The 121,896-nt window shown below is 44.9% G+C and overlaps 3 protein-coding genes across 3 annotated transcripts; 2 read left to right on the forward strand and 1 right to left on the reverse strand.

The window, feature by feature from the left end:
* The first annotated feature begins 60,964 nt into the window (after window positions 1–60,964).
* Ddx18 (DEAD-box helicase 18) lies at window positions 60,965–74,570 on the forward strand. Its single transcript, XM_038350085.1, has 13 exons — window positions 60,965–61,136; window positions 62,887–63,177; window positions 64,470–64,583; window positions 66,067–66,202; window positions 66,457–66,557; window positions 66,653–66,967; window positions 67,846–67,985; window positions 68,821–68,982; window positions 70,241–70,393; window positions 71,312–71,425; window positions 72,920–72,976; window positions 73,208–73,385; window positions 74,275–74,570. The coding sequence occupies exons 1-13, from the start codon at window positions 61,052–61,054 to the stop codon at window positions 74,415–74,417; spliced, it is 1,989 nt and encodes a 662-aa protein (XP_038206013.1). The 5' UTR covers window positions 60,965–61,051; the 3' UTR covers window positions 74,418–74,570.
* Window positions 74,571–99,875: 25,305 nt separating this feature from the next.
* Window positions 99,876–100,882, reverse strand: LOC119827677 (gamma-aminobutyric acid receptor-associated protein-like 1). Its single transcript, XM_038349504.1, has one exon. The coding sequence runs from the start codon at window positions 100,716–100,718 to the stop codon at window positions 100,365–100,367; it is 354 nt and encodes a 117-aa protein (XP_038205432.1). The 5' UTR covers window positions 100,719–100,882; the 3' UTR covers window positions 99,876–100,364.
* A 1,163-nt stretch (window positions 100,883–102,045) lies between these two features.
* LOC119799552 (5-hydroxytryptamine receptor 5B) lies at window positions 102,046–120,035 on the forward strand. Its single transcript, XM_038309500.1, has 2 exons — window positions 102,046–102,822; window positions 119,700–120,035. The coding sequence occupies exons 1-2, from the start codon at window positions 102,046–102,048 to the stop codon at window positions 120,033–120,035; spliced, it is 1,113 nt and encodes a 370-aa protein (XP_038165428.1).
* Window positions 120,036–121,896: the final 1,861 nt, after the last annotated feature.

The raw sequence follows: 121,896 nt of genomic DNA on the forward strand, positions 1-121,896 counted from the left end.
ATGCGGTAGGATGGATGTGAGCCCCAGCTGCATGCTCAGTACCATGGGGGGTTTACTTACCCACCTGGACCAGGGATGGCCTTACAAAGCTGCTCAACAACCACAAGCTAAATTAGCGCTTCTGACCAGGGGTGGTGAGATGCTGTCCATTAGCATCATGCATTAGAATACAACCTCATGATGGCTTAGAGCAGGAAGTATTCATATCATCATCTTGCATTTACACCAAAACATGTACTTTTAGTCATACTGCTTTTGTTAAATATTGGCACATGGATATTGAGTGACTATGACATTATTAGTTTCTTGGTAGCAATGAAACAAAGATGGATTTCAGAACTTATTTTTTGCTGCCATTAACTGCACGTGTGTATAACGAACTACTTTTATTTTACCGTAATTTTGGACTAGCCACACAGTGCATTAACTTTTAGGTTTTTTTAAATATTTCATCAATAAGGACACATAGACAAGATGTAACTGACAATGTTCGGGTTCCTTCATTAGCTGATCTTTCCCTGTTACTTTTTATGATGCTGGGGTTTAAAACCAGTGATTTGTGAGCAGTAGACAAACATTCCACCACCAAGCTACATCCTGAGTCCTCTCCTGATTTCTTTTATAGGCATGGTTTTGGCAGCAAGAGTACAGATAAGCCCCCTGCAGTATTCTGTCTAAACAAGACTTATTTCTGCCAGGGCCTGGTATCCATTACACCAGCACATAAACAGACCACTATTGTGACATGTTTTTTCATGGCTTCTTACAAAGAAATCCCCACTGACAATCTCTACGACTGAAGAGTTATGCATTGTGTCTATCGGAGGCCAGAAGACAGTCCCTTCAGCTCCAGCCACTCACCCCCAAGTGAAAACATTGGGTTCTTTACTTTTAAGAGAATCCTTTTTCCAGATGGTTTTGAAAAGAGATATATTTTGTTTTATTTTTTTGATACAGAGTCAGCTCCAGCACTACATTAATTCAGATTATGAATTAGGTCAGAATGCCAGTCCTGTGCTGAGTATAATTTTTCCTCTTCACTTCTACCTTAGCTGTATGGAGGGAGACTCTCTGTCATCCACTAGGCCAAATGTTTAAGAAAAGCAGTGTGGTTCAAGGTACATATTTTGGTGTGGTCGATATTCCTTCAGGCCTTAAGAGGCTCTGATGAATCTCAAATTGGCCACTCCACGTTTCTATGCAGTTGTTGGGTGAGACTTGCTGTGGATAGGCACGAATGTTCACTCCAGACAGGACACTAACAAAAGACCAAAATAATAATAAATAAATAAATAGTCCTGCCCATGTCCAGCTTAGTGAACCAGTGAGTTTATTGGAGCTGTTTCTGGGAGGCTGGGTGGCTCAAAGGCAACCGCATCACCAGAAAGCACAGCCCAGCATGGGTGAGGGCTATGAAGGCTGTAGCCCAGGAGCTCCGTGTAGGTCTTCCAGGCAGCTCAGCAGGCTGGGGAGTCTCTTCTTCCCAGCAGTTGTTACTGTCTGTGTAACCTTAGTTATGGGCCTTGTGAATCTTGCAAGTCCCAGAACTTCTTGACACTCGGGAGTTTTGTTGACTCCCTGAGCCCTGTAAGTTTCATTTACTTCCTGAGTCTTCCCAAGTTTCCTTTCAGGACAGTCTATCAATATGAGGGAAATAGCTATGAAGTAGGAACCAGCTTCTTGCTTTAGATTCTTTGCAAGCAATCATTAGACCCTGGGGATTTATTTAGACCTGTTCAAAAATACCATCTCACATGACAAAAAATGCCTGCAATATCTGGAAGCAACATTTCCTTATTGGTTTATCTGAGGAGTGTTTGCTCAACATTACATCTGTCTGTCTCTAGACTGTATGATTAATTTCTCCTTAGACGCTGCATTTTGTCTGAATGGTCATCTTCTCTAAAGGCTGTGCTGATGAGATGGGTACTTCCTGCTACAAACCATCTCGAGGCTGGTATCCCAACACATGATTCTAATGGATAGCATCTCACCATTCAAGTCCAGGAACACTGCTTTAGCATGTGTCCGAGTCATCACTGCATGCTCAGTATCACATGGGGTCCACATGTATACCAGGGAGTTGTCACACAGCTTTACAAAGCCACTCCATAACTACAGCAATGCTCCAAAAGAGATGAAGAAACCGAAGCCAGCATTGTTGATTTGGATTTGGAAAAAGCCTTCTTGCAAAATCAACTCCTCTCCCTCTCTGTAGCACAAATTCTAACTTGTCTTAATAATAAAATCCCAGAGTCAGATATAAGGGGGCGAAAGCTGAACAGAGAAGCAGAGCAGCCAGCCACTAGCTCTTCTTACCTCTACAAAATCCTCAAACTGAATGGGATATCTTATCTCTACAAACCTTAGACTGAATCCCCAGCTCCTGTCTCCACCTCCCTAGTGCTAGGAGTAAAGGTTTGAGCCACCACTACTTGGTTCTGTTTCTCTTTTAGACTGAATCCATCTCATGTAGCCGGGGTAGCCTTGAACTCACAGAGCTCTATCTGCCTTTCTTTCCTGGTTGCTGGGATTGAAGGTGTGTGCCACCACTGCCTGGCCTCTATGGTTGACTAGTGTGGCTAGCTCTGCACTCTGATCTTCAGGCAAGCTTTATTTGCTAAAGCACAAGGTATCACCTCACCTCTCTCTCTTTCTCCCCTGTGACCAGTCTAGAGAACAGTACAAGAAAACATGTACAGATTTTCCTGGTGTAACCCAGGTATATACTAATCAAAGAGATAGGAACAAAGGGTTGACTAGGTCTCAGGGGAAATTTTCATAAAATATATAATCTGCAAAAGAGAACTGAAGAAAAGGGATTGAAAAAAAGGTCTGAAAAATAGGCATAAACGCTTGGAATTGATTGGATATGTGGGTGATGTCCTTGATTTTGCCTTTAAGCAAGAAAAGTTAATACAGAGTTCCAATTACTTTCAGCCTGTGAAAGCAACTTCACTTCAGGAAGCACTAGAAGGCTATCCTGGCCTTGAGAGAACCCATCTCATCCTGTAACTCTCCCTGGTGAGCACAGACGGACACTCAACAGTCTTCCAAAGGCTTTTGTCCCATGTAGCTTCCAGAGGGAAAAAAATGATTACTTTGCATTCTCACAAGCTCATTCACCTCTAGACATACATCAGTGTGCTAGGTTAAGGGGTGGTAACACGAAATGTCAGAAAAGTCAGAAGTTAACAGCCTACACCCAGCTTGAGCAAGGGGAGCATGCTTGCTTTTCAGCAGGGCTGCTGGACACCTAGACATATGTTTCATCACAAGCTAAATGAGAAGAATGAACCTGGATCAGGAGTCGAGAAACTGAAGCATATAACCCTCACATGTTATAAATTCAGCTTTCCTAGGGCAGAACCATGGTCTTTGCTTGCATGTTATCTAGGGCTGTCTTCTCGCTGTAATGCTGGCAGTAAGGACTGTGCAGTCTACAAAACCTACAATCGTTGTTGTCTGTCACTTTAGGAGAACTTTTGCCAGCCCCTGATGTAAATGATCTATGCCTGTCCTTTCAGGTCTATGTTCAGCAGCCAGGCTCCCTCAGTAAAGTATTTGCCCTGAAAGTATAAGGATATGAGCGTGAGCCTTAGAACCCACGTGAAATGCTGGCTGTGGCGTGTTATTATAATACCATTGCTAGAGATTATGGGGATGAGTAGGGGGACAGGAAAGCTCTCAGGTTCACTGACCAGCCAGCCTAATCCATATAGAAAGTTCCTAGCCAATAAGAGACGCTGTCTCAAAAGAAAGGTGGCAGCTGCTCAGGTGTCGGTCATACTGGTCAGAAGCACAGGTGCAGGCTATGCCAGCCAGAAAAACAGACAGCGCTAGCCACAGGAACATATAAGTGAGATCAGGCAGAAACACACTGCTGAACCAGAGGCCATGTCATCCACCAGAGCTACAGGCCCCAACTCTGGAAGAGACTCCCTGAAGGACCAGAGATCAGAACTCCAGATAGGCCACCCTCTATTGGAATTCCTCCACTCTCTCAGGGTTCCTTACACTGTACCAAATCCCCACTCCCTCCTTATCAACTCAGGCAGAGACCCCTGCAAGACCAAAGGCCATACCAGCTGCCAAAAATCTAGGCCACAAAGATCAGAAGAACAAAGAGGAAACAGAAACCAGGGAACAAAACACCCACCAGAGACATACTCAGAACTCGGCACCTAGACCTATAATCACCCCAAAACCAGATGCCTAAACGTCAGTGTAAGAACACAATCAACAGCAGCCAGAGCAATATGTCACCATCAGAGCCCAGCTAGACTACTGCAGCAGGCTCTGAATATTTCAACACAGCTGAAGCACAGGGAAACAACCTTAAAACCAGCTTTAAGAAGATGAAGTTTAAGTTTTAAAGTCCTTAAAGAGGAAATGAATACATTCCTTATAGAAATCTGAGAAAAAACAAACAAGAAGGAAACAAATAAAACTGTTCAAGACCTGAAAATAGAAATAGAAGCATAAATAAAACACAAACTGAGGGAATTCTGGAAATTGAAAATCTAGGAAAGTGAATAGGAACTACAGACATAAGCATCACCAATAGAATACAAGAGATGGAAGAGAAAATCTCAGGTGTTGAAGACACAATAGAGGAAATCGGGACTCTGGTCAAAGAAAATGCTAAATCTAAAAAATTTCTGACCCAAAACATCCAGAAAATCTGGAACACTATGAAAACACCAAACCAAAGAATAAGAAGAAGAGAAGAGTCTCAGCTCAAAGGCCCAGACACTATTATTAACAAAATCATGAGAAAAAAATCCTAACCTAAAGATAGGAGAGGGAGCATGAGGCCCCACCCCTGCTGATGAACCACTGGCAATGGGTGGCTGCTAGGGAAAAGAGAGTCAGTTTTCTTTGAGGGTGTAGCCTCTGGCAGGTTGCCCTGCTCCAGTGGATTGCCCCACACCTAGGCAAATATGGGCAGCACTAATTGGGATCAGTGAGCTATAAATAAGAGGAAGATGTAGAAGGAGGAGAAAGCCTCGGAGGAGAGGAAACGCGTTGTGAGAGTACAGGGAAGTTGGAGATGGGGGTAATGAGAGATGGATATGATCAAAATACACTGAGCAGATACATGAAATTCTAATAGGATAAATGTAAAATATTAAATAAAAGTAATGCATTAGTAGATATTAAGTCAAGACTCTTAGAAGTTGCAAAATACAAACTTGACCTAACTAAGTTTAAAAAAAGTTTAATAAAAAAGTTTAGATAATTAACTTAATTTGGGGCCTGTTTCAGAACCCATTGTCATCAGCATTGGGCTCTGAACTCTACCTGCACTTGGTAGTTTGGTCCTCAAGATCCTTAAGAACTGGTGAAGAGTTTGCACACCCATTGTCATGATACCTAATCCAGAAGGCAAGAGAACACGTGTCCAACAGTCCTGGCAGGACCCTGAAGAGTGTTATGACCTCCTCCTTTAATTTTTTAAAAATATTTTTATTCTGTGTATGGGTATGTCATCTGCCTATATGTCTGTGCACCACATGTGTGCCTGGTGCCCACTAAAGCCAAGAGAGGGCATAGGGTCCCCTGGAATTGGGATTATAGACAATTGTGAGCCACATGGTTGCTGAAAGTCAAGCCTCCTGAGTCTTCTAAAAGAGCAACCAGTGCTCGTAACCATGAACCATCTCTGCAACCCCCAAGCTTTATTTATTTTTATGTGTATGGATGTTTGCTTGAATGTATGTCATTTTACTGTGTGTATGCTAAGCCACAAAGGCCAGAAGAGGGCCTCCGGTTCCCAAGAACCAGAGTTGCAGGTGGCCGTGAGTTGCCATGTGGGCAGTGGGAAGTGGGCCCCTTCCTTAATGAATAACCATGGCTTGAAACTTGAAGTCATTGCCTGTCTAGTTTAACCTTTATCCCATAAAAGGTCCAGTTCCTCAAAGCACACCGACTACAAAGAGACTTGGGCCACTCTCATCACAAGAAAGGGCACGTATGCTAAACACAAAAGCCATTCAGATTTCCTATAATAATCTCTCAGGCCAACGAAAGTTTCTCCGAAGCTTTGGAAATTGCATATAATATATGCCACATAGTCGGCGAGAAAAAAATTATCTGAAGCAACATAATTATTAAACATAATTATTAAAGAAAGTAAAGAAAGTGGAAAAATTAACACAATATCAGTAGCCACACACTAAAATCTTAAGTTTATCACGAGTCTTTCCTGAGGGCCAGCAGCAAGTGGATGATGGGCCTTGTCATCTCAGTCACTCTGGCTTGAGCAGGTATTCATTCACAAGCAGGATTACTGGAGAAAATTTAAACTGCATGGTGAATTCATCTCCCTCATACATTCTTCCACGAATACTTGTTCCTATTATTTGGTACTAACCAGTCCTGAGACACATGTTAGGCCTTCCAAAAAGCACAGTCAATATTTGATTCACTGGTTCATTTGGGATCTAACAACTCCCAAGAGCAAATTCTATATCCCAGTCATAGAGAAGAAGGCTAGCCTGTAGGCCAATCAGTTCCCTCTGCTCCTGGAACATCCACATTCAAGAGCTAGGTCTTTAAGCACACCTTGCCTAGCTGAGGAGCGCCTTGCTCAGTAATCTTTTATAGGTATGGTAGTATGTGCATTATATGTTTGTGTGTATGAGTGTGTTCAACTGTGATAAGCACCATGAGAACAAGGTCTGGTTCATGTTACAACTTACAGTCCATCGTGAAGGGAAGTCAGGGTAGGAAATCAAGGCAGAAATCTGTATGCAGGAACTGGAGCAGAAGCCAAAGAGGAACTCTGCTTACTGGTTTATTCCTCATGGCTTGATCGACCTGCTTTCTTATGCAAGCCAGGACTACCTGCCCAGGGGTGGTACAACCCAAAATGGGCTGGGCTCTCTCATGTCAATCATTAATCAAGAAAATGCCCTAGACTAGGCCAATCTGATGGAGGCATTTCTTAGTAGAGGTTTCCTCCGTCAGGTGTCCTTAGCTTGTGTCATGTGTTTGTGTCAGTGTATCTGGAGACCAAAGGACAACCTCAGATTTCATTCCGTGACCACCATCTTCCTTGGGGATTTTGTTTATTGTCTGAGCCAGCCCTGAGACCTACCTGTCCACTTCTCCCCAGCACTAGGATTGCAAGCACATACATACCTGGCTTTTTAAAGTAGATAGTGGGGATCAAACACAGGTCCTCACTTACCAGCTGAGCCATCTCCCAGCCCCCCTGCAGCATTGCAACACTCTTTTCCGTGGCTAGAAACTTTACAGTCTCTTTCAGAGGGAGAAGATTCTCGAAGGAAGCAGTGTGAGGTCAGTAATCCTCTTTGCATTTGTTTGTCTCTAGAGGTTCTCTGGACAGTTTTGACCCATTCCTGGCCTTGAGAAACTAGAAAATTCATCACAGACTTGAGAGCTCTAAGGAAGTTGAGAAAAAGTTCTAAGTAACTGGAATAGAGCAAGATTCCAGGGCAAGAATATCCATCAACAATGATGTTTACAAGTAATGCACAATTTGTGTGGGCTGTCTGTTCTGTTTTCCACCATAACCTCTTTTCTCCTCCACAGTAAGATTCAGACAACAGAGACATCTGTTTATTGGTCTCCTGTCACTCATTTGCATTCATTAGGCATCTGGGTGGGGAAACTTCCGATTACCCTGTAACTAAAACCTTTCCACTTTCTGTACACCTGATAACGATTTCTCTACTGCAACCACAGGAGGCCCCAGGCTAATCTGTGAGTAAAACCAGCTTCCTGGAGTCGTGTGTGTGTGTGTGTGTGTGTGTGTGTGTGTGTGTGTGCGCGCGCGCGCACATGTTCACTAACGATACCTACCATTTGCAGAGAGCCTCATCCTGACAATGAAAGAGAAGCCAGGGCATCTTGACAACATCCTCCAGTGACTGATCCCTGTCCACTGCTGCATCTACAAGCCAAGGGGTCTTGAACAGAACTAGATTTAGGGTACACATTCACATTTGGGATCTTAGAGTCTTGGGTCCCTTAAGTTGAGAGAACTAGAGAAGAAGGAATTTGGGGACACACTACAAAGCACAATAAAACCCATCAATGTATATACTTATAGCAAGCATTGTTTTTAAAATAGGTTTGATCATTTCTCAGCCCTCAGTGTTTTGACAAATTCCTTATCAGACTACTTTTGTATCAAATTACTTTTTTATTTTGTTTTGTTTTTTCATTTTGTTGTTGTTGTTGTTGTTTTTTCAAGACAGGTAGCAGTCTTAATTGTCCCAGAACTCACTTTGTAGAGCAGGCTGGCCTCTGCCTGCCTCTGCCTCCCGAGTGCTGGGATTAAAGGCATGTTCAGTGTGTTGTTTTTGACTCACTTAGTAGAATGCTTGCTGAGTATGCACAAGGCTCTGGTTTCAATTCCCAGTATCTAGTAACTAGGCATGGTGTTGCACACCTGTAATCCAGCATTCATGAGATCAAAAAAGTTCAAGGCCAGCATGAGAACCTGTCTCAAAAGGAAAAAAAAGAAAGACCAATCAGAAAGTCACTCTAGTTGAATGTTCACCCATCATAGACTATTTAGGACTTCTATTTTTCTCTAGGAACCCTTTCAGCCATTGCTGCCAGGAAAGTGGCAGCCATGGTCTCTCTACAGCTGTGGCTTACAAATACACAGGCTTTGCTAATTTGGTGTCTGACTTGTTTTCTTGTCCTTGACAGTTAGATCACCTATTAATTCACTGGAAGTCATGAATGCATCACTTGAGTTTGTTACCATAGGGGAGTCTGGGAAGAGATGTCAATGGACTTGAATACTTGGCTAGAGACAAGGGGAGGCAGAAAGGACTTGTGAGATGCCTTCTGTTGGAAAAGGGACCTGGAACAACCAACATGTACCAGGTGTATTCTGGGTTCCTGGGGTGAAAACATGGATGAAGATTTAGCAGGAGAGGGCATTTGCAAAGAATGTGAAAGGAAGAAAGGGAGATGTCTTGCTTGCATAAGGACCTGTGTTCAGATCCCCGGGACCCACTTAAAAAGTAAGGCATGGTGTTGCGTGCCTATAATCATGGCACTGAGGGAGGTGAGACAAGAGATTCCCTGGGGTTTGCTGGACACCCAGCCTAGCCAAATTAATGAGCTTTAGGTTCAGTGAGAGACCCTATCTCAGCAAACTAAGGGGTGGAATGATAGAGGGAAAACATGAACCATCAGCTACTGGCTTCAATGTGAATGCACACGCGCGCACGTGCACAAACAGGATGTGAAAAGATGCTGAAGACAGTCTTTGCCCAAGGTGTACTGGCTTCCAGTGAAGAACAAGAGAGGCCTTCTTCGTAACTATTGTAGTTCTGAGCTAAACACATCATCTGCTTTCCAGTAGAGCGTACACACAGGTACTCAGCTGGACCTGGATACAGGCAGCATTGCCTTGCTTCAATTTTATGCCCAACAACTTGGTGAGATACTTAATCACACATCCTTATCGAAGCTCTGAGAAGAGAGAAATGATTGCCTAACAGACTCAGAAATTTGAGGATATCAACAGTCTTCTTGGTTCCTGTTAAAACACTCAGTGATATTGTTGGTGCTGTTAGCTGTTTTCTCAGAATTTCCTCCTGGATGGATGCTCATTAAGACTTAAGGCATAAATGAAATTTAAGAGTCAAACTATCTGCATGTGGTACAGAGAGCTCTCGTGGGGTGGGGGATGCAGCTCCCTTGAGTTATCACCCACGCAGGCAGGGTAGGCTGTTCTGTGATGCACATGCCCTTGAGTCACCCACGCTCCTATAAATCATCCCAATAAACTCGCTGATTCACAAGCTTAGATTTGGGCAGGACTTTTTCCTTGATCTTGCATCAGTACCCTATTTGGTGTGGACAGACTCTCGGGAAAAGCCACACAACTGTTGGCAAGGCCTTTTAGAAAGAGAACTTTGCCTTATGCCTATCAAGCTGGGTCTCAAGATCTTCTGCTGAGACGTCTCCTCAGAAGAGCCTCCATTACCTGTGGTACTGTGGATGGAAGAGTCCCAATCTTATCTCATGCAGTCTTCTCCTTCCCCCACCCTTTCCTGGCCATAGTGAAGCTGTCCCCGGCTTCCAGGGGATGATGGTGGTCAAGCCACAGTGGCTTCCTTGACATCTATTCAAAGCTCCTCTCTGCATCTCTTCCATTAGCCCCCTCCCTCCAAAATCACATCTAGCAAGAGCTGCATAGACACTTACTTACCTTTCAGTACCAAAGCAAGGAAAATCTCTCCATCTTTCTAAGGCTCATTCATCTTCATACTATAGTAGTTACTTGCCTTGTTGCTGGGACAAAATACATAGAGAAAAGCCACTCAGGAAAAGAAAGGTTTAGTTCAATTTACAGTACAAGGCTACAACAGATCATAGCGAGGAAGATATTGGAGCAGGAAGCAGCTCTTAGATTACATCTACTCTCAGCAAGCAAGGAGAGATGAATGTTGGCACTTAGCTCACTTTCTTGTGTTTTCACGAGATCTAGCACCCCATCTCATGGAGTGGTGCCATTTGCATTTAAGGTGAGTCTCCCCACCTCAGTTAAATTAATCCAGAAACAACCTCATAGACGACCCTAGAGGCTAACCTAATCTACACTGGTGTGGGAGAATTGTCTGTATTCTGTCAATCATGTTTTGAATAAACACTGATTGGCCAGGCTGGAAGTATAGGAGGGTCAACCAGACAGGAAATAGAGGTGGGGTGATGAGAACAGAATGCTGGGAAGGAGGAAGCCCAGACCACTGAAGAAGCAAGATGTGAGCTACCCCTCTGAGAAAGGTACCGAGCCATGTGGCTAACATAGATAAGAATAATGGGTTGATATAAGTTATACGAGTTAACAAGAAGCCTGAGCTAATGGGACAATCAGTTTTATAACTTGTGGAGACCTCTGTGTGATTTTCTTTGGGACTTGCCAGCTGTGGGGTGCCGGGCAGGACAGAAATACTAACAAGCTGGTCCTCATGCTACACAACATAGTCCCTCATAGTCATGCCCAGAGGTTTGTCTCCTTGGTGATTCTAGATTCAGTCACATTGACAATCAAGATGAACCATCACATGACCTGTCTCAGTTAGGGTTGTCATTGCTGTGATGAAATATCATGAACAAAGCAACTTGAAGAGGAAAGGTTATTTGGCTTACACTTTACATCACAGTTCATCATCAAAGGAAGTCAGGATAGGAACTCAAACAGGGTGAGAACCTGGAGGCAGGAGCTGATACAGAGGCCACGGAGGGAAGTTTTTTACTGAGTTGCTCCTCATGGTTTACTCAGCCTGCTCTCTTATAGAACCCAGGACTACTTGCTCAATGGACTGGGGTACCTCCATCAATCTTCATGCATATTGTGGAAGGCATCCTTTCTTCTAAACACATCTCTGATCCTGGACAGTCAATTCCCACATCCATTAGAACAAGACCCTTAATACCATCCCCCAGAAAAGTTTCTGTACCATTAAGTATACAGCAGAGGTTCTGTGTGGCTTATGGTCCCAATAAGTCAATCATAAATTAAAATATCTTGTCAAAAATGCCTTTAGTACACCTGACCCGCCAAACATCCTAGCTCAGCCACACAATACCCACAGAGCTGCTGTTCTCTCGGTGGGTGGTTAAGTGCATACACTTGGGAGCCACAGCGTGGTGCCACTGCCATGTTAACTAAAGTGTTCAAGCTTGTGCTTTCAAGCACTGAGAAGAGGTGGACTGTTGGAGGTCTAGAGTCAAATTATCTTGGGCTATCTTGGGCCGAAATAGGCAGTTATTGCCCACCTCTGTGTGTGAGCTAACACCCTTGTGACTGTCAGGCAAAGCCTTGGGAATATACAGACAGGCCTCTAGCTTCCACCAACTCACAGGCCCATCAGATAGCACGCGAAACCTACGGTAAAGATTTCCATGCTTTGATGCAAACTGCTGCCCTGATGTTACAACCTGAAGATTTGAGAAGTGTCCTGATCTATGAATTTCTTTCTTTCACTATAAGAACATCCTGACACTGTTACCATGTTGGAATATAGAGTTGGGATAGCCCAAGTCTGTGCTCTTGAAGCATGGTCACTCATAGTTGTCTCCAAAATAAACCATCACTTACTCCCTTTGAGGAGAGAGTTGTACATTTTGAATCAACACCAATATCAATAATTATCATACTGTGTGTTGTTGGCCTAGGAAAAATATCAAAATTCAAGATTTGAAATACAAGAGCCCTGATTATTGACCTGGTGTTTAAGAGCTTTTCCAGAGGACTGAATTTTATTCTCAGAACTTCTCATACGGGTCATAGCTGCCTGTAATTCCTGCGTGCTCTCTCTCTCTCTCTCTCTCTCTCTCTCTCTCTCTCTCTCTCTCTCTCTCTGTCTCTCTCTCTCTCTCACACACACACACAGAGAGAGAGAATTAAAATAAGTTTTAACTCTTAAAAAAAAAGGTTTGAAGTACAGCTTCCACCAACCACATTCCAGTTTCATACCAATGTAAAGTGGGAAAAAAATTAAGTTGAACCTTGGTGGTTTGAGGGCCATCTGTATAGTGGGGTCATTTCAAAGGAGCAACATTATTTCACTGCATGACCTGCAGGACTTGTAAGCCTAAAGAGACAGTAGCAAAAGGAAGGACACAAAATACAACCCAGTGGGGAAAGACTCGGACACTGACCCATTGACCGCTCTAACCCACTCTGACAATGTATGCATTCTACTGGGTCTTTTGATGGTACCTATTTGCAAATATGAATTATGCATCAGGCAAAGTCTTCTGTGAAATACATTTGTGAAGAATACAAACCACAGGCCTCTAGTGTGGACCTGAAAAATAATTGAAACCCTCTTCACTTAATCTTATAAAGTATCTGGATAATACTTTACCATGAAAAAAAAATAGTCTTAAAAGAACAGTACCCACAAATGCTAGCTTTCCTCTGATGCCAGAAATGAGCTGGCCCAAAGACCAAAAGAGCAAATGGTCACTACATCGTACTCAGACAATGGTAAGACAATGGTCACGACATTGTGCTCAGACAATGGCTGCAACACCCTGAGTCCACACGGCTCTAAAGTCACAGCATTTGGCTTCATTCACTGAGTGAATGAATGAAGTCATTTTTGGCAAAGGGTTAGGAGCCTTACTCGGTGAACTAAGATGACAAAAATGATCATTTAAATACCTGGAGTGGGTGAATAGTTTTGTGAGACACATTTGAATGTATTGGGCTTCTGCAGGGCTGGGAAAGAAACCCAGGGAAACAGGCAAGGAAAGAGGATGATGAGGGAGCTTTGTGCTGCCAGCAGATGAGACCTATCAGGAAAACCATTATCAGGCAGGTGTCCCGTGGTGACAATCTACCTTGATGAAAGATGGTTTTGCGAGACATGTGCTGTTACCTGCCAGGGCATGCCAGGACACAGCTCCCACTCAACCTAAGGACTGTTTTGCAGCAGGCCCACATGCTCAGGTGTGTGAGGTCCAGCCAGCCCTGTCTGTGCCTGCTTTGCAGGGTGTGGCCCTTGCGGCCCACATCCTTGTCATATCCTTGAGGCTTTGCCTGTTGTCTCCTTCTCCAGGTCCTGCCTTGGTGTCTGTAGACATGGACTGATCATACCACTCACATATGACTACCTCCCTGTTTCCGGGCTGCCTCTGTGACTGGAGAAGGATGCTCAAAAGAGATGTTATGTCTTCCCTTTAACTGTCAGACTACTGAAACAATACCTCCTAAAAGTTGGAATTTCCCATAGGAATCTCCTTCTGGAAGTAGGAAATGGCAGAAGCCTGGTGTGAGCCAGAGGCAAACTTGTCTGAAAGAGACTTCATGTGTTTCTGACAACTTATCAGACCACCTTCCAGAAGAGACTGGAAATACAAAGATTAGCCAGTGATGGGCGAGACCACACTTCCAGCAGCTGGCTTGGCATGCAGGGCTCATGCCCTCTACTCAAACATAAACCTATTCACCTGCAGTCTGACATCTCAGGGCCAGTCCTTGGCCCTGTAGCCTTTAGAGCCTACATTTTCCCTTTACATTTACAGAATTAGAGGAAGGATAGGGAGGGGGCTGGAAGTAGAGACCTGCTTAGTCAGCATACAGGGTACAGAGTCAGAACGGAGTCAGAGCTTGAGGTGACCAGGGATTAGGCTTATCCTCCTGCCACTATCTCTACTCATACTGCTTCACCTGAAGAAGAGGATGAGGGAGGGAAAGAGCAGACTGCTTTGCCAATGGGGGATATTTTCACCAAGTAACAAATGTCTTTTTCCCACACAAAGGGCAACTTGAAGAGACCCACAGAAAAGAATGAAGCCCCAGAATGTGCCGAAACTATGTACCTACTCTTTGTGCTCACTTGGGACAAGACATCAGTGATGGCAGTGTCCTGGGAGGCCCGCTCTTCAGGGAGGTAACTTCCTGGGTAGGAGGAATTGCAGGACAAGCAGAGTCAGAAGGGGGTTCTGAAAACTTATGCGTTCAGTTATGAGTCATCATGTAGCATTTGTGTCCTCATGCCCTGCCTAGTCACTTCACAGAGTGTCTTTGGACATTTAATTTATATGTCAGTCAAAAAAAGAAAATTCTTGGCCCAGGAAGATGGTTCAGCAGATAAATGTACCTGCTGCCAGGCCTGAAATGTGAGTTCAATCCCTAGGACTCCCATGGTAGAAGGAGAGAATTGACTCTCAAAAATTGCCCTCTGACCTCCATGTGAACATTCTTCCCTCACTCCCTAAACAGATGAATAAGTGTAATTTTAGACTGGGTCAGGTAGCTCTCACCTTTAATCCCAGTACTCAGGAAGCAGAGGCAGGTGGATTGCTGAGTTTGAGGCCTGTCTGTCTACAGAGCAGTTTCAGGACAGCCAAGATTACACAGAGAAACTGTCTCAAAAATAATAATAATGATGATGATTAAATAAAATTCTTTTTAAGTTTTATTCTTTGGCAGTTCCATTCATCTACACAGCACATTCTGGTCACACCCACACCTACACCCTTATTGGTGCAAGGAGAGGGCCTGCTTGTTCCTCCTGGCCACCCGGCTAGCTTAGCCCCAAAATAACTACACAGAAATTGTATTAATTAAATCACTGCTTGGCCCATTATCTCTAGCCTCTTATTGGCTAACTCTCATGTCTTGATTTAACCCATTTCTATTAATCTGTATAGCGCCATGTGGCAGTGCCTTACCCAGAAAGATCCAGCGTGTCTGTCTCTGGCAGCTCCATGGCATCTCTCTCTCACTCTGCTTTCTTCCTCCCTTTCAGTTCTGTCTTCCCCGCCTACCTAAGTTCTGCCCTATCAAAAGGCCAAGGCAGTTTCTTTATTCATTAACCAATGAAAGCAACACATAAGCAGAAGGACCTCCTACACCAAATTATCTTCCTCCCATGCCCACTGATGCCCCCTCTTCCCAAGAAGTTCCCCTGATACTTTTGTCTTTTAGGTTTGGTTTGTGATCCACCAAGCTTAACCATGACCCCATGGTGGGCATGGGCGTGAAATGATCTGCTCAAACACACGAAAACTCACAAGAGGTTGCACCATTGTAGACAACAGGCTTCTCCCCGCCCCCCATAACCATCAAGAGCCAATAGCTCCTAGAGAGAGAAGCCAGGCCTGATGTGTCTCTCCCAAGAAAATATCCAGAGTGGGTAGCCAAGACCCAGAAAGTCAATTCTCTCTTATGACGATCACAGCTTCACAGCTATAGACTCATGTACATGTTTAAATTGGAATGCCTGTAGAGATATGGAAGCTAGAGAGGGGCCAGGTGTGTACAGAGCAAGGGGAGGAAGCCTTAAGAGTGGTGGGGACAGTAGAACATTGTTCTTTTTCCCTAAGAACCAATAAGAGAATCCCAGTGAGTATCTAAACAAAGAGACCAAGTCAGCACCAAAGCTAAGGCTGTGACATCGGCACCCCCAGTATAAGATCCTGGCAAAGGAACGCTGCCATTTATTTACCGAGCCTGGTCCTTTTATCAATTATCAATGTAAGTCTCCTAAACAGCTTTGTAGGGTTATAGTTACTGGACCTGGGAGGATAACGGAGTCACAGTTGTGAAGACAGTGCGGGCCAGCTCTTGTTCTCCCAGTCGTCTGGAACATCAATGGTTCTCCCGGGATGCTATCTAAAATTTAAATGTGTGTAGCGGAAACATGAGTATGATCTCCTTTTACTCAGTCACAGAAAGAGGTACAAACCTCTCAACTTCTGCAGTGAGCATGAAACCTTTTGGGGACAGCACCTGCAATGCTATCTCGTGGCTGCCTGTGAGCCCCCTCTTCCAGATCTTCCTGTTCTTGTGTGATGCTCACATTCGTGCACCCACAAAGGTAGCCAGTGACGTAATCACTGTCAGTAACAGTGATGTGGTCACTGTCAACTACTGCACAGCAGCTGTGCTGGTTGGGTTTGTCACCTCAGCACAAATCTACGCATATCTGAGAAGAGGAAATTCAACTGAGGAAAAAGCCTCCATCACATTGCCTATAGTCAAATCTGTGGGACATTTCCCTGATCGGTGATTGATGGGGGGGGATCTAACTCATGGTGGGTGGTGCCACCTCTGCGCTAGTGGTTGGTCCTGAGTTCTATAGGAGAGCATGGGGTATGATCTAGTGAGCATCATTTCTCCTTGGCCTCTGCATCAGCTCCTGATTTTAGGTTCCTGCCCTTACTTCCCTCCGCAACGGACTACTATATGAACTGTAAGCTAAGTAAACCCTTTCCTCCCTAAGCGGCGTCCATTGGTGGTGTTTTATCACAGCTCTATAAAGGAAGTTAAGATAGCAGCTGACTGCTTTGACTCAATACATCTGTAATGCTGGGGACAGTGGAGCAAGAACACAGTTCCATGATGCCTGTACAACCTGAGGACTTCCCCTTCCTCTTAGGGTCCTCCGTTCAGGTGATGCTTAATTTCACTGCCGAAGTGACTTTCATGACAAACCTAGTATGAAGGAGAGTCAAAATTTGTTGAGAATAAAGTTTAACATAGATTTAAATGCAAGGATTAGTCGAAAGACACATGGGGGTAGGAATACGACATATCCAAGAGCATGGGTGTGGACTTCCCAAAGAAGAGCTGGAAAGACAATTTAGGGTTTGGTTGAGAGGATTTCTCAGTGGTGTGGGTAGCTCAGAACTGCCTGTAGCTCCAGCCCAGGAAGATCCAACACTCTGGCTTCCTCGGGCACTTACCCGCACATACTCACATACAGACACATGACTAATTAAAAAAAAATAAAATCTTGGGACTGGGGAGATGGCTCTGTAGTTAAACACCTGCTGTTCTTGCAGATGCCCTGGGGTTCTGTTCCCAACACCCACGTGGTGGATCAGAACCATCCAGAACTCCAGTTGAGGATCTGACACCTTTTCTGACTTCTGTGGGTAACAGGCATGCACACACATGAGGTACACAGGCATACATGCAGGTAACACATCCATACACAAAAAACAGATTTTAAAAATCTCTTTAGAATTATAAATAATAATAAAATCTTTTCAAAGACATTTTAACATGGAATTTAAGCATTCAGACTAAGAGAAAAAGAGATTCCCCAGAATAAAAGACACAAATACCACTTGGGTACACCTGAAAGAGTTGCTTATAAAAAACAACAAACAAACAGAAAACAAAACCTCTTTTCTTCCTCTTTTATTTTTTAAGTGAAGGAAACCATAGGGTGGACCCAGAGGTCTCTTAGGTAGGATTACAATCTGATAAGGTAAAACCATGGGCCACAGGGCTACAAAAAGGAGTGAAGACATGTCTTTACAGTAAATAATAGGGTTTCCGGTGAGAGTCCTAGAAAATTACAGAAGAGAGAGAGGCCACATGTGCCCAGGCCTTAAGCATGACTCTGTGACTTTTGCGGTTCTTATTTGACTTGAGACATCTCTCTGTAATAGGAATATTGTCTCCATGCCATGGACTCCACAGAAAACATTAGTTGTACTGGTACCCTTGACACTGAGCTGGTGACAGCCTTCAACAGAATCCCATGTTCCCAATGTTTCCCTGTTTTTCTCTATGCTGTCTCCTGTGAAATCTTCCTCAGACAGACCATCCTGAGTGACCTCATTCATTCCAGCTGCAGCGAGGTGCTCCGTGGGCTGATGGTGCTGTGACGTGTGCAGTCCTCTCATTTGTCAGGTGTGTAAGCCGTGACTGCTGCTTTCCTGGGCATGAGCCTCTCCGGGACCCACACTGCTGACTCACACTCATTGAAAAGCATGGCCAGGAGATATATGAGACAGCACTTCAGCAAAGACTCAGCCTGCAGCTGAGGCTGAGGCCCTGGGATTTCTATGAGGATGCTCTACCCTTCTTCTCTTTCTCTGTGGCCCCAAAGCAACCCTCCTGAGACTGAGATGTTACTGCTAACAAAACTGAGGAGCCAGCTTCTTGTGTAGGGAGGAGACTGCAAACAGAAATGCATTCAAAAATGCAACTGAACCTCCCCTGGCACTGCCAAAGTAATTAGCCTTAAAGACTGACTTCTTTAAGGCCTGACTGAATACTGACTTCTCCATCCAAGACGGAAAGGAACTTGACAGGTTCACGTTGAGAAATTGTAAGAATTTCAGCTCTGTAAACAAAGAGGATTTGAAACACAATCAAGGCTACTCAGTTGAGGTGTGTGCCATTTTCTAAACAAAATGAGAAAATACACTAGTTCTGTAGCTGATCCATAAAGATGTATGGAGATGTCGGCTAAGAAAATGCAGGCTAATGGAACCTACCTTAACATGAACAGAAATGGAGATGAATTCAGCTCCTACCTAGTCAGCTGTTACTGGATTTTGTGACAATGGGAGGGAGAAGAGGAAGAGGGAGAGGAGGGAAAGAAGAGGAAGATGATGATGGCTTCCTCTCTTTCCCGAGTGTCTCCCTTCTGCTGTGCCCAGAAAGCCCTAGAGCCACATGCAGCATCCTATTCAAAGTCATTGTCCTTCCCCAAAACTAAGTGTCATAGCATCACTGTGGTGCACACAGATCAGTATGTGACACAGGACTTCATGTCTGCTGTTCCAATTAACCACATGTGAACTCATTAAGACAGAATGCTTGGCATAGATACTGTGTACTCCGGAGCTTCTGGCCCTTAGCAGGTTCTTGATTAAAGTTTTCACCTGAAGAATGCTAAGGAAACCATGTCCTCCTCATTCAATAATTACCAGATGTCTAAAGACAAGACAAGGGTACAGGAAGTCTACCTCAGTTCCCAAGGCGAGCCCTCAAAGGTAACTCTGTGAAGGAAAAGTTTTCCTTTTCCTCTGTGGGTTTGGTGTAAATACATGTATCCATGTGCATATTGATGGGGAGGATTGTGAGGTGGGGTGGGGTGCTCTCTGTGTGTGTGTGTGTGTGTGTGTGTTCATGTAGAGGCCATGCATCCATGTAGACTGTCTTCCTCAGGCCACACATCCATGTAGGCTGTCTTTCTCAGGCCATGCATCCATGTAGGCTGTCTTCCTCAGGCCACACAACCATGTAGGCTGTCTTTCTCAGGCCATGCATCCATGTAGACTGTCTTCCTCGGGCCACACAATAATGTAGGCTGTCTTCCTCGGGCCACACATCCGTGCTGGCTGTCTTCCTCAGGCCACACAACAATGTTGGTTGTCTTCCTCGGGCCACACATCCATGTTGGCTATCTTCCTCAGGCCACGCATCCATGTAAGCTGTCTTCCTCAGGCCATGCATCCATGTAGACCATCTTCCTCAGGCCACACAACAATGTTGGCTGTCTTCTTCAGGCCACTCATCCATGTAGGTTATCTTCCTCAGGCCACGCATCCATGTAGACTGTCTTCCTCAGGCCACACAACGTTGGCTGTCTTCTTCAGGCTACTCATCCATGTAGGTTATCTTCCTCAGGCCACGCATCCATGTTGGCTATCTTCCTCAGGGCACACAACAATGTTTGCTATCTTCCTCAGGGCACACAACAATGTTGGCTGTCTTCTTCAGGCCACTCATCCATGTAGGTTATCTTCCTCAGGCCACGCATCCATGTTGGCTATCTTCCTCAGGCCACACAACAATGTTTGCTATCTTCCTCAGGCATTGTCTGCCTTACTTTCTGAGGCACAGTCTCCAGTGAAGCTGGATCTCACTATTTCTGCTCAGCTAACTTTCAGGAACCCCTGGAACCTTGTCTCCACTTCCCAACACTGGGATCACAGCTTTGCTGCTAGTACTCGGGACAGAACTCTGGTCCTCTGGCTCTCACAGCAAGTATTTGCCCACTGAGTCTTCTCCCCAGCCCTTTTACCTCTTAATTCAAGTCTACATCCTCAAATCACCAGTATCCGGAACTGTGGTCTAGGGATTCCTAATAAGGCAGTAGATTTTAGGGTGCAACCAAAAGCCTTTAACTAATTTCAGCAGTGGGGATCAATTCAACCTTTGCCCTCTGTCTTTTTGAACCTCCTTTAGCAAACAGAAGCTCTTGAGCTCGGCCATGGACATGGTTGGGTCCAGCTTGGAGTGGGAAAGCATCCTACACTGAATGAGAATCTAGGCCTTCTAAACACTGTGTTGAGGGCCAGGACACTAGAAACATTTCTAGGTTTTCTGTCACAGATGTTCAGAACCTTAGTTGTCTTTACCAACCCCTTATGCCTCTGTCTCCCATATTTATCTCATTTAGTACTCATCGGCAGAGCACAGAATAAGCTGACAGAAAGAGCTACAGCTATGGAGACAGAGAGCGAGATGTTAAAGGCAGAAGGAAAATAAACACACACCAAAAAACCAGCACACAGCCTCCTCCTGGAGTACATTTTAACCCATTGGCCAGAGTGAGACAGCCACATACAATTCAGAATACACCATGCTTCTGCTCACCACCCATCCAAGACCCTCACCCACAGGAGAAAAGCTAACATCCCTTACTGTGCTACAAACCCTACCTAGTCCCGCAGATGCTATTCCTACTGCATATAGATCATTTTGCTCTACCTGCTTAGGCCTCTCACTCAGTGCCTCATCTCCTTCCATACTCCTCATTCACTGCTTTCCCTGGCTTATTCTTCAACACACTGAGCACCAGTTGCCTAAGTTATAAACAAAAGGAGAGTCTATTCACCTGGCAAGAAGATGCAGCCAGCTCCAGCCTCGTGCAGAAGATCAACAAAATCAAGTAGGGAGAGGATGACTTCTTCTTTTCAGTCTCAGCGGTGCTGCCTGACTGTGATCCTCTCTTGCAGTCATAGGAAGATACCACAGTGCAAGCCATGTGCAGTACCCAGACAAAATGGAGGCTGTATTAACAAGAAGCATCTAGCCAGGCATGGTGATGCACGCTTGTAATTCCAGTGCTCAGGAGGCAGAGGCAGGCGGATCTCTGGGAGTTTGAGGCCACCCTGATCTGGAAAGTGAGTTCCAGGACAGCCAGGGCTACACAGAGAGATCCTGTCTCAAAAAATACAAATAAAAAAAAAGAAAGGAAGAAGAGGAAGAGGAGGAGACACCTTTTGGGAACAGCAAACTTTCCCAAGGAATGCTAGCAAAGCTTCCCCTATCTCTCATAAGCCAAAGTGTGCCATGGCGAAGGGCAACAGGCACTCACAAAGGCCACCATATACTCCCTGCATTAAGGCACATCACAAGAGTAATATTGGAGCACATCCTAGGAGCAGGATCAATGTGACAACCAGTGTCCTATTGGTCACTAGATTCATATAACGGAGCCCCAAACTCGATACAGATGGTCTCCAAATTAGATGAGTTCAGTTGGATTTTTGGTTTTTTTCATTTGTTTGTTTTTTTTACTTTACCTTTAAGTTAATGGCAAAATGATCTATATTCAGTAGGAATAGCATCTGCGGGACTAGGGGATAGATAATACAGTGCTTGCTTTGCAAGCAGGAATACCCGAGTTCTATCCCAGAACTCACGTAAAAAGCAGGGAGTGGTGGTTACACTTGTAGCCCTGCACTGGAGGGGTGGAGATGGCAGACCACTGGGGCTCACTAGCCAGACAGCCTAGCCTCACTAGTGAGGACCAGGCCAATGAGACACCTTGTTTCAAAAAGCAAGAGATGACTCAGCCGTTAAGAGTACTTAGTGCCCTTGCAGAGGACCTGAGTTTGGTTCCCGATGCCCTTGTCAGGCAGCTACCAACTACCTATAATTCCAGCCCCAGGAAATGTAACACCCTCTTCTGGACCCCCTGGGCATCTCTGCTCACACATGCACATACTCACTCACACACAGGCAGACACGCTTTTTAAAAAATGGATAGTACTCTAATAAACAACACCCAAGATTCTTCTCTGGCTTCCACATACACATATAGGGGGTGGGGGACCAATGGAGTAGGAAGGAAGGCGGAGAGGTGTGAGGAGACAAAGATGAGCAGAAGGAAAGGAGAGGGTGAGGAGGGAGGAAGGGAAAAGAAAGGAGAAGGAGAGAGGGTGAGGAGAGAGAAAGGGAAGAGAGAGGGTGAAGAGAGAGAAGGAGAGGGAGAAGAGGAGGGTAAGAAGAGAGTCGGAGGGAGAGGGGAAATAGTGAGGAAAGAGAAAAGAGAGCTAGAGGAAGAGGGTGAGGAGAGAGAGGGGAAGGAAACAGGGAGGGAGGGAGGGAGAGAAACACGAGAGAAAAAGAAAGAAATTGTTTTTTACTTCCAATCCAGTTCATGAGGACACTGCCCCTTCCTGAGTTAATGAGACCGATCCTTCTCTACCATTTAATTTAACTCGTGATGTTTGTGAGCCATGCCCACCGCTTCCAGGTATGAGAACAGATTCTATAACAACCAATGAAAAGTTTGGGCCACATGTCCCCTTCCAGGGTGACTGTTCCCTTGACCTCGATTCTGAGTTTCAGTAAGGATCTGAATGCCTCTGTCACCCCTCCTGTGTTTACAGGCCCTCCACACCACGGCAGTCCTGACTTGGATCCCAAGAGAAGGGGAGATTTGAACAAGAACATCTTGTTCTGCGCTTTCTCTGCTTCTCCAGAGCACCAGATCTCTTCTGTTACTGCTGATATTAACAAAACAGCGTTAAAATTCAATGATAGGCTTCAAAATCTTTTAGCATAGAACCAAGGTACAGGCTCGGGAGCTAACTCAGAACTTGCCTTGCAAGTATGAGGACATGAGCTCAATACCTGAAGTGTGTATCAAAAGCCAGGCATTACACTTGCTTGTAATCCCAGTGCTGGGGAGGTGAAGTCCGATGGATGTCACTGGAACTCAAGCTAGTAGGTCCGGTTGGTGAGCCCCGGGTTCCGGGGTCCCTTTGCTCACAAAATGTGGCAGGTGGCTCTTCAGGAACAAGACCCAAGATTGTCCTCTGGGCTCCATGTGTGCATATGCCCACACATTCACACATGAGGGAAAAAGAAAATTTAACAATAATATTTTATGATGTTCCTTCCCTGGTAGTTCACAAGAATAAAAGGTCTTTTTCTGCTATTACTGACATTTAAAAATTAGTCATTTTAGTTGAATAACTAGGCTTCAAATTAATTAAGCATAAAATTGAAGAGGCTTCCCCACAGTTATTCTAGTGAGAAAGTTCAGATGACCCCACTGTGGTGTGGCTAGCAGTTCTTTATGTCATTTCATTACTCAACTAAGAAAACAGGACATCAGGACCTCTGGCGTCACCAGAACTTAGAACTGAAGCCTTTATACAGCTGTGTTAGTAGGCTGGGTCCTGCTCTTCAAAGGTCATTCATGCTAAGAAGCTGGAAAACAGATCATGAGCTGCAAAGCACCCGTGAAGGACAAAGGGGGCATCAGTCAACCTGTGGAGACTGAGAAAGAAAAGAGAGCAAAGCAACCATCCGAGGCAACCATCCCTCTGTTCTCGCCTGGTACCCGGTGCTGCGGTCACACTGTGCTGGTTCTGGGAGGTCCGCTGCTGCCTGAGTAAGCAGGGGAATGGATCGATGCCGTTGTCAGTTGTCAGGGAGCGCCATTTATCTGCATCTCGAAATCTGCACAAATCAACCATCCCATCTCACATCCTCACTCCTGCCTTGCGGCAGTGACCCAGCTTGACTGTTATCTCCCACCAGTCCAGCTTCTTGGGTTCTCGTATTCCTGAAACAGACATTACAGAAACACTTAGAAAAAGAATTACACCGAGTCTCTGGCCTTTTGCTTTCCCCCCTGGAAGAGCTGGAGCAGACAGCAACCCATGAAGGCACCCTTTCAGAGACTGGGTTTGCACAGGTCACATTAACCCACCCACCATCCACTAGTCTTTGTTTCCACGTTTTGAAAGACCCTCACCCACTTGGGTGTAAGCCCAAGAGGGAGAAGCCCCATGACTCAATTAACCAGTCCAGCAGATGCAAGAAGCAAGAGGATTTATTAACAGGTTTTTCAGTTTAATTAAGGATGGAAAGTCCACACACTGTAATATCAGCCTGGAAGTGTAACATCAAACATACATGGAGCATCGACCCCCTGCTGTTTATCAAAAGCTCCATGCAGGGCCTAGGAAGATGGGCATGTGGTAGAGTGCTTGATAGGAAAGTTTGAGTTCAGATATGTAATAGCCATGTAAAAAAAATAGGCATAATGGTACATGCCTAAACTCCAGTGCTGGGGAGGTGGAGACAGGAGGATACCTGGAGCTCATTGATATGCCACCATAGCCAAATTGGCTAGCTCCGGCTTGAGTGAGAGACCCTGTCTCAGAAAACAAGGTGGAAAGTGGTGACACACGACATGGACTTCCTTTCATCTGGATAGTCTAACCTAGCTAGAAGAAGTTCGTGAGCTAAGACTGACATTTGATTCCTTCTCCTTTCTCCTCCAATTAGAAGATTTTTACTAGCATGAACTATTGGGGGAAACCAACAGTCTATATGGAGACCCATAACAGCAACATCCCAGAGCAGCTCCAGTATCTAAGCCAAAGTCAAAGACGGGTTTTTTGTTTGTTTGTTTTGTTTTTCGAGACAGGGTTTCTCTGTGGCTTTGGAGCCTGTCCTGGAACTAGCTCTGTAGACCAGGCTGGTCTCCAACTCACAGAGATCTGCCTGCCTCTACCTCCCGAGTGCAGGGATTAAAGGCGTGCACCACCATCGCCCGGCTCAAAGACGGTTTTACTTTACATAATGTACTCATTAGAAAAATTCCCCCAAAGAAGACTGTTCTTTACACACAGAACAAAATATCTTTCAAAACAAACTGTCTTTCTCCCTCCCTCTCCCTCTGTGCGCAAACATGTGTGTGTGTGTGCTCGTGTGAGTGTGTGTGTGTGTGTGTGTGTGTGTGTGTGTGTGTGTGTGTGTGTGCAGGCCCTCAAAAGCAAGAGAAGGCATCAGATTCCCCTAGAGCTGGAGTTACAGGTGGTTGTGAGAAGCCTGATATGGGTGCTGGAAGTTGAGTCTAGCCCCTCTCCAGGCATCTGCCAGCCACGAATGCAATGCGTATTTCTTTAGGACACATTGGTTTTTAATTTCATGAACTGTGAATGGCAGAACAAGCAAATGCTCCATTTCTTTGCTTTGTAGAATACTTGGGAAGCAGCAGGAGGGCTCTGTGACCAAGTAACAGATGATAAATGTGCTCAGCACTTTGGTTCTGCCTTCCTTTGACTTCTCCACTAGTAATTCTTTTCCTTTAAACATCGTTTAGTTTCTGATGTTTTGAAAATTAAGTGTATCCTAGAGTGCTCTGAACAAGCCATTTGGTGGAAAGACAGAAACACAATTCCATCAGTTTGAGTAAATTAACATGAAAGTCAATGTTAGTCAAAGTTTGAGAAGCATCTTGAAGATGGTCCTCCTTCCCAAAACTTTTATTTGCTTACTCAAAAGTGACAACCATTCTCAACCACATGATTCAAAGACCCATGGACAACTCTACAGAAGGGCTACTAAGGGCAAGAGGAGGTAAAGTGACTTGTTATTGTACCAGAGATGAAGGGATGGGGACCAAAGAATCGGATGCTTAACACTTTCTTCAAAAATCAGTCTGAACAGTGATGGAAGACATGGAAGCACGCAGTGGGAGGTGTAGCTCAGGGGTAGAGGGCTTGTACTGTAGGCAGAGAGCATGGAAAGAAAGAAAACCAGATGGGAAGGAGAGCAAAAAAAGGAAGAAGAAAGGAGGTAGGTGGAAATAAAGGGGAGAAGGGGAGAGGAGAAAGGGACAAAGAAGTGAGAAGGGGGAAAAGGAAGAAGAAGGGGACAGGAAAGACCCAGAAAGTCTGGCACCAGCAAGTCAAATCCAGTCAGGAGACCTGATGCTATGTAGTTGCTGTAAGACAAGTACATCCTGCCATGTGTGTGGAGGCTGAAACTTTAAATCGTCCAGGCTGAATACGGAAGGTGGTGAGAAACCGGTGATGGACACAATTCAGCCCTTGTACTGTTACCGAGACAGCACTGCTGGTATTACAGCCTCTCATACTAAATCCTCACAAACATCGTCAAAATAAAGGCCCAGGTCCTGAAAACACAGGCAGAACCTTCCATCCTTACCTTATTTCAAATCAAAATATGTGTCTCCTTCTCACAAAATAACACACACAGACTTTCGAAGAAGAAAAATGCCTAGACAGAATCTTCTAAATGAGCTAGGTAACCTCTGAAAGGAAATGGGGCCGTTCCCTCACCCCCTTCACTCTCAGCTGCCACCTAACTGAATTTTAACCCGACTCTTGTCACCAAGGAGCATCTATTTGCCTCGGATGAACACTGGCAATGGTACATGCATGGTTGCTTCCCGCCTAAAGCCTTTCTCCAGAGAAGATAATTTTTCATTGTGCGGGCACAAATTTCCACACTTGCGTGTAGGTAGATGCAGGCTCTATGCCACAGTGAGCATGTGGAGGTCAAGAGCCAAGGTCTGCTAACTGTTTACCGCCACTGTGTAGACCAGGCCGGCAGCCTGCAAGCTCCCAGGGAGTCCCCTGTCCTTGCCCTCTTAGAAGGTCTGGCAGTAAGGGCCACACTGCTATATGGAGCTCTATATGGTTCTGAGAGTCTGAAGGAACTCATGGTTGTGATGAGGGCACTTTACCCACAGAGCTGTCTTAAGGTCCTCTGTAAGAATCACTTGTTAATTTCATTGAATGATTCTGTCGCCAGAGATTCAGGTCGCACCGCACATCATGAATGACCCTCATTTTAGTGACCACAGGCCATTGTGTAAGTGAGGAGGGGGACCACTGTCTGCGGAACTCAATGATTTGCTGATCACTAAGGAGACATTAGGATTTTGCACGTTTCTGATTAATGATTATGCACTATGAACTTTTTTTCTTTTTCTTTCTTTTTTGTTTGTTTGCTTCTTGAAGACAGGGTTTCTCTGTGTAGCCCTGGCTTTCCTTGAAGTAGCTCTGTAGACCAGGCTAGCCTCAAACTGAGAGATCTGTTTGCCTCACCAGTGCTGGGATTAAAGTGCACCACTATGGCCCAGCTGCATTATGAACATTTAATATCACTCTGAGATCTTACACACACAGACACGTTCTGTGCTTCACACAATCAGGAAAGATTAGGTTAGAATAATGTGGTAGCTTTCTCGTGTGTGTGTGTGTGTGTGTGTGTGTGTGTGTGTGTGTGTGTGTGTGTGCCGGAAATGCACACAGCATGAGACCCACTGGCTTACAGGTTCTTCCTCTGTGCTTGGTGAAAAGCAGTTTCTCCTGGAAAGTTTCTGAGTCTGCTCAGTTTCTAAACTACATCCCTTCCAGCGGGTCCAGGTGTCCAGGGAGCCTCCATAACACCTTAGAAGACCTAGAAATTCTTTAATGCTGTTCACTAGGCCTGGCCCACCCTACCCTGACAGAGCCAGAATGTCACTGCTGTCAGAAGGTACAAAAAAAATTGGGGGTAGTTTGTCACTTTGTCATGAGAAGGCCGGGCAGCAGGGCATGAGGCAGTTGGTCACATTGTATCCACAGTCAAGAAGCAGATGTAGATCAATGTTTATGATCAGCTTGCTTCCTTCTTACTATTCAGGACTCCAGGCCATGGATTGGTGCTGCTCCCAATTATAGTGAGTCTTCCCAGCTTGATTAACCTAGTCAAAATAACCCCTTACAGCCATGCCCAGAGGCTAACCTAACACACACTATCCCTCACAGAGCACCCGGAAGCTTGTCTCCTAGATTCTAGATCCTGTCAAGTTGACAATCAATACCAACATCATAATATGTGTGGATAAGTATATGTGTGTGTGTTTATATGTGTAGACATAGGATATTCTCAAGTGCCATTCTGCAGGCACCACCTACCTTCTTTTGAGACAGGTCTCTCATTGGCTTCGAACATGCCAACTAGGCTAGGGTAGATGAACCCCACGGATCTGCTTGCTTTATCCCCAAAGCTAAAATTACAAGCATATGCCACCATACCCAGCTCATTTACATGAGTGCTGAGGATTGAACTCGGGTCCTTGCTCAGGTCCATGAACTAAGCTGACTCTCCAACCGTAGTACGTTACTTTTAACTCCAAAATGTTTCTACATATAGGCAGTTTATACCATCTTCTGTTCTGGGTGGGGAGACCTGAGCTGGGGAGCTGGCTCATGGGTAAAGGCGCTTGCTGTTCAAGCCTGAGGACCTGAGTTTGTTTCCCTAGAACTCACATTCAAGCCAGGCACAGTAGCGGAAGAATCTGTAACCTCAGTACTCCTACATGGAGATGAGAGACACGCACAGGAGAATCCCAGAAGCTAGTGGGCCAGCTAGCTTGGCATATTCAGTAAAAATTCAAGAGAGACTGTCTCAGATAAGAGAGAGCAAGGGCTGACAGCTGAGGATGCCCTCTGACCTCCACACACACATCATGGCACATGTGCGCCACATTCATAAACAAAAATGGGCAGAGAGAGAGAGAGAGAGAGAGAGAGAGAGAGAGAGAGAGAGAGAGAGAGAGAGAATAGTCCCCAAATTAACTGGCATGCCTTGTATCGGAAGATAGGGTACTAGACCACACCTTAGAAGCCAGGTACCAGCCACATTGCTCCCTCTTTGCCTCGTTCAGCTTTCCTCTTGAGTCACTCTGTGCTGAAGTCACCCTGGATTCCAAGAACAACAGAAATGCTCCGTAAGCACCTTGGTGGCAAGGGACTAAAACTGTCCCCAAGCAATAGTGAGCCTCACGGTCAAGACCACTCACAAAATGAAAGCAATTATCTGTCAAAGTAAGGCTGCACCCTGGAGCAGAAGGAAACATCTTGTGGGAACCAGATTGCTCCCTTCGGGTGATCATGGCAATTAGAGTTTCTTCAATCCCCCTGGCAAAGCAAGACCTGAGCCAATGGCCACACAGATAACACCTTGAGAAAGACTTGAATTGTGCATACCTGCCACAGCCTTTTCTCTACTAAAGTGTAATGCTCCTGTCAGACAAACTTAGAGTCACTAGTCCTCTTCCCAATAGAGACTAAGCAAATCTCTTCTTATTTTTCCAACGCTTTTCTCGAATTGATGAATTGGAACCCATGGGCCAGCCTCCTCCTCTTGGACTCACTGAGCTGGGACCCTGGCCTTAAAACTTCACATTGCTGTTGCGTGCCTTCCTTCCCCTCCCATACACAAATAAATGTAAGAATTTTTTTAATTTTTCAGAAAAAAAAATCACAACTGTTTTGAAGTCACACAGATGCTTCCCCTTGTCATTAGTCCCTCCTACACAGTTTAACAAGAACCTGGAGATGATTTGTGATCTCTGGGGCTAAGGATATGGGAGGTAGACATAGGTTATATGTAAATTCTATGCCTCTTACACAAGGGATTGAAGCAAAGATTTTGGTGCCCACGGGTTTCCTGGAGCCCTGTCCACCAAGGATACCAGGAGTGCTGTACCGCCCTGAAGTCCTTATTTCCAAATACACTTGCTATGATATAATAGCTATTCTTGGTTGCCAACTTGACTCCATCTGGAATTAACATGACTGGGACCAACTATGAGGGGTTGTATTTTAAATTAAATAATTTGAAGTGGGAAGACCCACTTATAATCCAGATCTTTTGAGGTAGGAAGAGCCAGCTTTAATCTGGACCACACCTTCTGCTGGCAGCCTAGACAAAGAGCACGGAAGAAGGAAGCTTGCTTTCTCTTTGACGGCTTGTCCTCCCTCTCACTCCTGTGCTCCCTAGCAAGCCAAGTCCATTTATTCACGGCTGGGCCTTCGATTCTGCTTCTTTGGGATTCTGGTATATACTGAAGACTAGCTGAGACATCCAGCCCCTCAGAATGAACGATTAGTGGGTTTCCGGGTCTTTTGTTGGCAGACAGTCATTGTGGGACTAACTAAATCCCAACCTGCAAACTCTTCTAATAAATCCTCTTTATATAAAGAGATTCATTCTGTAAGTTCTGTTCCATTAGAGGGCCCTGACTAACATACGCTGGGACCAGGGAATCAACACAGATCCCATGGTGTATTCTTTCACCATTTTACTGATGCTTATAACAAAGACAACATTTGATCATATGCCAAGCTCCTGATACTTCGGGTTTTTTTTTTTTTATTTTCTTCTCACAAATTTCTGTAAAACTCTGAACAGTCCCCATTCTTTAAGACTGACAAAGCTAAACATGAGAGGGCTCAGTGGTATTGTGTTGTATAGCAATTTTCTCCAAGATAAAACGTTTCATCTTGGAGGGAAGTTCATTAAGAGGCCGGGGTGTTCCAAAGGGAGATGAAGCATCCCATCCTACAGAGAAGCTTAAGCTCAGGAAGTGAATAAGTCAGAGGCTCCAGGAAGTCCCTGCAACTGAGAAGATTCACCAGAACCACCCATTTCTAAGCTTAGATAAGCAGGAAGGGCAGCTGAGAGACACTCTCAGACTAGCTGAGCTCCTACAGGAGCAGAGACCATCTGAGTTGCCTGCAAGAAGCTCAGAACAGCTGAACTGCCTGGAAAACACACTCTGCAGCCTGAAAGCTGCTGAAGGTAATGAAGTACACTCCAGATTTCCAATCTTTCAGAGCTGTCACTCTGAACCCTTCCGCTCCTAGAAGCAACCTCTCACCTTCCCTTAGAGACCCCCAGTAAAACTCACTGGTTCACCAAGTTGGACTTTGCTGGTATCCATATTTTGGTCTGTCATTGGTTTCAAGCCTATCTGAGGTGAACAGACATTTGTTCACACGTCCCTAGGAACAGTGTCACATAAGCAACATCCTATCCTGTCTGTGACCACATGCTGGTAATCAGGACTGGGATCCAAATACAGGCTATGGGCTTCCAGGGCACAAACTTACCTAAGAAACCTGTTGTTGCTGTTTGTTGGCTTGTTCTTGGGTTTGAGACAAGGTCTTAATATGTTGGCCTGCTTAGCCTCTGAAATACTGCGACAGAACTACAGGCATGCACCACTTTGTCTAGCATTCCTTCTACATTTTATCCCTGCCTCCCATCAAACACTAATCAAGTACATATTCTAGTCAGCAGCTAAGCAAGCAAGAGCAGGAGGGAGGGGGTTTCATGCAGATTCGCCCCTTTTGTACTTAGAAGCACCCCAACCAGGGGATACAAGGGATACCGAGAGTCAGCTATGAGGTAACCAAGGAAACTAGAGCTGCAAACTGCCAGTTGTATTTCCCAAAGGATAAAATGCCCCTTTGTGGCAAGATGTCTCTGAAACTGCATTTAGAGTCCTCTGGCTGTATCAGAAATAGAGGCATCAGGACATTTTCCCAGTGGTTATATGTGCACATCCACAAATACCCTGATAAACAGGGAAGGGAAAAAGCAAAACCATTGGCACCAAAGCCCCAGAAGAGTGGGACCAAATGAAGGTGTAGCCAAGTGAAAGAACTCAATGATGACACTGCCAGGGGGGGAGGGGACAATAGGAATCTTCTTAAGGACTATGAAGATAACTCAGTGGAGAGAGCACTTGCCATCCAAGCAATAGGACATGAGTCCAGGTCCCCCAAAGCTACAAGCAGCAGACACAGCAGCACGTGTTGGGGTATGTGTGTCTATAATCCCAGTTCTTCTAGGAGTAGAAGAAGGGACAAGGAAACTCCCAGCAGCTTGCCTGGCATAAACCATACACAACCGCAGGAGAGCCTGTTTCAAATGCATGCTGCTCCTCCCCTGGTTGAGCACTTCTCCCCAGGCCCTTCCTGCCTGGCTCTGCTCACAGCAAATCAAAAGGGCTTGCCTTCATGTGGTGGCCTCTGTTTTTCTTTTCATCTCCTTCCTTGGTGCCACTAATCAAATTCCTGATTGTGTTCAGCCAACCCTGAAACAGAACGTTACTGAACCATCCTGGCTTCTTGCTTCCATTTTTGTTGTTTTTAAATCTAAACTCCCTTGAAGTGCAGAAAAACAATCTACGTCTAAATTGACTGAAAAACCGGAACTCCAGCAGAACCGCGATGGCTGCCCTGGTCTCTCCCTGCCTGTCACAGATCAGAAAAGCCGTCTGAGTTGATTGTGAGGAACCCAGTGGCTACTGAAATTGCCCCCAGGGAACAGAGACAGAAGATGATGCCTGGAATGGCTTAAGTACCAAGCAGTGTTTAATAAAGCTTAAAAAATTTAACATACAGGGCTGGGGAGATGGCTCAATGAAGTGTTTGCTATGTAAGCATAAAGTTTGATCTCCAGAACCCCCATGTAAGAAGCCTAGTGTGAGAAAAACTTATAAAACCTAAGTGTATAAATATATAAATAAATATACATATATAGTTTAATTGAAATTTTCCCCTCTTGACTGACAATGCTTCTTCTGAGAGCTAAAGATCATCTACCAAAACCCTCAACACCACGTAAAAGAAGCCCTCTTTTGAGTTGTTAGCCAGGATTGTCCAAGAGACTCCCAAAGCATTACAGGTTGTTATTATTATTGCCCTTGGCTAACCCCCAGAGATGGGTGGCAAGCTTTATTGCTGAAAACACCATCCATGCACTTTAGAGAGATCTGAGAGGCCCCTGAGCAGGAACGAATTTGGAAGCATCCTCTCTGTGGACTAACTTTCATGGATCCAGAGGTATCGTGCAAGCTTCCAAAGGAGAATAGCAACCAACAGTCCTAGCCAGTGATGCTGTCTGTTAACCACAACAATGACTACCCTGGCACAGTGACCCTCGGGGTCCATAGTGGCACACATATCCCAGCAGAAACCAACACCTCTATAATTGGACTTAAGACCCACTCAAAAGGAGGAAAATTGTGCCTGGTGCTGGATACCTGGCCGACTGCACAGGGCTAGTAAAGTCATGGATCTTGGTGGAGAACCCACAGCTACCACTTTATCAAACTAGCATAATCCCTAGCCACACACTAAATGTTTATCCTTTGTTTTAGTTAGAGTTTCTATTGCTGTGAAGAGACACCATGACCACAGCAACTCTTATAAAGGAAAACATTTAATTGGGGCTGGCTTACAGTTTCAGAGGTTTAGTTTATTATCATCATGGCAGGAAGCATGGCGGCATACAGGCAGACATGGTGCTGGAGAAGGAGCTGAGAGGCAGGAGCAGAAATGAAAGTGACACTGGCCAGGCTTCAGCTTCAGAGACCTCAAAGTCCACTCCATAGTGACACATTCCCCCAACAAAGCCACACCCACTCCAACAAGGCCACACCTACTCCAACAAAGCCACACCTCCTAATAGTGCCACTACTTATGAGCCTATGGGGCCATTTTTATTCAAACCACCACATCGTTATACCCACAGATAAGTGTGGTCCCAAGCCCTCATCAAGGAAACTTCTCTAACATATGGAGATGATTACAGAAAATCATAGCCAATCAAAATCAGAGCTGTGGAACCCAGTCCCTGTAGGTCTAGTCTAGCTACAGAACAACTCCACACTTAACACTCCAGGATCTTGTGGGAGGGGAAGTGGAAAAATTATAAGAGCCAGAGGATTAGGAGTTTTCTGTGAGGCTGCATCTTCTAGTAACGTCAGTAGCAATATCCGCAAAAGCTCACTAACAAGACTGCTCAAACATGAGATGAACAAAGATGACACCGGCCAATGTGCCGAAGTGAAGGTGCAAAAGTCCTCGAGGTCTCAGTCTACACTGAGAACTAGAGCCAGCTGAGGAAATCTGGGAGTGGGAAAAGGGGCCTTCCCCAGGGAAGAGCACACCAAATGTTTGTGTAAACCCAAATGTCCAGCCCTGAAAACATACATGCAAGTAACATCGCAAAGATAGAACAGGTTGTATGTATGTTTGGGGAATCTATATGTATTTACATATTTACAGATGCATGTAACAGCGATTAGGGAGAGTACATGGAAGGATTTGTCGGTAGGAAAGGAAAAGGCGAAATACTATCATTTTAATTTCAAAAATTAAAAGCAACAAAAAATATTTTTAAAGGTTGGTGTGGTAGTGTGTGATTGCAATCCCAGTGCTCAGTAGTAAAGAACACTAACTATCAGTCCCTGGGGCTGACTGGCCAGCTAGCCTTGCCTAATCAGTGAGCCCCAGGTCCCAGTGAAAGAACTAGTCTCAAAAAAGCAAGGTGGAGAGCTCCTGAAAAAGCAGCAGAAGTTGTGTGTGTGTGTGTGTGTGTGTGTGTGTGTGTGTGTGTGTGTGTGTGAGAGAGAGAGAGAGAGAGAGAGAGAGAGAGAGAGAGAGAGAGAGATCTTAAAGCATACAGTTCTATCCGACAGGAACAAAAGAAAAGACAGATCCATAATTGTGTGATAGAAATGTAGCACTCTCCCTGTCTAGAACAGGTGATGGAATCCTCAAGAAGGAAACTCAAGACCTTTCTGATTTCCAGGCCCTGCCCTCTCTACTTTCTCCCCAATTCTGCATCCTCAGCTCTGTGATGTCACCAATCACAGAGCCCTGTCTACCACCTCCCACCTGCTCCCTCCAACTGCAGCAAGGGAACAGCACTGCCTTTATAAATATCTTTACTATTCTGTCCATGTGTGCATGTACAAATGTGTGTGCATGAGTGTATAAAGACCAGAGGACAACCTCAACTTTCATTCCTCAAAAACGACCTGTGTTTCTTGACATGGGCTCTCTCACTGACCTGGGGTTCATTAAATCAGCTAGGCTGTCTGGGAAGCAGAAGCCCAAGGATCCTCCTGTCTTCCCCTCCCCAGTGCTGGGATGACAAGCATGTGCCACCATGCCTGGATTTTCAAAGTGGGTTCTGGGGATGGAACTTGGGTCCTCATGCTTCTACAATTAGCACTTAGCCAAATGAGCCATCTCTCCCCAGCTTCTTTTCCATATTTGATCTGCCTCTTGTCCTATGCCTTCCAAAGCAAGGCACTGCTGGAAACATTTCAAGATATACATAAAAATTATCATAATTCATCATGAAGATTTTCAGAAAATATGAAACCTAGTATTTAGCACAGGGTGTTACAGTTCTATCACATAGTTACAGGACTGCTTTTTCTATTCCTCCTGAACAGAACTGTTTGTTTTGAAGACTTCTCAAAAGTTATATTTAAACATCACAGATGTGTTTTCTCATGCTATGGATTATGCTGAGGGATAGTTTCTATCCGGCAGCCCCACAGAGTGTACCCTGCTTGGCAGGGGATCTAGTGGTGTGGGGAACCAGGGCTGTGTCCTGGTCAACAGGAGATTCAGCAGCTTGGGAATATCAGACAGAGTTACGGCAGAAAGGGAGCCTGAACTGACCCAGAAAAAGCAGCAGGATGCAGAGACAGGGTGCAGAGCTCCTCTTTCCTAATAAACAAACACACTGGCAAACAAGGCACAAAGAACTGGCTAGCATTCTCTTCTTTCCACGATAAGCCCACCAGGAAATGAGTTTTTCCAAAAATAGAGGGCTAACAAGAAACCAGATAGTTATGTAATCAAATTCTGAATTCTCTCACTGGGTAATATCACCAGTGGGAGTTATGTGTGTATTTTTATTTTGCCAGTGAAATAAACTATATTTAGTCTAGTTCTGCTGGAACAGACAGAAAAGAAGTCACACACTCAATGGCCTTGAAACCAGACATGACCTAAAAAAGAAAGTCAAACCCTGACTGAAGAAGAAAGCCCACTGGATGTAATGGAGATGAGGAGGGAGGAAGAGACATCAATGGCATCAATTTCTCTGTCACTGTGTGTGTGCATGCATACGTGCATGTGTATGTGTGTGTGTGTGTATGTGTGTCTGTGTGTGTACATGTGTGCACACACGTGTGCGTGTGGAATGTGAAGAGTGAATGCGAATATGGAGGTCACAGATCAACTTCTGATGCTGTCCTCAGGTGCTGGCTACATTGTTTTTTGTGACAGGATCACTTACTTGGTCTTACAGGGTCACCAACTCAGCTAGGCTGACAGGCCAGTGAGTCCAAAGATTCTCCTGCCTCCTCCATGACACTAGGGATATAAGAGCCTGGCCCCCACGCTGGGCTTCTTTCACATGAATTCTGGAGCCAGAACTCAGGTTCTCATGCTGGCAAGGCAAGCACTTTACCAGCTGAGCGACCTCCTCAGCCCTGTGCATCAACTTGAAGGACAAATGGCAGCCAGCCATTTGAATGAATGGAAGGCATAAAGGGGACATCTCTGCATGAGATTAGCACTTGAATCAGTACTCAGTAGGCTGAATAGAACAGACCTCCCCAGTGTGAGCAGTCCTCATCCAATCTAGTAAAGACTTGAATAGGGGGAAGGTGAACAGGAAGAAGTTCTGCCTCTTCGTCTTCAGAACTTGGAATGTCACAGTCGGGAAACAGAGAGATAAATGCTGGTGCCCAGCTCAGCATTTCTTGTTTTCATTTAGTCCAGAAGCCCAGCCTATAAAATGGCACTGCCCACATTTAGGGTAGGATTTCCTATCTCAATTAACCCAATCAAAGAAATTCTTCATTGGCATGCCTAGGGGTGACCTAATCTAGACAGCCCATCACAGCCATGCCCAGAGGTTCCTTTTACTGATGACTTTAGGTTCCAATAATCAATATAAACAATCACATATCCTATAAAGCTTTTATGAGTTGAAACTACCGTAAGTAAGAAATGCATTAATATGCCTCACCACCGGAAGACTTTAGCTCAGCCTTTTCCACCTGACCATGCTCAAAACAGCTACATGGTAGAAGTTAGATCACCAACAGCAGCTCTACTTTATAATGCCGTTCTGAGGAGTACTTGTGCCTTATTTTACTTTATTGAAAATGAAGGCAGAATATGGTTATACCTTCTTACCATCGTATAGACTAACTGTAGGTGGTGTCATTATATTAGATATCTATGTGTGTATCTAATATGCCTACAAGAAGTACTGAGGTCATAGCCCAGGTTTTGCCAGATCAATAATGTGAAGATACAGACAGACAGACTGGCAAAAACTGGTAGATTGAAATAGACATGCAGAAACAGGGCTGACAAGGGCCAGGGTTATAGCTTGAGTGGAGGATAGGTAGAGGGTCTATCAAGCAGAGAAACAGGGTGTTTGACTAACATGTGAGGTGCTAGGTTAGATTCCCAGCACTGCCAAAAAACAAAGGCAGAGAGAGAGGGAGAAGGAAGACAGACAGAGAAGAGAAGTAGGCGACAGGTACACAAACCATCATAACAAAGAAAGCAGACAGACACACAGTAATCCAAGCAAACAGAAGCTGAAACAGATAACCACAGAGAAAACATAAGAAATGACAAAATTTCGTGATGCAGTCTGGGATTTCCTTTGAGGCTTTGTTTCTGTATTTCAGGAAGCACAAGGGAATGTACACATGACCCTTACATCAACCTCCTCTCTACATCACCTGTCGGCAGCCCACCTGTACCAACTGCATAGTGCCCAGGTGAAGCCGTCAGCCCTGATACTTGGGTGCAGACCACAACTGCTCCACAAGCCTGGGACATGGTTTCACTTCTGCAGGTGACACCTTCTAAGCTAGACAACACGCCACAGACTGGACATCTCAGCCCAGCTGCCATCCAGAGTCACCCAAGGACCTGGAGCATTCCTGAACAATTACATCCAAATCTCCAGACCTGAGGGACTGGTACACTGGGGTGTGCTGATGGGAAATGCGAGTGACCAGATTTGACACCATGAGTATAGGACAGTTAGCATTCTCAATTCGCATTTTTTTCTTCTTTTTAAATTTATTGTTTTGCACACACACACACAAACACGCACACACACGCACACACACACACACACACACACACATAGGATAGTCGGAAGGAGACTGGTTGAGAAGAGGTGGGAGACCAGCAGGACTAGGAGGGGACAAGAGAGGAAGATGAGGGGATAATATGATTATGAAAATGCCATAATAAAACCCATTAATATATAATTAATACATTGCCTTTGGGTTTTCTATTGTTGTGAAGACACCCTAGCCGCAGCACTCTTTAGAGAAAACATTTAACTGGGGGTGCTTGCTTAATGTTTCACAGGTTCAGTCCATTATCATCATGGTGGGGAGCATGGTGGCACACAGTCAGACATGCTGCTGAAGGAACAGCTTAGAGTCCTACATCTTGCAGGCAACAGAAAGTCGACTGACACACCAGGCAGTATCCTGAGCATAGGAAACCTCAAGGCCCACCCCCACAGTGACACACTTCCTCCAGCAAGGCCAACCCAGTCCAACAAAGCCACACCGCCTGATAGTGCCACTCTCTATGAGATTATGGGGGCCAATAACATTCAAACTACCATGTACATGATAATAAGAAATGTTAAAAGTTAATATGTGCATTAAAAATATTCATACGCACATTTTAAAATTAGAGGCCAGAAAGAGGAAATATTTACCAAGGTCAAACAGCCAGAATGAGAAGATGGCAGAAGCAGGTTGAACACCAACACTACTCTGTAACAGGGCACAGGTCCACACCCAGGAGGCACTAGGGTTGGAAGCATCAGGGAGGGTGTTTGTCAATAATAAGAATAGAACCGAGTGTTCTACCACTGACCCGCATCCCTAACCAGGCATTCATCTCTGGCTTTGTGAGCTATCCATCCATCTGCTGTAGCTGGGGCTGATCTGAGAGAAGACACAGAACAGGAGCCTCTGACAGGAAGAGACAATGAGGAGTTAAAGCCATTTCATCGAGTTTAATTAAGCTCACGGGGGAAGACGAGCACAGGGATTCCACAGAACTTTCTGCAGCTTTATGTTTATTAGTCTTAATTCCAGAGTAACAAAAATGTTTTTCCCACTTCACCAGGATGGAGCCTACACTATTCATTAAGAAACACTGCCATCTACCGTCATGTGCTCAACATTGTTCATGTAAACCAAGTTAAAAGTCATTGTGCAGGGTTGTTTATGCTCTAATTATGAATGGTTTCCAACATGAAACCCTCCTTTCTGACTGTCTGTTCTGCACTTAAAAATGTTATTTTTTATAACCACAAATGGCAAATGGGTTTGTGATTAAACTAATGCTTTCAAATATCAGCTTTGAAAAACAGAACCTACAAATTAGGATTTGGGTAGGTGGGGCTGTCTGGCAGCAGGGACTCAGGTGAGAAACCAAGAGGTTCAGTGACCACATCATTAGGAAGCTTCATAGACAACCCAGAAGGGCACATGCTCTGAATTCCACAAAATCAGCCTAAAAATAAATTCATGTGATGGCTAATCAGGACATAATTCAAAACACCATTATAAGCATGTAGGGGCTAGGCAGGTGGCACACAGAGCCTGCTGAGCACACACAAAGCCATCCCCAGCACTCCATAAACTGACTCCAACGGCACCTATCTGCAGTCCCAGCACTCTGGAAGTAAAGACAAGACGATCAGTCGAGGTCCTTTCTTCTTCCCCGCCCAACACCAGCCGTTACACAGCACTAAGACCCACAGGTAAAGCACACACATAACTCAAACTCGATATGCCACCTGATTCTTGTAAGTAACTTTTACCGAAACACAGCCACGCTGTTTTCACAGTGTCTATGCCATTAATACACACATTAACGGCAGCGAAGGCGAGGCCGGGCAGCAGCTTCATGCATTGTTAGTAAAAATGTAAATTGGCCTAGCCGCAGTGGAACTCAGCATGGGAGTTCATGAAAAATTTAAAAAATAGAACGGTCATGGGCTCCAGCTACACCCCTCCTGGATCCCTAGGGAAGCAAATTCAGTATTCAGTGGAGACACGTGTACACCCATGTTTATCATGATGCTACTAGAAATGGCCAAGTCATGAACTCAGCCTAGATACCCACCAACAGACGAACATATGTATATGGAGATTAGCTCGGCCACAAAGAACAGTGCAGTTTGCAGGAAAATGTGTGGACGGGAGGTCATCAGACTAAGCAGAGCCAGCCGGACTCAGAAAGCTGTGCATTGACTGGAGCAGGGGTGCACACCTGTGCACTGTGGGCGACCCTGTGATGCACAAGGCTTAGTGTAATTTCCATTTGACAGTACAACTACTCTGTTCCTAGTTTATTAACGTTTCTGCATATAGTCATATTTTACAAGCCACACACACGTCATGCACAAGATAAATCCATTTCCTGTAAAGGAACAACCAATCCTTTCTTTAATTAAATAGGTTAATTACCTAGGCAAACTGTACTGGTACCCAGAACTGATCTGACTCAGGAAATCCACATCTGGGAAAGAACAAATCATCAGCTTCCATTCCAAATGCCTTGAAAATGTTTCTTAAAGGCGTCTGGATGGCACTTGACAGCACTTGCGACAAGTGCCTCGCCAAATGTTGCCACATTTCTATTTGAGTTGTTCTCAGAAGACCGAACCAGGTATCTATAAACACAAGGAAACTCGGCAGAACAGTCCCGTCCCACCCACCCCCGTGTACTCAGCAATGTTGGGGAGACGTGGAGGGAGCAAGTCTCTGCATCCAGTAATCCACCCCGGCGGAAACCCCTTTTACCTAGAATCTACCATGCAACACTTTAATTTTAATGAATAATCTATATTTCTGCAGTGCCCTGTGCCTGTTCCTGCCTTTCACACAGACAGAGGTGGAAACATACTTTTTTTTACAATTCGGTCTCACTGTGGCACCCGAGTGGGATGAAAACGGTTCTCAAACACAGTTTAGCCCTTTGTAGAATTCTGACGTGCAAGGTGGCTGCAGAGACACTGGAGGGATGCGGAGCTTTCTCACTATGGAAGCGCTGTTGGAAGCCGCCGTGGTGTTGTACAGAGATGGGTAAGAAAGCTGCTGCTGAACTCAGCGACCTACCTTTCCCTCAGGGGCTGCCCTAACCTTTAAAAACTCCAACGCACTTCGTGGTGTCCTCGGGGTCCACAGTTCCATCTGTGTCTGAACCCCTCCGCTCACCCACCCCTGCTGCCTGGGCTTCCTGCAGCTGTGTGCTGGAACCACCGGGCTTCCTGGAAGAGTGGCATAATGGTTAATCTTAATGTAAACCTGACAGGGTTTCGAGTTACCATGGAAACAAACCTCTGGGTATGTCTCTAATGGAGTTTCTATATTGTAATAACTGAGGTAGGAAAACTCATCCTTTCAAATGTGGGTGTCACTATTTCATGGCCGCAGTCAGTACTGAACTGAATACAGGGAAACTGAGGTGGGCATCCATCTCTCTCTGCTCCCTAACTGTGGATGCAACACAAATGGTACCTCAAGCTCCCACTGCCCTGATGTCCTCACAGGATGGGACTATATACCCTTGAACCAGGATCTGAAATATACTCTCCCTTCCTTAAATTTCTTCTATTGAGAGGCTCTTACTTGAATTAGTAACACAGTCTTTGCGTTCCGGAACCTCAGCGATCCATTCTGACCGTCAAACACCTGCATTTCTGTCTGCTTTGCCAGTTTACAAAGACACAATGAGAGCTCACTGCCTCTAGGCATCTCTACCCACATGTTTGTGATGCTGGCCTTTCCTGGCCTTCCTGCCTAAGGGCTGAACCTTGAGTACAGGATCAGAGGACTTTACTGTTACATCTATGTCTTTCAGATCATTACTAGTTATCCTAGTTGGTTTTGATTGAGAATTACAAATTCTTAATATGCAGGAACAATCATACTTCACTCCTAGAAGAAGTGCTAAGTCTACAGTAGCAAATGCAAATATTAGGGCAATAGGCAGATCATCCTGTCCCCGAAAGAAGAGAGCCTCACTCCTTACATCTCACTGTAAACTGAGGGACTCCCTCCCCACCAAAAGAGATCATGTCAATAAACATGCTGCTTTAACTGTTAATTCCTTTCTGAAATAAGAATATTCCTGTAAAAATTTAAATGAATGGCCCAGAATAACAAAAATGGTTACAGCCGTGTAATGGCTAGGTTTAATTGTCAACTTGACACAATCTAGAATCGCCTGGGAAGACAGTTTCAATGAGGGACTGTCTAAAACAGGCTGGCTTTGGTCTGGAAAGGGGGGTGAGGAGTATGTTAATTAGGGTAAGTGCGATGGGAAGACACAGCTCACTGTGGGGTGCACCATTCCTTGGATTTTGGCCTGGGCTATCTAAGAGTGCAGAGAGCTGTGCACAGGCATACACGCAGACCACTTACTGCCCTCTGCTGTTGACTGTGGGCGTAGCATAACTAGTTGCTTCCCATTCCCACTGCTGGGACTTCCTGCTTCTGGTGCTGTAGTCTGGAACTGTGAGCTAAAATGAACCCTTCCTCCCCTGGTTTGCTTTCTTCCCAGGCATGTTCTCACAGCAACAGTAAACAAACTAAGATGCCCCTCAATTCATGTGTTGAAACCTGATCCCCCTAATGGTTATACTCAGAGAAGGGTCCTGTGGGAAATGCTGAGGTTATAAGAGGGTCTTTCATGAATGAAATTAGTGTCCCTGTAAAATAGTCCCAAGAAAGTTGCTTATCCCTTCCACCATGGGAGGATACAGCAAGAACACTCATCTATGGGCCTGGGGATGAGGGTAGAGGACTTGTTTAACATTCATGGCACCCTGGGTTCCATCTCCAGAACTGTAGGGTTAAAAAGTCCAAGCTCCTGTCCAAGTTTTGAAAACCCACCAATCTCTGAGCTCAAAATCCCACCAATCCCAGGCCACACTGGGAAGCTCTACCCCACCCCCAATTCTGGAAGAACCCTATATAAATCCTGCCTCCTCTCAGTTCCCTGCTGCTTCTCAGCCAAGCAGAGGCAGACACCCATTGAGTCTGTCCAATAAATCTCTTCTGTGAGGCTTACCATGTGATATGAGTTTATGGTATTCTTTGGCTCCCAACTGCGAGGATTCCTTTCACCCCAGAGCCACCCCACTTACAAGCATTGCACACCCAGGCTTGGGGCCACACCTGTGTCCCGGTACTAAGAAGGGAGGCAGAAGCTCACAATTTCTTTTGCTACACAGAGAAGTGAGGTCAATCTGGGCTAGAGATCCTGCCAAGAAAACAAAATGAAAGAAAGGAGAAAAGGGAAGGAGAGAGCAGTGGGGAGGAAAATGTATCTATTTATGAGCCAGAAAATGGCCCTTCAGGAGACACAGAATCTGCCAACACCTTAATCTTGTCTTGACCCTTGCAACCTTCAGAAAAGTGAGCAATAAGTTGTTTGATAGCCATCAATGTATGGAATCTGCCATAAAAGATTAAACTGAGTGACCAAGGCTTTACGGCTACAAATCACATTCCCCCTACCCTTAAGCAATTAACAGATGCCCAAAAAGGACTAGAATTAAGTATTCATTTGAATACACACACAGAGTGCTAGAGCATTTGCCTATCCTGAGGTGTGAAGCCCTAAGGTCAATTCCCAAAACAATAAACAAATAAGTAGATAGATGATAGATAGAGAGACAGACAGATAGATAGATAGATAGATAGATAGATCACACCATTCTAGAAACAGAGAATCCAAGCAAACATTTGCTCTAACACAAACTGTGAGGCATTACAGAAACTAACCACATATTCAATGCCACCTCATAAGCTCCCAGCTCTTTTAACTTGCTAACAAGGTAGAGAATAAAATCAAATTGTTTCTCACCTTTCATTTGAGAAGATGTGAAACTTATTGCTGCTATCATACAAATATCAAGTTTATACATAAAATATCGCCTTAACCATATCAGGATGCCAAGCCATAAGGGATTATTCAACAACCCAGTAAAAACTGATACAATTCAAGGTATACCCAAAGCACTTCAGAAACTGCTGCCACTTCTGATGAAAATATTAATGGAACACACAGCGTGCGTGCATGCACGTGCACACACCCGCACACACACACACACACACACACACACACACACACACTTTAAACTGGAAACAAAGTACCTGTCCTATTGCCACTGGCATGTTTTATTAATTGTACCTTGGCCCTTGAAAACAGACAGAAATGCTTTGGGGACCCCTGGTGGTGATCTACAATTTTGGCAGTAAGCTGGAAATAATCCTAAATCCCCGTGACAGAGGTTGTCAGGGCCTGAGAACAGGCTGCATAGACTTCACAGGCCTGGCTCCTGGCACCTTCAGTGAGTGTATCCCATCTCTCCCAAGCATGGTCGATTGCATTAAGCAGCATCCTACCAAAGAAAAATATCTTTTTTCCCTCTCGGTCGGCTATTTCTCAGCCGGACTATAATTGCCCCATATCCATCCTGCACTGCCTCGCTCACTAATTTTTCTTCACACTATTTCAAAATGAAAATCTATACCTTTCTTTTTCAAGTTTCAATTATATATATATATGTGTGTGTGTGTGTGTGTGTGTGTGTGTGTGTGTGTGTGTATGTATGTATTTTAAAATTATGTGTGTTCGTGTGAGGATATGTGTACACGAGTGTAGTTGTCCACGGAGGCCTGAGGGGCTTTGGAAGCCGGGAGCTGGAGAGGCAGTGGTTGTAAGGTGTCTGGCACCGGTGCAGGGAACGGGACTCAGGCCCTCTGCAGGAGCAGTCCACACTCTCCACCACTGAGCCGTCTCTCCACCCTGGTACTCACTACCCTCCAACGGGTTTCTATTAACTTATAGTACAATTGAACTCTAATTTAGTTTGGTTTATGAGGCCTGTAAGCCAGTGGCCACTATTCACCTCCCCAGGCCCTCCTCCAGATCCTGCCTGCTTGAACTTTCTCACATCTGCCATGGGAGCTTTTGCTCCTTTCTTGAGCTCTCCGGCCACCGACCGGCACTGGGACTCCGCCCATTCCGTCCTGAAAGGCTCACCACCTCCAGCTCCATCACCCTCCATCACAGCCTGACAGTCATCTCCAGGTGACGTGGTAGTTCATCATCATTGCGCCATTTGGAGTCACAAAAGAGACACACCTCTGGGCACGACTGTGAGGGCATTCCAGAGAGGTGTAAATGAGACTCTCCCTGAGTGTGGGTGGCACCATTCCACAGGCTGAGGTCTGAGACTAAATAGAATCACAAATACAGCCTTTATCTCCCTCTGCCTCCCGACTGTGGCTGCAAAATGAGCAGCTGCCTCACACTCCCGCTGCCTCGCCTTCCCCACCCTCAACCTGTGCCCTGAGATAAACCCTCGCTTCCTTAAGCTGCTCTGTCTGGCGTGCTGTCCTGGCAACAAGAAGTAACTGATGCAGGTAAGACGGTACTCCATCTGGAAATGTCTGCGTCACACATTTGTGTTTTTGAACTCCGTAAGACTCAAATAGCACATGCTTTACAAGGTCATCTCCACTATCCTTAAGTTATATTTACAGATCACATAAGCTCCCTATTCTCAACCTTAGAGAAAATCAGGGGTGGTGAGATGGCTCTGGGGAAAGGCGCTTGCCGATCCTGATGACCTGAGTTCAATCCCTAGGAACCACAGGGTAGAAGGAAAGGACCAGTTACTACTAGCTTTCCTTTAACTGCTCCATGAACACAGTAACGTGTATATGTACGTGCACGTGCATGCACGCACACACACATACAATTTTTAATGAATAAAAAATTAAATTAAAAAATAAAAACACTAACCAAACCATAATATGACAAATTTGCAATTAATAATAGAAATACACATTTCGAGGGCTCCAGAAATGGTTCAGTAATAAAGAACACCTGCTGCTTCTTTCAGAGAAACAGAGTTCGATTCCCAGCACCCATGGGAATCAATCATTCCCAAGTGACCCAAGTCAATCAGCTCACAATCACCTGTAACTCCAGCCCTAGAGCATCTGGCACCCTCTTCTGACTTCTGCAGGTACCTGCATGCATGTGTGCACATGAGCACACACACACAAGGGGAGAGGGGAGACTCTAATATGATGTAAATGATTTAGAAATATGATAGTATCTACCAGAAGAAAACATTAGAAAGTTATAAACAAGATGGTACTGAATTGAAGATTGGGAGTGGAGGACATATTGTTCACATGCATTAGTGTAATGGAAAATACCGTGCAGATATATATGACAGGGAGCCCAATTCCAGCACAGACTACTCAGAAAACATTTGGTAACCCAGCGCGATGATACAGTTCTCGTGTGCTAGACTGACTGCACTGTGAGCTGTAGGAAGAGTGGCATTTCATCCCCCTGACACAAAATGCCTCCTATTACATGTGAGGAAAAAGGAAATGGTCTTAGAAATTGTGCCATCTCCCTCAGTCGTCACACTGTGTCTGTGGGAGAGCAACACGAGTGTCACCCGTATTGTGTAACCAACTTACATGCTCCAAAGACCGCTGCCCCTGTCTTGTGATGGCTGAGATATGCTCCCAACCTCTCCAACACTGAAAATATGAAGAGGAACAATTTCATTTACCAAGCATGCACAGATTTTTTCCATGTCATTTCTCAAACGGCACAGAAGAACTTCCATTTACACAAAGTTTACATTACGTTAGGTATTACTAGTTATCTAGATGTGATTTGAACTCTGGGGATGGACAAAGGTTCCATACAAACACTTATTTTTAAGTGTGTGTGTGTGTGTGTGTGTGTGTGTGTGTGTGTGTGTGTGTGTGTACTTATGGGCGCAATGCCTGCAGAGAGCAGAAGAAGGCATCAGATGCCCTAGTGCAGGAGTTAAGCACAGCTGTGAGATGTTTGCCAAGGATGCTGGGAAAAGATCTTGAGTCTTCCATAGGAGTGGAAAGTGCTCTTAACCACTGAGCCATTTCTCCAGCCCCTCTGCCATTCTATAAAAGAGATGTGAGCTCTGGTGAAGTGGGTGTGGCCTGGGAAAACTCACACATAAGAAAACAGATAAATACTCTCAAGTGTCATGTCTTAAAATCTTTCTTGTTGTAATTAATATACATTAAGTCTGTCCATGGTATGCTTTTCTTATAATTTATAAGGTGGTATTTATCAGACAATACAAATCTACCAATTTGCAGAATATGTTGGTGTCAGGCACCAGGTGAAGGAGCTGGCAACACTGAAACATTGGGATAGGGATTTCAAGAAAGGGGAACGTGGAAGAATAAACATAACCTATCTCATGTCTATGATACTAGGACTTTTTAATTAGTCATAATGCATAACAGGAGCTAAAGAGATGGTTTGGCAAGTAAGAGAATTTGTTAGGCAAGCATGAGAGCCTATGTTCAAATCCAGCATTCACATTAAAAAAGAAACTGGTGTGGTCACACACTATTATCCCTGAGCAGTGGGGAGATGTAAACAGGAGGATCACTGTGGCTTGCTGGCTGCTAATCTTGCTCCAGGTTCAGTTAGAAACTATATATCAAGGAAAAAAAACAGAGAGTGACAGGAATAGGACACCCATGCAAACACATGCAAATACATCACACACACGCACACACATGAGAGAGAAAGAGTACACACACACAGAGTATACACAATCACACAACAAAAACACTTTTACTTAAAGAAAAAAGAATGTTCAGTTACTTCAATGACTAAACAAAGCAATTGGAACGTTTGAGGAAGATAAAAAGCTCCATTCCATTTGGGATAATATTTCCAAGAGTTATAATGAATGGAACATGGAGTATCGCTATAAACAACAGCCAGGATTCCTAAAGGAGCCTCGTTAATATAAGAAGTCTTCTCTCTCTAAAGGACAAGTTTTCAAATTAAGTATTTTAAATTAAGATGAAATAACATATGAGCTACTTAGAAATATGACAATATTTACCAAAAAGTGAGTTTAGGAAGATAAAGGAAGTGGCTATGGGGACACCAGATGTGGGAGTCTCATTTTTCATTGTAAATGTCATAACACTTTCTTCTTTTATGTATGCAGCTATTAGGTTGGTAACTTTTTAGTACTTGTGAAAGGATGTATTTATCCCTTTGAGTCCTGTTTTAAAAACAGTAGGATTTATACATTGCATCAGTCAGAAGAACAATCCAAATCCTCAAGAATACACAGGAGTGCTGAGCTTGAACTTCAACAGTGATCCATGGATTTTCCAAGCTGTCATACAGGAGCACAACACTTGAGGTAAGCCCACATTTCCAGGTAGCTTCTTGGCTATAACTCACTTTAGTAACTGAAAAATGGGACCAAAATCTATGGGCATAGTTTATATGTGCTTTCTGATACAAGCCAACCTCTTACCATACTTTAAAAAACATGTTTAAAGCTTTGTTTAATCTTGCTTATGTGTGGACATGTGCATATGAGTACATTACCCAAAGAAGAAGAGGGAGTTAGATCTCCTGTAACTGGTGTTACAGAGATTTGGAGAACTCATGACTGGGGGTATCAGGAACCAAGCTTCAGTCTTTTGCAAGAAGAGAGGTTATTACCAATCACTGGGCTATCTTAAACTTTATTTTAATTATTCAAGATCTCCTTATGTAGCTCCCTCTCCCCTCCTCTGTTTCTGTTTGGCCTGGAATATACTATGAAGACCAAGATGGCCTCAAATTCACAGAGATCCATCTGCTTCTGCCTCTCAAGTGCTGAGATTAAAGGTGTGCACATCCATGCCCATTCTCCTAAAACACTTTTCATAACTGAACAAGTATTTGTATCGAGGGGGGGAGTGTACTCCCAAAGAAATAGCAGAACTTATAGAATAATGTGTGATGTATGTGTGTGTGTGTGAATATACACATATATGAGAAAGAGACAGAGGTGGGATTTATTCGAATGATTTGCAGACTACAGTCCAGAAAATACAATGGCTGGATGGGAATGGAAAGTCTAAGAATGCAGTAGTTGTTCAGTTCATAAGGCTGGGTGTCTCGGCTGTCTTCAGTATGTGATGGAATCCCAAAGACGTAGGCTCTAATGCCAGTGAAGAAATGGACGTGCTACCAAAATGAGGACAAGTAGTCAAAAAACAAAAGCTTCCTTCTTCCATGTCCTTAGGTAGGTTTCCAGCAGACGTGGCCCAGATTAAAGGAGTGTTTTACTGCCTCATAATCTGAATTAAAGTCAAGTGTCTTCCTGACTCAAGATCCAAATCAAAGGTGGGTGTCTTCCTGTCTCAAAGGCCATTTCTTCCAAAAGAAATGTATGACTTTATGTGTTGCCCACAGCTCTGACCACTGTGAAGATTCCTCTTCACCAGTGTCTTCCAGGGTTGCCCCAGAAATGGGTTGTAATGCTGTCTACTCCTGAATGGTGCCTGCCTCACCTGCAGAACCATCAGTAAACCAGGCTCTCGTCTTCTTTCCTCAGTCAACTGGTCATATAGAACACCCCATGAGGCTATAGGTGCATACTTGGCAGCAGACGGTGTCGTAATGGCAGTGGAAACCATAGGAATTTGGAGAAATTATTCATGTAACGTGCTTGTGCCTCCAGGACCTGCTCGAGCCCTATCCTGTACATACCACTCGCATTTGATAATAGATTGTTCCTACTCTATGGCTTGGTGGGTCAGATGATACCTGGATCGTGATAGACAGCGCTGGTTACATAATAATTGGGTGGCCCATTGTTGAACGTTCAGTTTCCACTAAGGCCCAATAGCAGGACAAGAGCTGTCTTTCAAAGGGAGAACAGTTGTCTGCAGATGATGACAGAGCCTTGCTCTGAAAGCTCAATGTCTCCACTGCGATCCACCTGTGGGGTCCTGCCAAAGGCTCCAAACAGCATTCCTCTCTGTCACTGATACCTCAAACAGCATCATCTGTTCTGCTGGATCATAAAGTCCAAGTGGTAGAACAGCCTTCGCAGCATCCTGGACCTGTGGAAGAACTTTCTCAGGTTCTAGGCCCCACACAAAGCTAGTAGCCTTCTGAGTCACTTGGTACATAGGCCAAAGCAACACACCAAGTGGGGAGTGTGCTCTTTCCAGAATCCAAATAGGCCCACTAAACATTGTGCTTCTTTCTTGGTGGTGGGAGAGACTAGGTGCAATGAGTTTCCTTTACCTCAGAAGGACTATCTCTTCATGCCCCACACCAATGGAATCCTAAGAATTTCTCTGAGGTAGAAGACCCTTGAATCTTGGTTGGACATGTCTCCCATCCTCTGGCATGCCTGTGTTATCAGTGAATTCCAAGTGTATGCTGCCTCCTGCTCAGATAGTCCAATCAGCATAATGTCATCAATATAGCATGCCAGCGTGTTATTTTGTGAAAGAGACAGGTGGGTTAGATCCCTTCTAAGTTATGACACAGGCAGAAGAGTTACTGTATCCTTGAGGTACAACTGTAAAGGTCTATTGCTGACCTGGCCAACTGAGAGCAAATTGCTTCTGGTGGTCCTTGTGGACAGGTACTGACAAAAAGGCATTTGCTAGATCAGTAGCTGCACCAGGAGGCATGCTAATCTGCTCGAGTAAGAGTACCACATCTGGTACAGCAGCTACTGGGAGTCACTGCCTGACTGAGTCTTTGATAGTCAGCTGTCACTCTCCATGATCCGTGTGTCTTCTGCACTGGGTAGATAGGAAAGTGAAGGGGGGATGTGGTGGTTCCCATCTTTCAAGTCCTTGATGGTGGCAGTGATTCATGCAATTCCTCCAGGGACACCACACTGTTTTTGACTCACTCTTTTCTTTGGCAGAGGCAACTCTAAATGCTTCCATTTAGCCTGTCCAACTGTGGTGGTTTGAATAGGTACAGCCCCCATAGACTCATATGTCTTATGCTTAGCCCATAGGAAGTGACACTATTAGGAGGTGTAGCCTTGTTGGAAGAAGTGTGTCACTGAGGAGTTAGACTTTGAAATCACATATATGCTCAAGTCACAACTAGTGAGACAGTCTGCTGCCTGCAGATGAAGGTGTAAAACTCAGCTTCCTTCTCCAGAACCACGTCTGCCTGCATGCTGCTGTGTCCCACCATGATAATAATGGACTAAACCTCCGAAACTGTAAGTCACCCCAATTAAATGTTTCCTTTATAAAAGTTGCCTTAGTCATAATGTCTCTTCATAGCAATAAAACCCTAACTAAGATACCAACCATAATATCCCTCACTCCACAGGTCAGAAACCAATATGAGAATTCTACCAACTTCTAAGTATACCTATCCCAATTATACATTCTAGGACTGGAGAAATAACCTGAGTTTGTACCTACCTACTGTGAGTCAGAATTCAGCCAAAACTCTATTAATCATCTGACCTCCGTAAGCTCCTACATTTTAACTGGAAAGCCATAGTGTTTCTTGAGAATCCTCTGGGATCAGCATGAATTCAGAACCGGCATCCAATGAGAACCCAAAAGTCTGTTTGTTTCATTTCCCCAGATGTATGGTTATTCTTGTAAAGGGCTGTAGGTCCCTTTGGGTAGGAACTGGAAAAAGGCTAACAGTAAAACTTTTAGGTGTGTTATCAAGGTCCTTCCTCAAGAAAATCTGGACACCCCTTCATTCAAGGGTTTCTGGCTCTGCAAACTAGCTCAAGTCTGGAAATTGATTCACGGGTCAAGATTGCCTTTTGCCATGATCCAATGTAACCTTTCTTTTATTTGTTTGAAAATTTTTCAACTTATACTGACCAAACAAAAATTTAGTAAGCTTCTTCTCTATTTTATGCCCAGAGACAGCATGATTGACTAGCCAGTGCCAAAGGTCTACATAAGTCTTGCCACTATAGAATTCACTTTGACTGTGTTGACTATCATGGGTCCGGCCATTATAGACATCGCTTTGCCCATGCTGCCCATTATGATAACTGCTATCATGTTGCCTTTGACGATTCAGTGCTGCCACCTAGCCCCTGCCACCTCAGGCCCAATTAAACCCATTACATGTAATTTGTCCAAGTGATCAGCAGCATCTTCAACCCTAAGGTCTGGCACAAAGAGAAGGATGGCAACAAAACTCTTCAGATATGCTGGCAGCCCTCTTGCCACTTTGAATCTTATAGAATTAGTGAAGGGTGTGTCTTCTGGGCCTCCCCATTGTGAAGGGTTAGGTTTTACACAGGGTACCCACAATAGCATTGCAATTTCCCTGAGCCTTAAAATCCCTTCATCAACACTAAGCCAATGGATATTAGGCATCTCCAAAACTCCTTTTCCATAGGCCATCTTTTGACAAATGCTTCAGCCAACCATTCGGACAAACTTTTGACACCTTTTTTTTAACTGTGCAAGCTTCCATATTAAACCTAGAGTCTCTCTACTCAGAGAGCCAGTATCAATCAACTCAGCCTGATCTACTACTGTAGCACACCTTCTGATGGTCTGCATTTTCTTCCTCCCCTCTAGAAGCTTGCTTTGCCTTACGTCTTGTTATAGGTCTGGAAGCGACTACTGGTGAGCCCTGAGGGACATCAGTGCTGTCTTGCCTGACAGCTCCTCCAGAAAAGTCACTGCTGGTTAAAGCCAATGAGCTAAAGTTCCTCAGTCAAAGATGTAAAGGGCAATATTTCAAGCAGCGGGGCTGGGATACTACTTCCTCGGGTAAGATAAACCCTTGAAAATCTGAGGATTCAAAGTTCTCCCGGGCATCTCCATCCCAAGCTCTAGGATCCCATTTTTTAGCAATTAATAGCCTTACTTTAACCACTATCACACCCTAAGGCTGGAACATGAATTTTCGCTGTAACTCAGCCAACCTTATAATGAGGGCTTCAGTTTGATTTTCTACAACTTGAGCTCTGTGACTGATAGAGGGAAGATTCTCTTTCAGGACAAACTTAGAATCCTTTAGACTGTTTAGGTACATCTGGGGCCAGTCAATTTTGTCACTAAGTTCAATGTTGTCCGTCACTGTATTCTGAGATGAGATGCTAGACATGGATTAATTTTATCAAGGAGCTCATTTCTACCATCTATCAATTTATCCAGAGATGCTAGGAGCAACCAGCCAGCAGCATCATTTTCCTTGTTTTCCCCAAAACTGTCAAAAATTTCATATACAGGCTCACCAAATCCATCAACACTCACAATTGGTGAACGAGGATAATCAAATTCATTTATCTCCTTAAGTGATCCTATAGATCACACCATGGGCTTTCCGAACTCCCAGAGCTTCCAGGAGAGGGAGTAACTGGAGACGCTTCAGTCGCTGCAGGTGTCAGCAAATTACAATTCATCTTTATACTTCTGTTGTTCTGGATCCACTTCTGGTACTAAATCTGTATCTGCTGGAATCCCAAAGAAGTAAGTTCTAATGCCAGTGAGGGAATGGATGTGCTAGCAAGATGAGGGCAAGAGCAAGCAAAGAGGAAAAACTTCCTTCTATAGGCTTCCAGCAGAAGGTGTGACCCAGATTAAAGGTGTATCCTTCTGTCTCAAGATCTGAATCAAAGGTTTGTGTCTTCCTACCTCAAAGGTCTGAACTAGAAGTGAATTCACCAACTTTCAACAAAGCAAAAAAAGAAATCTCTCACGGGTGTGCCCTCCATTTTTGGGTTGTAGTTCATTCCAGATGTGGTCAAGTAGACAATCAAAGACAGTCGTCACAACGACTTTGTGGAGTTGGATCTTTCTACCTATAATGTGATTCCAGGGATCCAACTTGGGTTATCAGGCTCGAGCAAGTTCCTTTACATGCTGAGCCATCTCACCAACTCGGACAGGCTACTGAGGGAAGGGAACACTTTCCCTTTAAAGGATCTGTGTGGGTTTGAGACAAGGTAACTGTAGAAAAGTCCTCTACCATAGAGATTTCGATTTTAAGGATTGTGAGGACCAGTACATCTGTAAATTTTGAGCTAGAGACAGCCTCTGAAATTGCAAGTCATCTGCTCCCATTTTGTCAACCTTGGTTGCTAAACTTGATGGCAGTAGAAAGATCTGCAGTGACCTTACTTTGGGTAGAAAGACATGGATTCTGTTCTCAACTGCAGGCCTCTGTGAAGCTAAGTAGAAAGTAAAGTTGGTGAAAACATGACCTAGTGAAAGAGGTTCTGGTACCTGGTGCCTTAACTTCTGTGCCTCCAAGAGGTAGTAGTATTCTGAGCTCAGGAGGGGTTTGGCTTAGTGTAGGTGGATGCACGCACTTTTGTGGGGTCCAAGAGTTTGAAACAACCCCAGCAGGCACAAGGCAAGACCTTTATAGAACTGTGTAGTGTTGTGCTGTGGGCAGGCCTGCTTTTCATCCTGCCTGGCTCCCACACAGCTAGCTTAAAACCCGAAATAACAACACACAAATTGTATACCTTTAAACACTGCCTGGCCCATTATCTCTAGCCTCCCAATGGCCAACTCTCACATCCTGATTAACCCATTTCTAATAATCTGTGTAGCACCACAAGGTGGTCGCTTACCGGGAAAGATTCAGCATGTCTGACCTGGTGGCTCGCTTCATGGCATCTGACCCAGAGAGGAGAGGCATGGTGATTGCCTGAGGCATCTGATTCACTCCCAGCATCCTGTTCTGTCTACTCCACCTATTTAAATCCTGCCCTGTCAAAAAGCCAAGGCAGTTTCTTTATTAACCAATGAGAGTCCTCCATCAGAACTGGGCAGCACAAACTGACCTGTCTGAGATAACATCAAGGACCTGGGAGCTGACTGCATCCCTGAATGTTCATGTCAGCAGAAAGCCCACAAACACCTGTGCCAAGTTACAGTTACGTTTTCCACCATGCAGGACTCAGGGGTAGGGAACTTTCCTGTGAACACTGTTCTGTGGCATATTTATCATGTTTTATTGGCTGGTTTATTCAAGTGTGGTAGGCAGCTTGGCCACCTTTCTTGTCTCACCTTGCCAATCAGGATGTCTGTGATGTCTGTCACCCAGGAAAGTCTGCAGAGATCTTCAGAGCTTTGTTTCACCCTGCTTTTCAAGATGGAAGTTTTATTCAAAATGGCTTCAGTTTGATTCCTTCTTAAAACATGACAAACACAAGGACCTGAGTTCAATCCCCAGCACCCATTTGAACAGCTGGTTGTGATTGTTCAAGGCTAGCCTGGTCCACTGTCCACATAAGTGAGCCCAGACCACTCGGAGCTGTATGGTAAGTACCCTTATCAAAAAATAAAATAAAGCTGGAGAACTAAAGGAGACTTACAAGGACCAGTAAGAAAACGACACTAAACACTCTCAGATGTTCCTGAAACTTAACAAGATTGGCAAGACACCTCTCAAAGGTTATATAAAAAGTAACAATTGTTGAAGGAGGAGCCTCTTCAATCATCTCAACTGCTCACATCACGCACAAAACTCCAGGGACACAGCTTTGTGAGTGGCCACCACGTTGGGGTCAGCTTTTCAGTAACACAGCTGCCTTTGAGCCTTCTGTGACCCTGTAAGTCACCTCTCACCCACATTCCTGTATGTCACCCCAATAAGCTCATTGATTCATCAAGCTAGATTCATTTTGTATGTCACCGCTGCCCTAGCGGGAGTGACTAGATAAGTCACACAACAGAGGGTAGAAGCAACAGGAAGATCTAGGTGAATCATGAGAAGGACCACAGTGCCCATGGAAACCTACCCAGAATGGAGGTGAGAAACTACTGGGGTCAACCTATCCAGGTCCCTAGTCAATAAGCAAGAACAGAAAGGGGGAACATAAAACAGGGACAGAAACCTTCCTGCCAGAAATAGAAGGTTATATAAAGTTAAGTCAGGACAGAGCCAGATCTAGCGGTTCATGCCTGTAATCCCAGTACTTGCAAAACTCAGGGAGTGATCACAAGTGCAAAGCCAATCTGGGCTACACAGAGAGACCCTGCCTCAAATATAAGGGAGCAAGAAGAGTGTAAGGGAAAGGGAGGGAAAAATACTACCATTCCAGCCGACAATGGAAAAACAACACCAAAACTACCTTTTGTAGTTTCTCCTTCCCTCTTCTTACTGTGATCCTACGGAATAAGTGCAAGGAAGAGGAGAGGGGAAAGAAAGCAGCCACACCTGAGTTGTTCCTCACAGAGCTTCTAGGGAGTCTAAATGGGCTCCAGAGGGAAGAGGAAGCCTTCGGTTTACTTTGGTGAAGGGACATAACTCAGTTGATAGGGAGCTTCCTTAATATACACAAAACCTCGGGTCCCATCTCCAGTGCCAAATAAACTGGGCATAGTGGCTCCAAAATTGTAATCCCAGGTCTTAGGAAGTCAAGGCAGGGGGATTAGAAATTTGAGGTTATTTTTGGATACTTACTGAATTTGAGGCCACCCTGGGCTACACGAGACCCTTCTTCAAAACATCAGGGTTTTCTCATGGCTCTGGAATCTAGAGAGCTGAGATGAAGGTGCCAGCTCTCTGATAAAGGCCTTCTTTCTTGGGTGCCCTTCTTAACTCTTCCAGCCTTTCTTTGGGCCTCTGTGTAGGTAGAGGGGATGAATGAAAGAAAGCAGATGGGAAAAGGAATATGGAAAAAACAAGAAACTGATATGTTCAATAAACTAGATGCTTTAATAAGCAAAGATGGAGAATATTAACTCCAGCTGAAGGAGCAAAGCACTGACAAAAACAGAGGGTGTGATAACATGGAGAACCCCCAGAGAGCTTCCTCTAGGCAGACCATTCACACGCTCATTAACTCATCATTAGCACGCACAGAATCTTGATCTGTCCAGGGGCAGGAGACAGTGCTGTGCATAAAGCCACCCCTATTGTCAAGCTTGATTACCTGAGGACCGACTCCCACAAGTTGTCCTCTGGCCTCTACACATGTTAGATGTGTATGAGCACCCCATACTAAATAAATAATATATAAATGTAAAACAAAAATTATTCAAGTCCAAAAAATGAGACAACTTTTTAAGGCTAGGCCAAAACCTAAATTTAACTGAGGCACCAACACAATGGCTAATTATGAATGCCAAATGTCTAATAAATACTTGATATAAAATGTGTCCAGAGTGTACAGCCCAAAGAGAAGAAATATTTTTGTTTGTCTTGTTTTGTTTTTCAAGAAAGGTTTTCTTTGTGTCGCACTGGCTGTCCTAGAATAGCTCTTGTAGACCAGGCTGGCCTCAAACTCACAGAGATCTGCCTGCCTTTGCCTCCTGAGCACTGGGAGTAAAGGTGGGCACCACCACTGGGCAACAATAAATTTTAATGTACCCAGGTGTCCCTGTAAAAGATGAGATCAGCAACATCAAGATTTCAAAGAAATTAAAATTATTGACATTTGGATTTGTAGTTGAATCCTGAATATATCTGTCCAGACTTCCCATGGACAGTGATTAAAATGTAATTTTTAAGAGGCTGAGAAGACAAAGTACTTGGTGTCTTGGTTAGGATTTCTATTGCTGTGAAGGGACACCATGACCATGGCAACTCTTACAAAAGAAAATATTTAATTGGGGTTAGCTTACAGTTTCACGGGTTTAGTCAATTGTCATCATGCGGAGAAGGACAGTGGAGCTCAGGCAGACATGGTGTTGAGGAAGTAGCTGGGAGTTCTACATCTGGATCTGCAGGCAGCAGGAAGAGACTATCACACTGGGGATGACTTGAGCATCTAAGACCTCAAAGCCTACCCCCAGTGACACACCTACTTCAACAAGGCCACGCCTCCTAATAGTAATACTCCCCATGGGTCTGTCGGGGCCATTTTTTTTCATACCACCACACATGGGAACGTACCTGCTGTGCAAGAATGAGGGCCTGAGCTTAAATCCCCATCAACCGAGAAAAAGATGGACTTGGTGGTGCACATCTGTAATCTTGACACTCCATGTTAGAGAAAGTAAGATTCCTGGAGAGTCCTGGCCAGATAGTCTAGATGAATCAGTGGGTTTCCCCATTCAGCGAGAGACTCCTGTCTCGAAAAATAAGACAGACTGACTAAGAAGACTCTGAGCAGGGGCTGGAGAGATGGCTCATGGTTAAGAGCTTTGCCTGCTCTTCCAAATGTCCTGAGTTCAATTCCCAGCAACAACATGTGCTCACAATCATCTGTAATGAGGTCCGGTGCCCTCTTCTGTCCTGTAGGGATGCATGCATTCAGAACACTGAATACATAATAAATAAATAAATAAATAAATAAATAAATAAATAAATCTTTTTAAAAAATTATAAAACTCTGGGCATTGACTTGTGCCCAGCACAGACACCTGCACATACACAAGTGTACACACACACACACACACACACACACACACAGAGAGAGAGAGAGAGAGAGAGAGAGAGAATATATCTAAATTTAGATGGCCTGTAGCTTTCATGAGCTCCCTAGTAAACTGTGCCAACAGCCATTTGATTACCTACAGGCAATCAGCTGTGAAACGGCAGCAAGGCCTGCTAATTTACAGTAATACATCCCTTTTCAAACTCCTATACACTGTAGAGTGCTGAGGTTTGTAGAAAAGGGCATTCAAAGTTCACAGAAACTCACTTCAAGAGTCCTAATGTGGTCTGAGGATGTGACTCAATGATAAAGCACTTGCCAATTACACCCAAGGACCTGGGTTTGATCCTCAAGAAACAACAAACAAACAAAAGTTTTTTAAAAGGCCCTTGTTTGGAGATCAGAGCAGGTGTACAGGTGTGTCCTAGTGTTATTATTTCTAGCAATGCCAAGGTGTTGGTAAAAGAGCCCGATTTCTTTACCCCATGAATCAAAGCCCTTCTCTTCTGTTTAGAGTATACGAATCTACTTTCTACTTTACAAACACTGTTAGCATCCAGACAAACCTGGTCCAGCCCATTGAAGACCTGACAGTGTGTCATGCCCTGTGTCATGCCTGCATACAGAGAGGCAGTAGCCTGTCTCTTTAAAAGGTGAAACTCCGCCTACTTCTCTCTCCTTCCTCTTCCCCTTTCTCTTTCTGAATCCCTGTCTCTCTCTGTGTGTGTCTCTGTCTCTCTTTTTCTTTCTTTTTACTTCCTCCACTCTCTTTATCTCAATAAAACTCCCCACTTAAGTTCTGTCTGTACGGTGTATCTGTCTCTTGCCCACCATAAGCCCTCTGGGCTCTCACCTGCTAAGGTTCTTCTCCTGCAAAATCATTAACAAACACTGGTTTTGGTTTAAGGATACCCAGAGAAAATTTAAAGAACAGAATAAGTAAGGCACAGCCTGTGTAAATTAAATGCCCCAGGGTGAATATGTGTGCATATGTGTGTGGTAATCAAAGGATGTGCTTGGATGTTGTCCTAGTCAGGGTTCTGTAGAGTAACTGAACTTGCAGAATGAATATCTCTGCCTCTCTGTGTGTTTATATGCATATATGTGTATAATTATATATGTATATGCATATAAGTATACACACATGTGTGTATGTAATATATATTATATATACTCATGTATATAGAGAGATTTATTGAAACAGTTTACAGGCTACAGTCTAGCTAATCCAACAATGGCTGGCTGTTAACAGAAAATCCAAAACTCCAGTAGTTGCTCAGTCTGCAGGATGGATGTTGCAGCTGGTCTTCAGTATATGTCAGAATCCCAAAGAAGTAGGCTCCGAAGCCAGTGAAGGAATGGATGTGCTAGCAAGGTGAGGGCAAGCAGGCAAAGAGCAAAAGTGGAGCAGAAGGTGTGGCCCAGATTAAAGGTGTATCTTCCAGCCTCACAATCCGGATCAAAGGCATAGTCTTCCCACCTCAAAGGTCTGGACTAGAAGTAGATTCTGCAAAAACCAAGCAAAAGTAATCTCTCACGGGTATGCCCTTCATTTCTGTATTCTAGTTCATTCCAGATGTGGCCAAGTTGACAACCAAGAATTGCCATCACAGATGTCACTTTTAAGGCACTATCCACTTTGAGGCCAATTTCTCCTGGGCCTCAGTCTCAGGATGCTGGCCACTGAGTCCCACTACAACTGACTTCCTTTCTTTAGGGAGTAGATGGAACTCAGGTCTTTGTGCTTTCGAGGCACTTTCCAGACTGAACTGAGCCATCTCCCCAGTCCCAACTAAAGTACTTCTTACACCTTTAGCAGCTGGGTTGTAGCTCAGTTGGTATGGTGGCTGCCTACATGAACGAGGACCTGGGTTCAATACCCAGCACTGCAACACTAAAGATTCCATCTGCATGCCATTCCCAGTCTAGCACACAGACAGACAGACAGACAGACACACACACACACACACACACACACACACACACACACACACCACCCAAATGTCCATTCTGAACTATCTTTCTCAGGTAGTGCATACACTTCCCTGTCAGTATGTGTTTTATAACTGTGTTTCTGCCTTGATGGAAGTCCTGTTTAAAAAAAAATCCAGTCTTTTAATCTATGGAGTTTAATCATACATCTACCACAAAACTAGCACTAAATAAATAAATATTTTAGAAAGCCCTGAATTATATTATGAGGAAAGACATTTGTGTAATACAGGGCCTAAGCAAGAAGATTCTTTTTTGTTTTTAGGGGGAGGGGCTGGCCTAGACCCTGCCATGTGAATCAGGCTGGTCTCGAACTCACAGAGATCACTTGCTCTATCTCCCTAGTACTGAAAATAAAGGCGTGCACTATCATGCCCACCAACCAAGCAAGAAGTTTTGAAAACGTAAGTGTGCTCGGGAAGCAGAGGCAGGCAGATCTCTGTGAGTTTGAGGCCAGCCTAGTCTACAAGACCCAGGTCAGCCAGGGCTACACAGAGAAACCCTGTCTTGAAAAATAAAAATTTTTAAAAAAAAGTGTTCTGACCGGATACTGGAACCACTCTAGCAGTGAAGGGAACAGAATCTGAGTGACAGGAATTCTGTCTTCCACTCGGTCGTTTTTGTTCGGGTCTCATTCTAGAAAACTCAAACTGCATTTGTCCCGCCCCGCGCCACTGTAAAGCGAACATGTTCACAATGCGTCCTCCACGTCCCCAGGGGGCGCTGCGAGGAACTTGGCCTCCAAAGGGATCCTAGCTCGCGCCGGGAACCGTTTCCGCCCGGAAGCATTTCCGCCCCCACGGTCCTCAGGGTCCCGCGACACGCTTCCGAGTTCTAACTGCGCACGTGCAGCCACTGCTCAGTGCAGCCTGCTAGCGCGGGCCGGCAAACATGTCGCACTTACAGATGAAACTCCTGCGCAAGAAGATTGAGAAGCGGAACATCAAGCTGCGGCAGCGAAACCTGAAGCTGCAAGGTGAGCTGTGTTGAACCCCGCTGTGGCGAGCGATTGTGGGGAACTCTGAAACTCCGCCGTGCGCCGGGTAGCTTCCGGCGGGCTCCTAGGCCGCCTGGGTCTCAGCACCCAGTGGACCTTTCGTTGGTCCCAACCTTTGCCCGCGTGCGTTTCTCGGTTCAGGGTCTCAGCGGGAGGCCTCGGGTTTGCTTCCCAGGCTTCTGCTGGCTGGGCATCCAGCAAAACCCACCTATTACCCTTCGTTTTAGACTCCATCATCATCTTTAGGCCCCATATAGAACTTTAGTTCTAGGTACTATCTATTTTCTGACTTTTATTTAGGTGCTGGATCTCATCTCCCGCCCAAGCTTAGCAATTCTTTTTCATTTTTCTTGGCTTTCCCAACAGTGATGATACTGCTTTCCTCTACTTGTCCAAGTCCGTTCTGTTATTTCTGCAGTGATCCTCATCACATGTTAAACACAGAGCCTGTGTTCTTGTCTGGCCCAACTTAGTTTGTAAATCCCTTAACGTCTTGTTTTTGGCACCGCACCTTAAATGGAAAGTTTACACACATGTCACCTTTCTTCATGCAGTTTCTGTAGCTTGTTAAGATTGCCTGTAAGATATAAGTCGATGGTCCCCAGCCTTCCTAATGTTGCGACCCTTTAATACAGTTCCTCATAATAATGCAAATATCTGATATGCGACCTCGAGACGCACAGGCTGAGAGTCGCTGAATAAATCCTCTGGGAAGTGCTGGGGCATATTGTCACGTCCCATATAATATTCAACAGATAGTAATTGAAAGAAATCCCAGAGGAGGCAATGGATTTAAAGGAAGCTCCTTCATTTAGTTTCTGTAGAATAATTAATACTGATTAGTAGCTGCTGGCTGTGGGTAATGTAAAGGTCATGTCGCTTTCATTCCCCTTCTATCGACAGGGAAACTTTGTAAAGCTAGTTTGGGGCTTAATTGAGGAAATAAGTGGTTTTCATTAACTGAAGTTTTAGTTCATTTAAGTCCAGGAAAATTGGGTTTGAATGATGAGAAATTATATAATCAATAGTTGTGGGAATACGAAGTGAATGCCATTGGTTATGTTTATCAAATACTCAATGTTAGAATATGTGTTTTCACCAGGCGGTGGTGGTGCATGCCTTTAATCCCAGCACTCTGGAGGCTGAGGCAGGCAGATCTCTAAGTTCAAGACCAGCCTGGTCTACAAGAGCTAGTTCCAGGACAGGCTTCAAAGCTACAAAGAAACCCTGTCTCAAAAAAAGAAAAAGAAATATGTCTTTTCATAGCTGTTTTCTAATTCCATTGATTTAATTATGTGACATTGTTGGCATTTTCCTGTTACAGATTTCTGTATAGCCTTAAACAGATAAGGTCTTTTTTTCTTTTCTTGTTTTTTCAGGGTTTCTCTGTGTCTCCTGGAACTTGCTTTGTAGACCAAGCTGGCCTCAACCACACAGAACTCCACCTGCCTCTGCTTCTGCTGAAATTAAAGGCGTGCACCACAATGCCCATGAGATAAGGTCTTTTGAAGTTAAAAATAAAGCAATTGCTTTTCTGACATTTTTACCCTAAAGAAAATGTGTCTTTTCTATAGTGGAGCACCAACAGGTGACTTCAGCAGTGCTGTAGTCAAAAGGGAAACTACGTGACTGGAATTCCAGAGACCTTGCCACTTCTCTCTGGGAGGTCAGTGTTGTTTAGCAAGCTTAGTCTTCCGTGTTATAATATACCTTCTGTGTTTTTAAACAGAAGCATCAAACACAAGCCTATCACAACTTTCCAATGAAGATGTGCCCAAAGAAGAGGTAAAGGTCAGAAAAGTTAAGAAAGCCTTAAAGCACGCTGCGAGGGTGGGCTCAGCAGAAGCACAAAGTGAAGGCGTGCCTGAAGAGACAGCGGAAAACTCGACGAAAGTTGAAAAGTTACCCCAGAAACCTACCGCTTTAACCAATGGAGAAACAGCAGCAGTGCCATCTCCTGATTCAAAATCAAAAAAGAAAAAGAAGAAAAAGAGGAAAATGGCAAATGATGCAGAGCCTGGTAGGTTTGTTTTCTTTGACTATCAGCCGTGGCTCGCGTCCCTCCATCGCTGTGTGTGCAGCATCCCCTGTGTGCACCTGCGTTGGGAGACTAGCCAGGCAGCTGAAGGACATGTTGGTGGAAGAGGGGGGTGGGTTTTAATTTTTTCCCAAACTTGTGTCATGTTTTTAAGTTCACTAACCTTGGGAAAAACTGACATTTGGTAATGATTTCTTTAGTTTTTAATACTCTACTAAGGAGTTTGGTGAGCAGTTAGTGGGGCTTTTTAAATAAACTGAGTATACCATGGCATAGTGTTTGCATTTCACGTATTTCAGAGTTTCAGAACTTTAATTAACACTGTGGATCTTGACTGGTGATGGGCAATATCTCTGTGAGCTTTTTTGTCTGAAGGTACTTGCTAATTTTATAAGGTACCTCATGTCTTTGTCCATGTATAGTCTATAACCCCTCTCCCCAATATGGTGGCTTCCTTGCAGAAAAGTAAAGTAGCATGTAAAGTAGCATGAAGGAAAGTTGTGAATAAATAAAACACTGGTTTCCAAGTGATCAGAAAGCACGGGACAGGGTTTAAAGAGCAGGAGGCAGGAAGGGGATAGTAAATTCTGGTAAAGGGATGAGCCTCCTGTGGAGATGGGAACAAATTGAGGTGGGGTGAGCCAGGTCAGCAACCCCTCCCTGTTCATTGGAGCCCAGTGTGCAGCGCTGAAGATGCCTGAGTAGAATGTACTGCACAGTAGGTGGGAGCCATCCTGCGGAAGTCACGGAAGTGAGAAGCAAGAAGGCTTTGCCTCTCCTCCTTCACTTACAGCTCCACAGCGGTCTGTTTCTATCACCAGCTAAGGAACCACTGCCCTCTCCCTGTGCGGGAACAGAGAGAGCCCCACTCTTAGTGTTCATCTTCAAAGCAGAAGTGACTTGCAGAATGTGAACGCAAGGGGAGAAAATGCAGCTGTCTGTGGGGATTTAAGTTAAAATTGCTTTAATTGTGCATGTGCTGCTTTCCTCGTGAAGTGTGAGGCTGTCCTGATATTATTCTTTAAGGATAATGTAATATATTTTAAGTAACTTTAAAACATGGTTTGTAAATCATTTATACCTCAAAATTTTAAATATTGAACAAGGTTTCTAGCAAATAAATGTTGAATGTTAAACTTTGAAAAGTATTTCTTTACAGATCTTTTTTTTCTCACTTGTTATTTGTTTGGTTTTTTTTTTTTTGTTTTGTTTTGTTTGGGGTTTTTTTTTTTTTTTTTTTTTTTTTTTTTTTTTTTTTTGCTTTTTAAACCAAGACACCAAAAAAGCAAAAACTGAAGAAAGCAATGTGGCTCTTGAGGAAGCAGAAGATGCTGCTGTGGAGAAACCAGATGACAAGGAAGTGCCCAGCCTGCCCCTAGGGCTGACAGGTGATGTCTTGGAAGAGTCACTTTTCTCTGTTGTATGATAGAACATTCCATCTTGACTTTTAATTACCAGGGAAAAATAATGTCAGCAAGCAATGATTTTTATATCTTCATGGTGTTTCCCTTTATCTTCTCCTTTTGATACCAAGGCATTTTTTGCATCTTTTTCTTTCTCTGTGTTCCTAATAGCTTCTGGGATCCTTAAAGTTCAAGAATTTCTATTAGAATTTATTGTTCCAACCAGATTTGATTTGGGGGATTTTGTTTGATTGCTTTATTTTTTGTTAAAATACTGAGGTTCGACCATTTTAATACTTAATCAAGACTGCCGAGTTGAGCTGGTGGTATAGTACTGAACACAGCTTACAGAGAAAAGAGAAAAATAGACAAGTTTTAGAGGTGGTTCTCAGTCTGGATGATTTTTCACCCCAAGTCAAGCAACTAACTCTTAATGTCCAGGTTAGCAACAAAAGTCTCACACTCCAGGCGTCTGTCTAGGACAGTCTACTGCCATCTAGAGTGGAGGTCAGGTGCCTTGCAGCGTCAAGATGCATAGGGCAGCCACTTGCCCAGCATACACGAAGTCCAGAATTCCTCACACACCAAAGGAGAATTCTCCGGCCCCCTTTATTACCTCGGCTCATCTTACAGGCAAAACAAATTGTAGGTCAAGGTTTTGTTGCTGGATTGGGATCGTCACATTCCCTCCACTGTAAACCTTGCCTGGTTACAGGAGATGACTGGTTCAGGCTCCATGTTCCCCAGTGCTAGGCGTCTTTATGCTCGGAACTCTTAATTTGGCCTCTAGTTGGGCAAAATCATAAAACAAAGCCTATTTTATAAGACTAGTATAAACCTATTGCTTTATCAGATGCTATACTGAAAAATGCAAATAAAGATTTGGGGCTGGGCGGTGGTGGTGCACGCCTTTAATTCCAGCCCTTGGGAGGCAGAAGCAGGTGGATCTCTGAATCTGAGGCCACCATGGTCTACAGGAGCTAGTTCCAAGATAGGCTCCAAAACTAGAGAAACTCTGTCTTGAAAAACCAAGAAAAGAAAAAAGATTTGGTTATGGGTGTGTTTTCCCACAACTGGAAAGAAGAGAGCCTGGGAGTTGACCATCGATCACAAGTAAGGACCATGTCTGTATACTTTGCCAGCATGTATGTGCACTTTGTATGCCTGGTGCCTGGGACTGGAATTCTGGATGGTTAAGAGCCACCGCGTGGGTGCTGAACCTCACCCAGGTCCTGTGCAATAGCAGCAAGTGCTCTTAAGCGCTGAGCCATCTCTCCAGCCCCAGTGTTTGTTTACATGTTGAATTCTCTGTGGGCAATTTTCTCATTAGTACCTGTTAGCAGTGGTTGAGCATTAATCTCCTCTTACTATAAGACACTCTTTGAAGAATCGGCATGGATTTAGGCAGCCGTGCCAGCGCTCACTTTGAATAGACCAGCTTGCTGACAGTGAACTATCTTCCATGTAGGGGCCTTTGAGGACACTTCGTTTGCTTCCTTGTCTAACCTCGTCAATGAAAACACTCTGAAGGCTATAGAAGAAATGGGCTTCAAGCGCATGACTGAGATCCAACATAAAAGTATCAGGCCACTTCTGGAAGGCAGGTATGGTTGACATTGGTACTGGGGCATTCCTGTCATTTCTTAAGACTGCGGTGGTAAAGGAAACATGTATGTTCCACTGATTGATGGTTCTCTATGTATTCATGTCTGGCTTATGTTAAAAATGGCTAGGCAGGGAACTGTATTTTGGAATTCTCACACAGTGCCTAGAACCTGCTCATAGCTCATGGGGGGGGGGGTGTTCAATATGCATCTGCATGAGTTGAATGAACGTCCTTCTCTCCTACAATATTAAGGGATCTTCTAGCAGCTGCTAAAACCGGCAGTGGCAAAACTCTGGCTTTCCTCATCCCTGTGATCGAGCTCATTGTGAAGTTAAAGTTTATGCCCAGGAATGGTAAGTGTCTGTCTGTCTGTGTATGCTGTGATGAGTAGGAGGTGAGCCCTGTAAGGACCTGCGGAGATGGCCTTCTGTTGCCTTTTGCCTTCCAGGAACAGGAGTCCTGATTCTCTCTCCTACCAGAGAACTGGCCATGCAGACCTTTGGTGTTCTTAAGGAACTTATGACGCACCACGTTCACACGTACGGGCTGATCATGGGTGGCAGTAACAGGTCTGCCGAAGCGCAGAAGCTCACCAATGGCATCAACATTGTCGTGGCCACCCCTGGCCGGCTTCTAGACCACATGCAGAATACTCCAGGGTTCATGTACAAGAACCTCCAGTGTCTTGTTATTGATGAGGCTGATCGTATCTTGGATGTTGGATTTGAAGAAGAATTAAAGCAAATTATTAAACTTTTGCCAGGTAAGTAGGCGGCATCTGTATGGGGCTCACAGAGTAGTCAGAGGTCTGTGGTTGGAGATCTTGTAGGGAAAATACTGTTTTAATAACCAGAATTTTGCTGTGGCTTCGTGAGCAATTTGTGCCTGTCATCTTCAGAAGTAATTTGAAATGCATCTTACAACACATTACCATTTCATAGCAAAAATGCAAGTTCAATGTAAAGATTCCTTGTAAGGGTTGAGCTTTTTGGCTGAGTCCTCCTCTCGTGTCATCCGCTCTTATCTCCATATGGCATAGACACATAATTTAAAAATAATAAGTAAACCATTTAAATTAAAATCTGTAATTTTTGATAATCTAACATGTGTAGCCCTTGAGAATCATAACTGCAAGTGCAGTGATGGGCAGGTATGTCCTCCACCTCAAAAGTTCGTGCCCACCCATACAAATAAGTTCTTTCTGCTGTTGACCAGCTTTCTCAGTCTCTATACAAGAGCCCACGGCAGTGTGTGCTCCTCTTTTCCCATGCAGCATCTTCTAGATGCTCAGTGATGCTGCTTTGTGAGTACAGCACGTCTGCTCCTTTCAGCTGCTGACAGGTGTGCGTGCTGTTCGCAGCTGTTGGCATTTCCATAAGCATTGACTAAAGCTCCTTTTCTCGTGAATAACTTCACAAAGGTATTGATGGTGGCTGGGAAGCCCTAACTACCCATCCCTTGGTTTAATTTGCTTAGGATGGATTGGATTTCTTCATTTCACCTAAGTTACCATGTTTATAGATGATATATGGGGAGTCCATACCAATAACATATCCCCTTTTTCAGGAATTTCTGCTTAAAGTGTAATGAAGTGATTATGAGATTCTTTGGAAGGTTTGGGTTATTTTTGTGTTGTTTCAGTACGCAGGCAAACTATGCTCTTTTCTGCCACACAAACTCGAAAAGTTGAAGACTTGGCAAGAATTTCTCTGAAAAAAGAGCCATTGTATGTGGGTGTTGATGACGATAAAGAGGTTGCCACAGTGGACGGACTTGAGCAGGTACTGTTTATAAATAGCTTATACGTGTTACAGAGTAAATAAGTAAAACCCTTGTGCTTGTTCAGAGTGATAAACAGCAAGTGGATTGATGAACATAAGTCAGAGCAACAGACATGGGTGTGATGTCTCTGAGTTGCTTATAAAGTACTGTGAAGTCAGGGAAAGCCAGCAAGCATCTGTTCTGTTGATGCTGCTTTTTATGTGGGAAGAAGCATCAATAGCTGTTGATTGCTTGTTTTTAATAATCTGCATAATGGAAAAATATGTATAGCTCATTAAAAACAAAAAATGAAAAAAAATGCTCTCTATAAGGTGCCAGGGAAGTTGAGTGATTGACAGGAAACTAACTTGGAGGAGCAAGTGCATCGCTATGCAAGGTAGAAAAGAGGTGCCGGGTCTAACTGACTTAATGGAGACAAGTTTAGTCTGGAGAAAGCATATGTTTGAGAGTGAGTGCCTGTGAAGTCAGGTGTCTTCATGATCACTCACCATTTGAGTATTTAGGGGAGTCTAATTTAACCCCTGGGCTTGCAGATTCAGCTAATCTAGCTAGCCAGCTTGACCCACTAATCCCATCTCCTGAGCATTGGGACTACACAATTACCCAGCATTCTTACATGGGAGGCTGTCGGTCCTCAGCCCTTTACCTGCTGAGCTGTCTTCGTAACTCCAAGGTCTTGATAAGTAAATAGTTCCCTATAACTGGAGTTGGTAGTCCTTAAATGTGGCAGAAAGGCCTGGCAGTATATTGCTGTGTTCACTTTTTTTTTTTTTTTTTTTTTTTACTTAATGAAGCTAAAATGCCTTGAGTAATCTGTTCACTGCTCCGATTCAGGGATATGTTGTGTGTCCCTCTGAGAAGAGGTTCCTTCTGCTCTTCACATTCCTTAAGAAGAACCGGAAGAAGAAAGTAATGGTCTTCTTTTCATCGTGTATGTCTGTGAAGTACCACTACGAGCTACTGAACTACATCGACCTGCCTGTCTTGGCCATCCATGTAAGTGGAGCTTGTTGAGAAATGGGGTAAGCCTATGTATGACGTTCTATGCACTTTGGGATTGAGGAGTGGTTCATCTTCCAATGGATGATCAGGTGTGTATGCAGAGAGCCTCACAAGGCTCCACCCCTCCCTGAGGCTCTTTAGGAAGCTAATGGTAGTTTGAGTGACATTTCTTCAGTGGAGTAGCACAGTTGGGTGCTCACTTGCCTACAAGTAACCCGCGCCTGTGCTCTTGTGAGCTCCCTGGATCACACAGACGTGAAAGGAGAAGGGCATTAGTTAGAAGAGGAAAGAATCTGAATGAGCAGGAGGGGACAGAGGAGGGTGATGGGTCAGTGTGATTGGAGTATGGTAGTTGGCACCGAAGGTTATAACTAAACACAGGTAAGTACAGGCAAATAAAATCTGAAAAAGAAAGTACTTAAAAAGGAGTAAGTGTTGTAAGGAGAGTGGGCTGCATCCCGCCTGGCTCCTGGCCGCCTGGCTAGCTTAACCCCCAAAATAACCACACAGAAATTGTATTAATTTAAACACTGCCTGGCCCATTAGTTCTAACCTCTTATTGGCTAACTCTTACATATTTGTTTAACCCATCTCCATTAATGTGTATCACCACTTGACTGTGGCTTACCGGCATGAGTCTAACCAGCATCCATCTTAGAGAGGAGAGCCCTGGCGTGTGCCACACTGCCTTCTTCCTCCCAGAATTCTGTTCTGTCTACTCCGCCCACCTAAGGGCTGCCCTATCAAAAGGCTAACGCAGTATCTTTATTCAACCAATGAAAGCAACACGTAGAAAGAAGACCCTCCTACACCATTTCCCCTTTTTCTGTTTAAACAAAAGAGAAAGGCTTTCACTTTAATATAGTAAAATTACATATAACAAAAACAGTTATCAAGCAAGAATTACAGTTACAATATTTATATCTATTTTATCTTTTATCATAACAAAGGAAAACTATAACTATCCATTCTTCAACTCCATCAAAGACTCTGGAATGATATAATATTACCAAAGTAAACAAGAAGTAAGCAACTTCCAAAACTAGAAATGACAGAGACGTTTCGCTGCCTGGACAGTCACCCAAGAGACACCCTCCCTTTCACAGGCTTTGGGTACAGTTAGAGTCATAGGGCCTGGGCCCAAGTAAGCTTGTGCTAAAGTGTGGTAGCAGCTCCACAGTTGGTTGGTTTTACAGTGAATTTTGACAGACAACTTGAATAAATTTTGTGCTCTTGTTGCTTTTGAATCTAGGGAAGGCAAAAGCAAAATAAGCGAACAACCACATTCTTCCAATTCTGCAATGCAGATTCAGGGATACTGCTGTGCACAGATGTGGCAGCCAGAGGGCTGGACATCCCTGAAGTCGACTGGATTGTTCAGTATGACCCTCCCGATGACCCCAAGGTAACTTGTGTCTTCAGAATGGGTCTGTGTAGGAGTGCACTTGCTGCTCAGGGAGACATGGCATTTCACACCCATGACGCTTACCTGTACAGAGCAGCTGCTTGGTCAGCTGTAGGGTATTACTGGTGTTAATAAGTGTCAGGGACCTTAGGGGTATATGTGCAAAGAGGTTTGAGGGGTATCTGTGACTTTTAAGTTAGGAACACAAGATCCTTGGACTGATGTGTCCAGCTGGTTTCAGAAGGAAATAGCAATTTTGTAAGGAAGTAGATAAATAAAGGTCAGTAATGTCTATAGTAGAATGGGTAACCATGTAAACACCAGTCGGGTAGAGTACATCTGTAACCCCAGCAGTGACAGGAGGAAGGATGAGGATGAAGACAAATGGGTTCCGGGGGCTTGTGCAGCAACCTAACTGAAACAGCAAGCTCCGGGTTGAGAGATACTGCCTCAAAACAAGAAGGTGGAGAATAACCGTATCTTGGTCTACACTCTGACTTCTACACATACTTGCATACACCACATGTGAAAGGAGTGCTTTTAAGAAGCAATGAATTATAATAAATTGTTGACTAGCATTGAAACATAGTTTTCATAGAAAGCTTCTCTGAAGATGAACTACACCTTATAGTTAATCTTATTAGGTAGTGTCTGGCTTGTGGGGCTTCCTTTACACAGTGTTAATATGGCTGGTGTGTGCAGCTTATCTTGTGTTCGTGTCTGTCCCTGCTAAGGGGTGGTATCTGCAGAGGGAATGCTGGCCCAGTGTGTGGCAGGTATGGTGAGGGTGAAGTTGGCCCTGCCCTGTGATTGGTACACCTTGTGCAGGTGTGCTGGCATGCATGCTTCCGTTGATCACAGGACGGAGTCTAAATGGTGAATGTGGACTCATAGCCCAGCTTTTCTACCCCACTACAGGAATACATTCATCGTGTGGGTAGAACGGCTCGGGGCCTGAATGGAAGAGGGCATGCCCTGCTCATCCTGCGCCCTGAAGAGTTGGGTTTCCTTCGTTACTTGAAGCAATCCAAGGTAAAGGCGTTTGTTTGGAAAACCCTGAGTTGGGAAGAAACTCCCACTGTGAGGACTCTCCTCAGGCGCCATCTCTGTAGGTGGCAGAGTAGCTGTTGACTGAAGTTGAGGCACTGCTGTCACAACAGGTACAGAGAGTCACTAGGTGAGATGGCATGTGCTCCTGGCACAGGAGGCATTGGCAGGAGCAACGGCTCAATCCCCAGCACTGTGGGAGCTCTCCTTTCCAGTTCTCTGCAGCCCTGGTCAACCCTGCCCGTTCCCCTAGCATCCCTGCAGATTCTCAGAAGAGCAGCAGATCTGTACTCTGTGCACCAGCCTCCCTCCCTTGACTCTTTTCCCAGGCTGCCAGTGCTTTGCCATCTCAAGTCTCCCTGTGCAGCTCCTGCTTCAGCCCTCAACTCAGCCTCCTACTGCTCCTTTCGGGGCTGACACTGCCCTGGCTCTGCTCCTCTCTGCCTCTTTGGAAAAGTGCTTTGCATATATTCCAGTCACCATCTGCTCAATCTCCAGCTCACCTGTCTCAGCCTGCCAGAACAGAATACATCCAGACTGCATTGGCCTCCTTCTTGATAGGCCTAGTGGGTACATGGCAGGCCAGCTTGTCCCTGACTGATATCGTGACACCCTCCTAGCAGTCTTACCATGTGGATTTCCCCTTCCTACAATAAGGCACAGTTTCTGAAATTGCCCTGAGGCCTTTGCACTCTCCTGGCTGTTCTTTCTGGATCTCCACAGGACACTGATTTCAGTGAGATGTTTATCTCCAGCCCTCTTTGCTCCCAGCACACAAATGCACCTGCAAATGTGCTCTCTGAGTGGAGGGCAGGAGGTCCTTACATACCTGTTTTCTATCCCAGTTCATAGCACAAACACAGCTTCTGTGCTTTCCTAGTTAAGTAAGAGGTAATAATTGATGAATCCTTGGGGAACTAGAGTCACCAGGCATTGGCTTGGTGTCATAAGTATCAGGCACAAGGTAGAGCAGTATTAAGGATCCTCTCCTGGTATAGATTAAAAAAAAAAAAAAAAAGGTAGTTATCCCTGGTATGGATTACACACCTGTAATCCCAGCAGTCAAGAAGCAGAGGCAGGAGGGTCTCAGCAAGTTCAAGACCAGCCAGGACCACATAGTAAAAACCCTATTAGGAAAAGGGGGGAAAGTAGTCATTTATCACCCTGAATGTTACAGTTCTGGAAATCTTAGAGGTAGAACTTTAGTGGCCCTTGCCTCTGCTCGTTTCCTCCTCAGCTTTTGAAGAGGGAGAAATGCAGGCTCCTACAACATATTCATGTAAACTCAGCAGGCCAGAGATGGAACACCCTAATGATAAGAGGCAGCAAGCAGCGGATCACAGTCCTTGTCCTGGGGTTCCATGAGCCCGGGCATCTCCAGCGCTGTCCCTTGCTGTCGCTACTGATGGGACATTTACAACCTTTCGTGCAGCTAAACATGAGTGCCCTCTTACTAACACCTGAACTTTGTTTCTCTAGGTTCCACTGAATCAGTTCGACTTTTCCTGGTCTAAAGTTTCTGATATTCAGTCTCAGGTACGCTCTTTGTGTCGTTGTCTTCTGAGGGGAGAGGTCGCCTATCGGTGCTGCCTTGTGGAGTTGACAGTAACTCCCCTAGGCTCCCTCCCACTTGCAGATGATGCTGGTCTTAAGGTTCCTTTCTTAAGGTTTCCCCAGAGTTCAAAGCCAGATCAAGTGTACAAAGATGAGTGGTTTTGTAGGATAATTATTCTAATAATTGAAATCTGCCCTTTTTCTTTGTTATAGCTGGAAAAGCTGATCGAAAAGAACTATTTTCTCCATAAGTCGGCGCAGGAAGCATACAAGTCCTACATACGAGCCTACGACTCCCACTCTCTCAAGCAGATCTTCGATGTGAACAACTTAAACTTGCCTCAGGTGGCTCTGTCCTTTGGCTTTAAGGTTCCTCCCTTCGTTGATCTGAGTATCCTTTCTTCGTTATTTATTACACTGTGTTGCAATGACGGGCCTTAGCGGGGTATTGAGTCTTAGCAGTGAGTTGGTACAGCTTCCAGCCAAAGGCTCTGATGTTCATCCTAGCCCGTGTCTGTCGCAGTAGGAAGGGGTTGGCAAGGACTTGTCACTGGGGTCGGAATACCAGGCTAAGGTAGCTCAGGATTTAAATCTCTAAAGAACTAAGGATGGCTCAGTGGAATAAGCATTTTTCCCAGCAAGCCTGGCAACCCAAGTTTGACCCCCAGGACCCATGGTGGAAGGGAAGAACCAAACCTCTCCAAAGGTGTGCCACACACACTACATCCATACACACGGAATGGTGCTGCGCAGGGCAGTGGGGGCACGACTGCCAGTGAAAGGCGGGTGTTGTGTCTTCCGTGTAGATGCAGAGGTGGGAAGCAGCATGAGAGAGAAGGTAAGAGCTTTCAGGGTTCCTGGCCTCGTATGGCCATCAGAGGGTTATTTATCTACAAGGAAATGGTAAGGCTAGCCACAGAAAACAGACCTCAGCCTTGCTCCAGGTAAAGAGCAAAGGAACCTCCCAGGCGGTTCCATTGCAATCGTGTGTCTGTGTCTGTTCTTATGTATTGGCTATTCAATACGAGGAAGACTGCTTTTAATTGTGCTGCAGTAGCTCGTGAGAGAAATCCAGGACAGCTTGGTTAAAGTCATTCCTGTTCATTTTGGTGTACAAGCTCACTGTCACTCCTGGTCTCCTGCATGCTCATTGTCCAGCCTCAGGCCCCACGTCTCCATCTGTCAAGCTAGTGGCACAGGGGTAGTGCTGGCCATGTTGAGGTTTTCTCTGATGCAGCTTGGAGTCTTTGTTGCTTCATCTCCTTAACATTCACTTGTAGACGTGAGCAGCCATGATGGCAAGCTTAAAAAGAGAGGAGGTGGCGGTGGATTTGGCTACCAAAAAACAAAGAAAGTGGAGAAGTCCAAGATCTTTAAACACATCAGCAAGAAGACAGCGGACCGCAGGCAGTTTTCTCACTGACGGGAATGGCTTTCCACCTGGACTTTGCCCTAATTTCCCCTTTCTCTTTAAGAAGGAACTTTTTAAAATCACCTTTAGGATCTTTTTGTCTTTACTATGAATGATAATTTTTATTTTTAAATACTCCCATAAAAAATCATGTCATTGTTTTAATGTCATTTATACTTTTCCTTTTTGGTATAAGGAGGGACGCAGTGATGGACAAAATAGGCTGGATTTTTATTTTTTGAACGTTAGCAATAACCTGGAGCCCCTGAAAATGCCACACGTATGTAAGGGCAAAGACTGTTGGGAGTAATTAGTGCACATCTTCAGTGGTGCCATTGCAGCTGAGATGACTCGGTGGGTAATCAAGTGCTGCTGCACAGATCCTGAGTTCAGCATCCACGAAAAATGCTGAGTGTGGCAGTGCATGTAACTCGAATGCTTTGGAGCCAGAAACAGGCAGGTCCTGGAGCTTCCTGGCCAGCTTGTCTAGCCAAATACCATTCCATGTTCAAAGAGAGACCCTGTTTCAGCAGCGAAGTTGGAACGCAACTGAGGAAGCTATAGGTAACTTCTGGCCTCTACATGGGCACTTAGAACGTGGACATAAAAGTAGTACCACTTCTGTTGTATGTTCCTGACTTTTTGTTTTTCAAGACAGGGCTTCTCTAACTATGGAGCCTGTCTTGGAACTCATTCTGTAGGCCAGCCTGGCCTTAAATTCTCAAAAATCTGCCTATTTCTGCCTCCCCGGAGTACTGGAATTAAAGGCGTGTGCTTTAATAACCACTGGCTGTTCCTGACTTTTTAATAGTAGGATTTTATTGGTTGGCTTTTGTTTTGGTTGCTGTTTTTTTTTCCCCTGAACGCATAATTGGGCTGTGGAGATGAATAATCTGAGTTCAAATCCCCAGAAACGACTTAAAATACAGTCATAGTAGGGCCTAAACAGTTCCAGCATTCCTAAAGCAAGATGAGAGGTAAAGACGGGTGAATCCTTGGATGACTGAGGTCGGCTGTTTGGGAGTCCACCAGAGATGACTGCTGTGTAGCCCGTTTTGAAAGCCTCTTCCAGCTGACTGGGACTACACATAGGTATTTGGGGCCCAAATGTAGTCCCAAGTATTTAGAAAAACAGAGGTAAAGTACTTGCCACACTAGTAGGGATCCCTGGCGCACAGGTGCCGGGTAGACATAGCCGCCCACCTGTGGCATTATGAATGAATCTGGGTGTGAAAGAAGAGCCTGTCTCTATGGAGTGATTATCAGCCTCAGACCTCTGTTATACACATACACACGAAAGTGAGAGAATAGAATGGTAATGCTCATTTAGCTTCTCGACAGCACAACTTGGGGTGAATCTCCTCCAGCTCGGTGCAGGAGACGAACCCAAGCCACCAGCACTCTGAAACATCATCCTGGACGGTGCTTGGCGTAGGTCAGAGCTGGCTTCCCTAGAGCCCCATAAACAAAAGTCTGTTGAACAGTGGTTCAGGGAGATGAGTCCTTGCCCTCTAGAGTGTTCTGGGTGGCCTTTAACTACAAAGCTGTATTTTATTGTCCTTTGAAATTCAAAGTTGCCAGATGCCACTAAATTCTGGCTACTTAGCTTCTTAAGTTTTTTCTTAAGGCATTTAATAATTATGTCTTCAAGGACCTTTCTTAAATTTTTAATTGTGTGTATACATGCCTGTGTGTGTGAGTACAGTTGCCTTCATTCCCTGCATACAAGACACTGAGATTGTTGTCCTCGCTCCCAGGGGGTTGTTTAGCTGACCACTGGTGGGGCAGGGACCTGCTGAGTGCTTCTCCTATAGTTGGGTTTGTAAAGTCTTAACCTTGTCTGCCCTGACCATCCCTGTTTTTTGACAGTCTCATTGTGTAGCTCTGCCTGCTGCTTGCTATATAGACTGAGCTGGCCTCACACCTGCATCTCATTTCTGCCTCCTGCCTCACATCTGCATCTACACCTCTGCCTCCTGCCTCACATCTGCATCTCACCTCTGCCTCCTGCCTCACATCTGCATCTACACCTCTGCCTCCGGCCTCACATCTGCATCTCTCCTCTACATCTGCATCTACACCTCTGCCTCCTGCCTCACATCTGCATCTACACCTCTGCCTCCTGCCTAACATCTGCATCTACACCTCTGCCTCCTGCCTCACATCTGCATCTACACCTCTGCCTCCTGCCTCACATCTGCATCTCACCTCTGCCTCCTGCCTCACATCTGCATCTACACCTCTGCCTCCTGCCTCACATCTGCATCTCACCTCTACATCTGCATCTACACCTCTGCCTCCTGCCTCACATCTGCATCTACACCTCTGCCTCCTGCCTAACATCTGCATCTACACCTCTGCCTCCTGCCTCACATCTGCGTCTACACCACTGCCTCCTGCCTCACATCTGCATCTACACCTCTGCCTACTGCCTAACATCTGCAACTACACCTCTGCCTCCTGCCTCACATCTGCATCTACACCTCTGCCTCCTGCCTCACATCTGCATCTACACCTCTGCCTCCTGCCTCACATCTGCGTCTACACCTCTGCCTCCTGCCTCACATCTGCATCTACACCTCTGCCTCCTGCCTCACATCTGCATCTCACCTCTGCCTCCTGCCTCACATCTACATCTACACCTCTGCCTCCTGCCTAACATCTGCATCTACACCTCTGCCTCCTGCCTCACATCTGCGTCTACACCACTGCCTCCTGCCTCACATCTGCATCTACACCTCTGCCTACTGCCTAACATCTGCAACTACACCTCTGCCTCCTGCCTCACATCTGCATCTACACCTCTGCCTCCTGCCTCACATCTGCATCTACACCTCTGCCTCCTGCCTCACATCTGCATCTACACCTCTGCCTCCTGCCTCACATCTGCATCTCACCTCTGCCTCCTGCCCCACACCTGCATCTACACCTCTGCCTCCTGCCTCACATCTGCATCTACACCTCTGCCTCCTGCCTCACATCTTCATCTCACCTCTGCCTCCTACCTCACCTGCGTCTACACCTCTGCCTCCTGTGTGTGTGCTCATCATGGCCATGAGTACCTGGCACTCTGCTGTGGTCTTGGCCCGTTGAAAGACCAGCACAGGAAATGGTGTTAATATGTGTAGTCATCCACAAATAATTATCCTCAGGAGGCAGATGCTAGCTTGCCAGAGAGAAGCAGCTGTACCTTTGACAGCCTTGTGTGGGAAGAAGCAGCTATAGGCAGCCTGGGATTGCTCAGTTGTATCCCATTCAGTCTGTGGTTGGTACCCACAAAGGAGATAAAACATTTTCCTTGGCCCTGTGCCTTTTGGAAGGAAGTCATCCCCTTGATTCGGCATCCATGCCTGTGATGGGAAGGAAGGTTTTTGGTTTGTATGCAGCATCTAGACTTCCTGTTTGGAAACCATACTGTTAAGCCCTAGAGGACTGCTGAGGTCACCTGTGGTGGCTAATGATGACAGTCAACTTGGTGGGATTTAGGATCACTGAAAACACCTTAGGATGATGTTTCCAGAAAGGCGTAACTAAGGAGGGAAGGTCCACTTGACAGCAGCATTCTGTAGACTTCCGCCCTGCGATGCATTGGTGTTCGCATCTCCGGCCCCTGACAGCAGATGCCTTGACCAGTCGCCTCATGCCGCTCCTGCTGCGTGCTTCCCCACTGCAGTGGACTGTGCCCTCTGTAAGCCACAATAAGCCCTTCCTTCCTTTAGTTGTTCCTGCCAAATACCTGGTAGGAACCAGTGAGGAAAGTAACTAGTCCACTCCATCAGGAAAGCCATTTACTTTCCTGAGACCTGGTCTGAACCAGCCAGATACATCTACCCACGCTGAATCAGACAGATTGAAGAGCAGAAACAAGGATAACACTTGGGGTGCTAAGGCTGCGGCTTTGGGAACAGCTGGTTCCCTCTGGGCAGCCAGGCAGTAGCTGCACTTGCCATCACATTGGCAGCAGACATAGCCACCCACTCCGTTTCCTAAGTATGTTCCAAGCTGGTTCTGTACAGTCATTCAATAGATTGTCAAACAAGATGGGCCACATCTGTAATCCCAGCACTCAGGAGGTAGAGGCAGGAGGACCGAGACTTTAGGGGCACCTGCTACATAGCAAGTTTGAGGCCAGCCTGGGCCACCTGAGAATCTCAAAACAACTAATAATATTTTTTCCAGTTCTCTTACTTTTTATTAAATTTTTAGACAGGATCTCAGATAGTCCAGGCTGACCCCAAACTGTGGTTGTGGATGACCTTGAACTTCTGATCTTCCTGCCTCCTGGAGTGCTGGGATTACTGTTTTGCAGTATTGGTGAATGAACTCAGGGCCTTGTGCATGCTAGGTAAGCGCTCTACCCACTGAGCCACATCCCCAACCCCTGGTCGCTTTTTAATCACTCTGGCTTTGTGTAGTGAGGGGCTGCAAGCAGGCCTGCTTTTCATCCCGCCCGGATCCCACAAGGCTAGCTTTACACCCGAAATAACAACACACAAACTGTATTCATTTAAACACTGCCTGGCCCGTTAGTTCCAGCCTCTTATTGTCTAATTCTCACATCTTGATTAACCCAATTTTACTAATCTGTGTAGCACCACGAGGGGTGGCTTACCGAGAAGATTCTAGCTCGCATCCATCTCGGAGAGGAGAGTCATTGCGACTGCTTGAAGCATCTGACTAACTTCCTTTTTTCCCAGCGTTCTGTTTTGTCTACTCCACCTATCTAAATCCTGCCCTATCAAAAAGCCAAGGCAGTTTCTTTATTAACCAATGAGAGTCCTCCATCAGCTTTGTATTCATCCTAAGAACCCAAAGATGCAGCTCTTAGGATTTGCTTTCTGTCTCTGTCTCTGCTATTTGTGAGTTGGTCCAACTGCTCTGCATCCCCGCTCTCAGGCCACAATGCCTGAGCTCAGGGAAAGGGGTTAGTTTCAGGCAGCTGGCTTTTGGAACATCTAGGGCGTGTCCACATCAAAGAAAGCACATGAGGTAAGCTCGGCCTGGAAGATCCTGCCTGGATCTTAAAGCTTTAAAGGTATTAGGGAGTGGAAATTTTGCCATCGCTCTGCCTCCATGGGGATCAATCATCTGGAGGACAGAGCAGAGAGCATGAGAGCTTCCAGGACAGCAGCTTGCTGAATCTTGGAGCAGCTTACAGGGAGACATGAGGAACTGACTTCCCCTCTCTGGACCGTTTTTCATCTCTAAGAAGGGAGGAAGGATGATAGCCTAGGGATTACATGCATGGTCAAGCCATGAGCTCACAGAAACCAAAGCTGCCAAAATCAGCAGTCAAACAAAAAAGGTTCTGCTCCTCACACCTCTCCATCAAGTAGGCTTTAGATTGCCTTAGGCCAAGAAGCTGCTAAAAGGAGCCTTCTTGGGGGCTAGTGAGATCAGGATGACTCAGCGGATAAGGACACTTGCAGCCAATCCTGATGACTGGAATTTGATACCCAGGACCCACAGGGTGGAAGGAAAGACCTAGCTCCTACAAATTATTCTCTGAATTCAAGTGTGCTGTGGCACATTGCACACTCGTGTGCACACGTAATTCTTTTCCCTTTTTTGATTTTTATGGAGCTTTACATTTTTTCTCTGCTTCCCTCCCTGCCTCTCCCATCCCCCCTTCAACCCTCCCCCAAGGTCTCCATGCTCCCAATTTACTCAGGGGATCTTGACTTCTACTTCCCATGTAGATTAGATCTATGTAAGTCTCTCTCAGTGTCCTCATTGTTGTCTAAGTTCTCTGGGATTGTGGTTTGTAGGCTGGCTTTCTTTGCTTTATGTTTAAAAACCACCTATGAGTGAGTACATGTGATAATTGTCTTTCTGTGTCTCACATGTAATTTTTTAAAGGAGTCTTTCAATACTATTAGTTTTCCCTGATTCCCCATGTTGCAGCAGAGGGCCGCTAAGATAGGCCCAAACCAAAGAGGACAGCTACCTTGACAGGACCTGAATTAGCAGAGGCTACTTGGGTCTGGGGCAGTGGATCTTTTATTTGTTTTTGTGGGGAGGCACAAAGCAGAACAGCTGAGTGACATATTGTCAGGACCTCTCATGCTCAGAGCTCTGACCCCATGCTGACCAGGCTCTGAGCTAAGCATGGCCTTGAGTTTCTCTGATCTTCCTGTGTCACTCAGGAGCACCGGGATCGTGGGCATGCGGCACACCTGGCTTTCCTGAGTGAAACCCTTCCTGTGCCTTGCCTTCTGCAAGCATTCAAGCAAACCTGAGAAGCACCAGAGCTGAAACTCTTCCACTCCCGACTAAGGCTGGCTGAGGCGGCCTTTTGTCCTCTGTTCTTCCCAGAGAAGAATGATGGCTGTATCCAAAGACACAGGCAGGAGAAGCCACAAGCACCACAGTCCAGATGTAGGGCTGTGTGCGGGAGAAAAGAGTAGCCTCAAGCCTGATACTGCATAGAGCTGCTGACAGCAGACGCCACAACACCTATGTCCTTGACCATTTTCATAGCATGTAATTGAGAGTCTGGGAGGAAGAGGGTCAGGAGTTCAAGACCAGCCTCATCTGTATAGTGAGTTTCAAAACCAAATAATGGTTTTGATATTGGATGATAATCTTTGACTGTTCACATGAACACACTGCAATTTCAATATCTTTATGAGGCTAAAGGTCAGAGTAAGGGGTCAACCAGATGTCTGGATAAAGACACTTGCTGCCAAGCCTGACCCCCAGAATTTGATCTCTGATCCAGCCACATTGTGGAAGGAGAGAGCCAGCTCCCACAAGTTGTTCTCTGACCTCTATGCACATGCACTCCCCACACCTGCAAAAATACATATAAATAAATAATTTTTAAATCAAGATCAGAACTCAAGATATGATACCAGAGAAATCTGGAGAATGGTACAACTGACTTTGAACAGGTGGACGGAAACAGAGGCCACATCGTGTGTGCTCTAGAACTGGAACAGGGAAGGAAACAGGCTCTGTTCAGCACCACTGGGAGCCTAGCTCTTCTGACTCTATTGGGTAGGATGGGGTGTGTGTCTGTGTGTGTGTGTGTGTGTGTGTGTGTGTGCGCGCGCGCGCTCACTTATGTGAGGGTACATGAGTCTGTGCGTAAGTGTGTGAGACTAGAGTGGACAGGTTGATATCAGGTGTCCTCTGTCACACCACCTATTACTTTTTGAGACAGGGTCTTTCACCTCCGATGGACTGGCTGGCCAGAGAGCTCTGGGATCTGCTTGTCTGTGCACCCCTCCCACTGAGGTTACTACATGGATATTCTTGTGTATGTTCATGTGTGTGTGTGCCATCACATGTATGTGGAGAGCAGGGGACAACTAGAGGGAGTCACTTCTGTCCTACCATATGGGTCCCAGGGACTGAATGTAGGTTGTGGTTGGTGTTAATTGGCTGTCTCTGTCTTATTGCCTTGAGACAGGGTCTCTCACTAAAATTGAAGTTAGCCTACTACCCATCAAGCCCCAATAATCCTCCTGTCTCCACCCTCCACAGTGTGGGGTTACAGGCACATGCTGCCGTGTTTGACTTTGCATGTGAGTGCTACTATGTATCTGAACTCACATCCTCATGTGTACACAGCAAAAGCTCCCTTCCACTGAGCTATCTGCCCAGTCCCTGTGTTTGCTATTTATACTTGTCTACATTTTATAATGATTGAATAAAAATAATTAGCATTTCCATCCCCTCAAATTTTCTTAGTCTTTGGGATGAGAATACTATTTTTAACTTTTTTTTTGGGGGGGGGGGGGCTTTCGAGACAGGGTTTCCCTGTAGCTTTGGAGCCTGAGATCCGAGTGCTGGGATTAAAGGTGTGCGCCACGACGGCCTGGCTTGTTTTTTAAATTGTTATTGATTTATTATAGTTATGCATGTTGTGTGTGCCAAGGCACACGCATGAATCAGAAGGCTCTATTCTCTTTTTCTACTTTTATGTGGGTTCCAGAGGCCAAACTACCAGCTGAGCCGTCTCACTGGCCTGGGATGAAAATATTCTTCCTTCAAATGCCTTTTGGCATTTTGGAGTACTTGAGTTTTACTCCAATTTCTTTTGTTCAACTCTCAATATCTGTTTCCAGATACTCTGATACAGGCAGAGTAAGTTACCATGGTAATATGATTGAGCAATAGGTGAACTGAACTGCACTGTTAAAGGTGCCTAGGAGAAAATATCAGTAATAAATAAAAAAAAAATCTCATTGAGCAGAACCTAAGACTGCAGATATAAGATGGATGGGTCTCGAGGTCACCAGGAAGTGCTGGTGTCACCAGCTCAAATAAAACTCACTGTGGAAAACTACACTCCAGCCTCAACCTACCCACCTACCACTTACCCACCTCCAAACCCCCATCCACGCTGCTCAGCTGATTAATGCAAACTGCGGGGAAAGCGCTTACAACCCGGAACACAAAAGGATGTTCTACAGGGCCATCCTGAAGGACTCCTGAGAGGTTGATGGAAGCCAGGCTGGAACATAATTCAGACATAGAAACAGATGAATCTGTGGCCAGTAATTGAGGCTGTCCTGGGCTTCCTAGTGAGAGCCCATTCTGAAGAAGCCACAGGCGTGTTGATTAGTCACACCTCCTTCCTGTCTTCTCCCTCTGCTTCGTGGTCACCATGATGTGAGCAGTTTTTCACCACGCATTCCAGCTGCCATGGTATCCTGCACCATGCTCGGACAGCGAACGCTGAAGTAAGTCCTCCCTCCTTTAAATTGTCCCTGCCAGGCAGCGAGTCACCATTTTGAGCCACAAAGTACCTCGCCACAGAGTAATGTTCCATTTCTGTTGCTGGGATAAATACCCTGACAAAAAGCTCGGGGGAGGAGGGGGTTCGTTTGGCTCACACTTCCATGTTTCTGTAGTCCATCATTGCAGGGAAGTCAAAGCAGGAACTCAAGCAAGCTACTCATATATCCACAGTCTGGAGTGCAGAGAGAATAAGTGTGTCCTTGCTTGCCTGCTCTCAGCAAGCTTTTCTTCTCTTACATTGTTCAGGGCTTGCTGCCTAGGCAGTGGTACCACCAATGGGCTGTGTATTCCTACATTAGTTTACAAAACAATCCCTCCCGCAGACATTCTTGCAGGCCAATGTGATCAAGATAGTTAATTCCTCAGCAAGAGTCTCCCCCAGGTGTAGTGAGAGCAGCGGGGCTGTGTCCCGACACCCGGCCAGCTTTACACCCGAAATAATTACACAGAAACTGTATTCTTTTAAACACTGCCTGGCCCATTAGTTTCAGCCTCTTACTCACATCTTGACTAACCCATATCGAATAATCTGTGTAACACCACAAAGTGGTGTCTTACCGGGAAAGATCCAGCATGTCTGACCTGGTGGCTGGCTTCATGGCATCTGTCTCAGAGAGGAGAGGCACGGAAGTCTGGCTGAGAGAGCAGAGGCATGGCAATTTATTAACTTCCCTTCCCAGCATTCTGTTCTGTCTACTCCGCCCACCTAAGGGCTGGCCAATCAAATGGGCCAGGCAGTTTCTTCATTAACCAATGAAATCAAACAGAAGACTCTCCCACATCACCCAGGGTGGGTTCTAGGCTGCTTCCAGATTACAATTAAAACTAATCAGTACCGGAAGTCTGGCCTCTTTATACCGATTAGTTCATCCTCCCCCAGATATGGAGGTGAGATGATTTGAGAGGCAACATAGAAGAAATTGGACACACTTGTAACAGCAGCACCTTCCTGGAGGCACTCAGTGACCACAGTGTGGTTGATGCCACAGCTTCAACCCCTAACTCCTGCTACGTCCCACCCTCCTTGCTTCCAAACCAACACGATTGAAGTAGTTGGTGATTTAATTGTGTAATTCCACCACAGCATTTCTTTGCTGTCCCCGTGGTTCTTCCAAAGTCCAGGCTCTCTTCATTCACCATCGGTCTAGGTGTGACTGTCATCTGTCATGTTTTGAATCTTGAATGCCCACCCAGACAAAAAAAAAGTACACAGAGTTGTTGAAAAGTCATGGAGACTTTAGAAGAAATAATTTTTTTGAATAGCCAACTTTATTCAGAACATTAGACAGTTTATACTCTAAGTGTTAAGAGTCACATGAGTAAAGTGTCCAGTTGCAAGGAAAAGCTACGTGTGGCAGGTAAGCCACGTGTGGCTAAAACAAACCATATTTTTCCATGGAGACATATAAACAAACAATAACAGCCACATGTAATGAATAATATAAAGGAAGCACACGCCTATTCAATACTCCTGGGAGCAGACACAAGAGCACATTACAAGAACAATTCTGTGTTTTTGAGAAACTGAGGTCACAAGACTCTTGTCTATCTTTTTTTTGAGTTTTCTCACAAGCTCTCAGAATTTTCATGATTCCATTCTTGAACCATGTTCCAGTAAGTGTGTAATTATTCATGTGTGTGGGTACCCACAGAGGCCAGAAGAGAGCATTGGATCCCCTGGAGCTGGAGTTACAGATGTTCGTGAAGCACCCAACATTGGTGTTCAGAACTGAACTCAAATCCTTTGCAAGAGCACAAAGAAGTCTTAACTACGAGCCATCTCTGTGGAACAGCAGAAGCTCTTCAGGTTATGGAAGACCTACTTTTCCAATGGACATAAGACTGTGGGACCCTGGTCTTTGTTTTGCTTCTTGCCCATGTGGCTTTGCCTTGATGTATGCTCATGTGTCTCTCTGTGCATGTGATATTTGAATGGAAAAACATGACACATCATTAGTCACTGACTTGTACTGCATCATCCTGTGAATGTGCATTTTTGTTAAGACTTAAAAATTTTTATTTATTTGCATTTATGTGTCTACCTGTGTTCATGTGTATATGGATGCCTAAAGAGGTCAGAAGAGGGCAGTGGATCCCCTGGAGCTAGAGCAGCAGGTGAATGTGAACTGCGCAACATGGGTGCTAGGAACCAAGCTCCAGTTTGCAAGAGCGACAAGTAGTCTTGACCACTCAGCCAGCTCTCCAATCCCAGACTCTTCCCTTTGTCTATGAGATTGCTTCTCCTGTGTCCAACTCACCTTGACTATTGCAAGTCAGGCTTCCTAGACCACACATATTGAGATTAATTAATTTCTTGGTTTCTTGTGGGAGGAAATCAGCTACATGGAGTGAAGGAAAATTCAAGCCAAGGGAGAAGTTTATATTATTCATTACAGCTGGCTATTATTGTTGTTTATATGCCCCCATGGACGCCATTTCAGCAGAAGCTTGAAGATGCTCTCCAGTGGAATGACCTACGGGTTCATCTTAAGTAGGAGTGAAAGAGCTGGGCTTTATAGCCTGTGTTACAAAAGATGGGCCACTCCTCGAAGGTTTTGCAGTTCCAGAAGGGGTATGGATGGAGGCTGTTTATTACAGCCTTCCCAGCTGCCAGGGCAAGAAATTTGCCAATCCTTTAAGAGAACATTGGTGTCAACACTGGCGACCTACAAAGAAAGCAGGACAGGGAGAGGGAAGAATGAAGGGAGAAGGAAGAAAGCAAAGAGTCCTTCATTTCTCTCTTTGTGTACATGTATTCATGTGTGTAGTAGTGTACACATGGAAGTGAGAGCGCAGCTTCAGCTGTCATTCCGTAAACATTATCCACTTTGTTGAAGCAGGCTCTCTCACTAGCCTGGAACTCTCCAATGTGGCTAGGTAGACTGGAGGTCTAGAGCTAGCAAGACCAGGAATCCACCTGTCTCCTACCTCCGCAGCCTTGGGGTAACAAACATGTGCCAACCATAAGCAGTGTGTTAGCGATTTGCTGCGCTTTGGGATCACCTGTGAGATGGGGCTGTAGGGTATATGATTAGGTTGAGATGGGAACTTCTTCCCACTGTGGGTGCTACCATTCCCTGGGCTGGGATTACCTGGGAGATGGGGCTGTAGGGTATACTATTAGGTTGAGATGGGAACTTCATCCCACTGTGGGTGATACTGTTCCCTGGGCTGGGATCCTGGATTGCATTAAAAGGAGGAAGCAAGCTAAACACAAGTGTCCCCCATTCTCTGCTTCCTGACTGGATGCAGCGTGACCAGCTGCCTCTAGTTCCTGCTGCTGTTCCTTCCTCACCACAATGGATTATAACCTTGATTGTGAACCAAAAGAAACTCTTTAAGTTGTTTTTGTGTGGGTATTTTATCACAGCTAAGGAAAAGCAGCTAAGACACTGCACTCTTGTACATGAATTCTTGGGTCTAACTCAACCATTCCTGCTTGCAGGGCAAGCACTTTACTGACTGGACCACCTCCCTCTCCTTCATTCCCCTCCCTTACCCTTCCTTCCCCTCCCTTCCCCTCCCCTCCCCTCCCCTCCCTTCCTCTCCTCTCAGGGTGGCCAGAAAGTACAGCCCTGGGGAGAGTCACAGAAGTGAGCGTTAGAGGGTAGGATAGGAACAAACTTGAGGCGGGCTTGTCAGGCCCTGGGTGGCTGCAACTTAAACAGTTTCCAAATAAAGGCACCGGAACATGCTGTCTAATGCAGCCTGGTGCAAAACTGTGAATTCAGAAGATGATGGGTGTGCCCATCAGAAGAGCCAAAGCCCATCCGTCTTGTTACCAACTAGTTGGTGGACTGAGATACCATGGCATCACCAGTGTTAAGCCCTATCAGTGTTTGTGCCAATGAGCTTTATTGGGGTTACTTACAGAAACGGAATTGATTCAAAGATAGCTGCATTACCAAAAGTTCACTCCAGCAAGGGTGACAGCTCATGAAAGCTGGGAATCTGATGCTCAGTGCAGAATTTACAGACAGCTCAACAGGCTGGGAAGTGTCTTTACAATGTAAGACAGTTTGTCTGATCCTCTTCCTGGCAGTTCAGCTGGTCCCTGCCTCTTCCAAGGCAGCTAAGTTGGACTAAGCTTCTTGTAGTGTTTCTCAACAGTGTTCACTGCTTGTTGGGAGCACAAAGACCTTTGTGCTCACAGATAGCACTGCGGAAACCAGAAATGTTAAACATGCAGGTTGTCTTTCAAAGAAAAGGATGTATCACCTTTTTCTCACCCAGAGGGGTGGGAATGGAGGTGCCTAATAGCCAAGGTAACCCTTGCACTGCCTGTAGGGCCAGGCCACACCTGTCTCCCCTCAAACTCCCACAGCCAGGACAGGAGGTAGCTAACAGCCTAGATGATGCCCGTGCTATCTGTATGACTGGACCATAGCACACCCTCCCCTAAGTCCTTAAGTTAACACATGCGGCCTATCTCTAGACCCCATCTCCGTGGAAGTAACGTGTGCTTTGAGGAGAGTTTGGATGTAATTATGTCGTATCCTTGTGCACATGGCATTGTGCTGCATAAGGAAACTTTTTTTTCAAGTTGTACTGTACTTAAAATAAACTGCCCAGTGTCAGATTCTAGAAGTTTGCAGCAACCTTGGCTACTGAGTCCTACTGAACCAGATTTCCTTCTTGTCTCACACAGATCTGGCTGTGGCATTTACAGAGCGCTGCCCCCTTCCCACTGCTCACATATGTTTGGGGAGAAAAGAGCATAGGGAATCTAACTGATTTTAGGGACTTTATTGGTGCTGTGAAGTTGTTGACTTCCTGGATTTTCATGAGCTTCCCTGTGTCTTAAGGCATTTTTTTCTTTGTTGGAAGTTTTGTTTAGAAGCAACTGCTGCCGGGTGGTGGTGGCGCATGCCTTTAATCCCAGAACTTGGGAGGCAGAGGCAGGCAGATATCTGTGAGTTCGAGGCCAGCGAGGTCTACAAGAGCTAGTTCCAGGCTCCAAAAGCCACAGAGAAACCCTGTCTCAAAAAACAAAAAACAAAACCAAAAACAAACAAACAAGCAAACAAAACCACAAAAAACAAACAAACAAAAAAACAAAAAGAAGAAGCAATTGCTGAGAAGCAGGATGGGAGCTGGGTGTGGGGAGAACTTGGGTGTCATGGTGACCTGAGTGGACTGGGTTCTTGCAGCAAGTTGTTGCTCTTTGTTACCATTGTTGGTTCAGGAAAACCTTAGTTCTAGGTGATTGTTGCTCTTGGTGAGGAAGAGGCATGTTTAAAAGCTACCTATGAATGCATGAAAATTAAAAAAAAATGACTTTTAGAAATATAAAACCAGGCAGCTGGGGGGATGGAGGGGAAGGAGATGTTCTGCTAATTAAAACTGGGAGACAGGAGGAGGAGGAACAATTACTCTAAGGCACTATCTCTCCCCACATTTCTGCAAACAAATTAGCTTGAACACCCACGCAGTAGGAAAAATAAGTGGCAATTATGCTTCAGTGTTTCCTGAACCGTTTGCTCTCTCCATCTGATCACCAACGTTACAGTGTTAGTGGGCCGGAGGTGGGCCTGGTGCTTATCTGGATGAATGATTTCCTCCTACTTTTCAACTAAGTCAAAACCACAGAAGTGAGGACCCTGAACCACACTGGGAACTGTTTCCTCAGCTAGAGCAAAGGCTTCCAGGTGGATGAGCATCAATAACAGTCTTTCATTCAAAGAGGAGGAGCATATGCTTTGAACTGTTAAGTTTCAGTAGAAAACTTAACGGAAAAAATATGTTTAAAATAGTTGCATAAAAGCATATGAAACTATGGCAAATGTCTATGGACAGAAGAAACAAAGCACATTTAGGGGCTGATGAAATGGCTCAATGGTTATGGGCACTTGGCATCAACCCCATGACCTGATTTCAATCCTTGGGACCACATGGTAGAAAGTTGTCTTTTGATCTCCACATGTGCTCTGTGACACGCACACATACACACACACACACACACACACACAGAGAGAGAGAGAGAGAGAGAGAGAGAGAGAGAGAGAGAGAGAGAGAGAGAGAGATTTCCAGTGTACAATGGAGGTGTCTAGCTAAGGTAGACCACAAGATATTGTTGGGAATCTCTGTAATGGTAAAAATAAAACTCTGTGGGTCCCCCAGGGGTGGAAGCAGGCAGCGGGCCACGAGGGGCAGTGGGTTCCAGGCAGGGAGTTACAAGGTCGATGAGAGACAGAGACAGATAGGCAAGCCATGTAGAGAAAGTGGGTATTTATTTAGTGGGTTATGGAGGGGAAAGGGAAAGGGAAGAGGGAGGGAGAAGGGGGATGAGGAAAGAGAGGCAGACAGAGAAAGAGAAACAGAGAGGGGGTGGGGAAAGGAGAGGAGAAGCTACCCTTTCTCTGAAGGAAAAGGGAGAGAGCTCTCAGGCTGGAAGAGGAAGGAAGGTCCACTTGCCTCAGAGAAAGGGGAGGGGAGTGGGCAGGGCTTGTCTCTTAAAGGGACAGAACAGACCCTTACAATCTCCACTCCAGTTCACTCCCCCATTCCAAAGCCTGTCCTTATTAGAAAGCCCACCAAGGGTTGGCTTCTCCCCAAGACCATGCCTACAAGCTATTTAAGACCTGGCACCTAGGCCCATGGTGTGATTTCTCTCCTGCTTCCTCCCTCCTATGAGAATCACCCAGAAGTTACTTTGCTCTTTAAACGTGGACTTTTAATTTGACCTGATCTGACTTACTGTATCAGTGGAAAAACCCACTACTGGGGAATTCAAAATACTTTCAGATATATTTTGGGGAAGTAGTCTTCAAGTTTCAAGTAATCACAAGTAATGGTACAATAATCAGCATGTGCAGTTTTTATGTAGACATTTTTTTACTAGTTTCCATGTATATTTTTGAAACTTTCATGCAGCCAAAGTGAGAGTTATGAAGGGAGATGGCTATCTTAAAGACACAGGTAGGGTCTCGGGAGTCTAGGAACAGGGCCTGGGAGTGGAGCCTGGGAGCCGACTGGAACAAGGATGAGAATGGGAGGATCCCATGCGATGCCTTCATTTCATCCTCTTTTATTTGACACTTCCTTCCAGATATCATGGTGGATTTAATAATTTTGATTTCAAGAAACATACTTCCCTGGGGGCTTGAAAGCTATCTAGGTAAGGAGGGACTAAGGCAAAATTCTTCGTTTCTGATGGGAGTGTGGCAGTGAATACAGAGGCCCGTGACTGTTCTTGGTGCTGAGACTGAGTGACCTCCGAGAGCTTGGCTCTAAACAAGACATTTAGACCGCCCCCTGCATCAGGGAATATACTGCAGGGAGGCTGAAAGACTGTGAAAGCTGAGAGAAAGGGAGAAGGGCTGTGAAAGGCTGTCCTCTGGGTCCTGTGGAGACCGCCTGCAATGAGTCTGTACTGTACTGGGCCTGTCAATCATCCATGGGAGAGGGTCTCAGGGTTACTACTTCTCTCTGCTGAACTATTACCTACTGATGTGTTTTTGGAGAGGGGCAGCCACTAGTTGTATAGTCACAACTGAGATCACCGGGCTTCACAATACAGACCTGAACCCATGAGCACAGACAGAGACAGCCCCTGTTAAACACAGTGTGTCATAGAAGCAAAACAGCATGAATCTGGAAGAGAGACTTGTAAGGTGGGGGTGGGGGGGGACTAACTGGGGGTGAAAGTGGTTGGAATGGACTATCTGTCTGAAACTGTTGAAGAAGACATTTAATAAAAAGGTAACTCCTGAAAAGACGTAGGTATCTATCACGTAAGGCTGTCAAAATTAAATGATTTACGTGGGTTACTTTGCATGGCTTTCATTGAGCACTTAGCACACAGAATACTTACTGTGGTGTTTTTATAAACTGTCTCACAGTGTTTTATATAGAGTAGTGACTGGCAGGGAGTATCAGTCACTGCAGGTATATAAAGTTATTCAATCGGAGTAGAAAGTGAACCCCTCTGAACGCTACTCTAGAATGGTCGTTACGGTGTGTTCCTTCCTGACCAGCAGCTTGTTAGAAGTAGAGTGTCCTGGGCCCCAGACCAGAGATAACAAGGCAGGGTCAGAAATCTGCCTGTTAGCTACTGCTCCAGGTACCTGATGTGCTCAAGTGTGAGACTCACTGCATCCTGGGGCGATACTGAGTCATTGTATCACAGGAGTGATTCTCAGCCCTGCCAAGTATTGCTTTTCACTATAAATGTTACAAAAAATAAGAAAAAATTAATAACAATTCTATATTCTTTCTATATCTTTCTCCCCTCCTCCCTAAGGCAGCATCTCATGAAGCTCAGTAAAGCTTGGAACTAACTATGTAGCTAAGGATGGCCTTGAACTCCTGACCCTTCTTCCTCTGCCTCCTGAGTGCTGGGATAACAGGGTTTGCCACCATGCCCAGGTTATGTGATGCTGGAAACAGAACCCAGGGCTTTGTGCATTCTTGGCAAGTACTCTTTAACCGAGCTGCGTTCCCAGCTAGGTCTCCTGCCCTCGCATTTCTGGTTATTTACTTCTTTTGTCCTCGTACACACTGATAAATGTTTCTCACTCCTTAAGATGACATGCCTTCCCCGATGCCTTGCAACACCCAAAATAGTCTATCTTAATGAGCTCATGTTATGTCCCTTCCTTCCTCTCCCTCCCTCCCTCCCTCCCTCCCTCCCTCCCTCCCTCCCTCCCTCTCTCCCTCCCTCCCTCTCTCCCTCCCTCCCTCCCTCCCTCCCTCCCTCCCTCCCTCCCTCCCTCCCTTATGCCCTTCTTTCTGGTTTACTTGGTGTCAGCCAGGTCTCCCGTGGACAGCTTCATGGAGAGCCCTGGCACATCCACTACATACCATCTAGTGGAGAGGCAGAAACATCTCCTGCTGTGTGCTGGCTTCCGAGTCCAAGTCGGGTGGAGTCCAGGGTTCCAGGAGGGCTGGGCTCGGGGCAGAAGTGCAGCTCAGGAGCAGTTTCTTCAGGTGGTTAATATCTAGGAGCTGATGAAACAGGAAATGGGCATGATAAAGTAATATTAAGAATTGTCTGGAAGAGCACACAAGAGCAACAATATCAAACAATGAATGTTTTTTAATAAACGGCATGAAAGATCATCACAGGCGACATGGGAGGTCTGGAGATGAAAGGCCCAGCTGAATAAAAGTGGTAGAGGTAGACACGTTCTCCGAACATTTTCTTTGTCTCCCTTTGCATTAATTTTTATTGGTGTAGAAAGTGTCAGGTTTTAGGGCTGCAGAGATGCTCAGTGATTATGGGCATTTGCCACTGCTGCAGAGAACCAGAGTTCTGTTCCCAGACCCTGTGTCTGGTGGCTCACAGATGCCTATAACTCCAGCACCAGGTGACCCAACACTGTCTTCTGGCTTCTACAGGCACCTACACATGTATGTTGATGCACACACATAAATAAAAATAAAGTTTAAAAATAAAACAACAAAACCAAGTATTAGGTTTCGTTATGGTATTTCCAAAGTTTGTCTTTGTTTTCCTTTTCCACTTCCTCAGTGGCCCGGTGCCCCTCACACCCTCCCATTCTTAGAACCCTCTTTCCAGCTGTTTCCTTCTTTCTGTTCTCAACACCTCACCCCCTCACCCCTGTGGCCTTCTGTCTAGTTCCCTAGCCTACAGTCACTTTCTCACATACATACATACATATAAATATTGAAAGTTAATACCCATGTATGAGAGAGAACATGCTATGTTTGTCTTTCTTAGCCAGTCATCTCACTTAACATAATACTTTCCAGAGTCACCCATTTTCCTGAAAATTCCATAATTTCACTTTTCTTCACAATTAAATAAAAGTCCATTGTGTATCTGTTGGCAGACACTGTAGTGGTTTGAATGTGATATGTCCTCCATAGACTCAGGAAGTTGAAGCCTTGGTCTCCAGTTGGCGATGCTGTTTGGGAAGCTATGGAATCTTCGGTAGATACAGGCTTGACAGAGGAAGTTCATCACTGGAGGTAGGTGCCAAAGGTTTATCACTTTACGCTGTTTCTAGTTTGCTGCCTCTGCTTCCAGTGTGTGGTTGAGATGTGATCTCTAGCTTCCTGCTCCTGCCACCCTGCCTTCCCCACCATTATGGATGTCTAAACCCATAGAACCATAAGCTAAAATAAGACTGTTCTTTACTCTGCTTTTGGTTAGGATGTTTTTATCACAGCAACAATAACAACAAATAGCTAATACAAGCCATCTAGGCTGGATCCATTTGCATACTATTGAGAATAATGCAGCAATAAACACGGATGTACATGCATCCCTTGTAGTAGGACAAAGAGTCCTTTGGGGACTCAGCAGTGGTAGAGTTGGGTCATAGAGAAAATCTATTTTTTTAATTACTAAAATAAATGTTATCATATGTATTTATTTATTTATGTATGTTTTAGAGGGCTATCCAGGTGCCTCAGTGCTTGTGTGGAGGTCAGAGGACAACTTGTTGTCTCTCCTTCTACCGCGTGGGGCTCAGGAATGTGACCCCAGCCACGAGGCTCAGCAGCAAGCACTTTTATCCTCTACGCCAGCTCTCTGGCTATGTTTTTAAATCCTTTTCTTTTTAGATACCTCCATGCTTTAAATTTTCTCTAAAATCAAACACTGATAAGGCAGAGTAAACAGCCTACGGCCAGATCAGGGAGAAAGGAACTGCCATCTGGTCTCTGTCGGGTGCTGTCTGTTCGTCCTCACGAATGGTTTCGCTTTTTTCTGTCAGTCTTCTATTGCCTGCTTTGTCCACCTTCCTCCTGCCAGGCCTGGCTCCTACCTCCTCTCCCTTCAGTTTCTCAGTGAAATCCCCCACATTTAATGTCCAATCAGAAGCAGCCTTTCCCCAAGAGGCCTACTCTCCCCTTCCCAGAAAGCAACAGCTTTTGTTAGTGTCTCTAAACTGTTTAATATATGTTGTTGCAACATGGTTATTCTGTAACTATTTCTGGTCTCTGGCAGATGGAATATACTTGTCCAAGTTAGTTTAACTGCCAACTTGATCCACCCTGGAAATCAACAGAGAGGAGAGCTTCACTTGAGGAATCTCATAGATCCAATTGGCCCAAGTGTGTCTGTGGGATACTGTTTTGATTGTTAGTGGACATAGTAGGTTCCAGCGCCATGCACTGTCGGTAGTCCCTTTCCTTAGCAAGGCAGTCAAGGATGTGAAAGGAAGCTAGCTAAGCATTTAAACAGTTATAGAATCTAATAAATACCAAGAATCCTTTAAAATGGATAATTTCTGCTCCCTCAAGATGGCTCAGCTGGTAAAAGGACTTGCCATAGAAGCCTGATGGCCCGAGTTGAATCTTCAGGTCACACTTGATGAGAACAAACTTCTGAGAGTTGTCTTCTGAACTTCATATGTGCCATGGAGCGCACACACATACAACAACAACAACAACAACAACAACAAAACTAAAGCTTTTTAAAGTAGATAATTTCTATCAAAGACAGGAATACATAGGTAATGTATTGGTGAAGAAAATGCAGCCCCTTTAGCCTTTAAAGAACTAGAATTTAAGCTGGGCGGTGGTGGCGCACGCCTTTAATCCCAGCACTCAGGAGGCAGAGGCAGGCAGATCTCTGAGTTCGAGGCCAGCCTGGTCTACAAGAGCTAGTTCCAGGACAGGCTCTAGAAACTACAGGGAAACCCTGTCTCGAAAAACCAAAAAAAAAAAAAAAAAGAACTAAAATTTAGACTGTTGAAATACATTATTGGACAGCAAATAAACATTTTTCTAATGATAAATTGATTTTGGCAAGGTTTCAAATATCTCCACCCCCCTCTTTTTCTTCTTTTCTCTTTGTCGTTATCTCTGCCTTCAATAACCAGAGTTAAAGGTTAAAGTTAAAGAGTCCATTGCATATCTCTCAGGTATGATAGAGAAATATGAAAAAGGAATGGTCACACTCTTCCTACGTTTTAAATAACATCAAATTTGAAAGAAAATGCAGCTAAGAAATAATCCACAAAATAAAAAAAGCTGAATTGTAAGGCTAAAACTCAATGTCTTGACTGCTCAACGCCTGTCAAGCCTTACTTAGCCCTGGAGATTTTACCTGGCTGTAGGCTAAGCAGCATCCCCTCCTGATTCTGGTATGGTAGCTGAGCACGTGAGACTTCTGGGTCAGAGACGAAGACTTGATTACTCTCAACTAAAACTTCATGTTGTTGATGCCACTTCCTGCTGTCTTAATTCAGTTCATTGAGTAGAAGACCCAGACCTCTGTGGGTGGTCCTATTCCCTAGACATAGTGACTTGAACTGTCTAAGAGTGGGGCAATTGAGCTGAGCACAGACGCGAGCAGGCAAGCGACCATGCGTGCGTTCACTTCTCTCGGCTCTTGTTTGTGGTGTGCTCCGACTAGCTAGCTGCCTCAACGTCCAATGGTTTGACTTCCCTGTAACACTGGACTGTCTCCAGGAATTGTGAGCTCAGCTAACCCCCTTCTCCTCTAAGTTGCTCTTTGTAAGGATCTTTTAATCATAGCAACAGAAATGAAATAAGACTATAAATTGGTATGTGGTATGTGTGTGGCAGGAACGTCCCACAGTGGCCATACAGGCAGTAAACTGTGTCTCAGGAGAGAAGTGTGAGCCTGACATTTCCCACCTCGGTGGTAGATGGGAGCCTTTTGATCTGTGGGAGAAGCCACCTCCTTCCTTCAAGGCAGGGCTCTCTCAGCTCCTTCACGTGTGAGCCATACTCACCTGAGAATGTTTGCTCCACCCCAGGCATATCGGAATGGAGAACAGGCATACAAGTCAGACATAGGCTGTTAATAAATCAGAAAAAGATTACTTTAAAACGATTCCTTCCCTTACATAGAATTTTGCTACTCACTATAGACAGCAGCAAATGTGCATGCTCACGAGGTAGATGCGCTTGTTTTCTTTTATGAAGAAGACATTCTCAGCTGGACATTGATCCTGCAGGATGTAGAGCATCTTCAGTGCTCTTCAGAGTTGATCAACATTTTTATCTGATAATTGTCGGAGTTGAGAACACTGCTTCACATAAATATATAGCTCCAAATGCTGAAAGTTTGTTTAGGGCTAGTTCAGAAATGGCTGGAAATTGTATTTCCAATTGTAAACCAAAATCCCTTACACTTAAAAAAATGCATCTTAGATCTTTGTTTTCTGTAATTAAAACACTCTCTTTAAAAATTTTACATTTATATAAGTATATACATACATACATACATACATACATATACATGTGTGTGTGTGTGTGTGTGTGTGTGTGTGTGTGTGTGTGTGTGATGGCACACAGGTGGAGGTCAGAGACAGCTTTTGGGAGTCTCTCCTTCCACCATGTGGGCTCTGGGAATAGATTTAATCATATGGGGTGCAGGGGGCAAGGTCACCATTCAGTCACAGCAAGGTGACAAATCTCTATTGTCCCATCTGCAAATCGTAACTGTGCCTTAAAAGGCTGCTAGTTGTGATAGCTTATACGGATTGACACTTTGACAGGACCTAGAACTACCTAGGAATGGAACCTCTGGGTATGCCCATGACTTTACAGATGAATTAAACCACTGTGGATGTGGACTGTACCATTTGATTGGCTGGGATCCTTACTGAATCAAAAGGAGAAAGAGAGCTGAGCACAGCACCCATCGGCCTCTGACTGGCTGCGTCATTCTCCTGCCATGTGCCAATGGTGCTATGAAGGACCGCACCCTCACTGTAAGCTGGTATAAACCTTCCCTTCCTTCAGCTGCTGCTTTTTAGCAGGTATTTGTTACAGTAAGAACAACAAGCAGCTAGGACTTTGGAAGGCAACGAATCCACTGGTAAAGTCAACTAAAAAGCATGTGAAATAAAGTGTTTTGTCGTTACAAATATCTGACAGATAAAAACCTATATAAAATCATGATCACCCTGAAGGTCAGAAAAGAATTGATTATGAAGTCTGGTCCTGGAGTTATAAAGAGCAGAAATTGTCCGCACTTACTGAATGCATGACACCCCCTGCTGCTGGCTTTATCTAACTTTGTTTTCATAAGATTCTCACATGAAGTATGATAATCTCCACTCAAACTAGGCATTAATGAATTAAATTAATTTAATTAATTAATTTTAGTTTTTTGAGACGGGGTTTCTCTGTGTAGCTTCAGAACCTGTCCTGGCACTCGCTCTATAGACCAAGCTGGCTTTGACCTCATAGAGATCCACTTGCTTCTGCCTCCCAAGTGCTGGAATTAAAAGCATGCACCACCACTGCAAGGCTTATTTAAACTATTTTAAGAGGTGTGTGTGTGTGTGTGTGTGTGTGTACACCTATGTGCAGGTACCTGCAGAGTCCGGTAAATGGTAATGGGTCCAGTGGAGCTGAAGTTCCCAGTAGTTGGTTGTGAGCTGCCTTACATGGCTGAATGGACCTGAACTCAGACCCTGCACAAGAACAGCAAGTGCTCTTAGCCACCGAGCTGTCTCTGCAGCCCCAATTATCCCCAGTTTTTAAGATAAGAAGGCTGTCTCAGAGCGCCTAAGTTTCTCAAAGTCTTTCAAGTGATAAATAGTATGACATTTAAAAAAAACTACAAAGAGAATATATAGCAACATGAAAAACGTTAATGGAAATGAACAAAATAAAAAATTGATTTGGGGCATGAAAACTGTATGTGGAGAGAGGACAAAGACTAAGGATGAAATCATGCCATGAATTTGGTGTCAGGTGAATCTTTCTACCTTTCTAACACCCTCGTCCTCTGTTCAGTAAGCGGGGGAATATCGTTGCAATAATACTTCTCTTAAAGCATTCTTTTCAGTCCACCCTGCAGCCATAGGCTGTTTGGGGCCCAGGATAACTGTTATGTTCCCTGACACAAAATCTTTGGATCATGTACCTGCAGGACGAGATTGCCCAGGTGACCCAGAATGACATTTCTGGCAGAATTAGAGAAGAAAATCCTTTTTTTTTTTTTTAACTGGGGCTGGGGAGATGCCTCAGCAATTAAAGCATTTGCCACACATGTGTGAGGACTGGCATTTGGGTTCCCCAGAGCTCATATAATGCAGGTTGGGTGTGGTGACCTATAATTCAGCCTTAGATGGCAGAGCAGAGCTGGTCATTCCCAGAGAAAGCTGGAAGCAGCGCATAGCCATATTATAAGAGGTCTACCTCAGTGAATAAGGTGTCAGAGTGAGTGAAGACCTTGCTGACACTAGCCGGGGACCATTAGCACACACACACACACACACACGCACACACGCACGCACGCACGCACGCACGCACGCACGCACTCACGCACGCACTCATGCGAGAGAGAGAGAGAGAGAGAGAGAGAGAGAGAGAGAGAGAGAGAGAGACAGACAGACAGACAGACAGACAGACAGCAACGGAGAAAGAGACTGCCTTAACTCATATTACAAAAAGTAGCTGGAGGAAGCCCCATTTACCTGTTTTAGCCTTGGGAGGCCTTTCTGGGAGTTCATCTTCTCCGGACGTCATTAACAACTTGCAGAGCCCACTGACTCTTTCCAGCATCCAGCTTGTCCGCCTCTGTCCCTAACAGATCAGTAACACACTATTCATTTATTTTGAGGCAGTGTTTTTCTGTAATTCTGGCTGTCCTGGAGCTGGTTGTGTAGACCCCGGCTGGCCTCAAACTCATAGAGATCCATCTGCTTGCCTCTGCCATCCAAGTGCTGGGATAAAAGGCCTGCACCACCAACACCCTTGATACACTTTCTAAATTTTGAGATTGGATCTGGAAAGACAATCATTGGCTAAAAACTCTTGGCACCAAGTCTGAATGTCTGATTTCCATAGATATGAGTTCCATCCCTGGGATTCACTTGGTGGAAAAGAGATAACTGACTTCCTTTAGTTGTTCTCTGAGCTCATGATTCTCTCTCTCTCTCTCTCTCTCTCTCTCTCTCTCTCTCTCTCTCTCACACACACACACACACACACACACACACAGAGAGAGACACACACACAGACACACACACACACACCTCACACAAATTTTAAAATGTAAAAATAATTTAAAGCATGAAAATGGGAAGTGGATGTTGGTGGAGAGTGAAGAGGATTTCACCTATGTGGTTTTTTTTTTTTTTGGATTTTTAAGGTAAGCAATTATTTTATTTTCCTGGCCTGACATCATTGACTTCAAAGAATCGGAACCTGCAGCTGACAGAGCAGACGTACACATTGCTCCCAACAGGGAGGACGCTCTTCATGTGTTGAGATGAATTGAAATGTCATGTGTGAGTGTAATTCCTGCTCCCACCCCCCCCCCACATAGCCCCTAAATGAAAATGAATAAAACTCCCCAAGAAACCCTGGAGTCGTCACTCCATCTTTCCTGAAGGGCAGATGGCATGGAGGCAAACCGCTGGCCAATCACTTAGCGTTCCAGTGTGTGTGAGACTGAAGAGCCCGCAGCAGGGGAGGATAAGTGGCAGGTGGGTAATCTTGCTTACCTTGTGCCCTGAACCTTCCACATGTACACACACTGACCTGGCACATAAGAAAGCTAAAGGAAATGCTAGAGGACTGATCCTGAGGCTCCTGAAATTCTAAGGTTCTTATGGGATGAGGAGCAGAGATGCCCAACCCCGAACTCCAGTTTAATGCCATTCAATCGACTGGCAATCGTAACCACGTTTCTGCACAACTCTATTTCCAAAAAAAACTCCATCTGAACATTTGTGCGAATGTCCACTGCCACAACTGGGGTGGTGCTATGACACCTGCGTGGAAGGAAGAAAAGGACCAGGAGAGGGAGGAATTGGAGACAGAGGTCAGGGGTCACAACGCTTCAATGACAGTATTTTTTTTTTTTGGTCCCTTAGTATGGTCCCCTACAGCTCCTAAAGCATTTTCCCCCTTTCCCTATGTGGCTTGTGCAAATGCCAAAAATCAAACCTCTGCCCAAAGAGACAGGAGTTGCTGCTGAACTGTATTCTTCTCTAGTGGCCACCTTCCCTCCTCCCAACCCTCTGATGAAACTGCATGAAAACTCACAGCCAGCAAGGCTGTGAACGATGTCGTCCCCATCTGGCTCTGACAGCCAATCCAATCCAAGTTCTTCCTGGGCCGAGGAAGCAAAGAAAACTAACAATGGAGCTTGTGAAAAAAAAGACGACAGTGTGTGTGGGATGATGTTTTCCGAGGTCTTCACCTTGCGTCTCTTCCATGGTTGGGAGCCCTCCCTCTGGTTCCCCAAGTCCCACACGCACCCCACCCCTACCCCCAAGTCCAGGCTCTCCCATCTGCTGGGCTTCTGCCTCATTTTCCATAGACACTTTCATCACTGTAGGCCACATACAGAAAATAGTCTTCCTCGTGGTTGTCCTCATACAGCTGGCCCATGGTAGCACTCGTGGGAGGGATAGTGTTGTTGACAAAGAAGAATAAGGCGTCCTCAGGTCTCAGGTGGATCCTCTTCCGGATTAAGAAGTAGAACTGGCCAACGGTGAGGTCAGAGGGCACAAGGTACTTCCTCTTGTCCAGATCAGGGACCCTGGCTTTGGGAGCCTTTTCCACGATGACCGGCACCCGGTCCGGGTATTTCTTCCTAATCTTTTCACCTTCCTTTTTCCGATACTCGAAGGGATGGTCTTCCTTATACTGGAACTTCATGATGGACCGCAGGTTTGGGGGGGGCTCCCCGGACGGGGCAAGCTCCGCGCGCTGGTGTGTCTCGCGTCTGGCCACCCCTGGTCAATGTCAACCTATCACAATCGCTCCACACGCGTCAGCTACCACGCGTTCGTCGCCACACTACGTGACTAAACGTCTGGATATCTCCCCCACCTATGTGGTTTTTGTTTGTTTGTTTGCTTGTCTGGTTTTGGTTTTTGTTTTTCCTTTCCCCAAGAGTAGAGTAGCTGCCGGGTGCTTGCCTGTCGTGAGCAATCCCCCTGAGTTCATTCCCAGCACCACAAGACAAAATTAGAGTTTCAACAACAAAACCTTTGACTTGAACTTGGAAGAGGGTAGTAGAACTATTAGAAATCGAACGCAGTGAAGCACCGGAAGTTAGGGGTTTGGCAAGCGGGCTGGAAACTGTCCCTCTTCCAGATATCTGCCAAACAGCTTCAGTCTGGCGCTTTCTGCTCAAAACGTAGGGGGTGGGGGGCGGGGGCGGAGAACGGGAGATGAACTGCAGTGCTCAAGTATGACGAGGCGCCAAGCAGTGGCCTGGGTGGAGTTGAGCTCAGGACTTTCACACACTCCAATATTTGGGACCTTTGCTCCGGATACGGGTAGAATCAAGGCTCCAGAAAACCACACAAGCACCTCACACACAAATTTTAAAATGTAAAAATAATTTAAAGCATGAAAATGGGAAGTGGATGTTGGGACTACAATGTCTTAGGGTCTACCCGAGCCACCAAGCCCGCAAGAGGGATGTGCGGAAGTGGTGGCTACAGAATCAGAACAGGATTGTTAGAAACCTTCCCCGGAGGCGAGGCGGAGGGGACCGCTGCTAGGATTCTCTCCACACGCCACAGCAGGAGACAGCTGGGGCAGAGCTACAGCTACTGATCCTATTGGTGGCGGCTCTAAACCTGCTCCGCCCACTTCAGCGCACACCAGGGACCCCTTGGTTCCAACCCTTATCCAGGGGAGGTCTCTCTGAGCCATCCCTGCGTTCAGACATCGGTCCCCAACCCTCAGCAGCCAGTTACCCTGAAGATCACAAAGGGACCCGGAGAGATTGATACGCTTGGCAAAGCAAACCTAAAGGATCCGACTCATTTCTTTTTTTCTCAACTGGAAAAGAGAGTCCACGGAGACCACCAAAAGAAGCGCCAAAGGGAGGGTGCAGTTTGGAAAAAGGACTAGGGTGGCGCGATTTGGACTTCTCTGCACTGAGAAGCACGAAGTGCCCCTTCTCTTTCACTACCTACCCACAGTCCATGCAATCACGCGCACATCTGCCGAGAGCCCACGTCCCTGAACAATGGAAGTCTCTAACCTCTCCGGCGCCACCCCTGGCATCGCCTTTACCCAGGGACTGGAAAGCTGCAGTGAGAGCCCAAATTCCGGCAAGGACTTGGGGTACACCCCAGGTGGACTCATCTTGCCAGGCCGTGAGCCACCCCTTTCCATCTTCACCGTGCTCGTGGTGACTCTATTGGTGTTGCTGATCGCTGCCACTTTCTTATGGAATCTACTAGTTCTAGTGACCATCTTGCGCGTCCGCACCTTCCACCGCGTGCCACATAACTTGGTGGCCTCGACAGCGGTCTCGGACGTGCTTGTGGCAGCCCTGGTGATGCCACTGAGCCTGGTAAGCGAGTTGTCAACTGGGCGACGCTGGCAGCTGGGAAGGAGTCTGTGCCACGTATGGATCTCCTTCGACGTGTTATGCTGCACGGCCAGCATCTGGAACGTGGCGGCCATCGCCCTGGACCGCTACTGGACCATCACGCGTCACCTACAGTACACGCTGCGCACCCGGCGCCGCGCTTCAGCGCTCATGATCGGGATCACCTGGGCACTGTCTGCGCTCATCGCGCTCGCACCGTTGCTCTTTGGCTGGGGAGAAGCCTATGATGCTCGGCTACAGCGTTGCCAGGTGAGCCAGGAGCCCTCCTATGCTGTCTTCTCCACCTGCGGAGCCTTCTACCTGCCTCTGGCGGTGGTGCTCTTCGTCTACTGGAAGATTTACAAAGCCGCCAAGTTTCGCTTTGGCCGTAGACGGAGGGCTGTGGTGCCTTTGCCTGCCACCGAGCAGGTGAGAGGGGCTGATTGTGGATTTGGGAGTAGGGGACGCTGGGAAGAATGGAATTTAGAGAAAGGGAAGAGTGGGACAGAGCTTGGATATTGGAGAATAAATGGAAAAACTGTCGCATGTGGAACGCGGGAGGAGATGGCCATCTGCTCTTTCCAAGAGCACATGGGGTGACTTACCGCTTCTGCTTCTAGCGAACCACCTGCGGAATATGCACCTGTGAAAATGGTTTCTTTGCACATTAGGACTAGTGCTGGAACCTCTAAACCTCAGAAGTAGTGTGTGTGTGTGTGTGTGTGTGTGTGTGTGTGTGTGCGCGCACGCGCGTGCGTGCGTGCGTGCGTGTTTAAAAGAAAAGTTCCATTGCCACTCTCCCTTGTTATACCAACCCCAGTTATGTCCCCTGGAGATTTGGGAGAGAGAAACTAGGTTGCAGTTCCAGTTCCAGACATCCATTGCTTAATACCCTCGTGCCTCCCTTTTTCATCTTTAAATAAGTTAGTTATTACTTTTAATTTAGTTTAATTTTTGAAGGCAGGGCTCAGATATTGCAAGTTGATTGGACCTTTCTGAGTAGCTGAGGATCACCTTGAACTTCTGATCTCTCTCCCCTCACTTTCCAAAAGCCGGAATTAGAGGCGAGCACCACCATGCTTGGTTTATAGTTCTGGGAATGAAGCCCACAGCTTTGGCCATTTGGGGCAAGCATTCTACCAACTGAGCCACATTCCCAGCCTTAGGTCCTACTGTATAAAGCCCCTAGTGAGGATCCCATGAACTAAAGAATGAAAAAAATCTACATAGCCCCTACTCATGGAGAATGGCAGAACTGGCAGAGGAAAGGGCGTCTCAACCATCTGACAGTTTAACTGCAACAGTGGAGCTGCAGGTTCAAAAAGAGACCCTGTCTCAAAAAAAAATACTATGGAGAAAAATTGAGAAAAACACCTCATGTCACAGAACTCTGGACTACACACACACACACACACACACACACACACACACACCCATATACACATGCACACATGTACCCATGTATACATACACACAAATACAATGTGTGAACCAGAAAAGGGGTCAAAATTAAAGAGAGCCCGAGATAGGAAAGGCTGCCGTAGTTGGTTTTACTTTTACAAAGTTGCCCAGATACTAAGCAACCAGACAAGTGCATGCATTTTTAAAAGCATATTCTTTTTTGTTTTAATTAAATGGCAGAGGAATTTTTTTAAACACAAAACAGGAAGGTCAAGTCTATAATTGGAAAATGTTGGGAGAGCTTTATTCAGAATTAATGATGTTCTTTGAAAGGTACCTCAGAAATGCCTGGGGTGATTATAGTTTCTCTGTCTGATTGCAGGGTGAGGGCTGACTTTTAATAGCTACAGCAATCTAGTTATGCACCTAGGAAAATCACAGTGGACTGGATGCCTGAAAAGCTTGCCAAGCCTGATTTTGCTCTTCGTTTTGGCAGAAGAAACAGTTTTTATTTGCTTGATTTATTTTGGTTTGGTTTGGTTGCATTGTCGGCGATCAAACACAGGCGCTTATACAAGACAGGCAAGGACACTACCACTTGGCGCCATCCCCAGTCCTTGCTGTCCACTCAGACACATCCTATTTAGGAAGGTGATGTGAAGAGGTGAAAGGACAGCTGACTGGCCAATCAGAGGCAGCCTCTGATGAGGAGAAAGAGATCCAGGGGGCAGGGCCAGAATTGTGCTGAGTGACTCTGTAGTGGGAGGGCCCAGGCAAAGCCCCCCTCCCCTCTGGGCCTTGACTGCTACAATGTGCTGCATCATCTCTGTCATGGTGTGAATGTGAAGTGTCCCCCACAGGCTCATGTGTTTGAGTGCCTGGCTTCCAGCTGGGCATGCAGCTTGGGAAGGTTGTGAGATCTTTCAGAGTCCCAGCCTCCCTAGAAGAAATGGCTCGCCTAGAATGAGCCCTCATAGCCCAGCCCTGCTTCCCTCCTATGTTCTGCTTCCTGATTGAGAATGCAGTGTGACCAGATACCTCCTACTCTTGATACCACGGCTTCCCCACCGTGACAGACTGTGTCTGAGAACTGTATGCAAAAATAAAACCTTCCCCCCTTAAGTTGCTTCTTGTGAGATATCTGGTCAGAAAAAAACAGAAAAATATTTAATACTGCAAGATGATTAATTTGTCCATCCTTCCTTCCTTCCTTCCCCCCAACCTCCTTCATTTCTTTTTTATTCAGTTTGAGACAGGTTCTCGTTATGCAGCCCTGTCTTGGAACTCGCTATGTAGACCAGGCTGACTCTGCCTCCCAAGAGCTGGGGTTAAAGGTGTGTGCCAACACTTCCAGCTGATGGTTAAGTTTTAACTGTCAACTTTGATATAACCTAGAATAACATGGCAAGAAAGTCTTAATTGAGAAATAGTCTAGATCAGCTTGACCAGTGACCATGCCTGTGAGGGATTAAAGTTAGCTGATGTGGGAAGACCCACCCATGTTTGCCGGCCCCATTCCCTTGATAGGGGGTCCTATACATGGTGTAAGGGAGGAGAGTGAGCAAGCATGCATTCTCCCTCTGCTCAGGACCGTGGGTACGATGTGACTGGTTACTTCAGGCTCCTGCCACTGTCACTTCCGCACTGTGATGGACTGGAATCGGGAATCAGAAGACGAATACATGGCTTTTTCTCTGAGGTCATTTTTTACAGGGGGATGTCAGGGTGTTTTATCACAACAACAGAAATGAAACTAGAATCCACAGTATCCACGTACCTTCCTGACCAAACTACCTCCCCTAGTCCAGAACCAGATGAAATTAAAGCTGAAAGCATAAATGCAACCTAACCTCAATTAATGTACTTGCTTACATTTTCCCTTTCTAAGCGCTAATCCTAGTGCGTCCTCAGCCCTTACAGAGCAACCAAATTCTCAGCAGCAAAACAAAACCAACCTTAACATAAGAATCATGACAAGCGTACCTTACCCACGAGTTAGAGGGCTGGAGAGAGGGCTCAGAGGTTAAAAGCACTGGCTGTTCTTTCAGGTGTCTGGAGTTCAAACCCAGCAACCACGTGGTGGCTCATAACTGTCTATAATGAGATCTGGTGTCCTCTTCTGGCATGCAAGCAGAACACTATATACACAATAAAAAATAAATCTTTAAATAATTAAAAAAACAAACAAACAAAAAAGAGGGTTTGGCCAACCTGTATATTTCTTGTGCATTTTGCTGCATGGCAGGATGGCTTATTTGTACCAAGCCAACTGTGCTCGGCTTTTATTTTGACAAGAGAATGTCCTGATTTGCACAGCTTTTTTCTACACACTAGAGGAGAAAATTTCCTGTTCTGAGTTGTCAGCCATGATAAGCATCCTCTGCTTATGGTGGGTGATGTTTGGAGATGCAGGGTTTTTTTAATTAAGATTTTTAATACAATCTTTTCTCATTTTGTACAGCTATCCCTGTACCCACTCCCTCCTTCCTCCCACCCAACCCCCATCCACTCCTCAGAAAGGGTAAGGCTTCCCATAGCGCAGTCAATAAAGTCTGACACTTCACTTTGAGGCAAGACCAAGGCCCTCCCCCTATATCTAGGCTGAGCAAGGTATCCCTCCAAAGAGAATGGGCTCCAAGACACCAGATAAATCCTAGTCCCACTGCTAGTGGCTCTCGAAGACTTCCCAAGCCTCACAACTGTCCCCCCACATTCAGTGGGCCTAGTTTGGTCCTATGCAGGTTTCCCCAGTATCAGTCCAGAGCCAATGAGCTCTCAGTAGGTCAGATCAGCTGTTTCTGTGGGTATCACCATCATGATCTTCATCTCTTTGCTCATATTGTGGCTCCTCCCTCTCTTGGACTGGTCTCCTGGGCCCATGAGTTCAAGGCTACTTCCCACTTTCTATTCAGTGAGGTTCAGTGTGATTTATCTTGAGGTCTTTGATCCAATTGGACTTAAGTTTTGTGTATGGGGATAGATATGGATCTATTTGCATTCTTTTACATGTTGATATTCAGTTATGCCAGAACCATTTGTGAAAGAGGTTTTGTTTTTTCCATTGTATAATTTTAGCTACTTTGCCAAAACCCAGCTGTTCTTAGGTGTGTAGATTAATATCAGGGTCTTTGATTTGATTCCATTGGTCAACCTATCTGTTTATATGCCAGTACCAAGCTGTTTTTATTACTGTAACTGTATAATAGAGCTTGATGTCAGAAATGGTGATGCCTCTGGAAGTTCTTTTGTTGTACAGTATTGTTTTGGCTACTCTGGATATTTTGTTTTCCCATATGAAGGTGAGTATAGTTCTTCCAGGTCTGTGAAGAATTGTGCTGGGATTCTGATGGAGCTTGCATTGAATCTGTAGATTTCTTTTGGTAGGATTGCCATTTTTATTACATTGATCCTACCTATCAAAGAGCATGAAAGATCTCTCAATTTTCTGATATCTTCCTCACTTTCTTTATTCAGAGACTTAAAGTTCTTGCTGTACAGGTCTTTCACTCCTTTGGTTAGTGTTACCCCAAGATATTTTATGTTATGTTGTTTGTGGTTATTATGAATGGTGATGTTTTTCTGATTTCTTTCTTAGCTCCTTTATCATTTATATATAGATTTCTTTCTTAGCTCCTTTATCATTTATATATAGAAGGCCTATTGATCCTGCCACATTACTGAAGGTGTTTACCAGTTGTAGGAGTTCACTTGTCAATTTTTTTGGTGTTCTTTATGTATATTTTTATATCATCTGCAAATAGTGAAAATTTGACTTCTTCCTTTCCAATTTGTTTCCCCTTGATCTCCTTTTGTTGTCTTATTGTTCTAGCTAGAACTTGGAGTATTATGTTGAACAGATAGGGAGAGAGTGGACAGCCTTGTCTTGTTTCTCTGATTTTAGTGGTATCACTTTAAGTTTCTCTCCATTCAATTTGATGTTGGCTGCCAGTTTGCTGTATACTGCTTTTATTAGGTTTAGATATGTTCATTGTATCCCTGATCTCTCCAAGACATTTATCATGAAGGGGTGTTAATGCTTATTCAGTATCTAATTAGATGGTCATATTTTTTTTCTTTAAGTGTATTTATATGATGGATTACATTGATGGATTTTCATGTGTTGAACCATCCCTGTATCTCTGGGATGAAGCCACCTTGATCATGGTGAATGATTGTTTTGATGTATTCTTGGATTCGGTTTGCCAGTATTTTATTGAGTAGTTTTGCATCAATGTTTATGAGGGAGATTGGTCTACAATTCTCTTTCTTAGTTATGTCTTTGTGTGGTTTGGGTACTGTTGCCTCATTAAAAGAGTTTGACAATGTCCCTCTGTTTCTATTGTGTGGAATGATTTGAGGAGTATTAGTATTAGCTCTTCTTTGAAATTCTGGTGTAATTCTTTATTGAAAGCATCTGATCCTGAAAATTTTTTGGTTGGGAGACTTTTGATGACACTTCTATTTTTTTTTAGGTGTGATAGTTCTATTTGAATTGTTTATCTGTTCTTGATTTAATTTTTGTATGAGGTACATATCCAGAAAATTGTCTATTTCCTTTAAATTTTCTAATTTTGTGGAGTACAGGTTTTTGAAGTATGACCTGATGATTCTCTGGATTTCCTCTTTGTCTGTTTCTATGTCCTCTTTTTCATTTCTAATTTTGTTAATTTGCATATTTCCTCTCTGCTTTTTGGTTAGCTTGAATAAGGGTTTGTCTATTTTGTTGATTTTCTCAAAAAACCAACTCTTTGTCTCATTGATTCTTTGATTGCTTTCTTTGTTTCTATTTTATTGACTTAAGCCCTCAATTTGATTATTTCCTGAAGTCTATTCCTCCTCGGTGAGTTTGCTTCTTTTTGTTCTAGAGCTTTCAAGTGTGCTGTTAAGTAGCTAGTGTGTGATTTCTCCAGGTTCCTTATGTAGGCTCTTACTGCTATGAACTTTCCTTTTAGCACTGCTTTAAAAGTGTCCCATAAGTTTGGGTATGTTGTGCACTCATCTTCATTGAATTTTAGGAAGTCTTTAATTTCTTTTTTTATTTCTTCCTTGACTCAGGGGTGATTCAGTTGAGAGTTGTTTAATTTCCATGAGTTTATAGGCTTTCTGCAATTAGTGTTTTGTTGAGTTCTAACTTCAAGTTATGGTGATCTGATAAGATACAGGAAGTTGTTTCAATTTTTTTTGGTATCTGCTGAGGTTTGCTTTGTGACTAAGTATGTGGTCAATTTTAGAGAAAGTTCCATGAGGTGCTGAGAAGAAGGTATATTCTTTTGTGTTTGGGTGAAATGTCTTGTAGATGTCTGTTAAGTCTATTTGAGTCATGACATCTGTTAGTTCTCTTATTTCTCTGTTAAGTTTCTGCCTGGCAGACCTGTTCATTAGTGAGAGTGAGGTGTTGAATTTTCCCACTATTAGTGTGTAGGGTTTGATGTGTGATTTAAGCTTTAGTAATGTTTCTTTTACATATGTGGGTGTTCTTGTATTGGGGGCATAGATGTTCAGAATTGAGACTTTGTCTTGATGGATTTTTCCTGTGAGTATGAAGTATCCTTCTCCATCTCTTTTGATTGACTTTAGTTTGAAATCTATTTTGTTAGATATTAGGTTAGCAACACTTACTTGTTTCTTAGGTCCATTTGATTGGAAAGTCTTTTCCCAACCCTTTACTCTGAGGTAGTGCTTGTTTTTAAGATTGAGGTGTGTTTCTTGTATGCAGCAGAAGGATGAATCCTGTTTTTTATTCATCTTGTTAACCTGTGTCTTTTTATAGGTGAATTGAGTCCTTTGATATTAAGAGATATTAATGACCACTGATTGTTTACTCTTGTTATTTTTCAGTGGTAGTGTTTGTGCATTTCCCTTCTTCAGGGTTTGCCAGTGTGAGGGGTGAGGTTACTTGTTGCCCATGTTTTTGTGGGTGCAGCTAACTTCCTTGGGTTGGAGTTTTCCTTCTATTGCTTTCTATAAGACTGAATTTGTGTATAGGTAGTGTTGAAATTTGGTTTTGTTATGGAATATCTTGTTTTCTCCATCTATGGTGATTGAAAGGTTTGCTGGGTATAATAGTCTGGGCTTATGTCCATGATTTCTTAGTGTCTGCACCACACCTGTCCAGGACCTTCTGGTTTTCAGAGTTTCCATTGAGAAGTCAGGTGTAATTCTGATGGGTCTACCTTCATATGTTACTTGGCCTTTTTCCTTAGCAGCTCTTAATATTCTTTCTTCATACTGCATGTTTAGTGTTTTGATTGTTATATGTCAGGGGTATTTTCTTTTCTGGTCCAGTCTATTTGGTGTTCTGTAAATTTCTTGTACCTTCACAGGCACATCCTTCTTTAGGTTGGGAGTTTTCTTCTATGATTTTATTGAATAGATTTTCTGTGCCTTTGAGCTGGAGTTCTTCTCTTTCTATCCCTATTATTCTTAGGTTTGGTCTTTTCACGCTATCCCAGATTTCTTGGATGTTTTGTGTTAAGGATTTGTTGGATTTAATGTTTTCTTTGACCAATGAAACTAATTCTTCTATCGTATCTCCAGCTCCTGTGATTCTCTCTTCCATCTCTTGTAACCTGTTGGCTATGCTTGCATTGTAGTTCCTGTTTGTTTACCCAGGTTTTCCATTTCCAGAATTCCCTTGGTTTGTGTTTTCTTTATTGCCTTTATTTTAATTTTCAAATCTTGAACTGTTTGAGCTATTTGTTTCACCTGTTTGATTGGTTTTTTTTGGTTTTCTTTAATAGATTTAATGATTTCTTCAATTTTTGTTTATTTTTTCCTCCATTTCTTTAAGGGTCTTTTTCTCTCTTTTAGCTCCATAAAGTTATATTGAAGACCATTTTCTTCTGCTTCTTCTGGGTTATAATGTTCAGGTCTTCCTGTTGTAGGACCACTAGGTTCTGGTGGTGCCATATTGGTCTTTTTGTTGTTGAATGTTCTATTAAACTGCCACCTGCCCATCTTTTCCCTATGGGTGCAGGTGGGGCCTGTGACTTAAGTGGTTGCTCTTCCTCTGGGTGCAGGTAGGATGCTGGTAAAAGTCTGGGGCTCCTCTCCAGGGGCAGTCTAGACCAAGGCTCTCTCCAGGGGCAGTCTAGACCAAGGCTCTCTACAGGGGCAGTCTGGACCAAGGCTGTCTCCAGGGGCTGTCTAGACCAAGGCTCCTCTCCAGGGGCAGTCTAGACCAAGGCTCTCTCCAGGGGCAGTCTAGACCAAGGCTCTCTCCAGGGGCAGTCTGGGCCAAGGCTCCTCTCCAGGGACAGTCTGGACTAAGGCTCTCTCTAGGGGCAGTCTGGGCCAAAGCTTTGTCCAGGGGCAGTCTGGACCAAGGCTCCTCTCCAGGGGCAGTCTGGACCAAGGCTCCTCTCCAGAGGCAGTCTGGACTAAGGCTCTCTCTAGGGCAGTCTGGACTAAGACTCTCTCCAGGGACAGTCTGGACCAAGGCTCTCTCCAGGGGGAGTCTGGACCAAGGCTCTCTCCAGGGGCAGTCTGGACCAAGGTTCTCTTTAGGGTCAGTCTGGACAAAGGCTTTGTCCAGGGGCAATTTGAGGCAAGGCTCCTGTGGTCATAGATGTGGTGGAGGAAGGTAGTGGGTGTGTGGAAGCTGCTTGGGGTCTCCCGGGCTTGTTGGGTGGGGAAGTTCCTCCCAGGGCAAAGCCCTAGGGAACTGAGCCCTTCAACCGGAAACTCAGACACTTTCCCTCACAGGGACACTCTGGGCCAAGGCTCCCGTGGTCACAGATGTGGTGGAGGATGGTAATGGGTGTGTGAAGACTGCTGGGTGTTGGAGATGCAGTTTTTCAAACTTGGCATTTGACTGTTGCAGAGCAGACCAAACCCTTGGGCATTCCAAGTCTTGTCCTGGCATCTTTAATTAGAAATAGTTACTCCAGAGGTTAGAGATATGACTCAATCAATAAATTGCTTTTATTGGAAGTACAGGACCTGTGTTGGACCCCCAGAATCATGACGAATGGCTAAGAGTAGTTGTACACACTTGTAATCCCAGAGATAGGGAGGTATAGATGGGTAAATCCCTGGGACCCACTGACTGGCCAGTCTAGCCTATTTGGCTAGCTCCAGACCAGTGGGAAACCCATTCAAAAAGCAAAATGTAGCTGGAAGGTCATTTCACAAACCATTTTCAGCCTGCCTGCATGTCAGTGATGACCCCTCCTAGAGGTCAGGAATGAAACTTCCTGCTGGTGGTGTCATGCTGATGTTTAAGAAGCTTTATATTTGCGGACGTATTGGATTTTGGGTTTTTGCAGCAGAGCTTCTGGTCCTATAAAGATCGCACAAGACTGATGTGAGGATGAGTTAGTGGCAGTTGTTTCAAGAGGCTGGTGCTCTCCATGCATCTTTCCATTTCCCAGTGTACTCGATGAGCATGTGTGAGTTGGGGTCCACATTTTTTTCAGACAGGGTCTCTCACTGCTTTGGTGTACACCAAGGAGGCTAGGCTGGTTGGACAGCTGGACTCTAGGGATCCACCTGTTGCCACCACCATGCCCTGCTTTGTCTTTCTATTTCCTAATGGACATCATATGAAATGTGAAAACGAGTTATGTATAACTGACTCATAGTCCCTCCCCTCCCTCCCTCCCTCTCCCCTCTTCTTTCAGTATTGACCACTGAACCCAAGGCCTTCTATATGCTATCCAGACTTTACCACTGAGCTACACACCAAACTTTTATATTTCCTTAGAGGTTGCTGCTGGCAGTGTCTTCCCTTCCAGGGTCCCTCTGTGTGTGTGGTGTCACACTCAGGCTGGGCAGCCGTGAACTCGGAGCTTCTGAGCACACATTTTGATAGTGCATGGGTGGACTCAGCTTACTGCTTCCTTGGTGAAATTAGTCTATTTCAGATGAATAATCTAACCAGTATACTTGTCTTTTCTACTTTGCTTCCCTCAGGATCTCTTCAAATCAACTTATCCCATCCATTTCTTTTTTTAAGAAAATTGATTTTATTGATCTATACATTTTTCTCTGCTCCCTTCCCTGCCTCTCCCCTCTCCTTCAGCCCTCTCTCATGGTCCCTATGCTCCCAATTTACTCAGGAGATCTTGTCTTTTTCTACTTCCCATGTAGATTGGATCTATGTATGTCTCTCTTAGGGTCCTCTTTGTTGTCTAGTGTTGTGATGGGAGTGGTGGCTTGCATTCCGCCATCCTGCTAGCTTTACCCGAAATAATTACATGGAAACTGTATTCATTTAAACACTGCCTGGCCCATTAGTTTCAGCCTCTTATTGGCTAATTTTCACATCCTGATTAACCCATTTCTAATAATCTGTGTAGCACCACGAGGTGGTGGCTTACTGGGAAAGATTCAGCATGTCTGACCTGGTGGCTGGCTCCATGGCGTCTGTCTCAGGTCAGAGCATCATGGCGACTGCCTGAAGTGTCTGCCTCACTGCCTTCTTCCCAGCATTTTGTTTTGTCTACTCCATCCACCTATGTTCTGACCTATCAGGCCAAGCAGTTTCTTTATTAATTAACCAATGAAACAACAGATAGATATAAGACACTCCTACATCCGTCTAGATTCTCTGGGATTGTGATTTGCAGGCTGGTTTTCTTTACTTTATGTTTAAAAACCACTTATAAGTGAGTACATATGATAATTGTCTTTTTGGGTCTGAGTTACCTCACTCAATATGTTTTCTAGCTCCATCCATTTGCCCACACATTTCAAGAGGTCATTTTTTTCTGCTGTGTAGTGCCCCGTTGTATAAATGTACCACATTTTCCTCCCCATCAATTTCTTACTTTCTATTCCTCAATGGAAAGACTCAAGTGACTGGGAAGTTCTTTAGATGGGTAGGAAGATGGCTGGGAAAGTGCCCATTAACAAGCATTTCCTGAGTGGGAGGAGAAGGGGAAAGAACGGTCACTTTCTTCTGCTTGTGCTCGGTGGATCCTATTTCCCTCTCCGTAAGAGATGACTATGGATTACTGGAATGACTTCATGATACAGCTGTTTGTCCCTTAGACCTCCTGTGGTACCTGACGCTGCTTGGTGCTACACAATGGCCTAGTCTTGTCTCCTCCAGTGCCTTGATTTTTGTTTTGGTCTTGTTTGTAATTTTGTCCCCTGTCCTCTGAGCTGGACAATGGGAAAGGCTGGAACAGCTCATTATAGACGGGGTGGTTCTCTGCTACCTTTTTAGAATACACCTGCAGCGACCCCATGGGAGAGAGACTCATGTGTGGGAGTGTGGTGGGGTGTTTTTTAGGGACCTTCCCACTTTTTTGAAACAAGGTTTCTTTGGATACACCTGTCTCCTCCTCTCTGTCACTGGAATTCTAAGTACAATCCATCATTCTTGGTCCTTCCTTCTTTCCTTCCTCCTTTCCTTCCTTCCTTCCTCTTTCTTTAAGACATGGATTTGGGGGCTTGAACTCAGCTTCTCTCACTTACAAGACAAGAACTGTACCAAGTGAACTATCCTACTACTCTCCCCCTCCCCCCGAGACTGTTTTACTGCTCAATTATTTGCCCCTTCCTAGTCTCTCCTCAGGTGACAGGAGGAGAGGATCCTGGGTGCTCAGGTGTACAATGCCAGAGGAAAAGGCTCTTCTTTTGCCCAGATTTTCATGCATCTGTGTTTAGACTGATATAGTGGTTTTCCCAGACAAACAGGTAGGGATCTTAGGAGGATGGAGCAGGACACAGAATCTGAATGTAGATGTGAATAGAATTCTGACTGTAAAGCTAGGCCACTTGGAGCCCTTCTTAGTGCATATTTTTAGCACAGTACTCCAAGTGAGAAGGGATGGGCAAGCAGATGTGCTGAGAATGGAGTCCAGGACATTTACTCCTGCCATGGTCCTGATGCTTGCTTCCAGCTGGATCCTGGACAAGAGCTGAAAACAGTTATGGCTTGGCATCTTCCAAGAAGCAAGAGAGAGGCAGATGCAAACCATTGCATTGTAACACTAAGTCATTGGTTAAGTGGTTATTTCCAGGGAGCAGGTGCTGTTGATAGGTAGTTTCTGTACTAAGAGATACGTCCTTTCTCTCTCTCAGATTCAGACATCACACTATAAAAGTGGAAAGTAAGATCTTAGTACAGGGAGCCATGAGTGAGTTCAGAGGATCATAGGCACATTCTTTTAGGACTAGTAACCTAAAGGTGAAAAGAAGAAGCTTCTCTCTCTCTCTCTCTCTCTCTCTCTCTCTCTCTCTCTCTCTCTCTCTCTCTCTCACACACACACACACACACACACACAGAAGAGAGAGAGAAAGAGAGAGAGAGAATGTGCAGAAAAGGTAGCTAATTATTATGATGTTCTCTATATGTGGGTGTGTAATGCTAGTTTTCAAGTGTGAGTGCACAGGCATGTGTGTGCTTGTGAATTTGGAAGCCAGAGATGGGTGCTGGATGTCTTGCTTGATTGCTCTCTACCTTATTTTAGGGTTAGTGAGGCAGGGTCTCTCACCCTGCCAGGTTTAGCCAGTCTCGCTAGCCAGCTTTCTCAAGGGATCTGCTGTCTCCATTTCCTTTGCTGCAATTACAGGTGATCTGTCATGCCTGGCCAGCATTTACATAGGTGCTAGGAATCTGAAATCTGGTCCTTACACTTGTGTGGCAAAGTGAGTACTCGCTGAGTCATCTCCCCAGTCTAATAACTAATTTATGATACAGAGCCATTTAAAGTTTGTTTTTTAATCTAGGCAAAGCAGAATTATTACATTACTTATAAGGATCCACTTCCCATTGTAATTATACAATATGTTGCAATACTAATGTGGACAGATTGTCTCTCTAGAGCAGACTCTGTAAGGACCAGGGTTGTGTCTGCTCCACTGGTGGCTCTAATTCCAATCCCAGTCTCCAGCATGAATATGGATGGGTGAACGCCTGTGGCGGGGGTTATTCTGGGCACGGACTGTGTGTCCAGTGCTCATCTTCCTTGGATCCTCGGTGCAGAGCAGTTTCAGCAGCCTGCTTCACAGGGAGGCAAGCAGGCTTAGAGGTGCAGATGAGCTTGCCCAGTCCCAACCATGGGTCTGACACAAAAGTCTCTGTTCTTGTCATCTGGCCTAGTGGGGACCTTTATTCTCTCTTCCAAAGAATCTTTAGACCTTACCTTAACCTATATTTTCAATAGATTTTTTTCAAGGATTATGATAGGTTCCTTGACTAAACCTGGAGACGTGTTTGGCAAGTCTAGAATAGCCTTGTGTTCCTGTAGTCATTGATATTGAGGCCAGGGAATGTATCTCAGATGGTAGAGACCTTGCCTAGTATTCATGAAGTCCTGGGTGTGATCCCCAGCATCACGTAATCCAGGCCTGGTGATGCGTGCCTGTGATTTCAGAAGGAGGTGGGGGCAGGAGGATCAAGCTCATCTTCAGATAAATAGTGAGTTTGAGGCCAGTCTGGCAAAATGAGGTCTTTTCTTAAAAGAAAAGTCATATGGCAGGTTTTATTTGTTTAAATTGTTAAACCTTTTAAAGGGTAATTTTTGTTTTTTTTTTTTTTATCAAAATGGGTGAGAGCCTCCACACATGGTTTATTTTATTACCTCTGCCCCTTAGATCAGCTGACTGTATGACCTAATTTCATTTCTATTGCTTTGGTAAAATACCCTGTTGAAAACAACTTAGAAGAGAAAGAACTTATTTCAGTAATATTTCTGGGTTCCAGTCCATCATAGTGGGGAAATCAAGGCAACAAAAACTCAGAACTGGTCACATCATAGCCACAGTCAAGAGCAAAGAGAAATGAATGAAGTGAAGGAATACATGATTGCTACTGTTTAGCTCGCCATCTCTACTTACCCAGCCCAGGACTCAAACTTAGTGAATGGTGCTGCCTAAAGTGGGCTGGGTCTTCCAATGTCATTTATTGGAATAAAGACAATCACTCACAGAAATGCCCAATGGTCATCCCTCATTGAGATTCTCTTCCCAAGTGGTTGCAAATTGACAATTTAACACCCCCCCCCACAGAGAGAGAGACACACACACACAGAGACACACATACTCACATATATAGTTTGTGTATATATAGATATACTTATATTATATTATATATTTATTATATATGTAGGTTTATTATTGGGCTCTCCATGTTTTTCCGTATTCCACTGATCCACAGTGTTTATATGCTCTTTTTTCTAACATAACATACTCTTGATTACTAAAACTTTATAGTACTTTTCTGTTGTTGTTGTTGTTTTGGTTTCTTTTGTTTTGTTTTCATTTGTTTTTTGTGAGATAGCGTTTCTCTGTGTAGCCTTGGCTGTCCTGGAACTTGCTCTGTAGATCATGCTTGCTTCAAACTCACAGAGATCTGCCTGCCTCTATTTCCTAAGTAGTAGAATTAAAGGCATGTGCCACCACTGCCTGACTGTAGTACTTTTTTAAAAAAAATTGTTTTTATTTATATATATGATATGTCTTGTGTGACTATGCACATGTCTGTGCAGGATACACAGAGGCCAGAAGCAGGCATCGGATCCCCTATAACTGGAGTTACAGGTAATTGTGAGCTGTGTGACATGGTGCTGGTATCTGAACTCCAGTTGTCTGGAAAAGCATCAGCTCTCTTAACCACTGAGCCATAGATCCAGCTCCTTTAGTTTGTTTTAAAGTAATTAATGCTAATCCTTCAAGTCTGTGGTTCTCCTTCAGTACTGCTTGTGTAAATTTATACCTTAAGAAGCAAGACAGAAAGAACAAATTCTATACTGAGAGTCAGAGTGGATATTTAAAAAGCTGGAAGTAATCAGTGGAGAAAAATCAATGAACCCAACAGCCGGTTCTTTAAAATCGTCAGTAAAAATGTAAAACTTGAGACAGGTAAGGAGAAATGGCAGTAATTAATATCAGAAATGAAAAAGGGGACATCACTACAGATCCCATGGTCATTAACATGATAATCAGGGGGCAGGGAGATGGCTAAGTGAGCAAAGTGCTTGTTGTATGTGCTGGTTAATTTTTTGTCAACTGGCCACAAACCTAGAGCCACCCAGGAAGAGGAACCTCATATAAAAAATGCCTTAGCTGGAAGAGGATGGCACACGCCTCTAATCCCAGCACTCAGGAAGCAGAGGCAGGTGGATTTCTGTAAGTTCAAGGCCAGCCTGGTCAAAAGAGCAAGTTTCAGGACAGGCAGGGATATACAAAGAAACCCTGTTTTGAAAAACAAAACCACACAAAAAAATGAAAATTGAATTTTGGGACTGGAGAGATGGCTCAGAGGTTAAGAGACTCCACTCTTCCAGAGATCCTGAGTTCAATTCCCAGCAACATGGTGGCTCACAACCATCTATAATGAGATATGGTGCCCTCTTCTGCCCTGCAGGAATACATGTAGGTAGAAAACTGTATATATAATAAGTAAATAAACAAATCGTAAAAAAAGGCAGCACCTCAGTCTCATTGGTCTATAAGTCACTGCTGTGAGAGACTGCCTCAACTGGTGACTGACATTGGAGATTGGAGGTTCCAGATGCCTGCGAGCAACATTGTCCCTAGGCAAGTGGATCTGGGCTGTATCAGCAAGCCTCAATCCTCCATGGTTTCTGCTTCAGTTCCTGTTGTGTTCCTGCCCCAACTTTCCTTAAGGACTGAAGTTTAACCTGGGACATGGTGCAAGCATGAGGATCCGAGTTCAGGCTCCAGATCCCACTTATGACTCATTGAGAGCCAGTGCCCTGGACACATGCTAGCCTGTCTCATCTCTCCTCGGTGGGACTGGAAGGTTAAAGGGTGCTTAAATTTAATGTTTATTTCTCCAAGGAAGATTAGACTCTGGTTGATTAATTTCTCCTGATGCTAAGCCTTGTTAAGAACAATAAAAAGATCTGAGGGGTTTGAAAACAGATCTCTAATCACCATCAGGAAGCACAAAAGGATCCCCTCACACTATTTGCTTCAAAGACAGGGCAGAATTTCTGGAGGTACAAACTTATAGACATGTATACTTCCACTGCCCACTTCCTTCCCTGAGTGAGGTCTCCTGTGGCGTTTGTGTGTGTGTGTGTGTGTGTGTGTGTGTGTGTGTGTGTGTGTATGTGCCGAAGTATGCGTGAATGCCAAAGGTTGATGTTAGGTCTCTTCCTTTGTTATTTTCTACGTTGTTTCTTAAAATTGTGTATGTGTGTGTTTGTGTGTGTGTGTGTGTGTGTGTGTGTGTGTGTGTGTGTGTGTGTATGCCTATGCCTGTGTGCAGAAACAAGATGAGGACATCAGGTATCCGCCTCTGTTACTCGCTGTCTATTATTTTGAGGTAGGGTCTCTTTCTGACCCTGGGACTTATATTTTCTTAGCCAGACTGGAAGCCAGAAAGCTCAACAATCCTTCTGTCTCTACCCCCTTGGATCTAGGGTTGCAGGCATACAAAGGATGCTGGGATTCAAACTATAGTCCTCATGATTGCATGGCTGGCTAGTGGTCTGAACTGCTGAGCCATCTCCCTAAACCTTTTCACCTTGGTCTTTTGAAACAGGGTTTCTCACTAACCCTGGAGCTCACCAGTTTGACTGGATGGTCAGTGGGTCCCAGAGGTCCCCCTGTCTCCTCCTCCCCAGCACACCTCCTTACAAGTATATGTCACCATGCCTGGAATTTGTAGCTGGGTTCTGGGTATTGAACTCAGGGGCTCATCTTGCATAGAAAACACATTCCTGTCTGCCCAGGCACATCTGGAGCTTCTAGCACTCAGATATGTCAATCATATTTACAATGTTCCGCCCCGGCACACTTGTTCCTGTTTGTGGGCGCCCTTTCCCCTCAGCCGTGAGTCTCTGTACTTACCGGTTCTAGCTTGGAAACAGCCCCTGAGCCTCATGACCTCACTTCTCCGACAGAACTGAGAATAGCTGGCTTTTCTTCTGTTAAGTGTTCCCCCTTGTTCTGTTGTTTTGATTCCATATTTCCTTTGTTCCAAGGTGAAGGAGGCGCCTCAGGAGGCTGAGATGGTGTTCACAGCACGCTGCCGAGCCACGGTGACCTTCCAGATGAGCGGAGACTCATGGCGGGAGCAGAAGGAGAAGCGAGCAGCCATGATGGTGGGGATCTTGATCGGTGTGTTTGTGCTGTGTTGGATTCCTTTCTTCCTGACGGAGCTCATCAGCCCGCTCTGTTCCTGTAGCCTCCCACCCATCTGGAAAAGCATATTCCTGTGGCTTGGGTACTCCAATTCCTTCTTCAACCCCTTGATTTACACAGCCTTTAATAAGAACTACAACAATGCCTTCAAGAGCCTCTTCACTAAGCAGAGATAGGAAGGGCTGGGGGACATAAGGGAAGACCAGGGAAGAGCAGGGGGATTTGTGATTCCTGTTTCACCGGGGGCATTCTCTCCACCACACACTAATGACACGTCAGAAGTCATACCATTGGGCCTGGAATATGGAATGGTTCTCATGAAGGACGCAACTATTTGGCAACGCATCCATGCCTTCTACAGATGTACACGACAGACTAGTGGATTGTGGTACACGTCTGCACTAGGCAGAAACCCCGCCAAATCCTTACAAGTTATATTTTAGGTAGTACAGGTAGTACTGGTAATTCAATAGATTTGACATGTGACAAAGTTGATTTGCTTTGGTGTTATTTAATTTTCTGCTCTTCAGTGAGGGCCTCTGAGGGCTTTCCTGACATTGTCTCCTTGACATAGCTTCTGCTTTCCTCTCTCCACCGAGGAGTTTACCCTTATCAGTTTCATGCACACTTCCGCAAGGCAATGATTTTTAGCTTGGGAACATATGAATCTCATCTGCAAACTTGTTAAAAAGTGTTCCATGCAGGTGTCTTCAAGATGGCTCGGTGTGTAAAGGCACCTGCCACCAAGCCTGGGGACCTGCTTTTGAGCCTTGAGACCCACCCAGTTGCAGGGAAGAGAGAAAGCCAACTACTGCAAGTTGTCCCCGACCTGGACTTATGCGCCAGCAGCCCTCTCCCCCTGTGCACACAAAATAAATAACACATATAATTTAAAGATAGAAAAAGTGTTCATTAATTCACACAGACCAATTCAGACTCTCAAAGAAGTTTGGTGGTCTTGTATTGCGGTGTCTCAGTGGTTTGTCTGTTTTGTGTCTGTTGTTATTAATTTGAGACAGGGTCTCCTATATAGTCCTGACTAGGCTAGAACTCACTATGTAGATCAGGCTGGCCTCTAACTGAGATTCACCTGCCTCTGCCTTCTGATGGCTGGGATTAAAGGCGTGCATCTTATCATGCCCAGCTATTACTGTTTTTTTTTTTCAATTAGTCCATATGAGATACTGCTGGGTACTTACATAACTCTTCAAAGTTTTGTTTTTTTAAGATTTATTTTTATTTTTACTGATGTGCATACGTGTGTGTGTGTGTGTGTGTGTGTGTGTGTGTGTGTGTGTACATGTTGGTGTCTGTAGTGACCAGAAGAAGGTGTCAGAATCCCTGGAGCTGGAGTTACAGGCAATTCTAAGTTGTTCCACAGGGATACTGGAAAGCAAACTCTTACCTCTGCAAGAGCAACAAGTGCTTTTAACTGCGGAGCCATCTCTCCAACTCATTTTCTAAAAACTCTTTAGACCAGTTAAATGGGCATTTCTGGGCATGATCCACACAGCAGGACTCCTTGTAGCTCCTCACATGGCCTGCTGTGACGGTCTCCTCTATCACAGGGAAGGACAGCCGTTAGAAGCTACTGATGCATGTATGCCTGCAGACACACATACATGTGTGTGTGCATGTGTGTGTGTCTGTGCCTGTGTGTGCATGAGTGAGGGTGTGTGTGTGTGACTGTGTGTGTGTGTGTACCTGTGCATGCATGGGTGTGCATGTGTGCATGTTTGTGGTGTGTGTGTGTGTGTGCGTATAAGCAATAAAAATACTTTTGAGGTGTTTCTTTCTTGGCCCATTATCAATTGATTTATGGTGCCTATTCCAAGATTGGGAGTGTGAGGCTCGCTGTGTACTTAGAATCCATACCACAAAGCCTCTATATTATACAAATCCTTCTGGTTGAAAGACACTAAGGGTCATAGTGAGCTGTGCAGCTACAAAAATCTGGATGGCCCATAGAACAAACCATTATCACCTTGCTAAGATGCCTGTGGTCTGTGTGGGCCCTTCCAGCTCTTGGTTGTCTTC

Source organism: Arvicola amphibius, chromosome 12 (genome assembly GCF_903992535.2).
Source record: "Arvicola amphibius chromosome 12, mArvAmp1.2, whole genome shotgun sequence".
Taxonomy (NCBI): Eukaryota; Metazoa; Chordata; class Mammalia; order Rodentia; family Cricetidae; genus Arvicola; species Arvicola amphibius.

Coding starts and splice junctions, on each gene's coding strand:
- Ddx18 (XM_038350085.1), top strand. CDS start 61,052: ATGTCGCACTTACAGATGAAACTCCTGCGCAAGAAGATTGAGAAGCGG. Junction 63,178..64,469: donor GGCAAATGATGCAGAGCCTG/GTAGGTTTGTTT, acceptor TTTTAAACCAAG/ACACCAAAAAAGCAAAAACT. Junction 67,986..68,820: donor CAGTGGACGGACTTGAGCAG/GTACTGTTTATA, acceptor GCTCCGATTCAG/GGATATGTTGTGTGTCCCTC.
- LOC119827677 (XM_038349504.1), bottom strand. CDS start 100,718: ATGAAGTTCCAGTATAAGGAAGACCATCCCTTCGAGTATCGGAAAAAG.
- LOC119799552 (XM_038309500.1), top strand. CDS start 102,046: ATGGAAGTCTCTAACCTCTCCGGCGCCACCCCTGGCATCGCCTTTACC. Junction 102,823..119,699: donor CTTTGCCTGCCACCGAGCAG/GTGAGAGGGGCT, acceptor CTTTGTTCCAAG/GTGAAGGAGGCGCCTCAGGA.